The sequence below is a fragment of the Odocoileus virginianus genome, chromosome 16 (genome assembly GCF_023699985.2).
Source record: "Odocoileus virginianus isolate 20LAN1187 ecotype Illinois chromosome 16, Ovbor_1.2, whole genome shotgun sequence".
Lineage (NCBI taxonomy): Eukaryota > Metazoa > Chordata > Mammalia > Artiodactyla > Cervidae > Odocoileus > Odocoileus virginianus.
In genome coordinates this window covers 51,292,667-51,436,845 of record NC_069689.1, presented here as the reverse complement: position 1 = coordinate 51,436,845, position 144,179 = coordinate 51,292,667, and the positions used below count along the sequence as shown (strand labels likewise).

The 144,179-nt window shown below is 47.8% G+C and overlaps 1 protein-coding gene and 2 long non-coding RNA genes across 7 annotated transcripts; 2 read left to right on the top strand and 1 right to left on the bottom strand.

The window, feature by feature from the left end:
* The first annotated feature begins 71,437 nt into the window (after positions 1–71,437).
* Positions 71,438–88,994, top strand: LOC139038742 (uncharacterized). 2 transcript variants are annotated; one of them, XR_011491895.1, is made up of 4 exons: positions 71,438–79,181; positions 79,321–86,800; positions 87,003–87,096; positions 87,726–88,994. It is a non-coding gene; the product is annotated as an uncharacterized lncRNA (long non-coding RNA). The 2 variants fall into 2 exon arrangements; XR_011491894.1 differs by having other exon boundaries at positions 71,438–81,947; positions 82,398–86,800.
* On the bottom strand, positions 82,795–121,930 carry FAM174B (family with sequence similarity 174 member B). 4 transcript variants are annotated; one of them, XR_011491892.1, is made up of 4 exons: positions 121,407–121,917; positions 99,885–100,016; positions 84,378–84,469; positions 82,795–83,340 (listed from the first exon to the last, which is right to left on the bottom strand). XR_011491892.1 is itself a non-coding variant. In XM_070478189.1 (3 exons), exons 1-3 carry the CDS (start codon positions 121,754–121,756, stop codon positions 82,983–82,985), a joined length of 489 nt encoding a protein of 162 aa, XP_070334290.1. In that variant the 5' UTR covers positions 121,757–121,930; the 3' UTR covers positions 82,795–82,982. The 4 variants fall into 4 exon arrangements, 2 of the variants coding, with proteins under 2 accessions (XP_070334290.1, XP_070334291.1); XR_011491893.1 differs by having other exon boundaries at positions 82,795–82,989; XM_070478189.1 differs by lacking the exon at positions 84,378–84,469 and having other exon boundaries at positions 82,795–82,989; positions 121,407–121,930.
* Positions 120,339–129,863, top strand: LOC139038743 (uncharacterized). The gene is made up of 2 exons (XR_011491896.1): positions 120,339–120,543; positions 129,371–129,863. It is a non-coding gene; the product is annotated as an uncharacterized lncRNA (long non-coding RNA).
* The last annotated feature ends 14,316 nt before the right edge of the window (positions 129,864–144,179 follow it).

Genomic DNA, 144,179 nt, shown 5'->3' with positions numbered 1-144,179 from the left:
TGGTGCTTTGACATTTATCCATTCAACAACCGATTTTTCAAGAGCCAGGTGTTCTTCTAGAGGTTGGAGCTACAGCAGTGAAAATATAGAGAAAAATCTCTGAGCCAGTGGGGTTCCATTATAATGGACAGGAAAGACTTAAAAATAGAGAAATAAAATATAGAGAATGTTAAAAGCAATGGTGGAAGTGGGGGATAAAAGTAGGAAGTATTAAGCAGTGCCTTCAGGAAAGGTTTCACTGAGGAAGTAGTTTGGAGGGGGGTCCAAAGGAAGTGAAGGTGCCTAGCTCAGCAGACATCTGGGGGAGGCAAAGGGCATAGCCAGTGCTAATGCCTTGGGGTCAGAGAGATGGATGGGAGGGACTTCTTGATGGTCCAGTGGCTAAGACTCCGGGCTCCCAATGCAGGGGACCCAGGTTCGATCCCTGACCAGGGAGCTAGATCCCACTTGCTGCAAGTGAAAGTTCACATGCTGTAACTGAAAAAGCCCACATGCTGCAACTAAAGACCCTGCACAAATAAATAAATAAATATTTTTATAAAAATAAAAGCAATGGATGGGAAAGGCCCAAGGAAGATTTAAATAACCCAACTGCACACAATTCAGATATTGGTCTTGAAAGGACAAGAAAAATAGGAAATAAAATATGTGGCCATTATTGATGACTTCCCCTTAAGAGAAAATGGGACAAAAATTCCAAGCTGTAAATAAAATAAAGGTGACTCAATAGGAGACTAAACCCAGACTTCAGAAAACTTTTAAACAACGTTCTGAGGCTACCTAGCAGCTGAAATGAAAGGAAACTTGCTCTCTCTTTTTGTAAATAGAATCGTATCTGAAATACTTTAGGAGGCTTTGTCAGGAAAATAAATTGGAATAGGAAATGGCAAATTTAGAAGATCTCTGACGTGTGGCTTAACATTTTCAAAGAACCTTGGAAAATAAAGCAACTGGAAAAGAAACTTCTGGCTGTCCCGGTGAAACAACTCATCCCTGAAATAAAAGCAAAAGATTCTCTATCCCCTGAGAATCGAGAGCCTATGAGAAAAGACACCTGTGGGTGACGTAGGAAGAAGGGTCATTGGAGAAACTAATATCAAAAATTGGTTACGAAATAGACAGTTGTCCAAAATTTGTTCAGTGGTGCTGCAAGCCGAGAGAATGATCAGGTTTCATCTCTTCCTGTCCTTATTCTAAACTCCCAAGGGGAATGCTTATAAATATATGTGGACAACAATTCAGCTTTCTTATGATGGGGCTGCCATGTTAGCTGCAGTATTTGATCCCTCAGAGGACCGTAACCAGTGGGAAGCCCTGACAATCAAGTCCTTTCCCACGTCCCCACCTCTAACTGTTACAGTGGGACCAGGAGCAAGAAAACATCCCTTTCTTCTCTGTGACGTAACTCCTGCAGATTGAATAGATGGCAAACAAGTTTACAACTAAAATGCATTGCAGAAAAATTATTTGGGCAAGTCCCAGATATTATAGTTACATGCCTATTAAAACACCTATACTGGACTTCCCTGGTGGTACAGTGGATATGAATCTGCCCCCCAATGCAGGGGACACGGGTTCAATCCCTGGTCCGGGAAGATACCACATACTGTGGAGCAACTAAGCCCATGCTCCACAATTACTGAGCCCATGTGCTGCATGCCTAGAGCTGGTGCTCTGCTGTGAGAAGCCTGTGCACCACAACCAGAGAGAACCCACGTGCAGGAACAAAGACCCAGCGCAATCAAAACTAAATAAAAACTCTTATACTGTGATTATTCGAGAAACAACTGAATGGGCCTCAGAATCTCTAAAGGCCAAAGACTACGAACACAAGCAAATTAATTGGAGAAGAGTCATGAGAGTTCAGGCTGATTCTTCTACACCTTTATAGACGTCCTTAATACTTCACTAAAATCAAATGCAAAGAAGCCCTTAGGCCAGTTACAACTAGATTAGTAGAGGATTAAGTCTCCTTTGTTCTAGTCCTGCAATACCTGTTTCACCTGCTTAAAAGCCTCAGCATGGAGAATATAGATTTGTCTAAGGTCTGTAGGGAAAGACTAGAGATCTCTTCAAGAAAATCAGAGATACCAAGAGAACATTTCACACAAAGATGGGTGTGATAAAGGACAGAAATTGTATGGACCTAATAGAAGCAGCAGATATTAAGAAGAGGTGGCAAGAATACACAGAAGAACTGTACAAAAAAGATCTTCACGACCCAGATAATCACAATGGTGTGATCACTCACCTAGAGCCAGACATCCTGGAATGTGAAGTCAGGTGGGCCTTGGAAAGCATCACTACGAACAAAGCTAGTGGAGGTGATGGAATTCCAGTTGAGCTATTTCAAATCCTGAAAGATGATGCTGTGAAAGTGCTGCACTCAATATGCCAGCAAATTTGGAAAACTCAGCAGTGGCACAGGACTGGAAAAGGTCAGTTTTTATTCCAATCCCTAAGAAAGGCAATCCCAAAGAGTGCTCAAACTACTGCACAATTGCACTCATCTCACATGCTAGTAAAGTAATGCTCAAAATTCTCCAAGCCAGGCTTCAGCAATACATGAACCGTGAACTTCCAGATGTTCAAGCTGGTTTTAGAAAAGGCAGAGGAACCAGAGATCAAATTGCCAACATCTGCTGGATCATCAAAAAAGCAAGAGAGTTCCAGAAAAACATCTAATTCTGTTTTATTGACTACACCAAAGCCTTCGACTGTGTAGATCACAATAAACTGTGGAAAATTCTGAAAGAGATGGGAATACCAGACCTGCCTCTTGAGAAACCTGTATGCAGGTCAGGAAGCAACAGTTAGAACTGGACATGGAACAACAGGCTGGTTCCAAATAGGAAAAGGAGTATGTCAAGGCTGTATATTGTCACCCTGCTTATTTAACTTACATGCAGAGTACATCATGAGAAATGCTGGGCTGGAAGAAGCACAAGCTGGAATCAAGATTGCCGGGAGAAATATCAGTAACCTCAGATATGCAGATGACACCACCCTTAAGGCAGAAAGTGAAGAGGAACTAAAAAGCCTCTTGATGAAAGTGAAAGAGGAGAGTGAAAAAGTTGGCTTAAAGCTCAACATTCAGAAAACTAAGATCATGGCATATGGTCCCATCACTTCATGGGAAATAGATGGGGAAACAGTGAAAACAGTGGCTGACTTTATTTTTCTGAGCTCCAAAATCACTGCAGATAGTGATTGCAGCCATGAAATTAAGAGACGCTTACTTCTTGGAAGGAAAGTTATGACCAATATAGATAACATATTCAAAAGCAGAGACATTACTTTGTCAACAAAAGTCCGTCTGGTCGAGGCTATGGTTTTTCCAGTGGTCATGTATGGATGTGAAAATTGGACTGTAAAGAAAGCTGAGTGCCGAAAAATTGATGCTTTTGAACTATGGTGTTGGAGAAGACTCTTGAAAGTTCCTTGGACTGCAAGGAGATGCAACCAGTCCATCCTAAAGGAGATCAGTCCTGGGTGTTCATTGGAAGGACTGATGCTGAAGCTGAAACTCTAGTACTTTGGCTACCTGATGCGAAGAGTTGACTCATTGGAAAAGACCCTGATGCTGGGAGGGATTGGGGGCAGGAGGAGAAGGGGACGACAGAGAATGAGATGGTTGGATGGCATCACTGACTCAATGGACATGGGTTTGAGTAAATTCTGGGAGTTGGTGATGGACAGGGAGGCCTGGCGTGCTGCGATTCATGGGGTCGCAAAGAGTCGGACACAACTGAGTGACTGAACTGAACTGAACTGAAGGTCTGTAGGCAGTTAAAATATGTTTGCTTCCCCAAATTTGTAAGTCTCTTTCTATTTTGTAAATAAGTTTATTTGTATCATTTCTTTTTGTGGTTGCCAGGAGGGAAGTGGAGGCAGACAGATAGTTAGGGAGCTTGGGATGGACATGTACACACTGCTGTATTTAAAATGGATAGCCAGCAGGGACCTACTGCATGACACAGGGAACTCTGTTCAGTGGTATATGGCAGCCTGGATGGGAGGGAGTTTGTGTATACACGGCTGAGTGTCTCTGCCGTGCACCTGAAACCATCACAACATTAATTGGCTATACTCCAATACAAAATATAAAACATGATGCATACATACAATAGAGTCTCCAGTAGCTTTACGCTTTGGGATGTAGAACTGTATTTACTGACATAGAAAAATGTCCATGTCAAATGTCAGTGAACAAGGCAGATTGCCAAACAGCATGTAGAGAACACTATTGTGAAGGTTAAATTATGACTGTGTATATGTTTATAATTGTATGGACATATTCAAAAATATCCAACAGAATGTTGAACAAATTACTAGTACAATTATCGCCAGATGGCAGAATTTTGGATGATTTTGACATTCACATTAGATTTCTGTATTTTTCTGATAATTTTTTCAATAAATATGTATATTTTGGCAAAAAAAAAAAAAGCTTGCTTCCCAACTGTGCCTAACTCAAATATCCCACTCTCCTTAGCCCCACTTTAAGCCAAATTCTGTTGTTTATTAGATTTCTACTCACCTTTCTTTACTTTCCCAGTTGACGATAATCAAGATTAATGCAACATAAGAAGTGGTTATGTTCCAGGCAATGTATTTGCCTTCACTTCAGAAAATCAACAGTCCTCCTGGATAATACGCCTGAGGCTTTCTCAGAAGCTGTATCCTACTTTCCTCAAGGCTTAGAAGATGTTAAGGATATAGTGTTTCCTTGTGAATCCATTCATATTCAATATGTAGATGACTACTTCTTGTGTTCTATTAATCTTGGAAATTCTAAAACTGACTCTCTGCATCCACTCACATAGTTAGCTGAAACAGGAAACCAGTCTACAAGCGAGAAACTCCAATTCTGAAAAACAAATATTCATTGTCTAGACCATGACCTATTGGCTGCAGGAAGAGCATCAATTCAGAGATTATACATTGTCCAGAATTACCCAACATCAAACACTGAAAGACAATAGAAGATTTCTGGTATTCACTTAATATTGTAGAGAATGTGCATATATTTTTTTCTGTAATATCAAGGCTCCATATTATTTGACAGAGTCAAATGTCTCAGAATCCTAAATGAAAAAACTGCAACCAAAAAAACAAAAGGTCCTCAGTTATCTCACATATCCCTTTAACAACCACCTAAGCCAGATCTCCCAAATTATTATAATGCTGACTTTTTGTTTCTTCTTGAAAGGTTAGACCATGGGGACTTCACTGATGATCCAGCAGCTAAGATTCCACACTTTCAATGCAAGGGGCGCAGGTTCAATCCCTGGCCTGAAACTCAGACCCCACACATTGCGCCACATGGCCCAATAAAAAAATAAAATTAAAAAAAGAAAAAGAAAGGTTAGGCTGTGCTCTAGGAGTATTAACTCAAAAACATCCCACACATCAAAACCCCACTGCTTATTATAGCCTGTTCCTTCATCTAGTAGCCAAAGATAATCCTCCTTGCCTCAAGCAATTTTACCCTCAGCTAAATTAAGTAAGGAAATTCCCTGGTGACTCAGATGGTGAAGAGTCTGCCTGAAATATGGGAGACCTGAGTTCAATCCCTGGGTTGGGAAGATCCCCTGGAGAAGGAAATGGCAACCCACTGCAGTATTCTTGCCTGGAGAATCCCATGGACGCAGGAGCCTGGGGCCACAGTCCATGGAGTGGCAAAGAGTCGGACTCGACTGAGTGACTTCACTTTCTTTCTTTCTTTCTTTCCTTTAAATTAAACAAAGTACGTCAGATCTTGTACTAGGATCACCTTTAAACTTGATGGCACCTTATGTTGAATAATTCCCATGGCTAATTCAAAATACCAATATTCTTCCAGTAAATAATAAAATAGCGCTACTTTCTCCCTTCTCTTATTACCATACTGACACTCTTGATCCAGCAACTTTCTTACCCTTACCCCATGAAGGAGAATGTTATCATTATATTTCTGTTCTTCATGAATTGTCCATGCCCAGAACACATACTATAGACAGCCCCATACCCAATCCTGACTTAATATTTTTTATTTATTTGTCTTATCTTAAAATCTAAAAGCTGTTCAGCTGTGTACAAAGCAGCATTATTTGCACTAGACAAAATGTGTAAGCAACCCAAGTGTCTTATCAGTCCATGAATGGATAAACAAAGTATGATATATATATTAATAATGGCTATTATGAGCTTCCCAGGTGGCGCTACTGGCGTTCCTGCTAATGCAGGAGACATAAAAGACAAGGGTTCAATCCCTGGGTCAGGAAGATCCCCTGGAGAAGGCAATGGCAACTCTCTCCAATATTCTTGCCTGGGAAATCCCATGGACAGAGGAGGCTGGTGGGCTACAGTTCATGGGATCACAAAAAGAGTCGGACAGGACTTAGCAACTAAACAACAACAAATGACTATTATTCAGCCTCAAAAAGGAAGGAAATTCTGAATGCTTTGATATGAATGAACCTTGAAGATATGCTAAGTGAAATAAGCCAGTCACAAAAGGACAAGTACTGTATGATTCCACTTCTGTGAGTTTCTAAGAGTAGCCACATTCAAAAGCAGGAAGTAGAATGGTGGTTTCCAGGAGCTGAAGGAAGGGGGAGAGGAAAGTTGTTTAATGGGCTTAGAGTTTCTTTTTGCAAACTGAAAACTTTGGAGGTGGATGGGGGTGATGGCTGCATGATGTGAATGCACTTAATGGTTAAAATGGTATATCAAAATGTACTTTAAAATGGTTAAGATTGTATATTTTGTGCTTCATGTTTTTTACCACAACAAAGAAAATGAAAAGGGACAATATCAGGCTGGATTATACAATAGCTATCACAAATTTTCTTGAAAAAATCCAATCCCTTACTAAATGCCAAGTCAGGGTAGGTGGTCAAAAATACAGCTATTTCAAAAGCATAACTAAATTCACTTTTATTACTAAAACTAAAAGGGGAAATATATTCAATGATAACTGACATGTTTTTGGAGTAGTTGATTCTGAACTAATATGGGAGCAAAGATATTTCTTAACCTCCTCAAGTACCCCTGTAAAAACAATAGACAACAAATACATAAATTACTTGATGCCTTAATGCTACCCAAGGGGACTGTCCTTAAAATATAAGTGAGATACTACAGAAGTTAGAATAAATGCTTTAAAGGTCATCATGTTGGCAAAAAAACACATGAAAAGATGCTCCACATCACTCATTATCAGAGAAATGCAAATCAAAACCACAATGAGGTACCATTACACGCCAGTCAGGATGGCTGCTATCCAAAAGTCTACAAGCAATAAATGCTGGAGAGGGTGTGGAGAAAAGGGAACCCTCTTACAATGTTGGTGGGAATGCAAACTAGTACAGCTGCTATGGAGAACAGTGTGGAGATTCCTTAAAAAACTGGAAATAGATCTGCCATATGACCCAGCAATACCACTTCTAGGCATACACACTGAGGAAACCAGATCCGAAAGAGACACGTGCACCCCAATGTTCATCGCAGCACTGTTTATAATAGCCAGGACATGGAAGCAACATAGATGCCCATCAGCAGACGAATGGATAAGGAAGCTGTGGTACATATACACCATGGAATATTACTCAGCCATTAAAAAGAATTCATTTGAATCAGTTCTAATGAGATGGATGAAACTGGAGCCCATTATACAGAGCGAAGTAAGCCAGAAAGATAAAGACCATTACAGTATACTAACACATATATATGGAATTTAGAAAGATGGTAACGATAACCCTATATGCAAAAAAAGAAAGAGACTCAGATGTATAGAACAGACTTGTGGACTCTGGGAGAAGGCGAGGGTGGGATGTTTCAAGAGAACAGCATCGAAACATGTATATCTAGGGTGAAACATATCACCAGCCCAGGTTGGATGCATGAGACAAGTGCTCGGGCCTGGTGCACTGGGAAGACCCAGAGGGATGGGGTGGAGAGGGAGGTGGGAGGGGGGACCGGGATGGGGAATACATGTAAATCCATGGCTAACTCATTTCAATGTATGACAAAAACTACTGTAATGATGTAAAGTAATTAGCCTCCAACTAATAAAAATAAATGGAAAAAAAAGAAAAAAAAATAAAGGTCATCATGTTCAACAAGCTGCTCTGCAAATCATTCCTATGCAGAAATCACTCACAGAAAACAAAATTTACATGGAGAAGTTCAGGAATCTCACAATAGATGCACAAAATTTAGCTACCAACTCTGAAAATAAACACAATGAATAACCCGGTAGTAAGATCCACATGATAAAATCTGATGAAGCCAGGAGAGCAGGGTGGAAACACCAGATAATCTATAACGTTTAGTTACTAAAAAGTACCGTGAAATAGCTCATCACAGTATGAACAAAGGGACCTCAACATTAAACAGCCACTGGTAGAGAAACCTTTCTAGAATATTACAAGACATGTAACTCACTCTTCACCTGTAACCAACATAATTGGGGGAAAACTGTGAAGGTAGCATATGGACTGGCTCCTCTGTCCATGGGATTCTCCAGGCAAGAATACTGGAGTGGGTTACCATTTCTTCCTCCAGGAGATCCTCCCGACTCAGGGTTCGAACCCACATCTCTTATGTCTCCTGCATTGGCAGGCAGATTCTTTCCCACTGGGCCACCTGGGAGCCCCTTCTACAGGTTATGTATGTGTAATAAGAATAGTATGTTTCTTTTGTTAAGTGGGCTGAAGCATTTCTCTAATACAAGCCTAGCATTCACTGTAGCCTAAATACTATTACTTTTGTGGAACCTACATGGGACCTTCCAACATATCCCCCCAGGGATAGAGAATACAGTTTACTGGGGACGTTACTTGTAAATTATGCAAAGCTTTGTTCTTTCCTCAAAAATTCTGTTGTCCTTTTCACTTCCAATCCTCTATCAAAGTGGAAAGAACAAATGAGAATAAAACTGGAACTAGCGAACCACTTTTAGGTGTTATAGTCCTGACTTCTTTTTTTTGGAACTAATAGTATCAGACAAAATAGACTTTATGACCAAGAGAATAATTAGGGAAAGAGAGTGCAGTACATAATGATGGAAGTTTCACTTCACCAAGAAAATCTAGTCATTCTAAATGTGTTAACATCTGATGAAAGTGCCTGACAAGATATGAAGCAAAACTTAACAGAACTTCACAAAGAGATGGAAAAATCCACCACCATTTCACCATGTATTCCTTAATAACTGATTGATCAGAAACAAAATCAGCAAACTTAGAAGATTCCAACAACACAAAGAATGAACTTTACCTTATAGACAGACACTGATAATAATGAGAGCACACACACTTCTCAGGTGCACAAGGAATATTTATACAAATAAATCATGTGCCAGGCCATAAAGAAGCCTCAGTGAAATTCAGAAAACAGTTTCTCAGAGCACATTCTTGGGAAATAGGAAAATTATGTTAGAGGATCACAACACAAATATCAATTAAAAGCTCTATTTGAATAATTGTGAAAACATTGTCACTGAAATCATGAATTAAAGAATAAATCATACTGGAATTTCTAAAATACTAAGAGTAAGTAATAAGGAATACTACACATCAAAATTTATGAGCTGCAACAAAAGTAGTGGTTCATGGGAAATTTATTTCATTGATTAATAGCAGATCATCATATTTCATTGATTTCAAAGAAATACACTTAAAGACTAAAATGGAGTATATCAATACAGTTAGAAGCTGGTTCTTAGAAAAATAAATAACAAAATAGACAATGCTCTGAAAAGACTAATCAAGAAAAAGAGACGATTCAGGTAAATAATTTTAAAAGAGACACAACTAGAGATAAAACAGAATTTTATAATAGAAGATACCATCAATAATTATATGCTTGGAATTTTAAAACTTAGGTTAAACTGAACAAATTCCTAGAAAAATGTGACATCAGATCTGACTTAAGAAATTTTTAAAATTGAATACTTATAACTATTAAAGAAATCACAAGAGTAGTATAAATTCTTCCCAAAATATAACAAATCTACATGCTTTTCCAAACAAACTTTCAAGAACCAAGTCATCCTAATCTTACTAACTCTCCCCAAAAATAAAAAAGAGGAAATATCTCCCTATATTATTCTAAAAGGTAACCAATATCCTAATATCAGAAACCAAAAACATAGAAAGAAAGAAAAATGTTGATGTTTGGCAGAAACCGACGCATACTGTAAAGAAATTATCCTTCGATTAAAAATAAATTTTTAAAAAGGAAACAAAAATTATGAACTTATTTCATTCATGAATATCAAAAAAATGAAGTCATATATAATAATATTTAAATAAGGTTGCGCACCATGACCAATTTGGGTTTATTCTAGTGCTCAATAGCTTACAATGATAAGCATTCATTATCGTTTATGGGTCTATAGTTAGCTAGGCAGTGACGCTGATCTGGGCCAGCCGTGGCTGACCTCAGGCAGAGTACCCCCTGTGTTTACTATCAACTGGGATGTTTGCTGGACGTCAGCCAATCCGGGATATCCTCACTTGTGTATCTTGGATTGGCTGGCTGGCTTCTGGGGTGATAGGATAACTGGACCACACATCTTTCATGACACAGATGTCTAGTCCAGTGTTATTCATAGGATAGGAGCAGGGTTCCAAGAGAGGAAGTAGGAGTGGAAGCTGCAAGGCCTTCAGAGGCTTGGACCTGGCATGCAGTCATTTCCACTGCTTCTGTTGATAAAAGCAAGCCACAACACCTGCCCAGATTCAAGGATGGGAGAATGAACTCCACCTGTTTATGGGAGGAAATGTAACGTAATACTACACCAGATACGGTTGTGTGGAGAAGTGAAAAATTATGGCCATCTCTGCAATCTACCCTACTAGGTATAAAAGCAGAGTTTCACATCAGAAAATATTTGTAATTCACCACATTAAGAGAAAAACTGATCATTTCAGTAGACGCAAAAAAAAGCATTTGATACATTGCAATGTGATTACATGGGAAAAAAGTCATTTGTAAATTAGTAATAAAGAGGAACCTGGAGAAGGAAATGACACCCCACTCCAGTATTCTTGCCTGGAAAATTCCACAAACAGGAGCCTGGTGGGCTCCAGACCATGGGGTCGCCAAGAGTCAGACGTGACAGCGACCGCGCACAATTACTACAGAAATTTACATCATCTTAAGAGAATAAATCTTAGAAGTATTCCCTTTAAAATAAACAGGACCCATGTACCCACCATCATTATTCCTATTGAATACTTTATTAGATGTCTTAGTGCAATGAGGCAAGAAAATAAACAGAAGCATAAATTAGAAAGAAGAAAATAAAGCTGAAACTATTTGCATCTGATATGACCATTTTCGTAGACAATGAATAGAACTCACAGATAAATTATTAGAAATAAAAAGGTGATTTTGGCAAGATGATTGGCTATGATATTAATGTTTAAAAGTTCATTTCATTCTACATATCAGTAACAGATAATTAGAGAACATTTTTTTAATAAAAAGGCCACATTTATAGGAGCATCGGGGAAGATTGGATACCCATTAAATCTAAACAGAAGACATCAATAACTCCATGGGGAATATTAAACAAATTTATTAAGAGACTTTTAAAGGACCTGAATTAACAGAGAAACATATTTTGTTCATGGCTAGTAAGACTTAATATGGTAAATGTATCCATGCTCCCTAAATTGACTTATAGATTCATTTCAATTCTAACCAAAATGCCAATATATTTGTTTTCTTGAGAATATACATTTTATTGATCATTCAATTCTGAAGGACAAATGGAGAAAAAAAATTGCAAAAGCATTTCTGTAGAAAAGCAAGGAGGAGGAATTATTTTAAAGTTATGGTAATAACTATGATATAGAATAGGCTTCCCAGGTGGTTCAGTGGTAAAAAATATGCCGTGTCAATGCAGGAGGCAAGGGTTCAATCCCTGGGTCAGGAAGAGACACTGAAGAAGGAAATAGCAACCCACTCCCGTATTCTTGTCTGGGAAATCCCATAGACGGAGGAGCCTAGCGAGCTACACTCCATGGGGTCGCAGAAGAGTCAGAGATGACTCAGCGACTAAAAAGAAACATACTATTGAACTGGCTGAAGAATAGATAAAAATTACTAGCAGACTACATAGAACATAAAATCTGATCATTCTTTGCGCACGTGTAATTCTTTTCACATTTTATACAATTTTTAAAGGTTATACTCCATTTATAATTACTAGTCACTATAGTCCCTGTATTGCAGAGTAAATACATCCTTGTAGCCTGTTTTACACCCAACAGTTTGTGCCTCTCATTCCTCATCCCTATATTCTCCTCCCCACCCTCACTGTACCCACTAGTTTGTTCCTTTTTCCTGGGATTCTGGTTTTGTGTGATATTCACTAGTTTTTTTGTTATGTTTTAGATTCCACATGTGATAGCATACAGTATTTGTCTTTCTCTGTCTTACTTATTTCACTTAGCACAATGTCCTCCAAGTCAACTATGCTGCTACAAATGCAAAGTTTCCTTCTTTTTTCATGGCTGAGTTTTCCATTATGCGTATGTACATGTATAGAGATGTATGCATACACACACCACATCTTCTTTATCCAGCCATCTGTTGATGAACACTTGAATTGCTTCTATATCTTGGCAATTGTAAATAGTGCTACTAGAAACATTAGGGTGTGTATATATTTTTGAATTAATGTTTTGAAGGGTTTTATTTTTTTTATACACCCCAGAGTGGAATTGCTGGATCACATGGTAGTTCTGGGATTTCCAGATGGTAAAGAATCTGCCTGCAATGCAGGAGACCTGGGTTGGATCCCTGGGTCAAGAAGATCCCCTGGAGAAGGGAATGGCTACCCACTCCAATACTCTTCCTTGGAGAATGTCATGGATAGAAAGAACCTGGTGGGCTAAAGTCCATGGGGTCACAAAGAGTTGGAAACTAACTTTTAGTGTAAACAGCTAACAATTCTCACTTTTCACAGTAGTTCTGCTTTTGTTTTTTTTGGAGAAACCTCCACGCTGTTTTCCGCAGTGGCTGCACCAACTTACATTCCTACCAACAGTATCCGAGGGTTCCCTTTTCTCCTCACCCTGGACAACATTAGTTATTTGTTGTCTTTTGGATGATAGCCATTCTGACAGGCGTGAGGTGATGTCCCACGGTTAAGGCTTCATGCTTCCAATGTGGGGACGTGGGTTCAACCCCTGGTTGGGAAACAGATCCCACATGCATATGTGCCTCACCGTGCGACCAAAAATTTTCTTCAAAAATTTAAAACCCTTGCCCTGCAAGTCTCAGCGGTTCGCTGCCATGGTTTAATCACAGTCTTCCACCTAAACTGACGGGTAAGCATCCCTGTAATCGTGCACAAAGCTAGGGGAGCCCTTTGGGCTACTTGTTGGGCTGCCCAGCTCAGGTGCCTGCCTCTCGCTGTGACCTGGAACGCAGACATCACTGGGCTCATACTATCAGGGACTCGAACTTTCCTTTCTAGCTACAAATCACAATGCTCTGGCTTCTCTGTGTCCTCTTTCTTCAGTTCCCTACTAGAAAGAAAAATGATGAGAGCCACAAGGTTGTCTTAATACCAAGCATCATAGACTCTGAGGAGTTTTTCCTCAAATTCTTCAAAATTGTTTATGGACTTCATCCATTGTTCCCTTGTCCCAAGAAGTCCTTCAACTGTGTCCCACGCCCCCATCCAGATGAGGCACCACGTTCCCTCAGGGAACAATTTGCAGACTGGCCCCTGATATAATCTGGTATCAGAGACCTGATGTTTTACCACTGGGCAATTTTTAATTAACATAATAAGATTTCCCAACAAGGACGTTCAATTGCCTTCTTCTCTCATGTGGAGGTCAAATGACAGAATTCTAGACTTGATTCTGTCCCTCTTTAGTTAACAAGTTACATAAGTATCTTTCTGCAGGTCATCTCATTCTCTATGGCTCTTCCTTTTCTAATAAAAAAAAATTTAAAAAGTCATGCCAAACCACTTCCTCCCTCCCAGAAGTGTTGCCTAGATTAAATATAATGAATGTTAAGGTGCTTTGCAAACTGCAAATCCAAGGTGTTATTCCCTTGCTGAAAGTAAAGATAGGTTGTGCATCTTCCCTGCAGGAGTATAAAGGATTGGAGTTTTCATTGAAAGCAAATTCACAAAATGTATGGGACCGCCTTCTGTTTGCTTGCATTCTTTCCTGTAGGCCTTTGTGCATAAATTATCTCATTCTTTCTTCATTGTGAGCCTGCAGAGCCACTAGTACTAAGACCTACTTCGAGGACAAGGAAACTAAGATTCAAAAAGATGAAGCAGTTCTCCCAGAATCACACAGCTGACACCACTTCTTCCCCGTGAGGTCCTCAGGAGGCATGCTCCTTCCAGAATACGACATTGCCTTCCTAAGGGTGGCCCTTGTCCTCGGCACCCAGGATGCTTGGCAGCATTATATCCAAGGCAGGAGAAAGAGAAGAAGCAAAGAAGAGAGGAGAAGACCCAAGAAAAGCTCACAGGAGATGCCACGGGACACGTTGCCAACCTCTTCTCAGACAGAATATAGTCTCATGATAACCAGTCAGGCTGTTGGCAAGGTGTTGCCTGCAAGGGCAACTGAAGAGAGTTTAGTAAAGGGATCATGTGCCAAGGTGCGGGTGCATTTAAGAGAAGCATCTGGGGATGGTGTCACACATCAGGGTTAGTAATAGTGGGGACCATTGTAACTTCAGACCTGCGGGCCTTGGGAGGGATGGTTATGGGAGGCCAGAGACAGCTGGAGTTGTAGCTGAAAGAGAGGAATATTCCTACTGAGCTTTGGTGGAAGAAAGCCATCCTCAGGACTTCCCTGGTGGTCCAGTGGTTGAGAATCCGCCTTCCAATGCACGGGGCATGGGTTCAATCCCTAGTCAGGGAGCTAGGATCTCACATGCCAGAGGCAGCTAAGCCTGGGTGCCACAACTGCTGAACCCGTGTGCCATTAGACAATCCATGCACCACAAGGAAAGATGCTACAGGATGCAACCAAGATTCCACCGGCTGCAACTCAGATCCGATGCAGCCAAATAAATAAATATAAATACATATTTTTTTAAAAAAGAGAAGTCATATTTTAGAGATACTGTAGAATTAAAATCAACAGATCTGATGATGTCATTAAAAATGGAAAAGTTAAGAGACTGCAGAAAACAATTATAAAGCTGGCAAAAACTTATCAGGATTGACTTTTATAGAACTCTGAATTTGAACAGAATTTTTACAGCCTCCAGGGGAACATTAAAAAAGGACTATGTGGTCCTTCCACAGTGGCAGCCTCTGAAGAACAGCAGCCTGGGCTCTGAGCTACCCCATGGCCATGAGCGTCAGCAAGAGCCTCAGGGTGACCAAGAACGTGAGCAAGCTGAGGCACAATGGCCGTGGCGGGCATCTCACCAAACACTCCACGTTTGTGCAGAACATGATCTGAGAGGTGTGCATCTTAGGAACAGCGGGTCACAGAGCGGCTCAAGGTCTTCAAGGACAAGCGGGCCCTCAAGTTCATCAAGAAAAGGCTGGGGGGAGAGAACAAGACGGCGGAGGAGGAGGTGGACGTGCAGTACATCGCTCTCCACGGACACGTCAGGAATACACCTTCAGACGCACACGTGCACACAGAACACCAGCTGAGAGTGGACAGGAGGGCCGGACCAGTGGAAAAGAGGATATAGACCCATGCAAAACTCGGCAGGACCAAGGAACCAGGGGGAAAAACAGGAGTGTTCGTGGGACTGGACCTGCCCTCGCAGGTGGGGGAAGTGAAGCAGGGGTCCGATCCCCACATTGGTGCCACTGTCTGAGTCAGAGGAGAAACATTTAAGGCTGAGAGGGAAGCAGCTGACCTGTGGCCGCCTAAATGGAATGAGAATCAGAGTCCTCGCTGCAGCCATACACACCCTGAACAGGAACGCTGGGCCCCTGGAAGGTGCAGCGGCTCAGAGCTGGAGTTAAGAGATTGTGGAGCAATCCCAGGGCGAGGGCTGCTGTTGACTTCAGAGAGATGGATCAAGGGGATGTGAGGGAGGAGATCGTGGTGGGAAATGCCTGTGGAGGAGAGCCAGGCAGCCATGGAAGAAAGGTGATACTGCTGAGTCACACGTAGGGGGTGGAGCCATCACCAAGCCTCTCTCTCCCCACACACCAGCATCGGCAGCTGAACAGTAGAGAGCCTGGCCCATCAAACGCCCCGGGCACTGAACTACAGAGCAAGACCCCAGCCAGGGTGCCCCTTTAAGTGCCTGGTGTGACGATCTACAGAGTAGGACCCAGGTAGGGGTCCCTCTAAGTGCCTGAATGGGATGAGGGACAGAGAAAGACTGGCCAGAGAGGCCTTCTGATCGCCAGCTACAAGAGGCTCGATAAAAGACTGTGATAGAACCATAACTCCTGCCTCAGAGGCAGCCCGTGTCCCTGCACACTTGGCGCCGCCAGGGTCCCCGCAAGCCAAGCAGCTGCACCACCTTCATACTCAACCCTCACTGAGGCAGAGCTGCCAGAGGCAAAAAAGTCTTGTGTCTATGCACGCAGGGTTGCTTTGGTAGGGTCTGACTCTTTGCGACCCTGTAGACTGTGGCCTTCCAGGCGTCTCTGTCAGGGGGGTTCTCCAGGCAAGAATACTGGACCGTATTGGCCAATACTGTTTGCCATACCCTTCTAGAGCACTATAGTTCCTGCTGCCCTAGCCGCCAACTCCCCTGAGTACCTGGTGTTGCCAGAACCCTGCAACCCAAGCAGCTGCACCGCCTCCACACCTGGCCTCACAGGGGCAAACCCAAGCCCTCCAAGGCAGCCTCAGGAGCAAACCCCAATGGACGAGCACATGCAGAGATGGAAATAAAACCACAATTGAAACCCAGGGGCAGTGTGGCTAAGGAAGAAGACCCACACCCTTCCCACCAGCTGTACAAGATGCAGATTTAATCCACAAAATCAACTAAGCAGACTTTGTGTCTATGGACTATATAAAAGGCCATTGAGAGCTCGCACAAAAGAAAATGCGCTAGTTCTGATAGCTGTGGACATTGGAGGCAAGAACACACAGGAGTAGGACCAGATTAGAATCTGAGCTGCCCCCACAGCAGGTCCAGAGATCAGCAGGTGTTGGAGGGCGTCCTAGGGAGGGGAGGTGGGCTGTGACAGCCAGTGCAGGAAAGGACTCTGACAGCTGTGACTCAAGAGAAACATTTTTTGACTTGCTCTGTAGATTCTTTTGGATTATTTTTTTATTTCCCTTCCCCCCCCCCACCCCCGTTGTAGTTGTTGATTTTATTGGCACTAAGAAATCCAATTAATCTATTGAGCTTTTTTTTTCCTCACATTTTTTATTGTCTTAAACCTCTGCCTCTATGTTGGACTTTTGCAGTTCCGTGGACTTTTCCTCGTTTTCTTTTCTCTTTTTCTCTCTTTAATTTTAATTTTTAACTTTTAAAACCTATTATTTTTTTCTACATTTATTCCTTTGTTTGCTTTTCCTACTGTTCTTTTTCCCTTGCAGTTAATTTTTTAACGTATATAAATCTTCTTTATCTACCTCTAACTTTGCATATCTATTATTTCTTTTCTTTCCTTTCCTCTCACATATTTGATAAGTTTTGTTTTCATTGCTTTATTCCCCACTTGGCACCTTTAGTTTTGTTTTCCAGTTTGCACTTAAGTTAGTTTTGTTCTTAATTGGTAAATATATTTTTTTATTTCCTTTGTTAGCCAGATCAATCTACTGTACTTTATTTTTGATATTTGTTTTAATCTGATTTAATGCCATAACAAACGACTTGTAGAATCTTTGTTCCTGACCAGAGATCAAACCCTGAGTCTTTAGAACGGGAGCCCTGACTCCAAGACCCTAGACTTCCAGAGAACTAACCCTAGGGAGTATCAAATAGTGAGAACTCACACAAAGGAAACCACTTGAATATAAGACCTGGCATCACCCAACCACCAGTAGCACCCTGTGTAGGATTAATCTCACCTAAACAACAAACAAAACAAAGATACAAACTCAGTCATCAGCAGACAAGATTACCACCTCACTCAGCCTTGCCCATCAGAGGAAAAACAAAGAAACATAAACTCAGCACAAATCTCACCCTATACGAAGCTCACACCAACCACTGGACCAACCTTAGGACGGAAGAAACCAAAAGGAAGAAAGAATTCAGCCTTCTTCAAGGAAAAAAATCAACTTTGGTTGAAGCCTAGGAAAAGGAGACTTCAAACACAATAACTTAAAAAAAAATGAAAAGGCAGCAAAATACAGCACAAATGAAGCACACTAGAAACACGGAAGTCCAAATAAATTACGAGGAAATAGGCAAATTACCTGAAAAAGAATTCAGAACAATGATAGTAAAGATGATCAAAAACAAAATGGAGAAAATGCAAGACTCAATTAACAAAGACCTAGAAGAATTAAAGAATAAACATACAGAGACAACACAATTACTGAAATTAAAAATACTCTAGGAGGAATCAATAGCAGAATATCTGAAGCAGAAGAATGAATCAGTGAGCTGAAAGATAAAATGGTGGAAATAACTTCGGAAGAGCAGAATAAAGTAAAAGGAATGAAAAGAGCTGAAGAGAGTCTCAGAGACTTCTGGGACCATATCAAATGCACAAACATTCAAATTATAGGGGTCCCAGAAGAAGGAGAGAAAAAGAAAGGGTATGAGAAAATTTTTGAAGAGGTTATAGTTGAAAATTTCCCCAACATGGAAAAGGAAATAGTCACTCAAGTCCAAGAGGCATGAAGAGTCCCATACAGGATAAATCCAAGGAGAAACATCCCAAGACACATACTAATCAAACTAACAAAGACTAAACACAAAGAAAGAATATTAGAAGCAGCAAGGGATGAGCAGCAGGTAACACACAAGGGAAACCCCATATGCTTAACAGCTGATCTTTCAGGAGAAACTCTGCAGGCCAGAAGGGAATGGCAAGATATATCTAAAGTACTGAAAGGGAAAAATCTGCAAGATTATTGTACCCAGCAAGTACCTCATTCAAAATTGATGGAGAAATAAAAAGCTTCTCAGACAAGCAAAAGTTAAGAGAATTCAGTACCACCAAACCAGCTTTACAACAAATGTTAAAGGGACTCATATAGTCAAGAAATACAACAGAAAAAAAAAAATCTACAAAACCAACCCCAAATTTAAGAAAATGGCAATAGGAACGTATATGTCAATAATTACTTTAAATGCAAATGGATTAAATGCTCCAACCAAAAGACACAGACTGGCTGAATGGATAGAAAAACAAGACCCATATACATGCTGTCTACAAGAAACCCACTTTAGACCTCACAACACATATAGACTGAAAGTGAGATGATGGAAATATATATTCCATGCAAATGGAAAGCAAAAGAAAGCTGAGGTAGCAATCCTCATATCAGACAAAATAGACCTTAAAGAATATTACAAGAGATAAGGAAGGACACTACTTAATGATCTAGGGATCAATCCAAGAGGAAGACATAACAATTGTAAATATCTATGCACCCAACACAGGAGCACCTCAATACATAAGACAAACACTAACAGACATAAAAGGAGAAATTGACAGTAACACAGTAATAGGAGGAGACTTTAACAGCCCACTCACACCAATGGACAGATCACCAAAACAGTGAATTAATAAGGAAACACAGTCTTTTTTTTTTTTTTTTTGAAACACAGTCTTAAATGATATGTTAGATGAGATGGATCTCATTGATATCTTCAGGACATTCCATCCAAATGCAGAAGAATACACCTTCTTGTCAAGTGCACATGGAACATTCTCCAGGATAGACCACATCTTGGGTCACAAATCAAGCCTCAGTAAATTTAAGAAAATTGAAATCATATCAAGCATCTTCTCCAACAACAATGCTGAGACTAAATATCAATTACAAGGAAAAAAGTGTAAGAAACACAAACACATGGAGATTAAACAACACGTCTCTAAATAACCAACAGGTTACTGAAGAAATCAAAAGCAAAATCAAAAATGTTCCAGAAACAAATGACAATGAGATCACAGCAACTCAAAACCTATGAGATGCAACAAAAGCAGTTCTAAGAGGAAAGTTTATAACAATACAATCCTACCTCCAAGAAACAAGAAAAACATAGAATAGAAAACCTGATTTTACCTCTGAAACAATTGGAAAAAGAAGAACAACAACAAAAAATTAGAAGGAAAGAAATCATAAAGATCCAAGCAGAAATACATGAAAAAGAAATGAAAGAAACAACAGGATTTTATTAACAAAGATTAATAAAACTAAAAGCTGGTTCTTTGAGAAGATAAACAGAACTGACAAACCTTTAGCCAGACTCATCAAGAAAAAAAGAGAGAAGAATCAAATCAACAAAATTAGAAATGAAAAAGGAGAGATTACAACAGACAATGCAGAAATACAAAGGATTATAAGAGACTATTATGAACAACTATATGGCAATAAAATAGATAACCTGGAAGAAATGGACAGATTCTTAGAAAAGTTTAATCTTCCAATACTGAACCAGGAAGAAATAGAAATTATGAACAACCCAATTATAAGCACTGAAATTGAAGCTGTGATCAAAAATCTCCCAAAAAATACAAAAAGCCCCAGACCAGATGGCTTCACAGGAGAATACTATCAAACATTTAGAGAAGAGGTAATGCCTATCCTTCTAAAACTCTTTCAAAAAATTGCAGAGGAAGGAACACTTCCAAGTTCATTCTACGAGGCCACCATCACCCTGATACCAAAACCAGACAAAGACAACACAAAAAAACCACAGGCTAATATCACTGATGAACATAGATGCAAAAATCCTCAACAAAATTTTAGCAAACAGCAACACGTCAAAAGGTCATACACCATGATCAAGTGGGATTCACCCCTGGGATCCAAGGATTTTTCAATATATGCAAATCAATCAATGTGATACACCATACTAATAAAGATAAGAATCATATGATAATCTCAATAGATGCAGAAAAAGCCTATGACAAAATTCAACACCCATTTATGGTTAAAACTCTTCAAAAAATGGGCATAGAAGGAATTTACCTCAACACAGTAAAGGCCATATATGATACACCCACAGCAAACATTATTCTCAATGGTGAAAAACTAAAAGCATTCCCTCTAAGGCCAGGAACAAGACAAGGGTGTCCACTTTCACCACTATTATTCAACATAGTTCTGGAAGTCCTAGCTACAACAATCAGAGAAGAAAAGGAAGTAAAATGAATCCAGATGAAAAAAGAAGTAAAGCTCTCACTGTTTGCAGATGACATGATACTGTACATAGAAAACCCTAAAGATAGTATCAGAAAATTACTAGAACTAATCAGTGAATTTAGCAAAGTTGCAGGATACAAAATCAATACACAGAAATCACTTGCATTTCTATACATTAACAATGAAAATTCAGAAAGAGAAATTAAGGAATCAACCCCATTCACCACTGCAACAAAAAGAATTAAATATCTAGGAATAAACTTACCTAAGGAGACAAAAGAACTGTAACAGAAAATTATAAGACGCTAATGAAAGAAATTAAAGACAGCATAAACAGAGGGAGAGATATTTCATGTTCCTGGATAGAAACAATCAATATTGTGAAAATGACTATACTACCAAATGCAATTTACATATTTGTGATCCCTATCAAATTGCCAATGGCATTTTTCACAGAACTAGAACAAAAAACTTTCACAATTCATATGGAAACACAAAAGACCCCAAATAGCTAAAGAAATCTTGAGAAAGAAGAATGAAGCTGGAGGAATCAACCTTCCTGTCTTCAGATTATACTACAAAGCTACAGTCATCAAGACTGTATGGCATTGGCCCAAAACAGAAATATAGACCAATGGAACAAGATAGAAAGTCCAGAAACTTATGGATATCTTATTTTTGACAAAGAAGGCAAGGATATACAATGGGGCAAAGACAGCCTCTTAAACAAATGGTGCTAGGAAAACTGGACTGCTACATGTAAAAGAATGAAATTAGAACATCTCCTAACACCATGCACAAAGATAAACCTAAAATGGTTTAAAGACCTAAATGTAAGACAAGAAGCTATAAAACTCTTAGAGGAAAACATAGGCAGAACACTCAATTACATAAATCAAAGCAAGATCCTCTATGATCCACCTCCTAGAGTAATGGAAATAAAAGTAAACAAGTGGGACCTGGTTAAACTTAAAAGCTTTTGCACAGCAAAGGAAACTATAAGCAAGGTGAAAAGACAACCCTCAGAATGGGAGAAAATAGCAAGTGAAACAACTGACAAAGGATTAATTTCCAAAGTAAACAAGCAGCTCACACAACTCAATACCAGAAAAACAACCCAATCAAAAAGTGGGGAAAAGACCTAAACAGACATCTCTCCAAAGAAGACATACAAATGGCTAACAGATGCATGAAAAGATGCTCAACATCGCTCATTATTAGAGAAATGCAAATCAAAACTACAGTGAGATATCACCCCACACCAGTCAGAATGGCCATCATCAAAAAGCCTACAAACAATAACTGCTGGAGAGGGTGTGGAGAAAAGGGAACGCTCTTGCATTGTTGGTGGGAATGTAAATTGATACAGCCACGATAGAAGATGGTATGGAGATTCCTTAAAGAACTAGGAATAAAACACCACATGACCCAGCAATCCCAATCCTAGGCGTATACCCTGAGGAAACCAAAATTGAAAATTGTTCATTGCAGCACTATTTACAATAGCTAGAACGTGGAAGCAACCTAGATGTCCAATGACAGATGAATGGATAAAGAAATTATGGTACATATACACAGTGCCCGAATATTACTCAGTCATATAAAGAAACCCGCATTTGAGTCAGTTTTAATGAGGTGGATAAACCTAGAATCTACTATAAAGAGTGAAGTGAGTCAGAAAGGGAAGGATAAATACTGTATTCTAACACATATATACGGAATCTAGAAAAATGGTACTGAAGAATTTATTTACAGGGCAGCAATGGAGAAACAGACATAGAGAATAGATTTATGGACATGGGGAGGGGAAGGAGAGGGTGAGATGTGTGGAAAGAGTAACATGGAAACTTCCTTTACCATATGTAAGATAGATAGCCAACGGGAATTTGCTGTGTGGCTCAGGAAACTCAAACAGGGGCTCTTCATCAACCTAGAGGGGTGGGATGGGGAGGGAGACGTGAGTTTCAAAAGGGAGGGGATATATGCATACCTGCGGCTGATTCATTCTGAGGTTTGACAGAAAACAGCAAAATTCTGTAAAGCATTTATCCTTCAATAAAAAATAAATTTTAAAAAATGTAAAGTAATTAGCCTCCAATTAAAATAAATTTTTTAAAAAATAAATTAAAAGAAAGGGGTGGGGACACACAAAAATGCCAAGAGGAAGAGAGAGGATCTGAGCAACACCCTGGCCTCCATGAGGAAATCAGCAGCCAAGAAGGACTAAGCCCTTCCCCTCTGTGCACGATAAACCTTTCCAGATAAAAAAAGGAAAGAAGCAACACAATTTTCATTCTAAAAAAAAAACCACAGTTCAGTTCAATTCAGTTCAGTTGCTCAGTCATGTCCAACTCTTTGTGATCCCATGGACTGCAGCATGCCAGGCTTTCCTGTCCATCACCAACTCCTGGAACTTATTCAAACTTACGTTGATTGAGTTGGTGATACCATCCAACCATCTCATCCTCTGTCATACCCTTCTCCTCCCATCTTCAATCTTTCCCAGCCTCAGGGTCTTGCCAATGAGTCAGCTCTTCACATCAGGTGGCCAAAGTATTGGAGTTTCAGCTTCAGCATCAGTCCTTCCAGTGAATATTCAGGACTGATTTCCTTTCAGACAAAAACCACTGTGGCATTTTAATATACCTACTTATTATCCCCCAACCCCAACTGCATTGGCAGGCATGATGGTGGTGGTCTGGATTCTTGGTGTGGGCTTGCTGGTGTCAAATGGGGCGACACTGATCCTGGTCTCTAGGAACTGTCTCTGTGTGATCTGACCTGTCTGATAGATCCTTGCAAGATGAGTCTTGGAACTTTCTCAGGGCTAGGACAGCTTCCCAGGTAGTGTTTGTCAGAAGCATTTAAAGGTGAAAGTTCTATTTGCAGCTCCTGAGAGCAGGGGATGGGCCTTCCCTGGTGGCTAAGCGGTAAATCTGCCTGTAATGCAGGAGACCCAGGTTTGATCCTTTCTGGCGATCCCCTAGAGGAGGGCATGGCAACCTGCCCCAGTACTCTTGCCTAGAGAATCTCATAGACAGAGGAGCCTGGCGGGCTGTAGTCCACAGGGTTGCAAAGAGTCGCACGTGATTAAGCAACTAACATACACACACATACACAGAGCAGGGTTAGCAGACAGGCCTGCAGTGGATGGACTGAGGAGCCTGGATAGGGGAAGTTCGGGGGGAGGTGCGTGGGGGCATAAAGGCTTTGGGTGACATCTGAATATTCTAGGGAATCAGGAGAGACGTGTGTGTGTGTGTCCCATGCCTGGAAAATATCCAAGACCCTAAGTTTTCACCTCTGACTGACCTTTAAAGTGAAGTCACTCAGTTGTGTCCGACTGTTTGCTAACCCATGGACTATGAGGCTCCTCCATCCATGGAATTTTCCAGGCAAGAGTACTGGAGTGGGTTGCCATTTCCTTCTCCAGGGGATCTTACCAACCCAGGGATCGAACCCAGGTCTCCCGCATTGGAGGCAGACACTTTACCCTCTGAGCCACCAAGGAAGCCTGACTGACCTTTAAGCTCCACACAAGCAGAGAATGATAGCTCAGTCAGAGTTGTAAAAGACCTGGCTTAGCATTGAAGAAGTGGCCCAGCCAGTGACCAAACCAATCAGGAAAGACCAGGAGAGTTTTTCTTTTCTTTTCATTTTTGACTCTTTTCCTTTAAGGAAATCTCTGTCAAATGATTAGTTTCTTGATTAACAAACAAGAAGAGACTTCAACGGTCAAACATGACCAAGACCATGGTCTTTTAAAAAGTAGTTCAGAAGAGTCACTAAACAACATTCCATAGTAAGCAGTAACAAGAAATCACAGAGGTGAAAAACCTGATTTCCAGTACCATATTATGATATGCAAAGTGCCCATTTTTTGGAGAAAAAAAAGCAACATATAAAAAAACAAGAGAATATGGGTTATTTGCAAAAAAGAAAGAAAAGAATTAGAGAGAAATCATTCCTGAGGTAGGTCAAACATTGGATTTACTAGACAAAGACTTTAGGTAAAATAAACTGTCTTAAATATGTTCAAAGAACCAAAGGAAACTATGCAGCAGGAAATAAAAGAAAGCAGAACAATGTCTAAACAAATAGAGAGATAGAATAATAAAGAGATAATAGAAATTCCAAAAAGGAACCAAACAGGAAATCTGATGTTGAAAATTACAATGATTTAGATGAAAAAATTACCTGATGGGTTCAATGATAGATTTGAGCAGAGGAAATAATCAGCAAACTAGAAGATAAGTCAATAGAGAAGGAAACCTAGAAAATTCACAAAAATTCTGAGATTTAAGAACATACTCTTAAACAATCAATAAGTCAAAGAAGAAACCACAGAGATTTTAACAAATTTTTTGAGATAAATGAATATGAAAACATAACATAAAATCTACAGAATGCACTGAAAGTAGCTTTCAAAGGGAAATTTATAGCTTTAAATGTCTTCATTAAAAAATAAGATCTCAATACTCTGATTTCTCTTCAGATCTCATATATCATTTACCTTTTAAAAAAAAAATAAGATCTCCAGAAATCTCTGGCTCTCCAGTGTTTAGGATCCCACACTTTCACAGCTGAGGGCCTGGGTTCGATCCCTAGTTGGGGAACTAAGATCCTATAGGACACACAGCACGGCCCAAAAGAAAAAAAAAAAATTTAATAAGACCTCAAATCAATAACCTAACTTTACATCTTTAGATTTAAAAAAAAAAAAAGTAAGGGCAACTAAATCCAAAAATTCAAAAAGAGGAAGTAAAAATTAGAGTGTCGATAACTGAAATAGAGACTAGGAAAACAGTAAGGAAAATCAACAAACCCAGAAGCTGATCCTTCGAAAAGATCAACAGCACTGACAAACCTATAGCCAGACCAGTGGTGGCGGGGCAGCGGGGGGCAGAAGGGGGAGTCTCAAATCACGAGAATCTGAAATGAGAGTGGGGACATTACCACAGACTTCACAGGAAGAATTATAAGACATTATGAAAAATAATTTGCCGATAAATTAGGTAAGATAAAATGGACAAATTCCTAGAAACACACAAAGTACCAAAACTGACTCAAGAAGAAACAGAGAATCTTAAGATAAACTTATAACCAGCACAGAGATTGAATCAATGATAAAAACTCCCCAGTAACAACAAAAACCCAGGACCAAATGGCTTCACTGGTGAATTCAACCGATCATTTAAAGAAGAATCGTCACCAATCTTTCTCAAAATCTTCTCAAACATTTAAGAGGAAAGAATGGTTCCTTACTTATTCTATGAAGCCAGCATTACCTTAATATAAAGCCAAAGATATCAAAGCCATTAAAATGAAACCTACAGCCCTTATGCATACAGATGTGAGAATCCTCAACAAATCATTATGAGAACAAATGCAGCATCACACTGAAATGGTTATCCTCTGTGACCAGGTGGGAATTTTTGCAGGAATGCAAGTGTAGTTCAGCATGCAAAACTCAATCAATATAACAAAGCACATTAATACAAAAGAGGAAAATACTACATGATCACATCGATTGATATGGAAAGAAAACTTGACAAAATTCAACATCCTCTTATGATTTAAAAAACACTCAATAAACTAGAAATAAAGGAAACTGCTTCAATATGACAAAAAGTATTTACTTAAAAAAAAAAATACACAGGTAATAAACTCAGTGGTGAAAGAGTGAAGGTTTTCCTCTAAATCAGGAACAAGATAAGAATGCCAACTTGTGCCATTTCTATTTAACATTGTCCATAAGTTCTAGGCAGGCCAATAAAGGAGTAAAAAAGAAGTAAAGTGTACCCAAATTGGAAAGAAAGAAAATTATCTCTATTTGCAGAAGACATGATCTTACATAGAGAAAATCTTGAAGAATCTACACACCAAAAAAAAAAAAAAAAAATCATTGGAGCTAATAAATGAATTCAGCAAAGTTATGAGATAAGACCAACACAATTATCTGTTGTACTTTTAAACACTAGCAGTGAACAATCTGAAAAGGAAATTAAACAATATCAGTTATTATACCACCTAAAAGGACAGAACACTTAGGAGTAAATTAAACCAGGGACGTACAATGATGAATCCTACAAAACATTCCTCAAATAAATTAAAGACCTGTGTTCATGGGTTGAAAGACTTAGTAATATTATTAACGGGAGCTCTCCCTGAGTCAATCTACAGATGCAGTGCAATCTCTACCAAACTCTCAGGAGCCTTTTTTTTTCAGAAATGGAAAAGCTGATCCCAAAATTCATCTGAAATTTCAAGGGACTCCAGAGAGCCAAAGTAATCTTGAAAAAAGAAGAACAAAATTGGGGAACACATACTCCCCAATTTTAAGACTTAGCACAACGCTGAGAGTAACCAGTTATGTGGTGCTGGCATAAGAGCAGGTGTATAGATCAGTGGGGTAGAACTAAGAGCTCAGAAATAAACTCATACATCTTTGCCAATGCATTTTTGGTCAATGGGCAAAATGAATTAATGAGGAATGAATCATCTTTTCAACAAATGGTGTTGGGACAACTGATATCCACATACAATGGGACCACCTGAATGAACCTGGACACTTACCTTACATCATATACATAAATTAAGTTAAAAAAATCATCAAAAAGGAATCATCAAAACAAACATAAGAGCTAAAACTATAAAACTCTTAGGAGAAAATAGTAGTAAATCTTCATAACCTAAAATTCAACAATGGATTCTTAGATGTGACACCAAAAACAACAGCAAAAGAAAAAATCAATTAAAATTCATCAAAATGTAAAACTTCTATGCACCAAAGAACACTGTAAAGAGAGTAAAATGACAACCCAGAGACTGGGAGGAAAATATTTTTAATCATATATCTAGTAACTGTTTACTGTCCAGAATATACAAAAAACTTTTACAGGTCAACAACAAAAAGATAACCAAATTTTAAAAATGACCAAAGGGCTTGAATAGATATGTCTTCAAAGAAGATAAATGACCAACAGACACATGAAAATATGTTCAATATAATTAATCACTGCTGCTGCTGCTGCTAAGTCGCTTCAGTCGTGTCCAACTCTGTGCGATTCCGTCCACAGGCTCCCCCGTCCCTGGGATTCTCCAGGCAAGAACACTGGAGTGGGCTGCCATTTCCTTCTCCAATGCATGAAAGTGAAAAGTGAAGGTGAAATCGCTCAGTCGAGTCTGACTCTTAGCGACCCCATGGACTGCAGCCTACCAGGCTCCTCCGTCCGTGGGATTCTCTAGGCAAGAGTACTGGAGTAGGATAATTAATCACTAGGGAAATGCAAATCAAAATCACAAGTTACCACTTTACACCTACTGTAGAAGATAACAGGCTTCCCCGGTGGGTCAGTGGTAAAGAATCCACCTGCAATGCAGGAGATGCATTTGGTCTCCTCAGTTGGACACGACTGAAATGAGTGAGCAAACAGGCAGGCACACAGAAAATAACAAGCGTTAGTGAAGCTATGGAGAAACTGGAACCATCATACACTGTCAGTGGTCACTTAAATGGTGCCACCAATGTGGAAAACAGATTAAGTGTTTCTCTTTAAATTAAACGCTGAATTAACATAAGGTCCAGCAATTCCACTCCTAGATATGTATACAAAGGAATTGAAATCAGATGTTCAAATAAACACTTGTACACACATATTCATAGCAGCACTACTCACAACAGCCAAAAGATGAAGATAACATTATGTATATTTTACCACAATTAAAAAACAAAAACAAAATGCCAACTGGTCTGGCATGCATGTGTGCATGCATGCATGCTCAGTCATGCCCAACTCTTTATAATCCCATGGACTGTAGCCTGCCAGGCTTCTCTGTCCATGGGATTTCCTAGGCAAGAACACTGGAGTGGGTTGCAAGTTCCTTCTCAAAGGGCTTTTTCCGACCCAGGGACCTAACTCACGTCTCCTGCATTGGCAGGTAGACTCTCTACCACTGAGACACCTGGGAAGCCCTCAACAAGTCTTAGTGGTACATTAAATATAAGGAAAAGGAAAATGGAAGGGGTGAAGAGGTCTCTCAGATTGCCAGTTGTCTTAACTTGATGGAAGATGTCTGTGGCAGTTCAAAACCGTGACTGCAAAATTTGTTCACTCTCCTGTCATTGATAGGTGGGGCCTTTGACGCCTTCATTTGAACCTGGGCTCTGTGATTGTTCGATAAAACACAGAAGTGACGCTGTGGATGCCGTGCCAGTTTCCAGGCTCAGATATTAAGAAACAGTCAGTTTCCACTTTCTGACCCTTGGGTCACTTGGTCTTAAAACGTGGACTCCACACTGTGAGGAAGTAAAATCTGCTCCCTGAAGAGACTCACGGACAAGACTGAACTGGCAACCGCAACTTGCCAGCTAGGGAAAGAATCGTCTTGAAAGTGAGTCTTCCAGCCCCAGTGGAGCGACCTGAGCTGGGATCGCGTGGAACAGAGACATGATGTCCCCATGGAGCCTGGCCCAGACGACAGAGCTATAAGCAAACAAAACTGTTGTTATTCTGAACCACTAAGTTTTGTTACACAGCACATCGGGGAGTGATTCGGAGACAGAATAGCTACCACTGCTCCCCAAGGAGGCATCTTCACTATTAGTTTCTCTTGGGCTTCCCTGGTGGCCAGATGGTAAAGAATCTACCTGCAAGGCCAGAGACCTGGATTCGATCCCTGGGTTGGGAAGATCCCCGGGAGGAGGGCATGGCAATCCACTTCAGTATTCTTGCCTGGAGGATCCCATGATCAGAGGAGGCTCAAGGGATACAGTCCATGGGGTTGCAAAGAGCCAGACATGACAGAAACTAAGCCCAATCGTCAGTTTCTCTATCTCTGTTTGCTTCTTCTGTCGTCTTTTACCAGAGTATTTAGTCCTTTGATTGCACTTTATTGTTTACAAATTTCATTCACATTGCCTGTCACCTCGTTCCTTTGCCTATGATAGCAGTCACTCCATGGCCAGAAACAGCGTTCATTCAAGGCTCCTAGAGAGACCCTCTTTCATTCTAGGTCCTGGTCCCCCAATTCAGCACCCAGGAGGCAAGCCACTGATGCCTCTGGGTGGAAGAAACTTTTTTTCAAAAGATTGTTCCAATTAAAGAACTCTTCTACATGTCAGGCAGGATCTAATCACTAGCATTTCCTCCACTGAAGCTCAGAGTCGAGAAGAATGAATGGCTAAGGCTGGGTTCCCCAGAAGCAGACTGTAAGATAAAGATTTGTGTGCAAACATTGTCTTAAGGAAGAACTCCACAGAGGACATGACAAGTAGGGAAGACGCCGGGCAGGGGTGCAGTCTCAGGCTAAACCCACAGAAGGTGGCCCCCAGCCTGCTCCTGGCAGGGCAATTCTAGAGAGTAAATCCCACCTCAGGATCATCCCTAGACCAGCAAAGAAACCACGCTCCCACCATTGAGTGAGGCCCTCCCAGCACAGGGTCTCCCACGCCCCCACGGTGTTCCTTGGCTTCTCCCTGCCAGGTACAGACCTGCCCTCCCCAAGTCTCCTCCTGTGGCTGCACGGGAATCCTTACTTTCTTTGTGTGTGTGTGTGTGTGTGTGTGTGTGTGTGTGTGTGTGTGTTTATTAGTTGGAGGCTAATTACTTTACAATATTGTAGTGGGTTTTGTCATACATTGACATGAATCAGCCAAGGATTTACATGTATTCCCCATCCCAATCCCCCCTCCCACCTCCCTCTCCGCCCGATCCCTCTGGTTCTTCCCAGTGCACCAGGTCCGAGCACTTGTCTCATGCATCCAATACTTTCTTGATTCACCATCTGTGTTGCTTTTTAGGTGGGGGCTGGCTGAGTGGAAGGGTCAAAATTCTGCTCTTTCGCTAGACCACTTGGCATTCTGGTTTGGGTTTCTGTAGAGTTTTCCTATGCCGGTTGTACTAATATTTCTATGAAACCTCTGGTTGGTGTTTTTAAAAAAGAAAAAAAAAAGGAAGGGGGAAGTGAGGGAAGATTAAATAAATCCCAGGCTGGGATCAAGTAAACCCGGAGCCCCTGGAATTTTGGAGACGTCTGTGAAATGCCACACTAGCCTGAATTACCCAGGTATGGGGCCAAGCACTGATACCGGATCTGTGGAGTACCAGTCTTTCCCTGTAACCCCATTCTCCTTTCCCTGTCTTGGAGGAAAATGCAAACTGTCTTTTTGGGTTGTACCACCCCCACCAAACCCTTCTTACCATCCCAGACCCCTCAACTATCAGCCATAAATCCCTCAAGAGACCTTAGGTACTCTGTGTCCTGAAGCTTGATCTGTCCGCTGGCTGAAAGTGGATCAATTCTAACTGCCACCAAGTGGCCCAGATTTATTCAGTCCCTTTTGTCTTCTTGTTATATGCATGCGAATAATCACTAATAAAGAGAAATCTTAGGAAAAGAAAAAACTGGGCTCCAAAATCATTGCAGATGGTGACTGCAGCCATGAAATTAAAAGACACTTGCTCCTTGGAAAAAAAACTCTGACAAACCTAGACAACATATTAAAAGCAGAGACATTTCTCTACCAACAAAGGTCCATATAGTCAAAGCTATGGTTTTTCCAGTAATCATGTGTGGATGTGAGAGTTGGACCATAGAGAAGGCTGAGCACCAAAAAATTGGTGCTTTTGAACTGTGGTGTTGGAGAAGACTCTTTAAAGAGTCCCCTGGACTGCAAGGAGATCCAACCAGTCCATCCTAAAGGAAATCAGTCCTGAATATTCATTGGAAGGACTGATGCTGAAGCTGAAACTCCAATACTTTGGCCACCTGATGGGAAGAGCTGACTCATTGGCAAGACCCTGATGCTGGGAAGGATGGAGGGCAGGAGAAGAAGGGGACGACAGAGGATGAGATGGTTGAATGGCATCACCAACTCAATGGACAGGAGTTTGAGCAAGCTCTAGGAGATAGTGAAGGACAGGGAAGCCTGGGTGCTGCAGTCCCTGGGATTGCAAAGAGTTGGAAACAACTGAGCGACTGAACAACGACAAAAAAAAAACAATGCCACTGGCCTCTCTTTCCTGGGATGAGCATAGGAAAAGATGTCCATTTACCTTACTCTGTTTTTCTTAAGAATCCGCCTGCCAATGCAAGAGACATGGATTCGATCCCTGGGTCAGGAAGATCCCCTGGAAGAGGGCATGGCAACCCACTCCAGTATCCTTGCCTGGAGAATCCCATGGACAGAGGAGACTGGCATACTGCAGTCCATGGGGTCGCAAAGACTCCGACATGACAGAAGCGACCTAGCATGTATGCATGTTTTTCTTAATAATCCATCCTGTTATATAAACTTCATGCCTGCATGTTTCAGTAGTACAGACTACTGCAGGAGCTAAACTCTAAGGCTAAAGTAAAAAAAAAAGCTTAAAGACACCTTTCTCTCAAATTATGTGCCAGAGAGAGAATTTTCAAAAATGTACTGTTGGAACATAACTTTCCCACCAAAACCCAGTATGAGTTCTCAAAAGATGTCTAGACACTGAATGAGGAACTCAAAAGGCACTTTCCTAAAGAAATAATGCCTATGGAGCACAGGGGAATGCTGCTCAATATTCTGTAATAACCTCAGTGGGAAAAGAACTTGAAAAATTTCAGAGTAGACACATATAAAACTCAATCACTCTGCTGTTCATCTGAAACAACACACCAGTGTTAGCCAACTGCTTGTTATTGTTAAGTTGATAAGTTGTGTCCCACCCTTTTGTAACCCCACGGACTGTAGCCCGCCAGCCTTCTCTGTCCATAGGATTTTCCAGGCGAGAATAATTGAATGGGTTGCCACTTCCTTCTCCATAACCAGCTAAACTCCAACATAAGGTAACAATGTGTTAAATAGAAATAACGCAATTGACTATGGTAAGTTTTCAAGTTCAGGCCACAGAAATTAAATATATATTAATTACGATATATTAAACATTAAATTTAATATAGTTAAATAAAATGATATAGCATAAGTTAAACTAATAATATAACCAATAATGCCTTTAAAGAGTAGGAAATAAAACTATGGAAATTGGTACTACAGCATAGCACAACAGAACAAAGAAAGAAAATACTTTATTAATTTGAACACCACTGCTTCAGGAAAGGTGGGTCTAATCAGAGGGTGCCTGCAGACTCAGGGCTCCTGGGACTTCTGGATCCTTCTAGGCATGGTAAGAAAACTCCTAAGGAAGTCTGGAGAACTCCTTTTATAAAAAATTTAATTTGCTCTTCAAGGAACCCTGGGGAAAGAGGAAAAGCCCAAGGCACCGCTACAACACTCCTAGAAGAGCACACACCTATGGAGGCATTCGCCTCGGACATCAGGGCATGGGGGTTGGGCAGATCAGGAGCTGGGGTGAAGAGACCCTAGCTCTGAGCTCCCCTGCAACTCAACCATTTACTTCCTCGTGATAGAGGACAAAATCACCTCCTTCTGTATGTGCCTCGGCGTTGCTGGTTCCAGAACAAGGATGCTGCCGACACCTGAGGATAATGGCAGCAATCAGAACGTGCAACTGACATACGAGACCTGAAAACACATGCATCTGTGCATTTAACCACGACCCACCTTTGCCCTGGCAGCGTCCACTCCCTGCAGTCAGGGCCCAGTTGGAAGAGACCAGAGGCAACGAGAGACCAGACAGTGTCCTTGGAGAATACGGGAAAGATAAGAGCTGAGACAAGAGTAAGTTTGCTATAAAACTCCTAGAGGAGAACATAGGCAAAACACTCTCCGACATAAATCACAGCAGGATCCTCTATGACCCACATCCCAGAATATTAGAAACAAAAGCAAAAATAAACAAATGGGACCTAATGACACTTAAAAGCTTTTACACAACAAAGGAAACTATAAGCAAGGTGAAAAGACAGCCCTCAGATTGGGAGAAAATAATAGCAAACGAAGCAACAGACAAAGGATTGATCCAAAAATATACAAGCAACTCCTCCAGCTCAACTCCAGAAAAATAAATGACCCAAAAAAATGGGCCAAAGAACTAAACTGACATTTCTCCAAGGAAGACATACAGATGGCTAAAAAACACATGAAAAGATGCTCAACATCACTCATTATCAGAGAAATGCAAATCAAAACCACAATGAGGTACCATCACACGCCAGTCAGGATGGCTGCTATCCAAAAGTCTACAAGCAATAAATGCTGGAGAGGGTGTGGAGAAAAGGGAACCCTCTTACACTGTTGGTGGGAATGCAAATTAGTACAGCCGCTATGGAGAACAGTGTGGAGATTTCTTTAAAAACTGGAAATAGAACTGCCATATGACCTAGCAATCCCACTTCTGGGCATACACACCGAGGAAACCAGATCTGAAAGAGACACGTGCACCCCAATATTCATTGCAGCACTGTTTATAATAGCCAGGACATGGAAGCAACCTAGATGCCCATCAGCAGACGAATGGATGAGGAAGCTGTGGTACATATACACCATGGAATATTACTCAGCCATTAAAACGAATTCATTTGAATCAGTTCTAATGAGATGGATGAAACTGGAGCCCATTATACAGAGTGAAGTAAGCCAGAAAGATAAAGACCATTACAGTATACTAACACATATATATGGAATTTAGAAAGCTGGTAACGATAACCCTATATGCAAAACAGAAAAAGAGACACAGATATATAGAACAGACTTTTGGACTCTGTGGGAGAAGGCGAGGGTGGGATGTTTCAAGAGAACAGCATCGAAACATGTATATTATCTAGGGTGAAACAGATCACCAGCCCAGGTTGGGTGCATGAGACAAGTGCTCGGGCCTGGTGCACTGGGAAGACCCAGAGGGATCGGGTGGAGAGGGAGGTGGGAGGGGGGATCAGGATGGGGAATTCATGTAAATCCATGGCTGATTCATTTCAATGTATGACAAAAACCACTACAATATTGTAAAGTAATTAGCCTCCAACTAATAAAAAAAATTAAGAAAAATTTTTTTAAATGGCAAAAAAAAAAAGAATAAGTTTGCAGGAAGACTCGCTGAAAGGATGCCTACTGCATCTGCACCCTGAAGAGGGCGGTGGTCCCAGGGCAAGGCCAGCAGCCACGCAGAGGGGAGAGCAGCTCAATTTTGCAGAGCACCCCGCGGCTCCGTCGGACCTGAGGGGCCCAGGCAGGCAGCAAGGCCCACGGACTTGCCCACAGGCCTAGTTAAGCAAGGGCATGCCTGCAAGCGTGCTAAGTCACTTCTGTCGTGTCAGCTGACTGTAAACCTGCCCCAGGGCTGTGGCGGCCTCGGGGCCACAGACACAAGAGGCCACAGACACAAGAGGCTGGAACAAGGCCCTGCACCCCTAGGGTCGCCATCCAAGAGAACTAGTTCCAAGACCACCACTCACCCCCACCCCCGTGTCCATGATGGCCCCTCAGAGCTTAGACCCAAATCTCTGGGGACAGGGAGATGCGCTCTAAAAGCAGAAAGCTGCCAATTTCCAGGTGCATGAAGCAAATCCAGGTGGGTGGAATTCTCTTGAATGGATGCAGTTTCTACGAGTAGATAAAACCTGGGAACCCTGGACAGAAACTGAGTTACAGGAAACATTTCATGGACCCCGGGTTTGTGCTTGAGAAATCCATACCCAGGTCTCTGGTTGATCCTCGCCAGTGCCCGTCAGATAATCAGCACTCAGATACCCACAGGCATTATCACCCCCGGAGACACAGTCATTGAGATGGGCTATTTTTTATAGTCCCATTCTGGTCTCCTTGGAAATAAACAAGCCTTTCCTTTCCAAAGCCACATTTACTTTCTCACAACTTACCCACCTTGCCCTCCAATTATTTAAAAAAAAAAAAAAAAAAGGAAAAAACACAAACCCCTCCAGGATTTCTATGTTCTCCCCTTAGCCTCTGCCCGGGGCCACCCTGGGGACCCGGGGTTAGGATGGCTTCAACCACTGTCACCTCCCCGCTGCCACCCCAAACACTTTTTGGGGGGCCCTGGAGAAGCAGAGTCTCTCCATCATATGATGAAGAGGGTCAGTTGGGTTAACAGTTGCTGGGGAACCCCCACGCTAATAAGCGAGGGAAGAGAAATCCCATGTCAGACTTAGCCCAGTTTTTGAAAAGGACCCTAAGGCGATCCTCTGCCTCCCACTTCCAAAGGCTCGGGAGCTACACCTCCTGTATCTCTGTCACCGCCTCCACTCAAAGAAGCACATGGCAAGCCAAGGGTTGTGGGGAGAAGGGGGAGGGGAGAGAGGATGGAGCCAGACAGACAGATCTGGAGGTTGGCACTTGAGACCTGTCGACTCTGTCCCAGGCACCTACTTCTCTCACCGGGCGAGATAAGGAGATGCTAGGTGCAAGTATATTCAAAGCTCTCTGTTACGTGAACGGCTCCTTGCTTATTAAAACAACCCCCACTAGGATGCCAGTAAAACTTTTAGGAGGTCCCAATGCAACACAGGAACCAAACCCTCGGGATTGCTTTGTTCATGGAGATTTTTGACCTTTAGAAGATGTGACATCAAATTCTGAGTGTTATGCAGGCCAATTTGCCACTTTTCGTGTTTTCAAAATATTTTCCAGACACTATCCCATCAGTTGAAGAAATAGCCAGCGAGGTGGCTGTGACATTGTTTCTTGTTCTCCTCTGAACAGATATAAAGTGTCTCAACTGAAATCTCACGGCGGGCTAGGGGGGCACAGACCCTGGGCTGGCATGGATGGCCCCGTGTTCTTCAGTGTTGATAGTAAAGCAGGTGGACCTCCACCAGAGAGGATACAAGGGGAATCTTGTAAGAAACAGAAAATTCATTGCAACTTCAAAATCTTTTATATATATATATATATATATATATATATATATATATATATATATATATATATACCAGCTTCCCGCTCCAGAGAATATGAGAATGCTAGAGGGAAGGACACTATAGAATCGTAGGCTGGCTACTTTCCAACAACCTTCTCCTGGGCTCTGGACATAGAAGCAACCAAAGATAATTTGATGAGAGCACAGAAATCATTCGTCAACCCATTACCAAGCCCACACTGCCGTCAAGGGCACAGGGCTTGATGCTGGGCATAGATTTATAGTCGTGGAACACTAAACTCCTGTATACCAACCCTAATGCCTTTCCAGGATCATCTGTCCCAAAACATAAACCATCTCACTGTCAGGACAGAAAAAGGAAGAACTAACTTTTCTTCCAAATGCACATTGCAAAATCCACACGAGGGAAATGTATTCCTAGCGAAAGTGAAAGTCGCTCAGTCGTGTCCGACTCTGCAGCCCCTTGGACTGTAGCCTGCCAGGCTCCTCTGTCCTTTAGACCAGAATAGGAGTGGGTAACTGTTCCCTTCTCTAGGGAATCTTCCCAACCCAGGGATCAAACTGAGGTCTCTCCCGCACTGCAGGCAGATTCTCTACCATCTGAGCCACCACCAGGGAAGCTCATTTTTTAAAGAATCGGAATAAAATAAGAGATACTAACAATAGCTAACAGTTGAGTCCATGGTGCATGCTGTGGGCTGTATTCCATGTTTTACACCTATTAACTCATCCAATCATCACATTAAACCTAGAAGTAAGATACAATTTTCATCCCCCCTTTATAGACAAGGAAACTGAGGGACAGAAAGCTTCCGGAGCTTGCCTGAGGCCACGCCCAGAGGCAAAGGGGAGACCCAGACCCAGGCGGCAGGTCTCAGAGTCCGTGTTCCTAACCACTACCCTCCCCTGCCTTTCAACATGTGCTGCTCATTGTTGAAAAATACCACACTCGGGCGGCTGTCGATTTACTTCCTGAACAAATCGGCAGGTTTCACGAGGCTATGGGTAAAGCTGATGGCGACATTATCGACCGTAACAAATCACACTGAAACTCGGCTGGAACCGTAGCCAATTAGATACCTCCCAGAACTTTAACAATAATTGTTCCCTCACATCAGACTTTCGAACGCATTACCTGACAGCTGTTAACATACACTTGTGCTTACTGGGTTCAAAACAGAAACCAAAGTGGGTGGTTTCCAGATAGAAATTCTAGAAAAAGATTCAGCTTCTCCTAAGTTCTTGGGTTTCCAGGAAACCAGAAGTGACTAGATGACGTCACACCCACCACCGGGATCTCTCAGCCAGGTCCATCCACGTGGACTCCATTCAAGTGGGCATGCCCGGGTAAGGGTGGGGGTGGGGATGGGAGGGGCGTGGCTCTCCTTGCTCCAGAACCTGCAGGATTTTGTCTGCTCAAGATCCAGTCTCCACTCTGGGCAGTTACACCCCAGAGGCTGTCAGGGTCCCTCTAAGAAACAAACTTGGCCAGATGCAACCAAGCTCACCCATCCCAAAGGGGGCCACCCCTCCCCTGGAAGCCATGAGCTCCCTCCTACAGGCTGTAGGTCTCACCACCAGAAAGGAGATCTCAGAAACAAACTTCCTGGGACGGCCTTGCTTCCGGCCCACAGACCTTCCCTCTTGTTCCTCTCCGCCATGTCTGCAGATTCTCTTCCTCCAGTCTGTACATCTCATGAGCGGCCAAGAGCCCCAGGAGAAAGGAAAAGGAACCGTCGTGGGTCATTTTACTCCACATTTTCCAGCAGATTGCTGGCCTCCTTAAAGGGAAACCTTAATTCTCATCCTTTCCAACCTAGGAAATTCCTGCAGCAGGGTCTAAGGCCCATCAAGACAGCAAATAGCCTCCCAGGCTCTGAGGATCCGAGACATTCAGAGGTCCCTGGGGCCCGTGTGGCTACAAGTCAGGTGACACCAAGTCTCTTAGAACTCGCTTCCCGGGGGCTCACCTCTGGGAGCCTGAGTCACAGCCTTGGAGGCCCTGGAGGGAGGCGGCCTCCCCAAGTTGTGGCGGCTGCCGGGCTTCTGAACTGACTCTTCCTTAGGGGGCAGGCTCTCTACCTTCTTGTCTGAGGCTGCAGGGTACACAGAGAGCATCAGACCTCTCTCCTTGCCAGGGCACGCAGGCTTTCAGCACCTCCGTGGAGGCAGGGCATCGCCCTTACTGCCCAGGGAGCATCTTTAGTAATTGCCCCACACCCGGGGCTCATTTCCCCAGAGGCAGGGTTTCTCGGGCTGACGAGAGCTCCAGCCATCCTTGCCGTCCGGTGTCCTCAGACGCACGCCCGGCTCCCCTTCCCTGCCCCCCCCCATCCTGCCCCGTCGCCGCGACCGTCCACCACCGCCACCACCAAACGAGCCACCTCCCGGGGCTGTTTCTGCAAGCTCTTCCTGCTTTCCTCCATACGCACTTTTCTGCAGATGCCCTGCCGGACCTCAAGGTGCCCTTCGGGGACCACAGCATGTGGTCCAGGGACTCCACGCTGAAGACTTCCAGTGTCAGGAAAGCCCACCCTGTGACCCCCCAGCTCCAGGGTGGGAGACACCCCCCCGCTTCACCTTTCACCATCCCGCCCCCCCAAAGGGTCAGCGGCTGCGGACGGAGGGGAGCTCCACCGTGTCACACTGAGGCCCCCTCCCCAGGGAGGACCCGGGCAGGTACTGTGCCCCACTCAGCGGTGCCCCCAGTTTCCCCAGAGGCCGGGGCCGGGGCCGGGTTTCCCCCAGGAGCCGGGGCTGGGGCCGGGGCAGCCTTCCTCCGTCACCCCCCTCTGCCTCCCCTCCCGGCCACATCTTCCTCGGCAGACTGGCCTCCCCTCAGAGCTCTGAGGAATTCACACTCCAACAAGGTCCTGGGCCCTCCTATCCTGGGCTGGCAGCCAGAGTGCTGTGGGTTTGGGGGCTGTGGGTACAATGGCAATGGTGAAGGGTCCACCACTCCCTAGAAGAGAGAGACCTGGAAGGAGGAGGCCTTAGGAGGGAGCCCCCGGCCCCCTCCTCCCATCCTCCAACCATGGTGTGCTCTTTCTAAGGGAAGTCTCACGCAGTGAGGGCTCCTCCATCTTCTCCTCGGGCCCTCGCCTGGACCTGGAGAAGCCCCTCCATCCCTCGTGGATGCCCAGCGGCCTTCACCACGGGCTCTGACACCAGAACCACCAGCATCTCAGAGGGCCCCCCAATCCGGCAGCTGAAACACCCTCTTTTACCAGGAGCCGGCCCTGGGGCAACAGGGATCCCAGCCTGAGGAGCCCAACCCGCTGCCCCGAGGAAGAAATGTCACTTTGGTTCGAGAGCTGACCATTAGGCTCCCCTTCCAGGCGAGGAATTCCAGGATTCTGACTGCAGGGGCCGCCGGGTCAGAGACCTCAGCGGCCTCCGCCGGCAACTCGCTTCTGAAAGCTCAGGCTTCCACCAGCACAATGAGGGTCTTGCGGATCAAAAATCATGATCTGGCTCAAAGTGGCGCCACTCTCCATTCATGGGGGGTGTGGGGGGCCAGGTGCCCCCCCCACCCGACACGGCACTCCCCAATACCGCCACCACCCCCAGTGCGGGGAGAGAGCCGTGAGGCGCGGGTGTAGAGGTAAGAACCAGAGGGGTGGGAAGCCAGCGGCCTTCTACTGAGTCTTGCTTAGGGTTCTGGGCGCAGGGGTCGGGCCACCAAGGCAATGTCACCGTCCAGCGGAGAAAAAGAGTCGGATTCCCAGGAACTCTCTGAGCCCAGGTTTCCTCAAGTGTAGACTGACACTGCCCTCCGCCATCCCCTGGGGCCCTCCTATGGTCGGCAGGGGCACCCCCATGTCCTGCTCCCCAGAGCCTGTGAGGATGCTACGGTGCACATAGCCCAGACTTAAGGGGGGCAATCCCGCACAAGCCAGTGAGCACCATGGAATAATCCCGGGGGTGCTCCAGAGGGGCACCGGGAGGTGGAAAGTTCGTCATCAGAGAGAATTGAAGATACTGGCTTTGAAAATCAAGGAAGGGGCCGTGAGCCCAAGGACCAGGCGGCCTCTCACAGCGGGAAAAGGCGCCAAAACAGAGCTCTTCTAGACCCTGCTGAAGGTACACAGCCTTCCCAGCACCTTCATTTCAGCCAGTGGGACCCATTTCCAACATTCTGATCTCCAGGGCAGTAAGATAATGGATTTGTGTTCTTTTAAACCACTCCTCTTCCCTTAACCCTCCATAAACCACATCCACCCCACCACTTCCCATGGCTCCCCTCTCCCCCTGCCCTGCCCGCGGTTCAGTCTCATCTTGTCTGTCAGTCATGGAGCCCCAGGAACCAGCCCTGCTTATGAGTCAGAATCCCAATCCTGGTGCAAGCGCACAACAAATATGTACGTGCTCTGAAGGCAAAACGGGAGTGTAATGTCTTACACTTACAGAGGGTCTTGCTGTTTGTAAACCGTGGTCATTCTTTAAAAAAAAAAAAAAAAGAGCAGAGTGTTCTTAAGAGCCATTTACTGAGTTGCTTCCTACAGATGTAAAATCAAATGGATACCATCCTTTCCCCCAAGTAATTCACTGTCTACTTGGGGAAAAGAAACACAGAAGCAACTACTTAGAATCCTTGATGTTTCAGAAATTAGAGTTGGACTAACCCAATCTCCTTCAAGGGGACAGCAAATGGCAAGAAGAACATGGTAGGAGTTAGCCACCTTTGCTCCAAACTCAGCTCTGGAGCCCATATGGGCATGTGTTTTTTTTACTTTTTGGTTTTTTTTAATCTAATAAATAATTCTGAGTCACAGCCAGGACACTGAGCCACTGAAAGATCTTTTCATGCTTTATTTTGTGTCAAATGTTGTTTGCACTTCTCTTTTGTCGCAAGTGGATCGAAAATTCTAGTAATAGGGAACCGTGGAGAAAAATCACTGCTTAAAAGCAGAATTGTGAATGTGGCACCCTTTTTCCTCTTGTCGCCTCTCCCCTTCCTGATTCTGAAAACATTTCAAACTCTCATACACTCTTCATGGAGATGGGTAAGACCGACTCTAACTTGAGTCGTTCCTTTTGGTATGGTTGGTTTTCGGCTTCTTTGAACCCAAGCAGAATCGCTGTTAGGACCAGCAAACAAGTACTTTGCAGAGGAAACTTACCAACAAAAGAAACTTGACTAAATCCTTCCTCTCCTGTTGAATACTGACAGCTGAAACACCCAACCCGGCAATCTACCGGGAGGGTAACTGGCAAACTTTTGAGACAGAATGTTTAAGAAACTACAATTCTTTTAATGGAGTCAAGGGTTTATAGTAAGAGATTTTTGTGAACCCAACCAGGTGAGGGAGACCACACAACTAGGTACAAGTCAGCTCAGCCAGGATCAGGGCTAGCATTGCATGATGTCCATCAACCATTCAAGGGTCAGAGATTCTTTCTTGGCTGTTTCTTTAGCATCAGTTTCTAAACCTGCCACCGTGAGGGAGCCTTCATTGCCAAACCAATCCCAGCAAGAAAGGGCCCTGGTGGCTTCAGAGGTTTTGATACTGGAGATCTGTCCTGCTCTATCAGAAATGCAGGATGTCCCATCCAGTTGGCTCAGCCCAGACCCCACACCGTGAGCATCCATCCACCCAGGGTTCTCATCCCAGTTCTTTATTCCTCTGTTTTTCTCCCTTGGGTGAACTGCTTCTTGATCCCCAAGGATGACGCCTAGAGGACTTTGCTGCAACTGAGTCATAAACAGAAAGGACAGGGTGCAAGAGGCAAAAACATTTAGAGGAAACCTGCTTCCACATGAGCCAAGTGCAGCGTGTGTCCCCGTGGTGACTCAAATATGGGAGGGGGTTTGAAGGGCCAGTTGCCAGTCACTGCCACTTTGGACGGACCAGCAAAAGACACCCATAACCACCGCTGGAACTGAAATGTCCTTATTACTTCCAGCTTTTCAGAGCATCTCTTAGAGTTGAGAGTGAAAGGTGTTGGCGTCCATCCTGTTCCCAACGTGTGTCTCCTATTCTACCTTCCTCCCAGTCACCAGCCCTGCCAACACCTCTCTCACCAATTGTCCATCAGCAAGAGTAAGGGCAGGGCATCGTCCCCACCACCACCCCCGCCCCGAGGATCATGACAACTCTCCCCTTGAGACCAGTGCCATCTACATCCAACCTTGAGAACTCACTTCTCCCAAGGCATGTCTGTCATTCCACTCTCCCTTTGAAAGACTGCCGCCCTCGACTCTAAAGGCAGCAACCATACTCCCTTTTCCCCTCATTTCATCTCAGCATGGGGCTCTTGGTCTGCTCTAGACATCACAAGGGTTGCAGGCATGGGGTGATCCAGTGACTGCACTGAATCACGACCCACTCTAATCACTTTGGCTCTAAAACAACCCCCTTGTAGGATCATGCCAACAGCGGGGTCCACCACCATTGGTCCTTGACGCCACGTGATTCAATACCCCACTATCAAATCTAAGGACCCAGAGACGTTCAAGACTCAGGCTCATCCTTGGGTGTAGGAAATGGATTGCTGCTGCAGAGGAGAATGTCACAGTAGACTGAGAAGAGGTGAAGAGAGGGGAGTCTGCCAACAGAGCTGAGCCCTTCCCCTTGGCTGGCTGGGAATGTCCTCACGAGACAGGAAAGGTGGGACGTGACATGGGTGTTTGAGAAGGAGAGCGTCTCAGCAAAGCTCCGAGAACCTGGCAGGGGGCAAGGGCACTTACAGCGTGTCCAATGACATGGCAGACCTTTCCCATGTGATTGGACGGTGAAGGGTGTGAGCCGGAGAACTGGAGAAATGGAATCTGAAAAAATACTGCTGGGGCCTGACTGGGGCAAGTTTTCCAAAGCTGAGCTAAAGAGATAGGACTTAATTTTGTTTGCAGTGGGAAATCCGTGAAGAATGCTCAGGTGCTCAGTGCTGTTCGAGGAAGATGGTTCTGACAAAGGACAGGGTGGGCTGCTGGCTGGGAGTGTCTGAAGGCAGAGAGACAGAGTGGGTTGAGCAATGTTCCCTGTCCCCCCCAACCCCTGCCAAAAAAAAAAAAAAACTCAAGTCCAGCCAGAACCTCAAGGTGTGACCTTATTTAGAAATAGGGTCTTTGCAAATGCAATTAGGTAAAGTAAGTGTAATTACTTAGGTGAGGTGAGGTCATGCTAGACTAGGATGGGCCCTAAAGTCAATGACTAGTGCTCCTTGTGAAAGAAGGCAGACAGAGAGGAGAACACCATGTGAAGACGGAGATGGAGATTGGAGAGGTGCGTCTACAAACCAGGGAGCACCCAGGGTTGCCGGCCGTCACAGGAAGCCAAGAGAGACACGGGGGTCTGCTTCTCCCTGGGGACTTTTGAGCTGCAACCAACCCCGCTGAGACTGATTTCTGACTTCTGACCCTCCAGAACCATAGGACGGTCCCTTCTGTTGTTTGAAGACACTCAGTTTGTGATAATTTGTTACCGTAGCCCTTGGACAGGTAGAGTCTACCTGGATGGAGCAGAAAGGATGTCTGAGACAAAAACAAGATGCTGGGTGGGGGGACACATTTGCAAAGGATATTCATTCACGGGGATGCATAAGGGCCCAGAGAGCTGTAGCCGCGAGGTTTTATTCCTCATTCACCAAGGCAGGGCAGTGGCAAGTAGGGACTCCCAGAACACTCTGTATCTCCAGGGCCAGTGCTCTGGAGTGTTAATTTCAGGCAAGTTTATTGTCCTTAAAGGTACTCCTGGACGGGGCGGGGGCAGGCAGGTGCTACATCTGGCCTCCCAAACTGGGGAGTCAGATTGAAAGCAAATGCAGGGCAACCTCTCACAACCCTAACCTGAAGGCCAGTGACGATACACACTGGAAATCAAATTAACCGTGCTTCCCTTCTTTTTTGAGGTGGGGGGGAGGGGGCGGTTGGTGGGAATTTAGGAGAAAAGACTCAAATAAACAGCCTACAGAATAGTCTAGTGTCCCAGGCATGCCAAAAAAGTCAGAGGAGCCACTCCTCTGGCATGGTGGTGGGGGGGGGGGGGGGGGGGGGCAGGCAGCATGGTGGAAGCAAGAAGTTTTGATGGTGTGCCAGAGGGGATCCTGCCTCTCCCCACATTCAAGTTTAACTCCAGCTCCAACTCTGCAAGTCCTAGGATTTATGAATGGGGGAGCAGCGCCAGGCTTCCTTGGCGTTCCTCTGCACCACCCCACCCGTGCAGCTGGGCAGGGGTCCAGAGCCTGCCTTCCCCAATAAAAGCACTGGATTTGCACCTTCTCCCCAAGGCTTTGTGCTTGGGGTGCCATCTCGGGAGAAGTGGGGTTTTGCTCAGCTCACCTAAGAGCATTCACCTCCGCCTCACCCCCCACACACACTGCTCCTGGAGTGCCTCCCAGCACATCTGGTAGCTGTCACTGAAGAAGCCACAGCATTGCCTGCTAAAAGGAGCAGAGCAAACAAAAATCCAGCGTGTGTACCAATTGCCCCTGAACTCCACGCCTTGGTGGCCCTCTGAAAATGTGAAAGTGCTTTCCCTGGGAGTGGCATTCACAGACAGTGTAACCGCCTGGCCCCACCGCAGCTGGCTGCGCTCTGCACCTCCGCAGGGCAGGCTGCCCTCAACACAGAGTACCCCCACTGTCCCACCCCCCAAGTTGTCGTTGGTCTCTCCTACAACGCAACCCTCAGTGAGGGCCGGAGGTACCCACGAGCCTCTCTCCCCAGCTAAGTGGGCAGTGTTGGAGGACCTGAGACAGAGTGCCAGGTTGGGATGCTGGCATGCTTCACCATGGGAGTGTTGGTTGACATCAGTTCCCTTGGAGGTAAAATCTGGTTTCGAAAGGCTTTGTTTTGCTTCTTTCATTGGCTCCACCTTCTAACCCAGAAATGCCACTTTTAGAAACTTGTTCTAAGAAAATTAAGTCTGCATTCAAAGATGTCGCTGGAAGGATTTCCATCAAGGCCTCATGTATGATAGCAATATAAAATTAAACAGCACCTAACTATCCAAGACAGGGGCTTCCCAGGTGGCACTAGAGGTAAATTTGCTGCCTGCGAATGCAGGAGATGTAAGAGACGCAGCTTCGATCCTGGGATGGGAAGATCCCCTGGAGAAGGGGATGGCAACCGGCTCTAGTATGCATGCATGGAGAATCCCTTGGACAGAGGAACCTGGAGGGCTACAGTGCATGGGGTCGCAGAGAGTCAGACACGACGGAATCAACTTGGCACATCCAAGACAGGAAGTTTTTTCAATACATTTGGGAAGATACCCACATGAGGATAATATCTCACCACCAAACTGGATACTGTAAGGGAACATCATTTGCCTCCAAAAAGGGAGAACTGAGTGGCTGGGAGGTAGGCAATGAAAGGCAACTTTCCACTGAAGGTTCTTTTGTACCTGTTGCATTTTAAACCATTCCAGTCACAGGTATTAGGTAGGTAGGTAGATACAATTTTAAAGAATGGTTTGAATAACAGTAGTTCACAGAGACCGGTATTCAAGAAGTATTACATGAAAAGGGTACCTTGCAAAATAAGAATGTTCTGTGTGATACCATTTCTACTAAAACACATGAAGTCTGGAAGGAAATGACTCCAAAGGAACAGGATAAATTTCTAATGGATGGAATTACAGGTGATTTCTATTTTCTTCTTACTTATGTATATTTCCTAGCTTTTCTGAAAGGAGCAGGCAGTTATATTTGGGAGGAGGAGGGAGCATGGCAGGGGCAAGGAAACAATAAATGTTTAATTTAAAAAACAAAAAAATGCTCCAGAGATGCATCTTGCACTTCCTCTCCTTCTTGTCTTGGTCAAACTTCTAGAGAGAACAGAGACACACACCATTTCTACGTCCTCACGCCCGCACCCTACACAACTCCAGCTGAAACCACGCTGCCTCCATCTGTCCGTCCGTCCCCCTCCACACCCACCCCCCCTTCCTGGAAAGGCTCTGGCCAGGGCCCCACCTCCGTAGCCAAACCCACTGGATATTTTCTGCACCGTGCTCCCCACCACCCCCACACCAGCCCACTGGCTTCTGTGCTGCTTGTGTTCAGTGGATTTAACCAACACTAGCAGTGGCTATTGTGTGTCGGATACCAGCATGGGAAGAGGAACCCCCGGAGCTCAGATCACTGTCCTCCCTTGGTGGGAGGGGAGGAGGAGTGGGCACACAGGGAGACCCCACCCACCAGGCTCTCTGGATTCTCCACCAGGCTCTGCTACTCCCTCCCGCCCCCCCACCTGTCCCCTACACCCCTGTCCCCTACACACCTGTCCCCTACACACCTGTCCCTTACACACCTGTCCCGGATGTCTCTGCTCTCCCACCACGCCCCCCCCCCACCCTCCCAGAGCTGTTATCTCTCATCATCTCTTAACGCAAAAGCTGACACCCCACAGCCCCGCCTTCACTGGACAACAGACACTCCACCCCCTCCCCCTTTCTGTTTCCCCCTCGAGGCCACCAGAGACTTTGTCATCAGCACCGCCACCTCCCACTCCATTGCTTTCGTAGCTGGTGGCATCCACCAGGGACCACCCTACACAAGCCAGCGCCCCATGTCCTCCACTCAAGCCCTGCTCCCGGGTTCCCCCCTCACTTAGGGCTTCCTCTCCTGCTGGGTCCCTTGCAGTGGCCTCTTGGCCCCACTGAGGTCTGCAGACTGGAGTCCAAGTTCCGTCCAAAAGGCTCACCTGCGCCCTTCGCAGCCGTGCTGTTAACCCAGCTCTGCCAGCTCCTCCCTCTGCACCCACCCTCCCACTAGTGTCCATCCTGTCCCCCCACCCACGCCCCTGGGTCCCGGGGAGTCTCTCGCCAGCACTCCTGGCTGGGCTGAGTCCAGTCTTCATCAGGGTCCAGCTCGGGCTCCCTCTGCTCTGCACATGGGGCGGGGACGGGGCCCAGGGCTGAGTGAGCCCGTCACAGCCACAGCAGAGCGACCCCGCTGTTCCGTGGCCGTGACTCACACCCCTGTGCTTTCCGCCCCCGCCGGCTGCCAAGACACACACACAGCCCCCTCCCACGCCGGGAAAGCCACTGTGAATCATCGCAGTGTCCTCGGCTCTCGGCCTGGCACCTGGCCAGCACTGGCCGGTCCCGCGGTGGACAGACGGCTGCTACCGTCACAGAAGGAAACCGGTGGAAGGTTGGCCTGGGCCTAGAGCTCGTGCTTAGGCCCGAGTGGAAGCCGTCTGTAAGAGGCACCTTTGCCCACATTGAACTGGCAGCCTGGATACCCCAGTGATGGGCGCCCGCGCTGGGAGGAGTGCCGTGTCCCGGACACCACCCCGTGTGTCCTTTGGGGCTCACCCCCGCCCAGCAAGGAGACCCTCTGCCACTGCAGGCTGGCCCACTGCCAGCCGGAGGGCTCCCCTCCCCTGCCCGGTGGTACAGAGCTGGTCTGAAGGCCTTGGTCCACCAGGAGAATGGGGCCCTGATCCCCTTCAGCAGGAGACCCCTTCCCCAAGGCGCCCCAAGCTCCCATGGGAAGCGAAGCACCAGGAGGGCTCATTCACGAAGGGCCTCAAACCAGAGACAGTGACCTCCCTCTCTAAAATGAGTGTCTACCCATCCATTGAATTTGCACCAGTGCTAAAAAGGCATTTGTTTATATTAAGCATTTAAATAAAATGCAACGTCCACAATTTTCTCTATCAATTCTTGGCTTTTTTTTTTCCTTTCAAATATTTAAGGTACTCAAAAATTGGAAATGAGCAGGCCTCTTTCCACCTCTGGAACGCCTCGAGGGGCTGACACGGTGGAGTCCAGGGGCATCAAAGGCAGGGGCAGCACCCCCCACCCCAGGCCCTGCACACGCTCCATGACCACAGAGCATAGCACCCTGGGGAGGCAGGGTCCCCGCAGGGGGGTGGAGAGGAGGGGACAGGGGACACCTCCACCTTGGGGACAGCCAGTGTCTTTTCCCTGAAGCTGTGAGGAGGAGAAAGGCTGGCTGCATCCAGCCCATGAAACTTCATGCAGGCCCTGCTCCCATCTATGCGGGCGGCCTGCACTCCACACCCACCCAGAGGGAGACTAGAGCTGCGGAAACTGCAGGCCCAGCCCGGGGGCAGAGGGGCCATGCAAGGGGCCCGAAGCCCCCCAGCCAAGCCTCCCACATCAAGTTTCTCTTCAGCTAAGGCAGGCAGAGACCGGAGGGGTTTCCTGTGCAGCTCTGGCGGGCCTAGAACCCACGCGGGGACTTAAGTTACTAAACCAAGTCCTATACTTCCAGTGTGTTTAGCTGCTGAGTCCCCACAAGAAGGTCTGGACCATGTCCCTGAGGTCTGAGAAGTGAACCCAGCTGCAGCACCCGGCCACCACCAACCGCTGAGAACTTTAGCGAGAGAAAATTCCGACGGCAGTTGAAGGCGATGACCGAGTGAAGCCAGGGGCCCAGTAGGACCCACAGTCTGGAACAGGGGCACAGAGTGGGGGGCGGGGGGCCGGCAGGGTCTGCAGGGCAAGCTGATGGGGAGGAGGGGTGGTCAGTGAGACGGTGCCGGCGGCCAGTGGGGAAGAAAGGGACGAGGTCTGGAGGGAGTACCACTATCCTGAGATGGCCTCAAGACAGGATCTAACAACTTTTTTGTGTCCAGGTGGGGCATCCGCCCCAAGGACACACACATGCAGGCCTTTGCCACAGTCACAGAGCTGCCTGTGTTTCTTTGCCCCAAAGGAAGACGTCCTGGCTGCCTCTAGGACTAAACTCTAGGTAGTAGGGACTGTGAATCAAGACCAAAGTCAAGCTCATGCCAGAGATACAACTACTTTACAGAAAGAAACCAACAATGGCAGGTTCAAAGGCCCTGGCCAGTGCCGAGGCTGAGCGAGGGAAATGGAGCAGAGACAACTGGGACTTGGCACCTCGCCGAGCACCCGTCAGATGGCGTACGTGCTGACGCCACGCACGCCCAGGATGGGTTGCCACACTCTCTCCATTCCAGGTGCCCTTACTGCTTTAGTAACACTGCATTGCCCCTAGGCTGGCTAAAAGAAGTACCTGGCTAAAAGAAACTAATAGACAGCTCCAAACAGCTTCATCGCATGGAGCCTGGCAGACGTCACTGTGTTCACTTTGAAAAACGTTATTCAGTGGCTCTCGGGAGCTTGCTGCGGTGACCCGGGGGCAATGCAGAATTGGGGAACCACAGAGACAAACCATTGATTAGGAGTCCTGGCTGAGTCCTTTGGGGCTGGCTACCTACTATCAGAGTGAGAAGGGGCAGGCAGGCTGCTGTCGAATTTTTATATACCATGGTTGTTGCCAAGGTGTTTTCTGAGCGAGCTGTTTCCCCAGACATCTGATACCAGTCTTCTTGGGAACCTTTGCCTGTAAGGCACGGTTCCGTTCACTTGAGCCCACACTGTCAAAGCTGAAACATCTGGAAGGGTGCTCCCCAGAGTCTCAAAGTTTCCCCACTAACTCCGAAAGAGGTTTGATCTGTAAAAGACACCCCAAGGACAGGCACACCCTGGGTCTCCTCCTAGCTATCTGTCACTGTCCTCGTATTACATATCTCTGTACCCACGCTTTCCCTGATCAGACTGGAGCCTCGAGGGCAGAGGTTCTGGCCTCCATCCTCCTCCTCCCAACCCTCTCTGGGGCAGAGTACCAGCCAACCCCGGAAGAGGGAAAATAACAATCAATCGCGAAGTACATGCCTCACAGGTGACCTTTGCTCAGTGAGAAACACCTGTTGGATACTTTCTGGTTATTTCCAAATGGACACTCCCAAATTTCCCAAACAGAAATTCCAATCGACTGAGAAACAGTCCAGGGAAGTATAGCCTGGACTAGACTGGACACCTGAATCTCCATCCCTTCTCTATGTCCAGTTCATTTTTCTTCCCTCTTCAGGGTTCCTGAAAGCCAGGGAGATGGTAGCCCTAGAAAGGGAGGTGGGGAGAGTCTGAGGGAACAGGGGACAGGGGAGGGAAAGGAGAGGCCTTTTTTACTTTATTTTTAATTGGAGGATAATTACAGTGTTGTGTTGGTTTCCAGCAAACATCAGCTTGCATCAGCCATAGGTTTACTAAACCCTGTCCCCTTCCACTTGAACATCCCTCCCACCTCCCTTCCCATCCCAGCCCTCTAGTTTGTTTCTGGCCCAGTTAGTTCCCTGAGCCATACAGCAAATTCCCATTGGCTATCTATTTTCACGTATGGTAATGTATGTTTCCATGTAGGAGCGGGGTTTTGAAAGAAGCAAAAAGCCGCTTACGCTATCAAAGCTTTGAAAGTCAGAGGTTTCATTTAACGCCAGAATCCCAAGTTCGGCTATTTCTGCGTGCTGCCCACAGCCCAGGGCGGGCACCACCAACAGCCTTCCTGGTTTGCACAGTGACTTTGACTCTTTGGCGGAATTGTTCTAACTAAATTAAACAGGCAGTATATATTTAAAGCAGCGGGCTAGAGACTGTGTCATTTTTTTGTTCCTTAGTGAAATATCCCATCTCTCTGGGGCAAGGTCCCATCACCCTGATGCAGGGATGCTCCACACAGCATGCCCTCCCAGCCGAATGCCATCGCCACTAGAAAGCAGGCAAGAGGATCAGGTGTGACCGCGTGCACTTTTATATTCTTTCCCCTCCCTCTCAGCCTTCTGGATGCTCGTCTCCAGTCCTCAGTCACACGGGGGCCTTTGAAAGTGGTCTGCCAAGAAGAAGGCCCCCATCCCCGGCACTGGCCACCCTTCCCACAGATCTTGAGTTTCATGCTATCCGCAAAGCATGCTGATAACTTGAGAGCGCAGGGCCCTGCCCACTCCCTAAGCTCAAACAGCACGTCCCAGGAGGCCGCTGGAGCTCCCTGGCGAGCTCCAGTTTCCCTTCCTGCCTGCCCATCCTTCAGTCTTCCAAGTTGTCCTTCGTTGTCTTTCTAGCCTATACATCTCAACGAAGAGCAGCAGCATTTAGGCAGAGATACAATCAGAGTCCTCCAAAGAGAGGTGCTCACCGAGGTCCTTCCCATCCACAACCGCCAGCAAGTCCTCTCACCAAGGACAGATGGTCCCCCCAGGCAGCGGACCCCTCAACCCAAGCCTCTGGGTCCAAAAGTGTCCCCCAACAAGTTTGGGCACTTCTCAGTACTACTCCAGGGCCAGCTGGCCCCAGCAGCGGTGTTCTGGTCTAGACCAGTGTTTTTCAATTTGTGTTGACCCTCCCAGGCCACATAAAGAAATCAATTTGGTTTTTCATCACCACCCAGTACTGATCTCTAGAAAGAGTAGAGCTGTAAGTATAGCTATAGGTATGACGACATGTACATATAAAGAAAAAAAAAAGGGAAAAAACTCACCCTTTCTGTATGACACACACTGAGGCTGTTGTTTTTTTAATCCGTTGTTTTAAAGTGCTGGCTGTACATCACTAAATTGATTTCACAACCCACTAATGGTTTGCGACCGGCAATATGAAAAACGCCCTGGTGTGAAATAGGAGGTACGTCTAATTCAAGCTTGCACCTCGGCAAGCAGCCTTTTATTCTCGATACCAAGGAAATATGCAAAGCTGGACAGACCCCAAAACCCCGCTCTGCGCCGGCTGCGTCACCCCAGGGGCTGCAGGAAGCCAGCTCCTGCGCTGCCTGCCGTGGGGGAGGCTCCACTCCCGGCACAGGGTCCCAGAGGCCAGGGCGGAGGTGGACAGGACGTCCCTCTCCACGGCTGTCTTCCTGCACCTCCCCGCCCTCTCCCCCTCTCTCCCCATCATTTAAAAGATTGTACAGTGAGCTGAGTCTGAGTCCAGGATGCCCACAGCTCCGGTGGGAGGGGAGAGAGCAGGGAGCGGTGGGCGGGGGATGGAGAGAAAGGAAGGTCGGGCCCTGTGCTTGGGGGAGGGGGCGATGCAGGGGGCCATGTGGGGAGGGGGGCAGTCACGGGCTGCACCCCCAGCGCCCCCCTCGACAGCGACCAGCGGGCACTGCAGCCCCGGCAGGCCCGGGACCGGCCTCTGCCCTCCGCCCCCTCACCAGCAGGCAGACGACCGGATCTTTCAGCTCTCACCCCGTTTCTCCATCCAGACACCCTTTCTGTAACTAAGGCTGCCCCCAACCCGGAGAATCCGGCGGGGAGGGCAGGTCATCACCCTCGACCCAAACAGCCAGGCTTTAGGGGCACCCGAGATGATGCGGGGCTCTAGCTTAAAGAGGGCAGGACCCTGAGAATCACTCGGTGGGGTCTTAGCTTCGACAGAAGGAACCTGCAGTCTCCCGGCTCCCCTCCAACCCTCCCGACCCCCCGGCCCCGGGGCAGGATGGGACCCAGCAAGGGCCTTCGCCTCCCCAGCCAGAAGCTTCTAGGCAGCCTGTCCACATCTATACCCACATGCTTCTCTCCGCCCCTGGCTGGGGGGTGAAGGCTGGCTCTGAATCTGATGGCATGCTCTTTCCCCTGAAACAGGGGTTCCTTGTGTTCCCCTCACGATTCCCAGCCCCCGAGGCATCTCCCCGACCACCAGCCAGGCTGTCTGCCCAGAGCAGCAGTGTCCCCTCAGGCTGCTCTGAGAAGAGCAGAAGGGCTGACGGGAGGGGGCGAGGGTGTTGGTCTTCCCTGTTGATGGGCACGGGGGGAATTCCTGCTTCTCCCTCAAGAACACAAGGAGCCCCCTGTTCAACCCTTCCTTCCTCCCTCCCTTCCTCCCCGCTGCTTTCAGCCCAGCCCAGGTTCCTTCCAGGCCACCCTTGACATGAGTTATGGAGCTGCCACTGCCCCTTTCCCGCTGAAGCTCTCATTCCCCAGGCCCGGCCCTGGAGGTCGTGGGACCATCTTACACACACCAGCCCACAGGGCCAGCGCACACAGTCTTGGGCCCTTTGTTCAAGGCTGGAACTTCAGAAAAACAAAAAACACAGTCCATGCCCTCAAGGAATTGACTGTCGTTGGGGAGAAAGACAGACGATGACAGGCAATCGGACAGGGCAGCGGGCAGAGCTGAACAGTAGCAGAGGGGCCTTCAAGCTGAAATCGGGGTGAAACCCGAGACTTTTAAGGGGGAGAGGGGAACGGGGCTGTTGTTCCCAAGGGGTCAGGAACAACTTGGGGAAATGTTTGGGAAGAGAGGGAAGGTGTCTGCTGGAAAAGAGAGAGGGACACAGAGGCAGTCCTCACCCCACGTAAAAGCTGGCACGTTCATTTGCGGGCGATGGGAAGATGCTGAAGGTTTTGTGAGCCAGGAGTAAACGAGACCAGTGAGGTCAGGGGAGAATCTCTTGTCAGTAGCACATAGAAGGGACTGGAAGGGTTGAGCCTGGAGCCCCCAGGAGGCCAGGTGGGAACCAGTGAAGGCAGCGTCAGTGGGAAGCGGGTAGTGCCCAAGGAGGTGCGGGCATCGCTGTGGAAGGTCTGGGGAGCGGGCATCGACACCACCTGTTCACTGACTGTGTTGTGGTCAAGGGTGATGTCCGGTTATTGGGAACTGGATCCCATTACATGACGCAGGGAGGAGAGGTCAGCCGTCACTTGGAAGCACAGCCCCAAAGGTTTCCCTGCAGGGGTGCTGGGCAGAAGGGTCAGAAAGAATGGCTACATCCTTGATGCAGTAACCCAGAAATCTCATGGCAGGGTGTGGGCGGGGGCCCTGCAAGGCACACTACTTAGCCCTTTGCTCCCTCCCAGCTCCCCGCCACCCCAACCTCATCTCTGCAGGCATTAAAGAATGCTCTCAGTGGACCTGGGTGTCCCGGAAGGAAGACTGGCCTTTCTCAGCTGCTGAATTCGAATATCCCTTAGGCGGAGGTCCAAGCACCGCCGCCGCCCCACCCCCGCCCCCCACATAGCGGGGCTGGCATCTCACAAGGGACAGCTGGGTGCTCCCTGGAGCACCCCGGGGCCCCTCCACTGGCTTGTCCTTGAGGAACCACCGTGCCACTTGGATTTCTGTTGGCCCCGTGCAGGGGGCAAAAGCCCCACACGGTCCACATGAACGGGGTTCAGCCCTCCCTCCTTGGGAGGTTGCTGGGAGGGACAAGAATCCCTGCAGAAAAGTGTCAGTACCTAGAAATAAGGCCAATCCTGTTTCCCCACAAGAAACATCATCAGTCTACTCTTCTTCCTCACGATGCACAAAGTCAAGTCTACCTTAGACCAGACCTCAGGGCCAGGGCTCTCAGAACCTGTATCTGGCTACTTCCCCCATTTCTATTCAGTGGACATGGGAGGTTCTGCCCGAGGACCCCAGAGCCCTTGGCCTCTTCCTCTGAAATAGCACCTGTGGATGGCAGTTAGGAAGCCAGCATTCTGGCCCTCCCTCAGTTGAGTTCAGTTCAGTCGCTCAGTCATGTCTGACTCTTTGCAACCCCAAGGACAGCCCACCAGGCTTCCCTGCCCATCACCAACTCCCAGAGCTTGCTCAAACTCATGTCCATCCAGTTTGGTGATGCCATCCATCTCATCCTCCATCATCCCCTTCTCCTCCTGCCCTCAGTCTTTTCCCAGCATCAAGTTCTTTTTCAGTGAGTCAGTTTTTTGCATCAGGTGGCCAAAGTACTGGAGTTTCAGCTTCAACATCAGTCCTTCCAATGAATATTCAGGCCCGATTTCCTTTAGGATGGACTGGTTGGATCTCCTTGTAGTCCAAGGGACGGACTCTCAAGAGTCTTCTCCAATACCACAGTTCAAAAACATCAATTCTTTGGTGCTCAGCTTTCTTTATGGTCCAACTTTCACATCCATACTCCTGGAAAAACCAGGAGTCTAGTCTAGCTTTGACCAGACAGACCTTTGTTGGCAAAGTAATGCCTCTGCTTTTTAATATGCTGTCTAGGTTGGTCATAACTTCTCTTCCAAGGAGCAGGCATCTTTTAATTTCATGGCTGCAGTCATCATCTGCAGTGATTTTGGAGCCCAAGAAAATAGTCTGTCAATGTTTCCATTTTATCCCCATCTATTTGCCATGAAGTGATGAGACCAGATGCCATGATCTCAGTTTTCCGAATGTTGAGTTTTAAGCCTAGCTTCTTCACTCTCCTCTTTCACTTTCATCAAGAGGCTTTTTAGTTCTTCACTTTCTGCCATAAGAGTGGTATCATCTGCATATCTGAGGTTATTGATGTTTCTCCCGGCAATCTTGATTCCAGCTTATGCTTCATCCAGCCCAGTGTTTCTCATGATGTACTCTGCATATAAGTTAAATAAGCAGTGTGACAATATACAGCCTTGACATACTCCTTGCCCGATTTGGAACCAGTCTGTTGTTCCAGTCCAGTTCTAACTTTTGATTCTTGATCTGCATACAGGTTTTGCAGGAGGCAGGTCAGGTGGTCCCTGATACCACCTGGATGAGGGAGCAGCCTGTGTCAGCAGGGCTGGGAGCGGGGAGCAGCTGCCTCAAATGATGATGGGAAGGAAGAAGTCCAGCATGACATCTGGGGCCTCTTTCCCAGTCCAGGGTTGTTTCTTGGGAGCGTTCAGAGTTGTGAAGTGAGCACTCCTACGTCGCCTCTCTCTGTTCACGCCAACAAAGACAACTGCCCCTGCCAAGGCTGGGTATCAAGTCCCTTACACGTGGAGCCCTGCACTTCAAACCCTCTTTGGCCCCATTGCATGCAAGCCATCATAGGCTGTGACCAATGACACCACTCTGGGTGTCAGTGTGGTGGCACGCTGGACGCAGACTCAGAAAGGCTGCTGCTGCTGCTGCTAAGTCGCTTCAGTCGTGTCCGACTCTGTGCGGCCCCACAGACGGCAGCCCATCAGGCTCCACCATCCCTGGAATTCTCCAGGCAAGAACACTGGAGTGGGTTGCCCTTTCCTTCTCCAATGTGTGAAAGTGAAAGTGAAGTCGCTCAGTCGTGTCCGACTCTTCGTGACCCCATGGACTGTAGCCTACCAGGCTCCTCCATCTATGGGATTTTCCAGGCAAGAGTACTGGAGTGGGGTGCCATTGCCTTCATCAGAAAGGCTGGTGCCCAGCAACGGACATGTAGAGGGCCATCCAGGCCACAGAGGCCTCAGTCATAAAATGAGGTCTTTGGACTCAGGGAACTGGAAGTGCCCCCTCCAATTCCCAGGCAGAAACCTCATCACCCGTTATTCTCCAACCCAGCTCGATTGTTTTTCCCACCTCCTACATGTCGAGGACGCAAGTAGGAGTCAACACAGAGGCCCGCTGACTATCTCGTGGTCGTTTGTGCCATATTTGCCTGGATAGAACCCAGGCGGCAGCACTGGAAGGCCTCCCGTTTGGAAAGCACTTTCATTCCCGGAGCACGGACCTCATACTTCCCACGGGTGCAGGGTACCTGCCCGGCAGATGCAAAATGAACAAACGACAGACACGCCCCCAACCCCTCCCACCCCCCAACCGCCGCAGGCTCCAAGGCATGACAGGAGAAACAGACACACAAAAGTGTAAATTACACAGTCCTCAGGCTGGGCCCGAGCCCTCCCTCCCTCCTTATCCAATACAGGACAAGGGACTCACCAGATACAGCATCGCAGAGAAGACAGTGATGCCCCCCACCCCCGATTCAACTCAGTAGCACCGAGACCCGGTTATTTTCCCTTTATGCTTTGGCTCCTTCTTTTTGTGGGTTGTTTTTTTTTTTTTTTTGGTTTACCAGGTGTTTGGGATCATAAATTTGGTTGATCCACACTGACTGATTCTTCCTTCCTGGAACTGACTTCAGAGGGATTAGCAAACCAGGCTCCTTTCCTGATGGGCCAGGGGGGGCATCTGTTTTAATGGCTCTCCCCTGGGTATATTAATGATGGGGCTGGTGGCACTGGGAAGGCTGGGGAGGGGTATGGTTTCTGTTGGGACCAGCCCTTCCGATCCAGGACCTCCCAAGGGAGTGTCAGTTTCTCCTTTTTTTTTTATTTCTTTGCTCTTCTCCTCCTCAGCCTCCTCTCCTCCCAACCAGATACCAAACCCACCCACTTGGGTGATCTTGTTAAGCCATGGCAAAGGTTCCCCCCACCTGTCCTAACCCTCCTGGGGCTGGAAGGTCCCACCTTCCTTCCCCTCCATCCGTCTCCAGCCCAGGTCAATCTTGACAAGAGAAGCCGCGAAATACTACAATCTAAAAAGAGCAGAGACCTATGCCGGCCCACGGGGCAGGGTGTGGGGGCTTGTCACTTCCAGAGATAAGTTTTGAAGCTGCCATAGCAGCACCCCCACCCCAGACACATGGCTTCTGATATCCCCGAGATACCACCTCCCCTCCCCACACCTGGAGACTGACCTCCTCCAAACTTCTGTGGCCCCTCCAGCCCTTGATAGTGATGAGCAGACAGACTGGACCTCTGCCCTCAGGAGACCGGTCTTCTAGAGGAACAGGACAGACACTGATCAATCACCCCCACTCATGTGAGACTTTCTTGGCGCCCAGAGGGAAACAAACACCCTGGGTCAGGATCTGAGAATCAGCATGCAGGTTAGTGAGAAAAGGCGCTCCAGGAAACCCGAGTTCCCTCTTCTCCTGGCTATATTCAATGACTCGGGAGCGTTGCTCAGCGTCTGATGATGGTTCCAAAATGTGAGATAACAGGGCCTCCCTGCAGGTAACTCAAGAAGGTCCCTTGAGGGTTTCAGTGGTTCCTGGGGCTCCCAGGAGCCCCAGCAAGATCTCCTCACCCACCTGTATCCACGGGTTTCAGGCTAAACACACAGAAGCATGGCGGCCACCCAACACAAGAACAGTCAACGGCCTTGTGCACGTATGGAGGCTGGGTCCCTAGACAGCTGTTTGTATTTTTTTAACCCTCCTCTGTTCCACGTTTCTGTCACTTATTTCCAAAAAGGCCCAAATGATTTTGAGCCTGGTTCCAGAAAGGGAAACTCAAAAAGCATTTTGTAGCAGACTCTGGTGCCTCTCCACCCTGGAGAAACCGTGCTGGCTTGGGTCTGCTTCCCGTCCCTCCTGGCCACGGAACAGGGACTTGGAAATCCTTCCAGAGAGTTCAATCCCATCACCACGTCCAGTGTGCACTCCTGACACCGTTTGCTGGTGTCAGGTACAATCCTGACCCCACAGCTACATGGCCCAAAGCAGACCCACCTCTTTTGTGGATCATCGTGTAGGTTAATTCCCAGCTGGCAGGTGACGCTCCCCGAGGCAGGTCTAAATGTGTGTCTGCCCCCAAGTAACCCTTTAGCCGAATCTCTCATGTAGCCTGTCTGGACCCCAGTCAGTTCACCTCTCAAGATGCACAAAGCTCATACAGGTCTGAAGGCTGTCTTCACTTCTCACTCAACACCCTTTCTCTGGGGAGGTTCCTTGAGAAGCACCTAGGCTGACGAGAAAAGAGAAAGTCAGAAAGTTCGGCTTATAGGAATTGATTCTCTCTGCTCTGCCCTTCTCTGATTGACTGGGCTTCTACAAGAGGACTGTGTTGACTCTTGCAAATGTTCGCAGGAAAGAGGAGAGAATGTCTAGCTCTCTCTGACTGTTGGGTCTTATGGCCATAAGGTGTCGCTGTTGAATATCGACCCTGTGCAGACCCTCATGCCGGGCCTGGTTGGTTGGCCCCAGAGCAGGACGCAGGCTTCTTAAGAGGTAGATGGTCCCATTCCCTAGAGGTTAAGTTCCCTCTAGGATTCTCCACCTTTGAGCGCACCTGCACACACAGGCAACACACACACACACAAACAGAACACGCACACTTAGTCATCTTCCAAAGCACATCCAATGCACCTGGCTGGTTGGGTCAAAAGGTTGCTTCCTTCTACCATCACCGCAATGTGCTAGAATCTCACCTTTTCCCCTGGTCACGTTCTTTGCACCTTGCTTATTGTTGAGCCTTTATCAGCAGTCTTTTCTCAAGGGAGTATCTTAATCCTGAGTTTTGGCACACCCTCACCTACCCCCAAAGGAGTGCAGGATTTTTGAATATCAGGAATTGGGAGTGGGAGTCTTCCTCAGAAGACCCTAGCTCCTACACATATAATCCATGTCTTCATCTAATTGGTTTTGCATTCAGGAGATTCAAAGCAAGTCACAGAAGGATCTACAACAATGAAAATCCATTTTTAAAAAATGGCTACTTGCTTTTGCTGTTTCTGCATAACTAAGAAAGATGCTCAAGTGGGTTTTTAAAAGAAAATATTAGCTTCTTTAAATTTAAAAAAAAAATTGAACATTATATTAACATTCCTTCTGTATGTGTGGTCCATTCTGTCTGCTTGGGGAATATGGTCACCCTTTGGCGATCTCTTATGTATTCTATATCTTCCACTAAAGAGTTAACTATCAAAACCTAAATTCCAAGATTTTTTTTTTAGCATAGGCAATGGGCCTTCCTTATTTAGAGCTGGAAAAGAGAATATTTTCCCATGGGCTGTTCTTCTAGAAAAAGACTGTTAATCTAAACAGAAAATCCCTTGACCCACTTACCCATAAATAGTACTGATAGTATTCAACTTGGTACATGAAATAAGTCTGAAAAAATATTAATGAATAAAACCTAACCTTCTACTCGAGGGCCGCATCACAAATTGTATCACGTTTGCATCTGTTTGCCACTCTTCTTTGGCCTTCCCTGTGGCTCAGATGGTACAGAATCTGCCTGCAACGCAAGAGATGCAGGTTCAATCAAGGGGTCGGGAAGATACCCTGGAGGGCGGGCATGGCTGCCCACTCTAGTACCCTCCCCTGGAGAACCCCATGGATGGAGGAGCCTGGTGGGCTGCAGTCCATAGTGTTGCACAGAGTCGGACATGACTAAAGCAACTTAGCAGCAGCAGTCCCACTCTTCCTTAACCTTCTGTGATATTTGCTTGGGACGATTAGAAACCTGAATATGCCAACTTGTACTGGCCACCTATCCCCTTGGAGCAGACCCTCACCAGAGCTAATAAACATCTCAGGCAGGGATTTCTCACCTCACTGCCTATCAGCCCTCTCTGCTCCTTCTAATTAACTCCTTGTGGCTGTTTTATAATAACTGTTGAAGACCTCTCCACCATGACCCATCCGTCTTGGATGGCCCTACACAGCATGGCTCATAGTTTCATTGAGTTAGACAAAGCTGTGATCCATGTGACTAGCCCCCAGCCAAAATAAATCTTTCTGGTCAAATACCACATCCAAAATCTTACCAAATTATTATTACAAATTTCTCTTTGCCCTAAGAAAAATCTCAGGTAAAATAAATGCTTGATGGAGAACCAGAATTTGCCCATCAGATCCAGGGAAGGGAGATGTATTGGGAAGAGATAAGGGTGGGGTGCAGGTGAATCTGAGCATTAACTTTTTAATCACACATCATTTCAGATCATTTGACACTTCTAAAGTAAGCATTTATTTCCAAGCTTTACAACTGTAAATTTTTTTATGTTTCAGAAAATGCTGTTATAATTCTTAGTTAAATCCACATACTGCTGTCTTCAGCTCATGCTGTATAAAAGAAGGGATTGAAGCAAAAATGGTCTAGAATCCAATTGGTTTATTTATCATCCCAAGGAAAAATCTTTTACAAATAACATAAGGCTTTAGCTTGTATTGACTCCATTGACAAGAAACACTTTGAAATGTGCTAAATGAGACCAATTCAGATTCCTGCACTGATGTATGTAGGAAGCCTGTACTTTAGTAACAAAGCAAGACATATAGAAACTGTCATCTATCAGATAAAAAACTCTAGTACAGGTACATAAGAATGTAGTCTCATAACCATTCACATTTTTTAGTGACTTAAGACCAGTTTGAGATGAACCAGGCACAGGTCCTCCATTGTGGAGGGGTAGGAATAGTTGAACGCTCTTCCATGTACATGACATGATTTCACAGCCATTAATAGACAGCTGGCCCTGTAACTAACTCCCTGGCAGCTATTACAAATCCTGCTCCCATAACTTGGCTATATTCCCACACTTTTATTTCACTGGGGTGACTGTTTGAAAACATGCCTTTCTTGAAGGATACCGGAAACTTACCTTGCTCAGAGTTAATGGAGCATCTTACCTCAATTAAGTGATTGCAGAAATGTGTCTCTAGGCTAAGGGGGCATCTAGTTACACCTGTTCAGAATGATTCGAGGCAGATGAAAAGGCACACATCAACAAATGTGAATAAACACGCATTGTGTTTGGTGTGGTGGAATCAAAAATTAAAAGCTAAGATTGAAATTTAACTACGTGTCACAGCTTCAAAACTAGACCACAGTTTTTGGGTTTTTTTTTAATTGTGTGAATTTTCACACTAAAATACTGGCAGAGTTGGCAATTTCTAGGTTTTGTTTCTAAATGGTAACAGCGATCACGCACATTCCACATAAAACACATCACAGCAGAAGAATGCTTTTACTCCGGCCTCCCTGAAACCCATGTTCATCGTCCTCTTGAAAACGTCCTGGTTTTCAAGGCGACTCTTGATGTGAGAGCACTTCAGAATATTCTTCAAACTAAGGATTTTGATGAGATGCAGGCAACCTAGAGATTCAGGCAAAGGTGATCCTGCAAAGCACCTGTAGAATTATCTTCACGCTCACGCTCTGTGTAGACTTGTAATCCAACATCAGGTTTCCCTTAGCTTCCCAATTTTAACTAACAAGTCCATTATGGGTCTAAAGCCAACACCAGAGGACTAAGAAAAAGTGTTTAAAGCTCTTTTGGTCAGAAAACACTTTGGCAGCTGGCAGTAATCAAGTGAGAGCTCAGCCCTTAAAGACTAGGGTCCTAAAGACGCTCAGAGCCTCCTCGAACCTCCTCCTCCATATGCAAACAATACATGCACAGAGCAGCCACACTTTGCCTTAAAGGGGAGCTGTTTAAATATAGCCACAGGTTATTTTTTTTTAACTAGACATTTACCTCCTCTAGGCTTGCCAGGTGGCTCAGTGAGTAAAGAATCCACCTGCAATGCAGGAGACAGTCCCCGAGCCAGAAACATCCCCTGGAGGACAAAATGGCAACCCACTCCAGGATCCTTGCCTGGAAAATCCCATGGACAGAGGAGGCTGGCGGGCTACAGTCCATAGGGTCGCAAGGAGTCAGACACGACTGAAGCAACTGAGCATGCCTGTTACTTCCTTTAATTTCCCCACCTGCCTCTCAGAGTTCATAAGCCAGCAGCTGGGAAATGTCTCCTAGGGCACCTGACGGAAAGGCACAATGAATGACAAAGACTCTGAAAAAGTTTCGAGTGTTTGTTTAGAGGTGCTTTTGCCTGTTGGCTTGTCTGAAGGGTGACACTGTTCCTACTGGCCTGCGCAAGCTTCCTCAACCTCATGCTCTTCCAACCTGTGGACCTGTTAGGATTCTCGACTTTCTCAGAAGGTCTCAAACCTGCTTTGATTGTTCTGCATGTTAACCAGCATCAAGAAGTGCCCACATGCAAGAAATTCATCAGGGATGACAGACCGTTCAGTTGAGAAAAGGATGGGGACCACCCTGAAATATAGGCCAGTTGATTTGGCATTCCAAAACTGCTTTGTTCAAACCCTGCCCTCATTTCAATAAACCCCCAAATCTCATGTTATCTTGTAAAGTTATCTGAAGTTTCAAAATAATCAACCGTATAACCTGAAAACTCAACCCTCAAGGCAACAACATAACATGCCAGCTTGTCTTCAAACTCTACCTTAGAAAGGAAGACACAAAATGTTTAATATCCGTAGACTATAGAATGATATGGACCAAGGTAATAGAAAAGCATCAACTTGAAAATTCTTAGTATTAATATGATATTAAGGAAGTGGTAAAGTATAAATATGCCAAAATCTCCCAAATCAATACTTCTCCTATATTCCAACAACTACCAGACTATATGGGGAGGATTTGCATTCATAAGAATATCAAAAAATGTATAATACTAATGAGAAATATCCAGGACATATTAAAACACAAACTTCTTATAAAGATTAATAGAAAAAAATTAATTGGAAGATATAAACTTAGATTGAAACATTAGATATATTGATGCCATTAATCCTTATTGAACTAGTTTTTAGGGTAAAATACAATCCTAATTAAATTCCAGTGGGATGTTTTTTAACTTGGTAAAAGATTCTAAAGCTCATCTGAAAGGAAAAACAAAGATGAAAATAGCTAAGAATTGCCTAAAGAGTATCAAGAGGTCAAGGAAATACTTCCTTAAGAGATTTAACTACATTATTATTGATAAAGTAATTAAAACAGTGTGGTGCTGGTGTAAGACTATGAAGACCAATCAATGAAGTTCTGAAATCTATTATATATCTTAAAAAAATCTGAGGAATCACCAAAAAGCAATAGTTGGGGGGGGGCATAAATTAGGAGTTTGAGATTAACAGGGGGCTTCCCAGGTGGTGCTAGTGGTAAAGAATCTGCCTGTCAATGCAGGAGATTTATAATAAGAGGCGCCGTTTCAATCCCTGGGATGGGAAGATCCCCTAGAGTAGGAAACGGCAACCTGCGCCTGTGTTCTTGCCTGGAAAATTCCATGGACAGAGGAGACGGACAGGCTACAGACCACGGGGTTGCAAAGAGTTGGACACAAGTGAGCAGCAGAAGCAGCAACACTGTCTAGCAAGGGAACGACATTCAATATCTACATATATCAACACCTAGTATGGAAAAGAGTCTGAAAGGGAATATATATATATATATATATACACACACACACACACACACACACACATATCTGAACTACCTTGTTGTAAACTAGAAACTTACACAACACTGTAAATCAACTGTACTTCCATTAAAAAAAAAAAAAAAAGTAATAGTTGGTTGAATTGAGAAAAGGGGGGAAATCAAATTTTATCCCTCCCTCATACCATACCCCCAAATGAAATCCCAGTATATTAGGTAAAAAAAAAAAAAAATCCAAAAACCTCTAGAGTTTTGGTAAAAAAAAAAAATAAAAAAAAAAAAAAAAAAACACTAGTTTAAAAAAACAGAAAATAAAAAAAAAAAATTAGTAAAAAAAAAAAAATCCAAAACATCAGAAACAGAGTGAACACTTTCTGGGCAGGAAGCAAATGAAAGTGGTGATTGTAACAGAAGGATGAGTTTTGTTTTTTTTTTTCCATTTATTTTTATTAGTTGGAGGCTAATTACTTTACATCATTACAGTAGTTTTTGTCATACATTGAAATGAATTAGCCATGGATTTACATGTATTCCCCATCCCCGGTCCCCCCTCCCACCTCCCTCTCCACCCGATCCCTCTGGGTCTTCCCAGTGCACCAGGCCTGAGCACTTGTCTCATGCACCCAACCTGGGCTGGTGATCTGTTTCACCCTAGATAATATACATGTTTCAATGCTGTTCTCTTGAAACATCCCACCCTCGCCTTCTCTCAGAGTCCACAAGTCTGTTCTATACATCTGAGTCTCTTTTTCTGTTTTGCATATAGGGTTATCCTTACCATCTTTCTAAATTCCATATATATGTGTTAGTATACTGTAATGGTCTTTATCTTTCTGGCTTACTTCGCTCTGTATAAACACAATATCAAAAACACCCTACACAAAACGTAAGGGATAGTGGTTAAAAATATTTGCAAGAAACGAACAGTAGGCTTAATATCCAGCAAATCTTGTCTGCATTAGTAAGGAAAAGAGGGACAAACTGGAAAGCCAGCCACAGGATGTGTTAGAAGAAACACAAGGCAGTAACTAAACTCACAATACATGGTTGATCTCCAGGTTAATCAGAAAAAGGCACATCAGCAAAACGGGACCATTTTTGCAGCTAATCAATCATTCCACACTTTGACGGTATTCACAGAGGACTGGGTGAGACGGGGTGGCTGCAGATGGGACAGCCTGCCCCGGGGAAGCAGCGTTGATTGACAGCTCCAGCCGCCCACACCCTCGTTGCTCCGGAAGGGTCCCTAACCAAGGCTGGAGAGCCAGGAGGCTCCGGGAGCAGTTCACACCTGCCTGAGTCTCCCGCTAGAAACTTGGGCTGGGGATCACCATCCCTGTCGGAAACGTTCTCAAAGTCAGAGGGCAGTATAAGACTGTCCTACCAAACTTCCCCTCCTGCCTGGCCAGGCTTCAGACCCAAAGGCTCTCCCCCATGCCAGCTCCCTCATGGGCGCCTTCCTCTCCAGATCCACCTGGGTGTGTGTGTGTTTCTCAGACACCACATTGGCAGATGAAGTGACACAAGCACTTTTGCACACTGCCGAGGGGCGTGTAAATGAGCACTTCTCAGAAGCTTCTGAACAACAGGCCTCGGGATACTCCCTCATTCAAGAGACCACTGTGTGGTCCATAACCGTCAGGTTCGGGGACAGCCCTGACTGGGGAAATACTTATAATCTTAGCCGCGTAGACTGAGCAGCTACGTTGACAGCATGATACCAGTGTGATAAATCATCACCTATCACAGATATATAGGAATAAAAGACAGCTAATCCCTCCAGATATACAGGGTGACTATGTCTGAGGACAGAATGATGATCTTTTTTCCCCTGTTATACTTTTCCCTTTTTCATATTTTCTGCCAAAAGTATAAATTCTTTTGTAACCAGAAGATGTTGCTTTAAAAAAAAAATTCAAAGTTAAGCCAAAACAAGAGGGCTCAGTAAATTCGGAGCTTGTTGTTACGTCTGGAAACCACTGTGAAAGGAAAGAGGATCCCCCTGCCCAGGCTGGGTGGAAAAGGTTATGACGCTGAGACAGGTGGAGTGACGTGGCCACAGGGAGGCAAAGACATGTGCAGAGCAGAATCTGAACCCCGAGAAGGAGTGAGGGCTTAGGAAAATCCTGTGAAATAGGGGGAGAAAATAATAAGACAGAGGTTCAAGCCAGACCAGCGGACAGTCTGCAAGGGAGATGCAAGCGAGCCTGTGGAAACTGCAGAAGGCTGTGGGCAGGGCCAGGGGACCAACGCGCCTTTCTCTTTAACTTTCCTCAAAATCCCTCAGCTAAACTGTTCACCCACAGGAAGCAATGATGGCCCTTACGAGCCAGAAGAAGATCGAGTCTCGGTCATGTCTGCTCCTGCCTGACTCAAGGGCAGCCTCCGAGAGACTGCGCCCGCAGCCCCGGGAGCAAATGGAAACAAGACGGAGCAGAGCCCCTTCCAATCCAGGGACTCTGGGCTTCCCTGAAAGAGGCTATTTCTTAGGGTTTTGTGTTTTTCTCTCTGGCTCAGTCTGTCTTTCAGATTTGAAAGGGGGTGTTTGGAGAAGACTTTGGGAGTGCAGAGTACATGGTGGTCACGCATTCTAAGGACACGACTCTGAACATCCTCAAGTTGAAGGATACAGGCTTGTCGTTGCATCCTGGGGTGTGGAGAAACCCCAGGAACCACTGTGAAGGTGGGAGGTCATGAGCCAGGAGAGGTACTAATCTCTGGAAGGCCTCTTGCCGGAGCAGGTATGCCTCACATGGACAAGTAGACAAGCCCTGCCCCAGTCTGGCTTCCTGAACCAAGCCCTCGGAGGTGATCTGAGCGGAAGGGGGCCACTCCCCATCCCCCGCCTCCTGTAAACACTGGTCCTGCAGAGACTTCTTCCAGCTCAAAAACAGGAGCAAACGAAAAAGAAGGGAAATGGGAAGAGAAAACAAACTCCCAGCCCCGACTTGAAGACTTGGAGGAGGAACCCAGCTGTGGGAATGACCTAAGCAATATTTCTTAGCCCTGGTTTATAGCCTGTGGCTTGGGGGAAATTATGACTACGGCTCTTCTAAAGATGCTGCAGCTTGGAAAACTAATAGCAAAGCCCTGCTTCCCTCGAGAATGCCTATGCTCAGGGACCCTCCCTGGCCACCCGTGAGGCCCTTCTCATTTTCTTTTTTGACTCTTAGGACCCCTGAGGACCACCTCTGTCCTCTCTCTCCTTGCTTTTTCTTTTTCACTCCTGTATCCTGTGGAGAGCCACACCTGTCACACTTAGGACCTCAACCAAGAGCTCCCATTCTGGAAGACTCGCTCGGCCCCAGGACTGTTGCCACCCCCAGCCCCTTCACTGGGTCTCCCTGGGCCACTGTGGGGCTGACCCACCGTGGAGAGCCCCAGTGGCCTGAAGACTGTCTTTTCCAGTCTGCCTCCGCCTGGAGGAGGGGGCGCAGGGCCGGTGCTCAACAGGGAGGGAGGGGTGGAGGGCCACGCCCTGTGGGGAAGACCCCGGGGCGAAGGGGCTTCTCTTCTTGCAAGTCTGCACATGTCAGAAATTAACAGGTATTCCCGGGATGAAGGAAAGTCCCAGGACATGCAATTTACACTCTCACAGCTGCTGAATGTCTTTTCATTAAATTCCCAAAGGGCGGCCCCTCCTCCCCAGGTAGTCTTGGCAAGGCCTGCCCCAAGAAGGGGTGGAGACGCAAGACTCATGGTGGTCCCCCAGGCCCACACTGGACCTTAGACGCTCCGGGGGCAGAGCAGGTATTTCACACTGAGGCCCGGAAGCCAATAAGAAAGTCCACCCCTTCTTTTGGAAGCTTTTTTTCTTCCTCTCATTCACTCTGGGCTTCCCTCTCACTCTGCATAACTCCAGGAGTAACCAGGACCAACTGAGATGCTCTGGGAGAGTCATTCAGATTTTTTTTTTTTAAACTAGGACTACTGCAAAAGCAATAACCTCTTACGTGGGCTCCCGTAAGAAACACCCATTGGTGCACCTAAAGATGAAACAGAAGTTTCACCGAGCAAGACTTAACCTATGTGCAGTTCACTCTGTTTTCTATGGTTATTTCACATTGTCGGCACCTACTGAATTATTTCAGGCACATTCTCAGTTGACAGCTGGCAGTTTAAGAAGTGCTGCCCTCGGAGATGGGTGTTATTTATCCCGTGCGCCCCCAGGCACCCCTGGCAGCCTCAACACAGGTGTCAGAAAGGACCAGGACTAGAAGGGACTGGGGATGGGGCTTCCCTCCTTCCCTGTTTCCCGGGGTGTGTCCCAGGGAACACCTGGGGCCCTGGCAGAGCTGCCAGGCGAGGTGGATGAGACGCTGGAAATTTTGCTCCTGGAATCTGGACCGCAGAAAAGGCACGGGATGAGCTGCCTCGGCAGACAGCGTGCGGCACAGATGTCACTCCAGAATCTCGCGTTTCTCCAACACTCACCCTTGCATACTTCCTGTCACTTTTTAGGTTGAGGAGGCAAAAATCTCACAGGCCCCAGGTTAGGCGGTGGGCGGAGGGCCTGGCCCTGGGCGGTGGGCAAGGCCCTGTGGGAAAGATCCCAGGAGAAGGGGAAATTTCCAAGGGACACACCCTGCCTGGAGGTTCAGCCCACATGCGCATCCCAGGCCAGTGTGCCCAGCAGAAGCACCCTTTCTGTTCCCTGCTGAAGAAATACTATTCATCCCAGGAGAGGATCGCTCAGGGAGTCCTGGGCTCCCGGACCCCGACTCTCAAATAGAACTGAGCTTGTCACCCACTTCCTAAGTGAGTGGAATTTAGGGGTACCTGGACACCTTTAAATTACAGCTTGCGAAGGGTGGGACCCTGACACCCTTGCACTTTGGACACAGGAAACAAGTGATGCCCCCTTCCTGCAGCACCCTCTCCTCTCTCTCAGGGCAAGGAGCATTGTCTGAGAGGTCCCTGTAGGGATTAAGCAGAAAGGATGGGTGAAGCTCCTTCCCCAGCACAGACCCCTGTTCCAGCTGCAGCCCTTTCTCATCACCCTGGCTTGGCATCACCCCACCCCACCCCCACCTCTAGGAATCTGTCGTCCTGTCCATTGAGCTGAGTGTTTCTGGTAACACCCCTCAGGTGGCCAGCACCCTGGCGTCACCCCAACATCTCCGAGCCCTGGAGTGCTTGCTGCACACCAGGGTCCGATCCCACCAGAGTTGAGTTTGCTGAGCGAAGTTGGGAGCCCATCCTTTTTGTCCTGTCCTCTTGCTGAGTCCCATCTTTGGCTCCTGACACCAGGGACCAGCCTAGTTAGAGGGATTTTTGTCAGCCACCCGCCATCCAAGAACTGAATTCATTTACGTCTCCAGCTCAAGTCACTGTTAGACTCTCCCCTAAGTTCTTAACACCCACCATCGTTCCAAGCATCCACAGAATGCTCACCACACCACATTCAAGCCCCAGGAAGCCTCCAAAGACGAGACAAATTCCCAACAGTCAAAGACGAGACAGATTTTCCCAGCACTCACGGAGCTTACAATGTCTCTTGGAAGACATGGTGAGCGTTGAAACCATGGACATGACAGTCCAAGCAATACAAGAAGTTGCCCACAAGTGCCCAAGATGCAGACCAAGACAGTGAGAGTTGAGCAGGGTCCCTCTGCAACTTTGGGTTCAAAGGCAGTGGTAGAAATGTGCAAGTCCCAAAATAATCAGAGACCTCCTCCCGCCGAGGCCGGAGCTGAAGGATTTGTGTAAGAAAGTTAATGGGATGAGGGGCTGGGGGTGTAGGCAGAAGGAACATGAAGAAGGGTCAGCCAAGCTAAAGGCCTCTTCATGAGGCAGGCAGTTAGGATGCATGTTGCCTTCCCCACCCCCACCCCCAGCATCACAGAAAATAGTAGCCATCCACACAGAAGCAGCAGTGACGATTCAAGCCTCTGCCATTCCCAGAGGTCCTGTGACATCATCAGGGACCTAGCACATTCCTTGGGGGCCCAATGATAACCAAGGCATGGGGACTGCACCATTCCCCAGGACCGCAAAGAATGGACTTCCCCATGCAAGCAGCCTCTCTGGATTTATTTTCTCCCTCCTCTGTGTCACTAAGTCAAGTGATAAAAAAAAAATTTTAAAAGCATCTGAAAGACGAGACCCCTCCTGTTTTCTTCACTAAGTCTAGTGCTTATAGCCTTTGATCAGAAAGCCCACACAGGCATGAAAACCAGCAGCAAGATTAGTGCTCACAGTGGGCCGGTCACTGGACAAGGAGACACGAGATCTCTTGTGACCCCCAGACCTGTAAATATCTCTGCTCCCACCCAAATCCAGCCCCTCTTCCGGAGCTGCTACGTATACGCGGCTCACCAGCTACTACTCCATTTCCCAGTGACGATGGCAGGTGGGACCCGGGGGGCTGCGTTCTCTGCCAAGTGAGCGGACAGGGGGTGATCCTCCTCCAGGCAGCCATGACCCCTCCACGTGTGCCTCCTCACGTGCCTGGAGGGGTGCTGGCTGTGGTGGCGACCTGGGAAGCCCCCCATCAGATGCGGCAGAGCCACTGTCGGCCTGGGTCCCTCTGAATTTCTAGAGCAGAGAGCTTCCTCTCCCCTCGCCCGTGCCAGCCATGCCCGGCTGCCGCACTGGACTAGCATGCGAGAAAGATATAAACGTCTTTTGTGTTGGAGCCCTCATAGTTTGGGTCTATTTGTTATAGCAGTTTGGCCTACCCTAACACAACCTCAAAGGCCTGAGTCTTCCTTTATCAGTCCGCCAAGTGACTAGACACCTGATTCCTCACGAATAAGCAGATGTTGGCAGCCTAGGGACAGAGGCTCCTGGGCGGTGATTTAAATGAAGGGTTACACATTTACACACTCTCTCCTGCATCTCTGGGAGGTGTCAACCTTTGCTCAGGTGCGCCTCCAGTCTGAAGGCGGGTTTGGAAGTCCGTTCTCAGGAGAGGCCTCTCATGGGGGGGGGGGCGGGGGGGGGCGGGGGTGATGCTGTTTTTCATTTCCGCAGCCAGCTCCCTGAGAGCTTCCCTGACTCCGGGGAAGGGGACTGGAGACAGAAGGCAGGAAGCTGCTGCCCTGGCCCCCAGCGCGGCTGCCATATCAGAGCTAAGTATCAACAGTTTATTGTAGGACTCCGCCCTTTCCCTCCTCTTGACCCCACTGCGTCCCGGCTCAGGGCACACACCTTGTTTGATTCGGACTGAAGCCGTTAACAGGAGTGTGCGGAGTTTTGGGGCCAGAACTAGGCATTCAGAATGCTCAGCCGCACGCAGGTCCTGACGCTGTGACCCACGTGCATGTTTCCAGGGGCCTCCCGGAAACAACAGTGCCCTTTACTGGGCTCTAAGAAAGCAATCAAATAGCGAGACCCCACCAATTCCCGCCAGGCCCGTCTATCGGCCCTGGAACACACTGACACGGTGCTGACAGGACACGAATAAAAAAGAAAAACCAAGAAATTCTACAGGATGGGCTGGTGTGTTTCCTCTCCACGCTTAGAACGCGCCTTTGGAGGAGAATTGTGTCTTAGGAAGAAAACTGCCGTTCTCAGCCCAGCATCATCACCAGTAGGGAAGCAAGCGGTGGTCTCTCCCAGCCTGGGAGAGACGCTCGCCCTCGGTCAGCTGTTAAGACGCCCTCTAGGATGCTTCCAGAGTTTATACTTTTAAAGCAACACAGTTTTTAAAAGCATGTGTCGGCATGCCACAGAACCTGATGGGATAGCCCCTCCCTGGGCCCCGTTAAAATACCCCCCCAAATATGCCCACACCTGGAACGACAGGGGCACCCCAGGGACCCTGCCTAACCATTCCATTTACTCACAGAGGCAGATGCAGAAGACAACCCTCATATGGAGAGAAGGACTGCTTGCCTCGAGGAAGGCACGGATCCCCCCTGGCCTCACATGCCCGCCCCTGACTCTGGGATTCGGGAGTTTCACCAGACCCGAGGGGGCTCCCCCATCCTCCCAGGAACCTGTCTCCTGATGGACCTGGGAGGCGGGGGTGCGGGGTGGGGAGTGGATGGAGCGCCTGCCCTGCCCGCAGCAGTCTCCCACATCACTTCAGACAAAAGGGCTACCCGAGGGCCCACATCCGGGTTTAGCAGGTGATGATGCACCTTACCCGCCCCTGGGGGGTGGGGGTGGGCTGCTCTGTGAGTGGACAGCATCTCGGCATCTCACAGCATCGAGCGCCCCTAGGGGCTGGAATATGCCAGCTTAGACTTACAGTGGAGGACTTCTCCTCCTCACAGGACAGGATTGGGGAAGGAGAAATGGTTATGGGGGGCTGGGGGGCAGGACCCTGGTGACGGTTTCTGAGAACTCTGTGTGGCTCAGCCTGCCACCCTCCTCCCTCCCCAGCCTTGCTGAAGTCTCGGCCAAGTCTACAGAAGAGACCAGGGAATGTCTGGTGGGACTGGTCTGACTGGGGACAATGGGGAAGGAGCTTTGTTTCACGTTTGCTCCTCAAGCTGATGTCTAAGGCCAAGGGACCGTGAGAAGCCCCTTTGTGGAACGTGGCAGGAAAGCACAGGTGTGTTTTGGCCCTCTGTTGATCCCTGGCCCGGAGCGCAGGTGGTCACAGGACCCGGCAGGTCGCAGATGACACAGATGGGCGGGAAGGGGGCAGCCAGCAGGCCACGCCCCCACCCTGCCAGCGACAGGCAGGGCTTGTAGGAGCTCAGTCACTCACATGTTGGGAGACATGCTAGACTGCAGTCATGCAAATATGGGGCCCATCCCATTTCTCAATGCATGTGACATGACACAAGAGAAAAGGCAAATGAATGCGTCCAGAAGACACTTAGGGCTGGATCAAGTCTTTTCTTCAATTGCTGCCTTCTGAAGACATCTAAACCCCAGTGGTGCCAGCATCTCAGGTCACAACACGCGGCTGAATGAACTTGTACTGAGTCTGGGCCGCCCAGGGAATACGCCACAAGCTGCATCTGACTCGTGCCCAGGCCACCCCCAAGGCCCTGGAGCCCTGCATTTTTCCCCCCACTCCACTGAAAGCCTGCTGGTGCCAATGCTAAGCTCTGGTTTCCCTGAAACTTGCCCCCCCCCACCACCCTCAAGTCTAAACTTGAGGCAAAGGGGTCCACTCAGTCCCCAAAGGCTAAGGATAGAAGCTAGAGAAAATGCACACACACTAAGCTGCGACAATACAAGCCCTGGGGGAGCCATCCTTGATCCAGGACCAAGCCAGCCTCGTGGGGAGGGGAGGGCTGTGAAGCACAGGGAGAGGGAAGTCCAGCTCCGAGAGTGAAAGATTTCTAAGCTGACCCTCAAGCAGAAAAACGTGTCTGAGAATACGAAATCTGGACCGGCAGGGCTGCTTCCCTCTGTTTTGTTGGCTGGTGTTTCCCCACCCGCCCCATGCTCACATTAGGGCTTGATGCATAGTAAGTGCTCAGTAAATATTTGTGAAATGAATGAATCAAGACCTGTGCAACTATGAGACTGAGGGAGGGTCCCTCCCTGCCAGCCAAGCTGCCCAGGGAGGTTACCGGGAGGGGCGGCTGGCTCACTACCTAAGAGCCTCCTCCTCCCTAGAGGCCACAGGAGGACCAGAGGAGGCAGGAGGACCTCTGACTTGGCTTCACAGGCTCAGAAGCCTGGTTTTCTTTGGTATCCAAAACTGATCAACTCCAAGGCCAAAGTAATCATTAAAATTAAAAAAACCACCTCCTCCCAGGGGCCATTAGCATGGGCTGTAGACACACCTCCCTAGTATCCGCACCCTCCTCTCTGATCCTCTGAGGTCTATAAGCCCTTCCAACAATCCTGACTCCTCTCTCCTCCTGGGCTGTTTCCAGGACACACGTGGAATTGACAGTAGGATGAGGAATCACAGAGTCAGGACAAGGTACATTAACAACGGTACCCAGGTGAGACTCATGTTACCATCTGTAGCTTCTCGGCGTGCAAGCTGGTATAAACTCTGTAGGAAAAACAAAAGCAATGGTATAAAATACACTGAAAGCTTTTGCCCTGAGGTCCCCTTTTCAGGAATCTATCCTTCAAAATGATCAGAGAACGCAATCGTCAGAGGCTTGTGCAAGGAGGTTTTTCAAAGCATTCATTGTAACAATGAAAACCTGGAAGAAGCCACACAAAGGTCCTGGACTAGGAGAATATTCCGATAAAAGACAGTGCATTCCTCAGGAAACCCCAACCATGTCCTCGGAAATGGGGGATTTTGCAAATTGGCAGGAAGGGTGGGTTTTTGTGGAGATGACTTACATTGCAGAGAGCGTACAGTGCTTGACACAAAAGAGAAAATATTCCTGTTTTTAGTGTTTGTCCCTGTGTCTCTTCGGGCTCACCCCCAGCCTTCCGAGCACCTGGCAGTCATCTAGACCCTCTGGACTTGTCCTCCTCACTGACTCTCTCTTCCTCCTTATTTGATATTGGTAGTAAGAGAGGCATAAATACAACACATCCTCTGCCAAATAAGGGATCACTGGCCCAGGTGCACGTGAGACAAGGCAGAAGCAGACCCTGGGTCAGAGACACACGCTGAGCATCGTAACATAAATAGATAAATGAATGGGTAGAATACATATGTATGGGGAAATAATTGGAGTGAATTTAAACAAATGTGAATGTAATTTGATTTCCACTTGGGTCTCTCATAATATTGCCTAAGTTCAGGGAAAAGAAAAACAGAATACCCTACCTAAAGGCTTAGGTGGGAGTCCCCTAAAAATCTGTGGGTACCTTATATCTGCAGGCAATTTGATCCCTCCTCTCTGGCCCTCTGCGTCTGCAGGCCCGCCCAGCATGCCTGACTCTTCTTCTTGCCTTCTGGTTGTTCCTATCCTGAAGTCCCTGAGAAAAATAAGGACTCAATAGCCAATGAATGAAGAGGCCAGTGTGAGAGGCTTCCTTGGGCGGCCCAGCGGCGGGACCCTGCAAACCCTCCCGGGAAGGTGGGCGGGCCTCTGCCCCTGACCTGAGGCTGTCTGTCTGAGTTCTGTCTGCCCCAAAGACCCAGGGCCCAGCCACCTCCCACTGCCCGTCCCCCACCACAGCTCTGCAGGACGCTCTCCTCCCAGGGTGGGCATCCCTGAAGCTGGCCAGGAGCCCCATGGCAGGGTGGTACCAAGACAAGTAACTTAAGACTTCCATTGGTGGAAATGGCCCACTAGGCCTTTGAAACGATCCCCTGGAGACAGTTACTTAAAAAAAAAAAAAAAGCAAAAGCTAGAATATTATAAAATGGACAATCTTCTTAAAGGCATCAAAGAGATAACAAGATAGTGGGGAATTTCCTGGGCAGAGTCATAGAGAACCCAGAACAGTAAACCCAGCTCTCGAAGCTGCTTTTGCCTTGAGGGCACTGGTGGATCCAGATAAACCTGCTCAGAAACGGACCTGTGCATCCAGTGGGTTTGTAGACAAAAGCCACGGCCCAAAGCCAGGGAGCCCAGCGAGCCCTCCGTCACCTCCTTCAACCCTGACCCCGTGGAAGGGCTACCCTCTGAGCGTAAGGGGGAACCAGAATGAGCCAGCCCTCCACGTGCTTGCACCTCAGCTTCCTGTCATCTGAGTTGGTTCGGGCACCTCCGACTGTGAACTTGGATTATGGTAGTCCCGTCTGTCACGGCCAGCAGGTACGTGTCTGCAGCAGAGAAGTCTTCTCCGGAAGAAGAAGACAGCATCATCCTAAGCTTCTAACTTTTCCTGCAAAGAGAGAGCCATCCTGGAACTTCTTCCCCACCAGGAAATTCTGGTGGGTCCCGCTGCCTAGAGACTCACGGGAGTCACCTGTCAGGGATGCTGAAATGTCTGAGCCTGGGGGCAGATCCAAACCTGACACCCTCCCCTCACTGCAGCGGGCCCTCGCTGGGCCCTTTTCTGGGATGAAACTGGATCTAGATGCCTTGCAGGTTGTCTAGGAAATCAGCTAGATAACTTCTGGAGGGCTCGTCCTGCCCAAGTGACAGTTGAAAGAATCCAAACTGGAACCATCGGCACCCATCCCCTTTTCTCCCACATTCCTCTCTGCAAGGGGTCATGAGGCAATCTCAGGAGCAAGGTAGCCCTGCCCTTGGAGAGAGGATGTCTGACACGGGGAAATCAGGCTCTCTGGCAGGAAAGTAGCTCCGTGATGATCTCTGGACACAGCCCACCTCGTAGCCATTCCTCCTGAGCCTCCCTCTGAATCCTCCCTCCTCCAACCAGATTCCCCTTCTGTCCCTTCAAGTTCAATTCAGGGCTGGCTGACTACCGCCTGCGCACCATCACCCCTTCGCACTTTCAGCAGGATGACAGGACTTTTAGCTGCTGGTATTTGTCTTTTGCTTAGCATAAATTCCACGGCAGCAGAAGCTACGTCTGTCTTGTCCGCCCGGGTGTTCCCAGTTCCTAGAACAGTGCCTGGCAGAGTAGGGCAAATGAATGAAATCACATCATCTCCCATAAGGCCCAGAGACTCGGGACGGCCAGTGAAGTACTGACCGCAGTGACTACTGCAGTGATGTACTCCTCCCTTCCTTTACAAATACGGGGGACCCCTCCTCTTAGCTCACTTCATTTTCCTCTTCTTTTGTCTCCTCCTTTTGTGTGAGACTTTTCAGGTGACTGGATCGCGGCTGGGCTTTCAGAGTACTCTTAGAGTGAAATGCTGGTTGGCATCATCCTTCACTCTAAAACTATTTCCAAGGTCACTGATCACCCAGGTCCTCATATGACCGTCATTGTCACTATCAAAAGTGATCACTGCCCCCCTGACCAAGTGCCCAGACTTGGCACACACACATATACACACACAAAGCATTCAAGTCCACGGCCACCCGGAAGCTAGAGCATATGAGGGAGAAGCTGACTAGCGAGTGCTGGCTGGTCTTGCGGTTATGTCAACAAGTACGTGGGGGCAACATCAGAGTAACGGCCCCTCTTGAGACAAAGAGTGCTGTTTGCTTGGGGCAGGGGCGGCAAGGAAGTGTATGATCAGGACTCATGGAAGAAAGAGGTGAGGTTCCCCAGAGCCTGAGGGAGACCATCCCAAGGCTCAGCGAAGAGGGTGGACTAACTGCCCCCAACAAGCCGGGGGAGGGTCGATGCTTTTGATTGAGGGGAAGGGATGGGGGGGGGGGGAGAATACAGTCAAGAGAGGGTGGGCGAAGAGAGGAGCGTTGGCAAGACTCCATGCGAGGTTGGATGCTGACGCTGACCGGGGGCCCAGGGGACACTCCAGTGGCAAGAGGAAAGAAGGTTTAAAAGCAGCAAACGTCTGAAGCCCCCCTGTAGAAGTGTGTGCACATGTGCCTGTGACACACAGGGTCAGCCCTCCCCAGAACACCCGGCCCTCCTGCTGCCCCGTTCCTCCAGAAAGTCAAAGCACTGCCCCTGAATATTTTATATGACGCAGTCTTAACGGCTTCTCACACCTAGGGCGACCTGGTAAATAAATACAGCAGAGTGCAGAAGGCAGAAACCAGGAGGCCAAAATGACCCCATGGTCTCAAACCTGCAGGCGACCGAGGACAGCGCGCAAAGGGCGTTAGCCTCTAAGATCCCACTATCTTAGATGCCTACAGGGCCCGGCCACCTCGGAGAACAGACGCCTCTGAAGAGCGCCACCCCGGCCGCCCAGCACGGTGGGTGACGTCACCAACGAGAAGCAGACCTTGAACTGGATCTGAACTGTAAAGGGAGGGCGTGTGGCTCATCCAGGAGCCACGGAGGAGGCTGGCTGGATGCAAACGGGGGGGGGGGGGGGGGGGGGGGGGGGGGGGCAGGAGGGCCCGGGAGAGGCTGGGAAGAGCCTCCCAGGCTGAGTTAAAGAGTTTGGACTTTTAATCTGTTGGCAACAGGGAGCCACTGAAGGTGTATTGACCAAAGGAGCACTTGGCTCCACTGACCTCCCTGCGAAGGTGGGCAGAGCACAGGGGTGCCCAAGGGACTGAGAGGCCAGTTAGGACGCTAGCTGGGAGTTTAGGGGCCCCGAAGGAGGAACCCTGACCGGAGCAGGGGCCGTGGGTGGGAAGGATGGCGGTGGGGGGAAACTTAGGATGCCCAGAGACACGACAGGACCGGTGAGTCACCGGGTGGTGGAGGGGACGGCGGAGGAGGATAGACCTTGAGTCAAAGACGACTCGCCTGACGTCAGGGCCTGGGAAGGTAAGGGGGCGCGCCCAGGGGACCCTGGAGAGAGGCCGTTAGGGCTCTGGGGATCCAGCTGGGAGATGCACCTGATGAACTCACGGTCGGGGAGAGATGTGCGGGGCTTCAGGAGGCACAGGCTTTTCTCAGAAGCAGTCTTGCTGGCGGCTGACTTCTCTGCCTTCTCGAGGGCTTGGAGCTGGCGTGCCACCTTTCCTTTCTCTGAGAGTGACGTCTCCTTGGACGGAGACGCGTGCCACCCCAAACGGCCCCATTTGCGTCCCCCTCCCCAGTCCGCAGCAGTGGCATGGAGCCCGAGCTAGGCAGCTCCCCGCCTCCGCCAGTGGTTCCTCCTGGGAGTCAGGCCCGGGGAGCCGGGCCCTGCTGTCTGCCCCCACGGCTGCTCAGAATTGGCACAGCCACCCATCCCCCTGCCTGGTTCTCTTCCACCCCTTCAGACTCAGGCCCGCCGGGTGCTGGCAGGGCGCCTGTCGCTCAGTGCGCCTGAGACCCGGCCTGTCACCAGGGACTCAACGGGGCACCGGGCTCCAGGCAGGACCCAGGCCACTGCCTCCAGAAGACCTGGCCTGCCAGACCAGGTGAGCCCTGCAGTGGGCGGCTGGCTTTTCCTCGTGGGCGAGACACCCTCTCTGAATTGGAGCTTTTTCACCTGTAGGTTCTGAGAAGGAAACTCTAGCACTTTTTGAAGTTTTCTTGTTTTTTCCCCCTGCTCACCAGGAAGAGCCCAGATATCCACTTGCGTTGACAACCAACCCTCCACTCAGACTAGTTTGAACCCTTCCTCAAACATCAGGGCCACCTTCCCAGGTACCCAGGAACCTGGAAACGCTGATCCTCCAAGCAGGATGGTTCTCGTGCGCACGCGGAGGGACCTGTCGCCCCTCCAAGTCCCCGCTCTCCCTCCAAGGCATGAAGGGAACCCCCTGCCGGCTTCCTGGCCTCCAGTATCTGGGACGAGGGGCCATGGGTCACCCTCCAGCCGGGACATCGGGGGGCCAAGGGGATGGGCATTGCGGTAACTAAGGGCTGTGGCAGAAGACGGGCCAAGGCCTGGGGGCCGACGCCGGGCCTGTGGCTTAAACCTGCGGGGCTAGAGCTCAGGAAGGCCCGGGGCGGCAGCAGAGCCGGTCGCGGGGCGCAGGGAGCCCGCGGTCTAGCTCTCCGGGATGAGACCTCGCCTGGGAGCTTGTTGGAAATGCAGAGTCCCAGGCCATAGGCCTGTTCTTTGACAGCCCACATGATGAGCTCAGGTGAGTTGCATCGTGCGCCCTCGCCCACCGGCCAGGCGGCGCTTCAGTACCAGGAGACGTGCAGCCGACGCCTCCGCAGGGGACGCTGAGGTCGGCCGGGGAGTTGGGGGGGAGTGGGCAACGTGTCGGGGTGTCGGGGTGCCAGCACCGGCCACGGTGCTCTTTGGGCCGGCCAGGTGAGGTTCAGGGCTTTCAGACTGAGTCTTGGCGCCTGACTGCCTTCAGGAACGCTCTGACGGCGGTCTCCCTCGGGGACACAGCGTTGTCGATCTGAGGTGTGTTTGTGTGTGTGTGTGTGTGTGTGTGTGTGTGTGTGTGCGTGCATTTATAGGGTGGCCCGAATCCACTCCCGGCCCCAAGGGCAGTCGCCACAGTCTCTCCAGTCCGGGGGTGCTGGGGACACAGCCCCCAGCACCCCCGCCGCCCCCGGCGGGGCACCGAGAGCCGCTAGGCGGAAAAGGCGGCGGCCTCCGGCTGGGTCTTGCTTAGGGTTCTGGGTACAGATGCTTCGGGCTCTGGCGGGAACTTACCCCCCGTTGGGGCAGAGGGCTGAAGCTCCCCCCAACTCCGGAGTCCGAGTCTCCTCAAGTGTGGACCGACAGTGCTGGACTCTGCGACCCCAACCTGAACCCCCCCAGCCCTACACATCCCCGCGTCGTCTCGCTCCGCGGTGCTCCATCCCGGGATGCAAACTTTGGGATCGGCTCCGTCCAGGCCCTAAGACCTCATCCCAAGGATGACCATCAGCACCGCAGAGGTAAGCTGCAAAACTTTCAGCAGAAACCTCTGATGTAGTACGTAGTAGTGCGCGACGGAGGCGGCATCCCATGTCCGTGATGCTCAGACCTGAGAACACGTAAGACTGAACCCAGACCTCCCTCGACGGCCGCTTCCAGGACAGGGCAGCGGGGGCCAGTGCTCCGGAACCACCCCCCTGCGCATCCGAACCACGGGGAACACGTGCTGAGGCCACGCCCACGACAGCTGTGGGAAGCCAGGTAGGGCTCTGATGAGTCTGCGGCGCGCAGGTCCGGAGCCAGGGCAGCGGCTGCCCTTTGTGAGCTCCGCTCAGTGACACACGGACGGTCCCCGAGCTGCTCGACCAGTGTGCAGACAGCCGAGGGTCAGAACCACACACAGCAAGGCCTGGGCAGCCGCAGAGATGATGCTAGACCGTGACGAGCCAACTCAGGTCAACCTCATCCTTCCCCAGGCTCCAGGCTGAAATACCGGAAGGGGCCTAAAAGGGAAGAAAGAGGAGGAGGAGAAAAAGAAAGAAACTAGCTGCTTGGGGTGCAGTTCAGACCCCAGGGGCCTCACTCCTTGGATTTGGCCAAGGGACCCTTCCTGTCCTCTACTTTTGTGGGTATCAGTTAGAGATGGAGTCCCTCGGTGGTGCAGTTCTCCAAAATACAATGCCAAGTCTCTTTTTAAAAGTTTTAAATATTTGTGGACATGGGGAAATGCTCATGATGGTAAGTGAAAAAATCAGGTCATATGACCCAAATGTGTAGAGAACAGTTGAAAAGGCATAGAAGTGTAAGCAGAGCTGGCTCCTTCCCTTGTCAAGGCTTCCGAGGTCCCTATCCACCCCCATCCCTGCCACACCTTGTCACCCTGTAATCCCTCTAGGTCACCATGTCTGGTCTTCCCTTCAGACTCAACTTCCTGAGCCTTCCAGTTACAGAGCCCTGCATAAGTGGGTATTCGCTAAATGCTTGCAAATGATAGATGCAGAAAAATGACCAAAGGAAGGAATAGAGGGAGGAAGAGAGAAAGGGAGGGAGGGAGGGAAGGAGGGAGGGAGAGAAGAGGAAACACCAAAATGCCATTCAGAGTTATCTGATATTTTATCTTCTTTATAACTGTCTTCCATAATGTCTCCCATAAAAACATTGCTTTTATAATAAATTCACTTTTAATCAAAATTCGCTTTTTAAGTCAGTCTGAAATGTTTTTCTCATAACTTCCAGTCCTATTTTTTAAGCGAATCCAGAAGACACCACACTGGATTGTGTCTCTACAGCATTCACACCTTTCAGAGCTGATGCTGGACATGTGATGGGGCTTCCCTGGTGGCTCAGATAAAGCCTGGTAAAGAATCTGCCTGCAATGCAGGAGACCCCAGGTTCAATCCCTGGGTCAGGCAGATAGATCCCCTGGAGAAGGGAATGGCAACCCACTCCAGCATTCATGCCTGGAGAATTCCACAGACAGAGGACCTTGGCAGGCTATAGTCCACAGGATCACAAAGAGTTGGACTGATGGACTAACACTTTCAATTTCATGCACTTGTTAAAGAATGGGAACCAGGTCTTCAGGATCAGGGTACCCCCATTTAAGGACACCTAACCTTCCACTGAGGGAGGAAAGCAGAGATGCTGGGGGTGTGGGATCCTTTTGGGGTGTGGGATCCTTTTGGACCATGGGCCCCTTTCACCATGAAGTCAGCCCCTCTGAAGTGCCCAGGAAAAGAACAGAAAGAGGGAGGAAGACAACCTACCAGGTCTGACATTCCCTCCACCCCAACTTTGCTTTTCCAAGGCCCAACTCACTCTGCTTTTAAGAAACAGAACTTATCTTCATGGAGGAGGGGCTGGATAATGCAGGTAATAGAAGGGTCCCCCCGTAGCCTCCTCTCCCCACCCCACCCTCCCTTCTCCCCACTGCCCCGGACCCCACTCCCCCTAGCTCCTGTCGACACAAAGGCTGGCCTGCCTGCCTCACCTTGCCGCCTCTCCACCAGCAAGGGGTGCACAGTGGACAAAGCGGGGCAGTGTGCCGTGCCCCTGGGATTTTTTTCTAAACTCCCAGGACCAGGGACCTGCCCATGGTCCCCCATCTCTGCCCCTCCCAGCCCCAGGCCTGCCTCTCTGATCACAGGAAGGCACCCTGCTGGACTCCCAGCTCAGAAAACATCCAAGGCAATCAATGCACACAGTTCGTGCCAGAAGAGTTTTTATTTAAGAGCCCATGGTGCCAGAGCTCTGGCATCCAGAAGGTCATCCTTGGGGGCTGCCTCTGCCAGGCCCGGTGGTGAGCACCTGGTGTTTACTCATCAGGCAGAAAAATCCAGCTTCTCCGAGGATACATGGCTCCAGTTCAAAGGGTACACAGCTCCCAGGTGAGTCACCCCCTGCGAGGACACAGTGGATGGTGGAGATAAATCCGGCCCAGCCCTCCGGCAAACGGGGTGGAAAAAGGGAGAAGGAAGGTCAGCGAAAGCATTGCGGTCCTGGGAGGCGCCAGGGGGCAGCGGGCCCCCATCTTCAGGTTGGCCATCCCCAAGCATCGTCCTCTGTCCCCCGCAGGCCAACGAGTCAGCCTGACGGGCACAGTGGGGCTTGGGGGCCAGGGGACCCCAAAGCAGGGCAGCCCCCTTCTCGGGAAGAATTTGAAGAATTTGAATAGAGGAGGCAAGTGGGAAAAAGTTGGAGTTTTCATCCCAAGCAGTGGAGGAGCCAATATACAGGCAAACATGGGAGCCCTGCAGAACGCCAGGAAAGAGGAGATAGAAAAATTTAAAAAACATCCTTCCAGAAAGAACAGAGTCCCCAGGCCCCCAAGGCACTGCCCAGAGACTTTAGCCAGAAGGACACTGGGAAGCGGGAGGCCTCTAGCGTCCTGAGAAGTCAGACCAAGGCCCCGCTTCCAGAAGCCGGCAAGCGTTGGGCGCTGGAGCTATGTGATAGTCCGCCGCCCGACCCCCGGCCCCACCTGCGGCAGGGGCCCTCCTGCACTCACCACCTGCGGCCAGACCACCCTGGCCTGGACCAACAGCAAACACAGTCCCTGGCGGTGGGTTTTTTATCAGCCGACTAGATCACCATTCATTTAAATTATCACAGTGATTTTTTTTTTCATTCCATTTCTAAGACCAACAATGTAGAACGGTGACAGAGTGGAGAAACAACAGATATTACTAACTGAAGGGGACGAGCATTTTCTCTCCTGTTTGGAGATGGAGAAATGATCTCACTTGTATACACACACACACACACACACACACACACACACACACTCACTCACAGCAAACACAGGTATAGGTCTCTCCCTGATATTCAGAATTCTTTGTGAGCTAGCCATGGCCAATTCTGCTGAACCCTTTGGAAAAGAAAGAAAAGGAACCACAAGGACTTATTTACACCTGCGATGAGCTGAGCAGCTCTATGCCCCAAGCTCTAAAACTTGGATGCAGCCACCACCAACAAAAGGCCAGAGCTCCAGCAAGCCCAGAAAAACCACACCTAAAACCTCGCTGATCCAGGAGAGTGGACTGTAGGAAACCCACTTCTGATCTCTTTCACTTTTGTCGACAGAGTTGCTTTAAAGTTATTTTAAAAATCAGCCTGTTTCTACCCCTCAGCAAGGCAAAAGCCCTCTCGGGGAGGGAAGGAAGGGGTGACGTTTTAAAGGGGCGTCCAGAGGGTGGTGTCTCCTGCAGTGACACGCAGAGCCAACATTGCACACACACACAGGAGTGCGCCGCAGTTGCACAAATAGTGTTTGTTTTGGTTTCAACACCTCAGATGGAACAGCTTCCAGATCCTTCACACCCCCGGCCTCAGCTGACCAGCTTGCCACAGGACGCCAACACGCTGGTGCACAGGTTTTACCTAAAAGAAGAGGAGGAACAGGTCAGTGGCCTCTGGCAGAGCCGCACACCCACTGTGACCCTCCCTAACCACGGCCATCCCCCAGGCCACATTATCAACTGTCAGCCTGGCAGGGAAGTTGGCACCCCTCTTCATGCCCCTCCAGCAGTGCCTCCTAAGCTGTCACCCCCACCTCTATTCCCATCACACGGAAAAGCTGTCTTTTCTGTTCTTGAAAACTCCACCCTGCTCAACCCCAGGACCTTTGAACGTGCTGCCTGCAATGCACACCCACTCCTCCAGGTAGGGCCTTCCCTTCACTCAGCTCCCAGCTTAGCATCCTTTCCTAGGTCTCCACACAGACCTCTGTACACAACCTCTCTTCTCCTTGTAACCCTCCTTCCTAGCACTCCTGCGGGTATTTATACCAGCGCTTGGAGAAGGAATTGGCAACCCACTCCAGGATTCTTGCCTGGAAAATCCCATGGACGGAGGAGCCTGGAAGGCTACAGTCCATGGGGTCGCAAAAGAGTCGGACACGACTGAGCAGCTAAACAGCAACAATGATACAATCACATGAAAAAATAGTAGGGACTTAATAGAACTTATAAAATAACAAACTTCTCTGCATGATGTTGTTGTTGTTCAGTGGCTAGGTTGTGTCTGACTCTTTGCAACCCCACGGACTGCAGCACGCCAGCTTCCCCGTCCTTCACAGTCTCCCAGAGTTGGCTCAGGTGCATGTCCATTGAGTCAGTGATGCCATCCAACCATCTCATCTTCTGTCACCCTCTTCTCTCCTGCCTTCAGACTTTCTCAGCATCAAGGTCTTTTCCAGTGAGTTGGCTCTTTGAATCAGGTGGCCAAAATTTTGGAGCTTCAGCTTCAGCATCGGTCCTTCCAATGAATATTCAGGCGTTATTTCCTTCAGGAGTAACAGGTTTGATCTCCTTGTTGTCCAAGGGACTCTCAAGAGAGTCTTCTCCAGCAGCACAACTCGAAAGCATCAATTCTTCAGCACTCAGCCTTCTTTATGATCCAACTCTCACATCCATATATGACTTCAAGAAAAACCACAGTTTTGATGTTATATGATCCCAAATATAAATATCAGGTAGCTAATTACTGAAAGATATGGACACTCTATTTTTAGGAAATCCACACTTTATTTGGGGGGAAAGGGACATGATAAACGTAACTTATTTCAAATGCTTCAGAAAAAAATAATCTGAACACACAGAGCCACCATAGGTGAATGAGGCAAAATATTAAAATAGGAAAATCTAGGTAAAGTGTATCTGGGTGTTCCCTATACTCTGTTTTGCAACTTTTTTAAACTTTGAAGTTATTTCCAATTTAAAACAAAAAGGGTATCCTCATATTGACCACTAGGGTCCCCTACTCAACAGAGTAGAGAAGAGAAAAGATAAATCCCCACGGCCATGTCCACGCTGTGAAGGCCGGCTTTCTTGGATCACCTACATGCCCCCTTCTCTGGGTTGGGGAGTGGGCGGCTCACTCCCACTGACTGACATCCATAATCCACAGAGCACAGGCACTCACCCCCACTCTACAGACGCAGCCTGAGGACTTCCGAGCAGCCCTGACCCCACCATCGGGCCCTCCACTGCATCCGGCTGCAAGTTCAGCATTGAGTGTGAGGGGCAGGGGCCAGGACACTGGAGATGGAGCCGCAAAGGTTTCAGAAAACAAGAATCGGACCAGAGTAAAGGGACCCAATTCCCAAGAGCTATCCCTGAGCAGACGTGCAGGTAAACAGAAGCATACACCAGCGAGCCTGCTGAATCTGGCAAAAGCAGACCGTCAGCACTCTGTCAGCAGAGATGTGAACTTTACATATCGCCAACGCGCTGAAAATTCCCTTTCACTGGCATCCCCAAATTGCCATTTAGTCGAACTGCATCTTCCGGATGCCCTGAGGGCCCACCCCCTGATTCTCTGATAGGTTCTCTGCCTGCACCCCATTCCCCCCCTCCACATACACCATGTGCGGCTATTGACATCCCTCGTGCTTATAGGAATAAACACCCACGTGTGTACACACACACAGAGTCAGTGGAACTGGATCAGGAGGAGGGGAGCCCACGAGGAATCAAGCACATCTGATTCCTCAGGCTCCCTCTCCAGCGGAACTAAACCTCGGGGGGCTGCTCCCGGACAAAGGGAACAGATCTGCTCACCCACCCTGCGGGGAGCTCTGGAGGCATGCACCAGCACCCCAGAGGTCACCGGCTCTGGATCTCAAGTCTGAGCGCTGTGGTCAGCTGTCCTGCAGACTCCGGTGCTACCGGGACTTGGGAAGTTCTGGGGAAAACCAACATGGGGATTGGGGTGAGGAGGCTGGCGGAAAAGTCCCCGCTCTCTTCTTTCCACCCCGCTGTTTCCCTGAGGCCATGAAGCTCTGGGGTGCTCCCCTGGGGAGGGTCCTGGGTTCACAGCTGTGGGTCATCTGGCTAGCTCTGTGTGCTTAAGGTGACTTCCGTCGTGCCCAACTCTTTGTGACTCAAGCTCCTCTGTCCATGGAATTCTCCAGGCAAGAATACCAGAGTGGGTTGCCATGCCCTCTTCCAGGGGATCTTCCCGACCCAGGGATCGAACTGCATCTCTAACGTCTCCTGCATTGGCAGGTGGGTTCCTTCTGGTTGGTGCCACCTAGTTAGTCCTACATCTGCTCAAATCTGCACCCCTCAACATGCTATTATTTCTTCCCCCAATGCCCTCACACTCCTCCCTGCCCGTTAATCAGCTCTGCGTTCACTCCCTGGTCCTCCCTAAACCCCTGTAAGCTTCATCTCCACTGGGAAGAGGTGCCAGGGAGATGAGCCCCTCCTGGCGGCCCACAGAGCCCTGTTCTTTCTTCCCGGAGGTGTTGGCCAGGTCCTTTTGTAAGAGTCCATGTTCCTGCCGTCTCCCCATCTCAGCCCAGAACCTGCGCTCACCATGATCTGGGCACACGTACAAGGTGATGAGCAGAGATTTCCAAGAGGGCTCTCTGGGTCCTTTCCCTCCTCCAGAAGAGCCAAACCACTACTGACATCCTTGCTTTGTCATTAAGACCAACCAGAAAGGGGGTCCATTCTGACCCCGTCCCCACTGTCCCTGGACACTCCAGGTGAAGTGAAGGCATGTTTAGGCACCATGAGCGATGTTTATTCCCTTCAGATTAGTAACTACCCTGTACGACAACGCTGGGTTATAGCCATCCCAGAAAAGGAGAGAGACATTCCCCAACCTGTCCCTGTCTCCTGCTTCACAGGAAGCTCATCTGTGGGTACCAAGAGCCCTCCACAGGGGAGCAGCTGTCTGGGAACCAGGATGTCTTAGAAAGACGGCACGGCAGCCACAGGAACAGATGATGGAGAAGCTGAGGGGGAAGCTGGGCTGCCCGTATGGAGTGCTCCGGAGACGGCCAGACGGGAGGACCCCAGCATCCCGTGCCAGGGGCCCCGGGGCAGTCCCCCTGCTTTCATGCCACCGTGCCGAACACAGAAAAGAACCACTGAACAACGCGGCAAGCTTCTAGAAAAGTTCTGCTAGTTAGGATTGTGTGTGTTCTTTCCCTTCCCCGCCTTTTTCATGCCTGATTCTCACACAGCACTGTAATCTGTATATGCACATAAGCAGCGCACTAAATCAGATTCACTTAAACACGGGCAGGCCTAGAGATTATCGTACAAGGTGAAGTAAGTCAGAAAGGGAAAGACAGATGCCATACGATATCAGTCAAAAGTAGAATCTAAGAAAATGATACAAATGAATTTATATACAAAACAGAAACTGACCCACAGACACAGAAAACAAACTTATGGTTATCAAAAGGGAAGGAAGGAGGGAAAAATCAGGAGTCTGGGATTAATATATGCACACTACTATATATAAGGGCTTCCCTGGTGGCTCAGAGGTTATAGTGTCTGCCTGCAATGCGGGAGACCTGGGTTCGACCCCTGGGTCTGGAAGATCCCCTGGAGAAGGAAATGGCAACCCACTCCAGTATTCTTGCCTGGAGAATCCCATAGACGGAGGAGCCTGGTAGACTACAGTCCATGGGGTCGCAGAGAGTCAGACACAACCTCACTTTCACTTTCACTGTATATAAAACAGGGGTTCCCAGGTGGCGATAGTGCAGCCAGTGCAGCAGACATAAGAGGTGCGGGTTCGATCCCTGGGTCCACAGAAGATCCCCTGGAGAGGGCAATGGCAACCCACTCCAGTATTCTTGCCTGGACAATTCCACAGACAGAGAAGCCTGGCGGGCTACTGTCCATGGGGTCGCAGAGAGTCAGACAGAACTGAGCACAGAGGTATATATAAAATAGACAACAACAAGGATCTGCTGGATAGCACAGGGAACTATACTCAAGGTTTTGTAATAACCTATAAGGGAAAAGGATCTGAGATAGAATAGATACATGCATCTGCATAACTGAATCACTCTGGCTATACACTTGAAACAAACACCACACTGTAAATCAGCTATGCTTCAATAAAACAGTCACTGAGCAGTAAATTTTCATCACCACCCAAATTCCTGTTTGCACAGTCTCCCTCCTCATAGACATAAAACTCAACCAGTTTTAAGGGGCACAATACCTTAGCTGAGAACTGCCCCCAGAATGCCAGCACTGCAATTCAAAGCAACAAAAATGCCTCAGGAGACACTCATTTACATACAAGAGGTAAGCTCCGCGTTCTGCAAGCAAGAGGGCTGGCAGAGAGCTAGTCAGACTGCTTTGGGGATGGCCTCCGAGGCTGTTTCAGGTCAGGTCCAGGTAGGACACTCTGGGGGAATCCACCTGCCAAGGCAGAAGATGCATGTTTGATTCCTGATTCAGAAAGACTCCCCTGCAGAAGGAAATGGCAACCCACCCCAGTATGCTTGCCTGGAAAATCCCATGGACAGAGGAGCCTGCTGGGCAAAAGAGTCGACATGACTGAGAGACTCAAGAACAACAACAAGGATGCTCCAGCACCGTTGTGGAGCCTGCAGGTCCTCGGGTCCCCTCGGATTCCTCCCAGGCCCCAGCAGCTCAGGGTACCCACTGCCTCTGAAGCTGTGCCCACGCTGACACGCCAACAGCCTCACTCCTCGTCCTCAGGAGATGAGGGCTCGTGGGGCGAGCCAATGGGCCTTCCCAGCTCAAGGATTCTAGAAGTCTTTGCCCTGAGGGCACTGAGCAGGGACTTAGTAGTCACTACCCTAGGGTGGCCGTGGGGACCCAGGTCCAGGGCCTCAGTCGAGGATAAGCAAATCAAATCTGTTTTCCCCCTCTCCCACCACAGCCTCCAGGGGCCTCTGGCTGCAAACAGCCACTGAATGCATTTTGTTCCAAAGATAAGATGATGCTAAGCACAGCCCCTAGAGGTGCAGGGGACATCTCGTGCATTTCTAATTATATTCCCTCCGGTAGCCCTATCCAGGAGAGGGTGGGTGGCAGGCATCTCTGGAACACACATCTGCACTCCCATGGGTCACATCTTTTCCAGACTTAAGATGCAGAGGAACTGAACCCTCCCTCCTGGCCCCGGGGAACCGGTGTGTGTTCTCTAAGCAGAGCGCCTTTGGGCTGCGCTGGTCACAGCTGCTGGTGCCGCCTACCAGATGGAGAAAGAGTAGCATCCGCCTCGCCCCTGGGCTTGCCCAGAGGATGTCACAGAAGGCTTCAGTAATAAACCGGGGAGGTACAGAGGCCCATAGCATCAGCTACCAGTATACGCAAGGCCAACCAAGCTCAAATGCATGCAACCAGGATGCAAACGCCTTTTGAAATAAGGAACCATTTCAAAACCCCAGGGTTCTCTGCAGTCCACTGAGCCATCATTTCTCTCTTCCAATTAGCCTTTTAAAGTACAGAGCTGGAAACTCATCTCCAAAGATTCTTTTCCCTCCCCACATGTGCACGTGCGTGGGCTTGGTCGGTCAGTCGTGTCTGATTCTCTGCCACCCCATGGGCTGTAGCCCACCAGGCTCCTCTGTCTCTGGAATTCTCCACACAAGAATACTGGGGTGGCTAGCTATTTCCTTCTCCAGGGGATCTTCCTGACCTGGGGTTGAACCTGTGTCTCTTACGTCTCCTGCAGTGGCAGGCAGGTTCTCTACCACTGCACCGCCTGGGAAGCCCCTTCCCCTCCCCACATCTGGCCCTAAACGTGGGGGCCTAACCTCACAGGTTGAAACATCTCGGTGCCATGTGGGAGGCTTTGAGGAGGGCTGCCCACGGAAGCCTTGCCCTGCCTGCCTTTTCCCCGCCCCACTTCCTGCCTGGCTGATGCTCACAGGCTCCAAGCAAGGACACATTATCCGCAAGCTAAAGGTGTAATACAACGCAGGGTACCACCTCACTGCCCAGGCGCCAAAAACGCGATTTTCCTTATTGCACTCACTCATAAAACCAACTAAGGTCATGATTCAGCCACATCCGATTTAAATGTAGTCTGTTTCCCAGGGCGAACCAAAAAATTAAGCTGAGCTCTGTCTAAACAGGAAAGACGAGGACCAGTGAGCAGACCATCACGTGCAGACAGAGAAGGTCTCAAAAACACTAAAGCCTACATAAAACCGGCCTTAAAATCCTTGTCCTTTCAAAAGTATTGACCTGAAAAGTGGTTTGTGACATGCCGTTCAGGTGGAAAACCGTTCTAAAGCTGCATGTCTAACACAGTCCTACTTCTGTAAAAAAAAAAAAAAGAAAAAGAGGATTCCACAGGTACGTACTCACACACACTCTAGTGGTTATCGTTAAGTAGTGAGATTAAACGTCATTTTATTTTCCCTTTTTTTAAATCTGTAATCTCCATACCATACATTACATCTGTAATAAGAAAAGCTATGACCCAGTCTTTGTCTTTTTCAACAACCGAAGGTCTTTGAGCCCGAGGACTAGAGTGGTCTCGTGATGGGCGACTCAGCCCCCAGTTCACTCACATTCTTACAAGTGGCGCCACCTTCTCACAAGAACCACTGAAGCCCATGTCCTTTACAGCAAACGAGAAGGCAGGGTAGTGCCTGGCACTGATAAGGACAGCCTGAGGCAGGCAGCTGAAGTAAATAAGATTACAGAATACATGCTAACATCAAGGCAGCTGAAAATAAAGGAGCTAAACAGCCAACGGAAGAAGTTAGGGGAAAAAAGACCAGAATGCACTCAAAGAAAGTTAAGGAAGAGAAGCAGAAATCAACTGAAATCGAAAATGATAACATAATAGAAAGGATCAAAGAAACCAAAAGTTGGTTCTTTGTACAGATGGATAAAATTAAATGTACAGCAAGACTGAAAACATAAACATAAGCAATATTATTATTGGAGGAGTAAATGGCACCCACTCCAGTGCTCTTGCCTGGAAAACCCCAAGGATGGAGGAGCCTGTTGGGCTGCAGTCCATGGGGTCACGAAGAGTTGGACGTGACTGAGAGACTTCACTTTCAAGCAGTATTAAGAATGCAACGGGGAGACTTCCCTGGTGGTGCAGTGGCTAAGACTCCATGCTCCCAAGCAGAGGGCCCGGGTTCCATCCCTGGTCAGAGAACCAGATCCCATGTGCTGCAAATAAAGATTACATGTGCCACAGCTAAAACCTGGCAGAGCCAAATAAACAAATACTTTAAAACAATAACGAGAAAGAATGAAAAGGGGACCATGACGACACACGGGACAAAGAATACAGAGATGATAAAAAGAGAACGTTGTAAGTAACCTGAGGACGGTACATTTGAAAACTTGGATGACAAGGACAAAATCTCAGAAAAATAAAACCAATCAAAACTGCCCCAAGAACAGGACCTCCCAGTGGTCCAGTGGCTAAGACTCCGTACTCCCAATCCAGGGGGCCCAGGTTCCGTCCCTCGTCAGGGAACTAGATCCTACATGCCCCAAGTAAAGATCCTGCATGCCCCAACAAGACTGGGAACAGCCAAATAAATAACTAAATTTTTTTTTAATTGCCCCAAGAAGAAATAAAGACTAAATATTCCTGTAACTATTCATAGAATTAGACATCAATAGTGTTTTCCAGTCTTCAAACAAAGAAAGCATCGGGGCCCAGACAGTTTTAGCAAATTCTACTAAACATTTAAAAACAAATAATTCTGATTTGATACTATTTCAGAGAAAAGGAAAATAAGGAACTGCCTCAATTTGTTTTATGAAGCTAGTAAAATTTCTATCAAAGCCTGACAGTTCAGTTCAGTCACTGAGTCGTGTCCAAGTTTTTGTGACCCCATGGACTGCAGCATGACAGGTTTCCCTATCCATCACCAACTCCCGAAGCTTGCTCAAACTCATATCCATTGAGTTGGTGATGCCATTCAACCATCTCATCCTCTGTTGTCCCCTTCTCCTCCCACCTTCAATCTTTCCCAGCATCAGGGTCTTCTCCAATGAGTCAGTTCTTCACATCAGGTGGCCAAAGTATTGGAGCTTCAGCATCAGTCCTTCCAATGAATATTCAGGGCCGATTTCCTTTATGATTGACTGATTTGATTTCCTTGTAGTCCAAGGGACTCTCAAGAGTCTTCTCCAACACGACAGTTCAAAAGCATCAATTCTTTCACGCTCAGCTTTCTTTATAGTCCAGCTCTCACATCCATACATGACCACTGGAAAAACCATGTAATGCAGGCATAAGTGGTTTAGCCACTAAGTCATGTCTGATGCTTGCGACCCCATGGACTGTAACCAGCCAGGCTCCTCTGTCCATGAGATTCTCCAGGCAAGAATACTGGAGTGGGTTGCCATTTCCTTCTCCAGGGTTCTTCCCGACCCAGGGATCGAACCTGGGTCTCCTGCACTGCAGGCAGATTCTTTACTGACTGAGCTACGAAGGAAGCACCATAGCTTTGACTAGATGGACCTTTGTCGACAAAGTAATGTCTTTGCTTTTTAATATGCTGGCTAGGTTGGTCATAGCTTTTCTTCCAAGGAGCAAGTGTCTTTTAATTTCAGGGCTGCAGTCACCATCTACAGTGATTTTGGAGCCCCACAAAATAAAGTCTGTCACTGTTTCCATTGTTTCCCCACCTATTTGCCATGAAGTGATGGGACCAGATGCCATGATCTAAGTTTTCTGAATGTTGAGTTTTAAGCCAACTTTTTCACTCTCCTCTTTCACTTTCATCAAGAGGCTCTTTAGTTCTTCTTCATTTTCTGCCATAAGGGTGGTATCATCTGTGTATCTGAGGTTATTGATATTTCTCCCAGCAATCTTAATTCCAGCTTGTGCTTCATCCAGCCCAGCGTTTCTCATGATGTACTCTGCATATATGTTAAATAAGCAGGGTGACAAAATATAGCCTTGATGTACTTCTTTCCCAGTTTGGAACCAGTCTGTTGTTCCATGTCCAGTTTTAACTGTTGCTTCTTGACCTGCATACAGATTTCTCAGGAGGCAGGTCAGGTGGTTTGGTATTCCCATTTCTTGAAGAATTTTCCATAGTTTGTTGTGATCCACAGAGTCCAAGGCTTTGGTGTGGTCAATAACGCAGAAGTACATGTTTTTCTGGAACTCTATTGCTTTTTCTATGATCCAACAGATGTTGGCAGTTTGATCTCAGGTTCCTCTGCCTTTTCTAAAACCAGCTTGAACATCTGGAAGTCCATGGTTCACATACTGTTGAAGTCTGGCTTGGAGAATTTTGAGCATTATTTTGCTAGCATGTGAGATGAGTGCCATTGTGCGGTAGTTTGAACATTCTTTGGCATTGCCTTTCTTTGGGCAAAGCCTGACGAGGATATGACAAAATAGGAAAATTACAAACCAATCTCAGTCTCTAAGAGAAACAAGAAAGTCCTAAGCAAAATATCAGCAAACTGTAGGTGGCAATGGGAATAAAAACATGACCAGGACCAAACTCCTTTTATCTCAGGAATGCAAAATTGATTTAATATTAGGGGAAAAATCAATAATTATAAGTTCACCACCTTAACAGATTAAAGGAAAAAGTATAATATTCTCAATAGAGCTAGGAAATACATATAATAAAATCAACATTATCAAACTATGAATAGAGGGAAGCTTCTTGGAAAAAATCTACAAACCCTATATGGTTTGTATAGTATTTACATTAGCAAACACTGCTGTCAGTGTCAATACTGAAAGCACACCCGTTAAGATCAAGAATAAGCCAGGATGTCTATTACCATCACTTCTACTTAACAAGGACTTAGAGACCAAGAATGAGTATAAAAAGGCTTAAAAAAGGGGGGGTGTAAAATGATGAAGGACTTGAGGGAAAGGGGAGGCACTCCTATTAGTCTCACGTGATACATTGACACAGAAAACTCAAAAGAATCCACCATTACACTACTAGAATTGATAAGAGTTTAATGAGGCTGCTGGATATTTTTAAAATCACTATTTTTAAAAAATCAACTGCATTTCTAGACACCATGAACAGAAAATAAGAAAGCGACATTTTATAAAGGAGGCTCAGATTGAGGTCATGAATCATGTGGCAGCGGCTTGCAGAGGTGCTTGTCTTTGAAGCTGTCCCCACAGTGACAAAGAGAGAAGCCTGCAGCCCCAGAAGCAGAAACGCGGGCGTGGAGACTGATCCGGTGGGACACGGGGGCCGTTGCGCTGGATGATCAGGGATCAAAGACTAATGCGAGTGGACTTGCTGGGCCCCGGCTTTCTGCCCAGAATCGGGGTGGAGGAGAGGCACAGAGGCGCCTGGGGGACCTTAAGTGATTCCTCTATTAAAATTACCACGGGTGAAAGGGTCCCATGCCACTGCTGTGTGACCGAGAACGGGGGTGGGGGCAGGGATGGCATGACTGCAGTGGCCAAAGAATACACTCGAGAGCACGCCAACAGACCAGGGGGCAGACCCAGACTCTCAAACAGCAGAAGGATCATTGCTACCTTAACACCTACCAGGCGGTTCCATGGAATCATCTGCCTAAGTGTCCACTTACAGATGAATAAGTGAAGTGTGGTATACACACCCACACAAAATGGAACACTCCTCAGCACCAAACAGAAAGGAATCCTGCCATTTACAGTGCCATGGACGGACCATGAGGGCATCACGTTAAGTGAAGTAAGTCAGACTGAGAAAGACAAATATTGTGTGATCTCACTTATATGCGGAATCGAGAGGAACCAAACTCAGAAAAGGAGATGAGATTTGCAGTTATCAGAATCAGGGCCCTGGGGATGGGAGAATTGGGCGAAGGCGGTAAAAAAGGTTCAAGCTTCCAGGTAGGAGACGAATACATCCAGGGGAGGTGATGCACAATATGATGAATACACGGAACACTGCTGTATGACGGGTCTGAAAGCTGCCTAGAAAGTGGATCCCATAAGTTCTCATCACAAGGAAAAAAGTTTTTCTAACTACATTAGGTGCTAGATGTCAACTACACTTATTGTGGCAATCATTTCCCAATACATGTACGTCATATGTATTCCTTCAACTTATACAGTGCTGTATGTCAATCAACAGCACAAGAAAACTGAAAAAAAAAGTTTTAATTTTGCCTTTGCAAAATTATCCATCATTTAGCATCATTTGCCTTTGCTGGTGACTGTCCTAGCCAGGAGCAATGCCAATACAGCACTAACTGTTCCTAGGAAAGGAGCTGGCTCCATTGTCTGAAGCACTGAGATTCCCTGGGGAAGGCTCTCCATCTGACAGTGGGCTCAGCATGTTCCTCCTCCTCACGCCATCGGACACGACTTCCACCCAGCCGTGTTCAGCCCACAGTAGTACTTACATCCAGACACTCTTCCCACATACACTCAGGAACAAGCCTACAGTAAGACTGTCCAGACAGACTATTCTATTTCTTTCCTCAGCCTTTTCTTATGCAGTCAGACCTGGGGCTACCACAAAAATCACTCCGTCCATTGCAGCCCCCAAGGAGTCAGCTCAGACACCAAATACAAATGAGATCCCATTCCATGGCTCAGAATCAAAACAGTCTGTGATACACTAAAGCCATCCAGGGCTCCCTATTGTACAATAACGCCAGCAGGCCTGCAGGACGCAGCTTTCCACTGTGACTCAGTGAAGACAGTGCTGTCTTCACATTCCCTTTTATTTCTGTGACTTGAATGTGAGCTAGATAAAATGGCTTAGCAATAAAACCAGTATAACCACTTCTTATGTACATAGTATTCTGCAGTACAGATGCACATTAGGAATTGTTTTGATTCTTCTCAAAGGGGGCCATTATTTACCTAAAATGCAAATCATAGTTAATGGTTTGTTCCTCTATATATAACCAACCCATGTCTTAATGTTGTGCATTCTCCATAAAATTTATGTGTGATTCATTAACAACTCTTTTTCCAATATCAGTATGTACGTGAACACAATAGTACATTTTTTTCAGACATGAGTATAAATAAAATAGCATTTGATAGTAAAATATATATATACCAGAATGTAAAACACCTTGGAATATATCTAGCAAAAATTCATAATACATTAATGGAGAAACTTTTGAAAGACATTTCTTAAAATACCTAAATCAATGGGAAGTCATTCCACACTCATGGATGAGAAGAGAGAGCATAAAGGGCCTGATTCTCTTTATTTTCTTTTTTTATTGAGGTATAGTTGATATACAGCATTCTGTAGGTTACAGGTATGCAATATAATGATTCAAAATGTTTAAAGGAAAAACTTTTAAAGGTTATACTCCATTTATAGTTATTATAAAGTGCTGGCTATGTTCCCCGTGTGGTGCAATGTATCTCTGTGGCTACTTTCATACCTAGTAGGTTGTACGTCTTAATCCCCGGCCCCTGTCTTGCCCCTCCCCATTGCCTTCTCCTCACTGGGAACCACTACTTTGTTCTCTGTACCTGTGAGTCTGACTCTTTTCATTTTGTTATATTCACTACCTTGTTGTATTTGTTAATTCCACATATAAGCGATATCATATAATATGTCCTTCTCTGTCTGATGTAGTCCACTTAGTGTAAAGGGCTGATTCTCTTTAAATCAATCTACAGAGTCAACACAGCTCTCATCAAAATCCCAAACACTGCTTTCTCGAATCTAACTCATTTATAGCCAAGTACACCCAAGGTCATGCTAGAAAAGGACAATTCAGGAGAGATATGGACGGCCTATATTTGCTCCCTGGAAGGAAAACTATGACCAAGCTAGACAGCATAGACATGACTTTGCCAAAGCAGAGACATTACTTTGCCAACAAAGGTCCATCTAGTCAAAGCTATGGTTTTTCCAGTGGTCATGTATAGTTGTGAGAGTTGGACCATAAAGACAGCTGAGCACCGAAGAATTGATGCTTTTGAACTGTGGTGTTGAAGAAGATTCTTGAGAGCCCCTTGAACTGCAAAGAGATCCAGCCAGTCCATCCTAAAGGAGATCAGTCCTGGGTGTTCATTGGAAGGACTGATGTTAAGCTGAAGCTCCAATACTTTGGTCACCGGATGTGAAGAGCTAACTTATTGGGAAAGACCCTGATGCTGGGAAAGATTGAAGGCAGGAGGAGAAGGGAACAACAGAGGATGAGAGGGTTGGATGGCATCACTGACTTGATGGACATGAGTTTGAGTGAGCTCCAGGAGCCGGCGATGGACAGGGAGGCCTGGCGTGCTTCTGTCCACAGGGTCACAAAGAGTCAGACATGACTGAGGGACTGAACTGACCGACTGACTTTCTCAGTTATGGGAAATCTGTGTGTGATGTGACTCTTATGGGTCAACCTGACTGGGTGACACGGTTCCCAGATATTCGGTCCAACAGTAGTCTGGGTGTATCCGGGAGGGTGTTCCTGCCGAGATTAACAATTGTCTGGGTCAAGTCAGTAAAGCAGATTGCCCTCCCCAGCATGGGTAGGTCTCATCCAACCTGTTGGACGCCTGAAGAGCACAAAAGGCAGGATAAGGGGAGATTTGCTCTGTGCCTGTGCTGAGCCAAGACACTGGTCTTCTCCTGCGCTCCCACTGGAACTCATACCACAGGCTCTCCTGGCTCCCAGGCCTTCAGACCTGGACCTTTGTAACAAACCTCTTCCTGTATGCACATGTCCTATTGATTCTGCTTCTCTAAGAACCCTGTGGGGGCGGGTGGACTCGCCAGAGTGGGTCCAGCCTGCATTTGGGTCTCATCTTTGCCACTAGGACCTGAGACCTTGGCCAACCCAGGGCCCCTCTCTGGGTCTCCACGCCCTCATCTCTAAACTACGTTCGCAGGGACCTCCTGGCCATCCAGTGGTGGGGAGTCCATTTTCCACTGCAGGGGATACAGGTCTGATCGCTGGTTGGGGAGCTGAGATCCCACATAGCTCGGGGCAGCGAGGCCCACACATTCTAGCCACTGAGCCTGGGTCAGCTCTGGAGCCCATGAGCCACGGAGAGCCCTGTGGCCCCACTATAGAGTCACACCCACACTCTGGAGAGTCCATACGCCACAGTGAGGGCCAAAGACAGCCATAAGTAAATAAATAAACTCCAGTCATCCAGCTTTCACACTGAGAATCCCACAGACCCAAAAGCAGTACACCCCAAAAGGAGCCAAAACCCAAAAGATAATCCTGAAGTCACACAGTCATCCTGACTTTTCCATAGGCAACCTTAAAGAAACACGCCTGCCTTTGGAACTCAGCAGTCAGTTCCAGCCAAGGAGTAGCCCCCACCCCACACGCTCTGTCACCAGCTAAGCAAGCCTGAAAGAGCGGTTTCCATTCATGTGCACGGTGTGAGGCACATGAGGCTGCGTGCACCAGACCCCCACCAGCCTGTGCAAGGCAAGCTCACGGTCTGAAATCCAGCCCCTCTTTTGGCTCCGGTGAAGCTGGCTCCTCCCAATGAGGAAGTCCCGGGTCCAACCCCTGGGTAGGGAAGATCCCTCAGAGAAGGAAATGGCAACCCACTCCAGGATTCTTGCCTGGAGAATCCCATGGACAGAGGAGCCTGGTGGGCTACAGTCCATGGGGCTGCATAGAGTCAGACAGGACTGAGCAGATCACACTTTCACTTTCACCTTAAAGTGTTAGCATCTGGAAAGAGCTGGGAATACCCACTTCCCTGCTGGCTTTCTGGGTGCTGTGCATTCCCAGAAGGGATCAGAGCACTTCTCCCCACATAAGCAGAATGCCCCAAGGTCAAAGACAGCCAAAAAACAAGATTATACTCCTGGCCACTCAGTGTCTTCAAAGCGGGACCATGCCACCTTCCTAAGTCTGTGAGTGCAGGAGGAAGCCCCAGTCCCCAACCAGCTTCTCGCTGTTGTTCAGTCACTGAGTCGTGTCCGCCTCTTTGTGATCCTGTGGACTGTAGCCCGCAAGGCTCCTCCATCCGTGGGATTTCCCAGGCAAGAATACTGGAGTGGGTTGCCATTTCCCTCTCCAGGGGATCTTCCCGACCCAGGGATCGAACTTGCATCTCTTGTTTGGCAAGTGGATTCTTTCATCACCAAGCCGCCAGGGAAGCCCCCCAGTACCTGTATTTGATGTCAAATACTGTGGAGTCCTCGTCCTCATCATCCTCTTCATTCAGCGGGGCCATTTCCACTCGCTCGGCGGGAGTAGTGATGATGTCGTACTTGCGGGTCTTCTTCAGCCTCTTCCCGGACCTGGACGAGGGGAAGCACATTCCTGAGACCCAGGCGATGCCCACTGAAGTCAGCCACGCTGCCACCCCCAGCCCAGCTCCCAGGAGATCTGGCAAAACCCCACCCAGCTCCTCCACTTCCGGCCATGGGACCTCGGACGGGATCCTGACCTCAGCATCCCTCGTTGGTCCTCACCCACAAAGCAAAGAGGTGCCCTGAGCACCATAAAGCCCTGGGATCAGGATCCATAACACTCAAATGCAAGATTTTCAAAAGGCAAAGTAAGGCAAAGAAAATCCACGACGTGCGGAAGATCAGAACGTTCACCATGGATGGAGCTCGGCCAGGCCCTGGGCCAGCCCTGGGCAGGCCAGGTCCTGTGCCCCCAGCCCCTGGCCCCGCGCCCTTGCCCCAGCCCTGCTGTGTCGCAGGTCACTGCTCCAAGCACAGCCATCACAGCGCTGCCCAAGGGCCAGTCCGGGCAATCAGAACCCAGGCTGGCCACCTTCTACCTGTGTGATCACAGGCCAGTCGGTCAATCTCCCGAGGCCTCAGCATCCTCATAAACAAAATGGGCTGAGGGCAGGGTCTGGGCCTCACAGCCTAGGGAGGATGAAGTGAGACGAGGCATTCAATAAGCCCACGCAGCAGGCTTTCGGCAAACAGGACTGCTGGTGAAATGAATCAACAAGGAGTGACTCCCCTTGTGGTCCAGTGGCCCAAACTCCGCGCTCCCAGTGCAGGGGGGTGGGGTTCAACCCCGGGTAGGGAAACTAGGGCCCACATGCCCCAGCTAAAACATCCTGTGTGCCACAACTAAGACCCAGCACAGCCAAACAAATAAATTTTAAAAAACGAATCAACAAAGAGGAGCTAAATGCACTGTGGCCTCTCTCATATGACAAGAACTTGGACACATCAGTATTGCTTCCATCACAAGGATTTACGAGTATCGGGAGCTGTAACCCTAGGCTTTTACCTCTGGGATGGTAGACGGTCACCAGGGGCCCCCTGGAAACTGCTGAGCAAGCTTTTCAGTCTCTAGTGTCAGACCTTCTATATGAAGCATGCAGCACTGATCAGGCCACGCTGAGAGTTTACGATGCCACAGGGAACAATATTATTTTATGACTACTGATGCTCTAGGCATTTATTTCCCCACTATTTTGAACTTTATCCCAAATGCCTTGTATCCTCTGATGTCCCTCTTTAAAAACAAAAAGAAATTGAAACTGTCTATGAGAAACCAGTCAAACCACCACCACCCCCAAATCACAAATAGGGCACTGAAGAATCACATTCTCTAAATCTTCCCACAGGCCGTAAGCCATATGTGCATAGAGACCATGTCAAAGATATGTGCAGGGTCTCTTGGTCCCTAGTGCACAAAACTCCTCAAGAAGTTTGCAAAACAGTGAAGATAGAAGTTCACCTTCAAGTAAGAATTTCTTTGGAACAGCAACTTGCTCTTTTCTTGAAGACAGAGAGTGTTAGTCCCTCGGTTGTGTCCAGCTCTTTGCAACCCCATGGACTGTAGCCCGCCAGGCTCCTCTGTCCATGGAATTCTCCAGGCAAGAAGACTGGAGAGGGTTGCCAGGCCCTCCTCCAGGGGATCTTCCCAACCCAGAGATCGAACCAGAGCCTCCAGCATTGCAGGCAGATTCTTCACTGCCTGAGCCACCAGGGAAGCCCAGGGAAGCTCTTTTCTTGCCTAGTATTATTCGTCAAAAACATGATTTGTGAAAGGATTATTTACATAGAAAATATATATATTTATCTACACCTTTGACATAAAGCCTACATAGCCTACAGTATTTGCTGCCCATGGTTCTCTGGGTAGAGACTTTGGGGCATCAGATATACAGCCTGACAACCCCCTAGCCTCATTACAAAGCAATCTGTCATCCTGCTTCCATCACAGGCAGTGTGTGTGTGTGTGTGTGTGTGTGTGTGTGTGTAACCACATGGATTTCAAGCACGGTGCAGCAAGGTGCAAACACCAAGCCAGGTGGTTAAGAGATAAGAGGGCCACAGGACAGCAGTATTTTGGAAGCAGGTTTGTGTGGGAGCTTAAATGCTAACATGATAAACCCCGCTAGTCCAGATTCTCACCATCAAGATTCTTGTTTTCCCTCCACCTCCTGGCAATGGAGTAAAATAGATCTTTTTATTCTGCCTCAGAAAGTTACAAACCCTGCCCAATTTAATTTCCAACACTGGATGGAGACATTTAAGCCCAGAAATGGCTCCATACGCCCCAGGCAACCCACAACAAAGCCACAAGGAAAACCACCCGCCCCCGAGCCCTCTAGACTAGGGTCAAGCCCCAGAAGTATGCTGACCCACACACCACTCCTTTCTCCGAAGTCTCCTATCTCCGCCCTGATGGGTCACAGCTGTTGGGAGGATCACCTGATTTTGCAAAGGCCCTGCCCTTCTGGTAGCTGCGTGGAGAGCAGGGCTGCCCGCTGGGCACACACGCCTGCACAAGCATCCGGAACACTAGACCAGGGGACGGCCCGTGGACCCGACGGCTCAAGAAGGCTCCTATAGATGCCCAGAGAGACCAGCACCCAGATGATTTCTGGATGAAGTCACCACTGTTGGGAACCATGTTTCAAACATCATGAGGCTGACAGAATGCAAAATCTGGACAGTAAACCTCAGGCTGCACTTGGAACCTGAAACCTGACTTAGTCACTGGTTCTGGAACAGGACTGGCTGCTGACCCTGGGAGAAGGTTCTGGGGCTCTGACTTCAGCCCTGCTTCACGGGAATGAATCCCCATCACCCACAGAATCACCTTCCTTCTTCCTGACTGCTTATACAGAGTCTTGTGATGAGAAAATTAACCTACTGAGCTTAAAATAAGACCCCTGAACACTTACTCATGGGAGAAGCTGGAACACAACCCAGCCTCTAGAACACCATGGCCTACTTACTTTAACACCAGCCACTCCAAACCAGGTCACCTGAGAAGATAATTTTAAACCTCAAGATTACACCAAAAGTGTGACAGTTAATTTTATGCATTGACTTGATTGGGCCACAGAGTACCTCAATAAACGCTTAAGCACTATTTCTGAATGTGTCCATGAGAGTGATTCTGGTTGAGGTTAACCCTGGAATCGGTAGACTGAGCAAACCATATTGCCCTCCCCAGTGCAGCTGGGCCTTGCCCAATGAGTCAAAAGCCTGAATAGACAAGAAGGACTGACCTCACACAAGGAAGAGAGAATTCCTCTGCCTGGGGGCTGGGACATCATACTTTTTTTTTTCCTGCCTTCAGAATTGAAATCTTAGCTCGTCTTAGATGTCTGGCCTGTATGTGTACACACACACACACACACACACACACACACACTCTTGGTTCCATTTCTCTGCAAAACCCCATCTAATAACCCTCTGCAGGAACCCTCACACATACATCAAACACCAGTTCTGAAACAATGAAGATACTGCATTCCCAACAACTCTCTGAGACACGACACCCTTCACAAAAGAGGAATAATTCCTGCTGTTTTGCTACTGGGTCTGTTAACAAGGGGAAACCAGGGTTGGGAGAGGTTGAAAGAGACTCAGCTTCACCCGTGGCAGGAGCTGTGAAGCTGGCAGAAGGGAGCTCTGGAGGGAGACCACGGCATACAGCGGGAGTCGGCAAGGATGGGGCAGGGGTGGGGATGGCTCGTGTGCTTCTCAGATTGAAAGGTGGGCTGTTTCTTTACTGTGTGTGAGTCAGAAGCAGGGAAATGCATGCACAGGGTCGATCGGCATTTCCTGCAGACCCTCTGACTCTTGAGCCTCACTGTCCTAGAATCAGAGAACGGAGTCATCCTGCCTCGGAGAGGAAGACGTGAGATAAGGGGAAATAGACTCGCTGAGAGCGTATACAACTACGCCAAGGCCTGCTGTCTCTTCAGAATGCTCTAACACAGCCATCCCCAACCTTTCTGGCACCAGGGACCAGCTTCATGGAAGACAATTTTCCATGGAAGTGGGGAGGGGCAAAGTAGTTTTGATTTCACCCACTGCTCATCTCTTGCTGTGCCCCCAGGTTCCTAACAGGCATGAGCCAGTTAGGGTTAGGGATCTCTGATCTAACTCGTCTTTTCCCTAAGAGGTGAGCTCCTCCTGAGTGCTAGCTAATCAATTAACATTAAGATCACACGCAAAACATAAATCATCCTATGAGGCAACGGGCTTCCCATGTGATGCTAGTGGTAAGGAACCCATCAGCCAATGCAGGTTAGACACAAGACACACAGGTTCAGTCCCTGGATTGGGAGGATCCTCTGGAGGAGGGCACATCAACCCACTCCAGTATTCTTGCCTGGAGAATCCCATGGACAGAGGAGCCTGGTGGACTGCAATCCATAGTGTCACAGAGTCGGACACGACTGAAGGGACCTAGGACACACGCACACACATAAGGCAGAAATGTTATCTCCGTGTTGCTCAGAGAGGTCGACGTCCCCACGACCGAGGACCAAGGGCTGCCGCAGCACAAACCTCCCTGGAGGGTCACCTTGAACCACCTCACGCCGGCCAAGAGGAAGGCTCCAGTTCTCCACTCACTCTTTCTGCAAGCTCACTCCACACTCCACTAGAGTCTGCCTCCACGTAAACACCAGGAATGCCCTTGGTATGCATTTTTCTGCAACTTGTTGCTTACCACAGCTCACACGTTCCTATTTCAAAGCTATCGGGGCAGACTGCTTATAATAAACTCTTTCTAATACTGACTCCCTCCGGACATGAGTTGGTTTGGGACAGGCCAGCCTCCATCTCCTCCCTCCTTTGGGCATCTGTATCCTTTGTGAATTCCCCTGCCCTATGGTCCCTAGGGGATGAGAAGGCCTGACCACTGGCCACACCCCCAGTTCCAGGAGTGGACCTGGGCCTTAAGTCTGAGTCAAAATCAGTGTATTGCAACCCCGAGGCCATGACTGGAAGGTTGGAGGGAGTGTGTGACTAATCGGAGCCAGTGACCTTTGCAAGGCAGGCAGGAAAGGAGGCAGGGAATCACCCAAGTAAGAGTCACCTCGCCACCTTCTAGAAATGGAAAATATCCTTTTCCGGTAAGCAGTTTCTGAGGTGACCTCTAAAAACGTTTTGCTATTCACCTGACCCAGAAAACCCCACAAAATCATGCAAATTAAGAGGTTCAAATCTTCGCATTCACTTTAAGAACACCCGTGAAGCTGCTCAGGCCGTGAAGAGTATGCACATCTGGAAAACCACCATGAATGTGACGGATGTCACTTCAAAGGCGAGATGTGTGTCGTTCCAGTGACACAATGGTAGAGCTGGCAGGCGTGCATGGGCCAAACAGTGGGGCTGGATGAAGGGTCACTAGTGCAAAAACAGTGCTGAATTTGGACAGCACAAGCTCAGAAATGCAGAGAGTGGTGCTGAATTTACACGTTTAGATGCAGATTCTCTGATCATGGAGCAGGTCCAGGTGAACCAAGCCCCCAAAACACAGAGCAGGACTTAACAGAACTCAGGGTCAGATCAACCTGAGCTCTCCCTGCCACACAAAGAGGATCCTCACTGAAAAAGAACAGAGTGTTCCTAAGCCAAAAGAGGGGGTCATACCGGAGAAAAAGATACCCTGGAAGAAACTCAAGAAATAAAAACTTAACGGCCCGGGAATAAATGCCACAAAAAAAAATGCAAATAAAAGTGTGTTTTTTTTTAAAAGAAACGGAAAATAAACCAACATGGTACAGGAGAGACTGGAGACAGAGACCCTGCTCCAAATCTCCTACAATGCCAGCCCTCCTGACATTAACAAACTACCCTCATTGTCACCAAAGCCCGTCCAGCCAGGGCTTTCAGTCACACACAATCAAGGAACTCTGACCGTCACCAGATCTCAAAGGAACACAGGCATAGCTGTGATGCTAAACACCGTCTTCTGATTCTCCCACATTTTAACAACAAACCCGCGTGTAAGTAGAATTTTCCCATTTTGTCAAGCCCTTTAAAACCCCAAGACCCTTGTTTCTAGTTCTAGAGGCAAAGAACCATACATATGAAGGATCTCAGTGACGATGCCGTCCAAGTTTTCGTTCAGGGCCTACCGGTCAACTGGTTTTCCAAGATGACCAACAGCCCCTTCCCAGGGGGCTATTCATCAGCGCCCTGGTCTGAGGAAAGGGCGAAGGGGACGTGGCTACAGGGAAGCTGAAGTCCCCCGAGGATCCCCAGGGGGCAGCGGGTCGGCCTCTGGGACACAGCTCGAGAGGGAGCATCTGGTTCTAGACAGAGGCCCGGGTCAGAGTCAGACTTGGGTTCCTATCCTGGTGTCTCTAGTTACGGACCTGCTTCCTCTGGACCTGGGGGCAGCTGCGGGGAGGGGGGAAGACCAGCAGGAGGGCAGCTTGCCACAACAGCCACAGCACCCCCTGCCCAACAAGGGGGAGATTCAGGGAACAAGGAAGGGAAATGAGAAATGATATGGCTGGCCCATGCTCAACAGCACACCCAAACAGCACGCCCCTCTGTGGCCGTAATTTTTCTCTTCCGGTGCCAGGTCCTGCTAGACCAGGAGGCCTCCAGAGAGAGACAGCGAACGGTGGTTTTAAACAAATGCCAGTTTTGTGCTCCACAGGACCCAGCAAGACCAGAGAAGCTCTAGAAGAGACAAAGGACCCTTCCACTGGGGCTGAAACACACATTTCTAACAAGACAGAGGAGAAGTCCCAATTCCTTTCCTCTGAAATGTAATCCTACAGCCAGAGGGTTTGTTTACTCAAAGGCTCGCTGGACAGCTGCTCAGAAGCTGGTCTCCCCATGCGCCCTGGAGGCTGGGACTCGAGGGGAGCCCAGAGGACCTGCGTGGACAGGGGCCTGCTCGCCCAGCCTCCCCTGCGAAGACACACAGAACAACGCAAAGCCGGATGGGCTCACCTCCTGTCAGAAGTTCAATCTGGGGGCACAGCTATCAGATCCACAGGCCGAGCATCCAGAGCCGTAACCCCACCTCAGTCCTTCCAACTCCTCTCTCTGGGAGCCTCCGGCCAAGTCCTCACCTTGAACCTGAATTTCGTATCCATGTTGGCCACCTGCCAAGTGCAGCTGGGTTTCCAGGAGCAGATCTCACCGTGGTGGGGGTGGGAGGGAGACAGGGAGTGAGTGAAAACAAGCTCACATTTCTTTCTGGAATGATCTTCTACCACTGACCGAGGAGATGGCGCACAACTCTGTGAACGCACTACAAAACCATGATCTGGGCACTTTAAATGGGTGAGCTGCAAGGCATGTGACATCTTACGAAGCTGTCATTAAAAACAGGAGAAAGAGAGGGACTTCACTGGTGGTTCTGTGGTTAAGAACCCGCCTTGCAATAAGGAGACGCAGGTTCGATCCCTGCTCGGGGAACCAAGATCCCACGAACCTCGGAACAACTGAAACCCCTGCTCTGCAACAGCTGGAGCCCACTCGGGGGCCCGTGTGCCGTTACTAGAGAATCCGCGCACTGCCAAAACATCCCGCAGGACGCAAGGAAGAGCCTGTGTGCCACAGGTAAGACCTGACACAGCCAAATAAACAAATGCTAAAAAATAACAGGAAAGATGGATATATCTGTGTGCATGCATATCTTCCACATTCATTCATTTCTGTATTTATAAAATCTCTCTCAAAAGAGTCTCGAGAAGCTGACAGCATCTGGAGAAGGAAGCTGGGTGGCCCAGGGGCAGGGCTGGGAAGGAGCCTGGTCACTGGGCACCCTGGCTCCTCATGAATTTCAAGCCATGTAATATGAGCTATTTTTAAAACACATAAACAAGTAAATAAAATTCAAAGGCAGTAATTCAGGTAAAGATTTAAACAGGCCAGGGGTGTGTCAGGCCTGCCTCTCAGGCAGGAGACCCTTTCCCTGGAGAGGCCCATGGCCCGTGACGCCCCCCACGGCCCCATCCCACCCAGAGGCTGCCTGCCGCCTCCTGCTCACCTGCTGACAGGAAGAACCAAACCCAGCATCTCTGGCCTCTCCTCCACCCGAGCTGTGCCCGCTGTGAAGTCCAGTAAAGTCAACAGCTCTATGGCCCAAGGGCCAGCTTTCTGCTGAAACCACACTACTTGTTCCAAGGAACACGCCACCTTTGACATTTGGAAAATTAATAAAGAAGATGAAAACGGAATGTGTAAGGGAGAGGCCGAATCGAGCAGCTGCTGAGAGTCAGCTGCCCGCCTTCACGCTGGGCCAAAGCTTCCGAGGCCCTGAGGACACGGGCATTTCCTGTTTTTAATGTTTTTGGCTGCACTGGGTCTCTGTTGCAGGGCAATCGCACAGGCTTCAGTGGTTGTGGCACGTGGACTTACGTGCACGTGGGATTTTAGTCACCGGACCAGGGATCAAACTCGCATCAACCACAGTGGCAGGCAGATTCTTAACCGCTGGGCCACCAGGGAAGTGCCTAACCTCCGACCTCTACCCTACATCTTCTCCCTCGGGACGTGACATAACTGAGCCTTCCCGAGACAGCCAAGCAAGCTTGGAGAAAGAACACGACCCCCAAACCCACTTTCCAGCCCCACCATGGCGGGAAGAAGCAGGTGTAGGAGAGACAGCGAAAACAGTGCTACATCTCCCAAGAAGGGGCAACGGCCTGGCGTCAACCTCGGGCTCAGTGGCAAACCCAAGGCTGGGGAAGTGAAAAGGGAAGTCGCTCAGTCGTGTTGACTCTCTGCGACGCCATGGACTGTAGCCTGCCAGGCTCCTCCATCCAAGCGATCTTCCAGGCAAGAACACTGGAGTGGGTTGCCATTTCCTCCTCCAGGGGACCTTCCTGAGCCAGGGATCCAAGCTGGGTCTCCCACACTGCAGGCAGACTCTTTATCGTCTGCGCCACCAGGGAAGGCTGGGGGCTGAGGGACAATTCCCAGTCACTGGCCTCCTCCCCATCCTGCCTGGGGCACGGCCCCCAAGCTCTGCCCATCACCTTCCTTCGAAAGCGGCTGAACCGAGCCCAGGCCCAGGGTGATCTGAATCTCACCTGGCTCCGCTCCAGAGAGGCAACTTGAGGCTCTCGGTCACAGGAGACAAAAGCAGCAGGAGCGTAGGTCCTCGGGCAGCCCATCGCTAACAGGGCTCCAGCCATCCCTGCAGAACACAGGTGCCGCAGAGCCTTCCGGGTACAGGAGCGTCGGTGTCAGGCCCGACCCCTGACCCAGGGCCTCCCCTCCCCACCTCTCTGGGCTCACTGCACCAGCGCAGCCCCCAGCAAGAGGAATCACGCAAACGCCCCGGAGCCCGAAGGCCCAGGGAAGCAGTGAAGCAGCTCGGCGCGATGCAGCCAACGCTCTGCCCTGGGGTCAAGAAAAGTCAAAGACTGGGCCTCGCAAACCCAGATGAGATGGGATCGCACCTACCCAGCTCCCCCCACCCCCGCACACCATTATTCTCACTCACTACAGGGGCGGCGTGTTTCCATAAATATTCCCATCTGTTGAAAAAAGCAGATCTGGATATTCATGTGAAGACTCCCAATTTGAAGTGTTCTCAATTATCTCAGTTGTTAAAAACACTGTGTGTTTATGTGGAATCTAAAAGAATGACACAGATTAGCTTATTTACAAAACAGAAATAAATTCACAGACTTAGAAAACAAACAGTTACCAACAGGGAATTATATTCACTACAGTAAGTCCCCTACATATAAACAAGTTCCATTTCAAGAGCACGTAAGGCCAATTTGTTCATAAGTCCAACAAAGTTAGCCTCAGGACCCAACTAACACAATCGGCGATACAGCCCTTTACTACAATAGGTTTATAATATTCTTCACACAAATAATACATCAGAAACTAACACAAAAAATAAAGAAAACATTTCTAATCTTACAGTATAGGGCCTTGAAAAGTACAGGAGTACAGTACAACAGCTGGCCTACAGCGGCTGGCGTGGAGTGAGCCGGCCAGAAGAGTTCCTGGTGGAGGAGGGAGCGGAGCTGGGAGATGGGAGAGCTGAAGTGTCGTCGGCAACAGGAGATGGAGGGACAGCTGCAGTGTCACTCATGCCTGATGTGACTGGACATGCAAATGCACGCTTGCATTTTAAAGAAAGTTTGCAACTTGGTTCATATATAGGGGACTTACCATACCTTGTGATAACCTATAACAGAAAAGAATCTGGTAAAGAATATACAGATGTGTGCGTGTGTGTTTAACTAAATCACTTTTCTGTACACCTAAAACACTTCAAATCAACTCTAAGAAAAAACAAAAATGCTGTGCTGATCAAAACAAAACACAAAAACACACCTGTGGGCCATCAGTCTGCAGCCTCTGACTTAGCTTCCTGACCACGGTTTAGTTGGCCCTGGGTGCCACGCATGAGTGATGGAGAACAATACAGTTAAAATCATGGGCCCAGAGAGGCAGACTGGTACGCATGGTCACCTGAGGTCTGGGATCTGCTCAGCAGCAGCTCCAGCACCATGAAGCGGTGCTGGTCGTCACCTGTACAGCCGAGCAGTTCCTTTCCTCTCCTGGCACCGTCCGCGAGGGACTAACAAAGTGACACCATCGTCAGCCGAGCCCAACACCCGCCTGGAGCCCCGAAGGCCCCGTGTTCCTGGGGCTTCCATTCACACAGGACCAGAGGCAACACAGGCCAGCGAACCCCAACCAGCTCAATGACGGGTCTTGGGGTTCTTCTTCGTAACATTAGGGTGACGCCTCCACCCGCTCCCCGTTCCTTCCCTCAGTCCCTGGGGGACAGATCCACCTCTCATCCATCCAAGAGAAAAAGAAGCGTGCCCCAGTCTGACCTGTTTGAGAGTCACGTGAAACGTGCTAACAGCAAATGTCCCAAGACCTGTTCCTTCCTCCAGCTCCCCAAGTGTGTTTGCAAAGGGTTGGGTCCACTCTGCCCACACGGGAGGTGCCAGGCAAGGGCAGTGAGGCTAAAGGCGGGGGGAAGGCCCTCGGAGCAGCTCCGCTGGTTCACGGGCAGGAGCACGAAGACCAGGAGGGACTCTCTGGTGGACCCACGGGGCCCACACACAGCCCGGAAATTCTGGGGTCGCTGTGCTTGTGACACACGTCTTCAGTGACCCTCTCAGCATCCCTGTGCCCCTGCCACGCGGCAGTGGGTCAGCCCTTGCCACCACCAGCCCCACTCAGGGCCAGCCACTTCTCAAGAGCACTCCCAAACTCTCCACCCCAGGCCGAGACATCCAGCGGCGTGGCTGGCATTTCTGTGGCATTTCTGTCACCCTCTTTCTCACCAAGCCTTCTCCCCTGCCAGACCACCCCCTCACCAAGGTGAGGAGGATGTTGGATCAGAAATCAGACCCCTGGGACTCCCCTGGTGGTCCAAGGACTGAGCATCTGTCATCCAATACAGGCGACCCAGGTTCCATCCCTGGTCTGGGAAGATGCCACATGCCGCGGAGCAACTAAGCCTGTGCCCCCCAACGACTGAAGCCCACACAGTCTAGCGTCCACGCTCAGCAACAAGAGAAGCCACAGCAGTGAGAAGCCCACACACCACAATGAAGACCCAGCACAGCCATAAATAAATCCATAAAGAAAGAAATCAGACTCCTGTCCTTCACCAGCCTCGCGGCCGAGAGCAAGACACCCCATCACTCTGCACCTTGATTTACTCATCTGTCAAACGGGATTCAGACAGGACACTCCGAGGAATGAGGAAACATATAAAGTGTGTAACACAGAGCCTGCTACACAGTAAGGGCTTAATATTAGTTGCTATTATTATTATTGTCAGCATGACTTCCAAGTGATCGTTTTCGCAAACACTGTCCACTGCAAAACCTGCTTGGCCAGCTGGTCCTGGAAGAGCCTCTATTTCTCCTCTCACCCCATCAAGTCCTAATCCTCCTCACTTCTCCCCACATGCCTTTCCCTGACCACTGTGTCCCCCACCAAACTCCCTGGGGCTCTTAGGTCCTTTAGCAACTTCTCAAGTACTGCTTTTGACACATGACTCCCTACAGAATTGGACTGTTTTTAACCTGCCAAGTAAAATCACACAAAGGCATCGTCCCCTCTCCCAAACTGAACTGGAAGCCCCTCACCCTGACTGTTTCTTCCACCACTTCTAGTCCTCCAGTGAAAGTGGAAGCGTTAGTCACCCAGTCGTCCGACTCTTTGTGACCCCATGGGCTGTACCTCTGTCCACGGAATTCTCCAGGCAAGAATACTGGAGCAGGTTGCCATTTCCTTCTACACTCGGTCTCATTAAACACACTGGAAGGATCTCTCCATCACTCAGCCATGCTGTCTGCTGGCTCCTTAGCTGAGCTCCAGGGAGACCCAAATGACGGGGCTAAAGCCAAGCCCACCACATCTTGGAGACCTAGAAAGGACCAGGCTGAGCATTAGCACACCTGGTCTAGAGCCTTACTCTTCCAGCAAACTCACTGAGTGAGCATGAGAAACCCTTCCCATTTCTGGGCCTCAGTTTCCTCATCTGCACTCTGGGTAGAAGGAGCAAGACCAGTGGAGTTCTGAGTGCAAAGAAACCCCACACCCCGGAGATTACAAGCCCCCAAGGCCCTCCCAGGCCTGAGGAGCCTGTCCAGGCTCTGCCACAGCCCCTCTTCTGTTCCACACCTGCCAACGAGAAGGGACTGCCTTCTCCCTGCACCCTGGGGATGAAGTCTGGATTCCTGGCACATTGCCTTAGATTAAATCCAGATTTTTTAAAAGTGAAACCATGCCAACATGATTCTAAACTGATGGTTGCAGAATTTCCCTTTGTAAACAGAACCAAAACATCAGCCACAAAACTCAAATTCCACTCACAGCCCATGAAACCTTCTCTGCTTAAATGCTGGAGGGCTTCCCTCCTGAGACACTCTCCTTGCAGAATTTCCTGCAGACATTGACACTGGAGACCTCCACCCCACCCCTACTGGTGCCCCGTCATACCTCAAGAAGAGACTGTGTTTGCAAAGCCCCCAGACTCTATGGGTACGTGGACATGAGAGTTTGTGAGCAAAGTCAGCTAATCCGGAGGGCTCAGGTTCAAATTAAAGAGGGATTTTCGTCCCTTTCCAATTTGATAGAAGAACTCAGCAGCAGGTCCTGGGGCCCCACAGGCCTGTTAATAAGGATAGTCATGAGGCACTCCATCCCCAGGAAAATTCAGTAGTGGGGGGGACAGACCCTATGTGGGGTCCTCAGTGTCCAGGGAGGCTCACACAGGCTAAAGAGTCACCAGTTTCATTTCTGAAAGCCTCAGAAGCAGATGCACCTGTCTGATGATCCCGGTCACATGGCTGAATCCTCATTGACTGGCAGAAGCAAGACCAAAAGGTTGGGCACAAATTACGTCTGTGTTTAGGATCATTTTTTCAATATAATAGGAGACACCTGGCTGCTCAAAGGTGAGCCAGGGACTTGATGGACCCGGTCTCACTGCAGACACCTCGATAGCCCTGAGCAGCAGGCACTTTAATTAGCCCTGGGAAGCAGAAGCAGAAAAGTCGGGTGACCAGCTCACGGAGACGACCAGGAGGCGCCCACCTGCACCACTGGTGTCTGGGGCTGGCATCTCTGTTGAGCGGGTCTGTCCTGGGCCCTGGGGGTGCCCACCAGCATCACCTCTAGCCACAAAATGCCCCCTCCCCAACATGACAACCAAAACCATGCCCAGAAACTGCCAGATGATTTGAATTTGGGAGATAAAATAGACATATTTTGGTCTATAGACATAGTTGGTCATTTGGGGCCAAATGACCCCAAAGCAGGCAGAATCCGTCCCAGGAAAGAAACACTGAGAGACCTTGTTCCTCCCACATGCCGTGACTTCCTCTCTTTCTTTTAAATTTTCATTGGAAAAAAGCTTTACCGCGTTGGCGTTAGTTTCCACTGTTACAGCAAAGCGAACCAGTCAAATGTACACCTGTACCCCCTGTTTTTTTAATTTCTTCTCATTTCGGTCAGCACAGAGCCCTAGGTAGAGCTCTCGGTACGGTCTGACTATGCAGCAATCTGGTTTATTTTGCTGTTGCTGTTGATCAGTCACCCAGTCTCGTCTGACTCTTTGGGACCCCACGGACCGCAGCACTCCAGGTTACGGTGGTCCCTCACCACCTCCCGAAGTTTGCCCAAGTTCATGTCCATTGTTTCGGTGATGCCATCCAGCCATCTCATCCTCTGATGGCCCTCTTCTCCTTCTGCCCTCAGTCTTTCCCAGCATCAGGGACGTTTACACCATGTGTAAAACAGAGGCTATTATATGGAGCATCAACAGTGTATATACGCCAGACCCAATCTCCCGATTCCCCCCACCTCCCTTTCCACCTTTGGTGTCCATGCATCTGTTTTCTTCCTTCTCTGCATCTGTGTCTCTGCTTCTGCTCTGTAAATAAGATCGTCTTTGCCAGTTTTTTTCAGATCCCGCATATACGAATTACTATACTATATCTGTTTTTCTCTTTCTAACTTACCTCACTCTGGTTGACAGTCTCTTTTTCAACCTGGTGGAAATCTCAATCAAGGGCATGCTCCCTCCCCTCTTTGCTTTTAATCTGGATTTTTACTGGGTCAGACCTATTTAACAGTTTCTTCACTGTGGTGTATAAAATTAAACACCCCTGGGAACTAGATCAAAGTACAAACTTCCAAGAAGACCAGTAAGTCCTGGGGATGGAGAAGGAACCGCACCTATAGCTAACACTGCTGTGTGATAGACAGGCAAGTCTCTAAGAGAGTAGACCACAAAATTCCTCATTACCAGGAAAAAAAACTATCTCTTTCCTTTCTGGGTATCTCTCAGAGATTATGGATGTTAACTATGTTTATTGTGGTCATCATTTCATGATGTACATAATCAAGTCATTATGCTGTCCATGGAAACTTACATAGTGTGGTATGTCTGTGTTATCTCCACAGAACCGGAAAACAAAGAAAAAAAAAGGAAATCATTTTGCAAAGCAAAAACTAAGATAGATACGTTTCAGAGCTATCACTCTCCCCTTAATTCAAAACTTCAGCCAAGCAATTAAAAAGGACCTCCTGATAAACAACAAGGTACAGCGTAGGGAACTGTTTTCAATAGCCTGTGATAAACCACATGGAAAAGAGTGTGATAAAGAATATCTATGTGTATAACTGAGTCACTTCGCTGCACAGCAGTAATTAAACACAACATTGAGAATCAATCATACTTCAATAAATTTTTTTTTTAATGACCTCCTGGTGCTACACAAGCACCACAAACCCAAAGTCATAAAAAGGGGTTTAACTTTGTAACCAGGGCCCTGCCCCAAACTCCAATTTATTAAAATAATATTTATACACTAACAAGCAATAACTAAAAACATTTCAGAATACTTGCCCCCAAATCCTGAAAGTATTAAGCTTCTATATTTTCTCTTAAATAACTTTCATTCTCGGGACAAACAATGGGACATGTGGGGATCCCAGGAGAAGCAGGAAATGTTCTGGCTCCTTTTCAAAGGCCTGGTTTAGTAATTAACTAAGCTCCCGCGGTTCCAGCGTCTTCAGGCTCTGACGGCGTGTATCTTTGCCATTGATCCAAGTGCGACAGCTGGGCAATAACAGATCACCTAGAATTTGTCTTCCTCCTCGTCCCCCAGGAAGCACCAAAACAAACCCTCCTTTCAGATAGGATGATTTTACAGAGCTTTTGAAATAAGGGGCTGGGCACGCAGCCAACAGAGATTTGGGGGAAACCTGGCCTGGCAAGAGAGCCGGGAGCTTCCCAGGACGAGGGAAGGAGCGCATGGCCTCAGGAGGCACTCTGCGACTTGTCTCCACCTTGCTCGTGAGACACCAGAGTAAAGTCAGATGCCCCCTGGCACTCAAAGGGTAGAACCTGGTCTCAGAGAGTGTGGGGCGGGGGAGGGCAAACGGTTCTGATCAGCAGCTACTGGGCTTTACACGCGTCATCCCCAAGTCCACGCAACCCCATGAGACGTGTCTTGACATCCAAACCCGGAGGAGTTTTCTACTTCCTAAACACAGCTTCTTTGTTGATTTCCTTCCAGCTCTCATAGCCATGTAACCAGTAACAGACCCAGGAGGGCGGGTCTACTGTGAGCCAGGTGGAACTGCACACACACAGAGACACATACACACACATGCACACACATACACAGACACACACACACACACACACACACACACACACGTGCACACACATGTACACACATGCGCGCGCACATGTACACACATGCGCACGTGCACACGCATACACATGTATGCACATACATGCATACACATACACACATATGCACGTACACACATACACACACCTACATACGCGCGCACACATACACACACAGACACACATAGACACACACATACACATGTGCGCACACATGTACACACATATGCAATGCACACGCATGCACATGTATGCACATACATGCATACACATACACACATATGCACGTACACACATACACACACCTACACACGCACATACACACATAAAGGTACCCTCACCAGCGGGTACTAAAACTGCCTTTCCCTCCTCCAAGTTTGTCTCCAGTCTTAAAACAGTTTTCCATAATGATTCCAATACATGAAAAAGCTGTAAATGATTCTGCGGATGGGACATCAGATTGATTAATACGTATGGGAGATAAATTTAATTATAAAAAGAATATGAATGGGAAGAGATGGCGGCTCAACCTCAGAAAGAAGTGGAGATCTGCAAAACCAAGCAGAGAGGTGCCCAGTCACGCCTGAGGGGCTAAGACAGCAGACCCCGAAAGTTCTCATTCCCAGGAAAAAATCTGTTTTTTGTTGGAAAATATTGTGAGATAATACTAAGCGTCAGATATGGCGGGAGGATCTGAGAGCCCCAGATACTGAGGGTGGGAGGGTAAGCTGACACAGCCTCGAGGAAACCAAGTTAAGAGCACCCCTGGGACCCAGAAGCCCCACTGCGAGGGGTCCACCCCAGACTCTTACACAGGCTCTCAGGAGAACACATTTCAGGGGGCAGCAAACAGTTGAATGCACAGACAGAAAATGAATAAATGTTCATTGAAAGGAAATTCAGACAATGTAGAAATATATCATAAACCATAAGTACATAATAAATAATAAAGAACCATGCGGACATAGAGAACAGACGTGTGCACACGGCAGGGGAAGGAGAGTGTGGGAATTGAGAGAGTAACACTGAAACGTATACATTATGTTTACGTGTGTAAAACAGCCAGTCAGTGGGAAACTGCCATATAACACAGCTCAGCCCAGCACTCTGTGCCAACCTAGAGAGCTGGGGTGGGGTGGGGGGTGGGAGCGAGGTTCAGGAGGGAGGGGGCGTATGTATGCCTAAGGCTGATTCATGCTGACGTACAGCAGAAACCAACACAAAGTTGTAAAGCAATTATCCTCCAATTAAAAAATATTTTTAAAGTATCTCCCACAGTCACATGTATACACACAAAAATTTCTTTGCACATTCATATACACAAATTTCTTTATTTGATGAGCTCATACTACACATGCTTTTAGCAACCTGTTCCACTTAACAGTATATAGTGTTATACCAACATCATTTTTCTCAGCTGCACAGTATTCCGTTATAAAGACTACCATAATTTATGTGACCAACTGTTAGATACCAAGCTTACTTAAACATTTTCACTATTAAACAGAACTGCTCTGAACTTCATTGGTCATGCCTCTTTGCTTCCTCTTTGAAGTAATAAAATTTGAAGCAAAGAATAGATAACGTAGTAAACAATGTGTGTACCTTAGAAATGGAATTGCTTGATAAAAAGTATATACCTTTCTTTGCTTCTAACTTTAACAGTTTCCTTGGATCCATATTCTTTCTGCTGTCTGGTAAAGTGACTCCTTCAGGGAAAACAGACACGTGGGCTGGGGTTCTATATAAGCAATAACACGCACTACGCTCTTCCCCTCTTTTCCGTATCCATCGTCATGGAAATGGTGGCCCCCATCCAAACAAACTCCTACCTCACAGGCTCCCTGCACCAGCCACATAGCTCATCACAGAGACATTCTGGGAAGCACCAACAAGGCAAAATACTTAGGGGTTCATTCATTTGCTAAAAATATCCGTATTAGATGCCAGCTTGGAGCCCCAGGAGGCGTTAGAGAGGCACAGATGAGTACGGGCCAATCTTGTTCTTAGGAGCCCTCCCCCGGGACCTTCAGTGACGCTCTTGACTCCCGAGTACAAAATTCAAATCTCGAGTGTGCTCTGGGAGCACCAGGGGGCCCTGGCTGGGGGGCTTCTCAGAGGAGGTGACGCACAGGCAGGCAAAGAGCAGTGAGCTGGTCAAGAAGTCTTGACGGCGGAGGGGACTTGACGAAGATGACCAGAGTGACATGTGGTCCTAAGGCCACAAGATGCCCTGGAGAACCCCCGGACGTCCAGCAGGGCTGGGGCAGCCAGCAGGGCTGAGATGGAGGCTTGAGAGGGAGCGGGACCCCAGGTGCAAAAAGCCCGCTGGTAGGTACAGTAAGGAGCCTGTGCCTGCGGGGATGGGTGGGCAGAAGGGATGCGCGGGAGTGGAGCCAAGGTCGGCTGCGGGAACACCAGCCTGAAGGGCACTGCTGTGACTCTTGAGACAGAGCGAAGTGAGCCGGAAGCACGGGCAGGTGGGGGGCGCCTCGCAGGAGAGATGTGGCCCAGGTGAGACGTCTCAGGGAGACTGGGGGGCAGAATGGCCAGGACGTGTTCACTGCAGGCAAAGGAGCTAGGAGGGTGCCCAGCCAGGGCAACAGGCCTTCAAGGAGCCTGATGAAGGCAGCCTGCAGGGGCCCGTGGAAAGGTCACAGAACAGACCCTGGGCTTGCACTGTTCTAGAATCTACTGCATAACTTACTGCACTCCCTGGGCATTCCTGGTGGTTCAGACAGTAAAGAATCTGCCTGCATTGCAAGAGATCCAGGTTCAATCCCTGGGTTGGGAAGATCTCCTGGAGGAGGGCATGGCAGCCCACTCCAGTATTCTTGCCTGGAGAATCCCCAGGGACAGAGGAGCATCGTGGGCTACAGTCCATGGGGTCACAAAGAGTCAGACACGACTGAGCGACAAACACTGTCACTGAGACTCAATTTTCTTCTCCACCAAGGGGCACATGGGGCCCGACTGTCTACCATTAAGGCATTTCCCAGCTGTCAGATGCTGTAAGTTCCCGTCCACATCAGGACCAGGGTGCCGTCTGTTCCCCCGGAAACTTGACCCCACAAGAAAGCCATAACCGGCCTCTCCTGAGAAGTCAGACCTGCTCTCCGCAGTCAGCTCACTGGCCAGCAAGGGCCCGTCCTCTCCAGCTCAGATGCGCACCCTCACATCTGGCCGCAGGCTGCCGACTGTTCTCCCCACTCTCCTGGGTAATAAGGAGCAGACTGGCAAAATAGTTCAAATACCTTCTGGAAAAGTACACCGCCTTGTGGGCTGGGCGGCCTATTTTGAGCAAAATGTTTCAAACCCCCAGGCTCAGAGCAGCTCTGGGGCATCCATGCTCAAGGCAACTGAGAGATCAGGAAGGCAGTAAAGGATGACGGCCGCATCCGATGATGGCCAGGCCGTGCCTGGGCACGGGACAGGACGTGCCCACCCTCCAGGACCGTCTGCTGAGCGTGGGAGTCACCAGCCTGACGTGAAAAGGGCCGTCTGGAGGATGAACAAGGTTGGGGCTGGGGGCAGCCAGGAAGGGAAATGACCTCCTGGCTCCGATGTGCAAGAAAATGACCCAGAGGAAGAGGTGTGGGAGCCGGGCCCTGCAGTCACGGCAAGTGTGCGGCAGGGCCAGGCCCAGGAGCGGAAAATCCACAAGCCGGCAGCCGGGAGTGTAAGGAGAGAAGTGACAGGCAGTCCAGAGGGCTGGCGGATGGCCTCAAGGTGCTCTGGGGCTAATTTCAAGGCGCCCGAATGCCACACCCAGGTAGTGGCTACAGGGAGCCACTGAAGTTTGCAAGCAGAGGAAGGAGGGCAGGGGGAAGGATGGGGCGCAGAGGGGATCACGGGATCAGCAGAGAGGAACAATGTGGCCGGAGCCAGGAGAGGGGAGGAGAGGGGACGGAGGAGGGAAATGTGGGCCCACAGTGCCCCCTTCTCCATTTTTTCAGGACCACAGGCAGATTTAATCCTGTGGACCCACAAAGAAACACCTTGCCTCCAAGTCACACAGCGACCAAGAGCAAACCTCAAAGGGCAGCTCCCAGCCCTGCCTTTGCAGATCTGGTTTCTGCTCCTGCCCTGAAAATGCTCGCAAGCCCCTGGCCCCAAACCTCCAACAGCTGATCAAACACCCAAGCACTCTGTGTAAACTCGGAAGGGGAGGGAACAGGCTGTGAAAAACTGACACACATACGCCCAGATTTCCGGGAGGCCCGCCTGAGTAACAGGATACGTTTGGTTCATTTCCTGCAAAACGAGAATTTCCCAGCCATGGGGGGAAATGCAGCCCTCCCTGCATCGCCTGCAGCCCTCTCCAGCGCCCTACTCAAACACTTTCTCCCTGAACCTGAGCAACCTACAACAGCCGCTCTAAGATCTCTCACATCCCTGCGAATCTTCACTGCGATAGTTCATTCAGGCACAGAGGTAGGCAGAAAGTCACTGAGGCCACCAACGGCCACCAAACGTCCTGGAGCCCGGCTCCAACTCTCTGGCTCAAAAAAGTGTGCCTCCAACCGGTATCCTGGGATCAGCCCACCCGACCGACACTGCTTCTTTTGGTAGCAGAACCAAAGAAAAGAAAAAAAGCAGGTGGCACGTCAGGGACCCTCAAAGGAAACAGAGGGTGGGGTAGCAAGGTGGGTAAGGTGGACCTGGGTTCCGATCCTACTTCCACCATTGAGTTTACTTGGATAAGCCACCTTGCCTCTCCTGAAAATGTTTCATCTGTGAAATCGGTATAAAAATAAGATCTGTGTAAGGCTGTCAGAATTCGAAGCACTACTGTTAGTGTTAAGCATTAGTAGAAAGTTAAAAGGAATTCAATATTTTATATATGTATAATTTTACGTGTGCATATGCATGTATTATGGGCCTCCCCGAGTGGCGCTAATGGTAAAGAATCCACCTGCCTATGCGGGAGACCTAAGAACCGCGGGTTCAATCCCTGGGTCGGGAAGATCCCCTGGAGGAGGGCATGGCCAGCCACTCGAGTCTTCTTGCCTGGAGAATTCCATGGACAGAGGAGCCTGGTGGGCTACAGTTCGTGGGGTCGCAAAGAGTAGGACATGACTGAGTGGCTGATCACGTATCTGTATATATACATATGGGTACACGGATCGTTCAAACGGGAGAAAACTCCTAGTGTGCCACAGGGAAAAAGCCTGCGGGGCAGGGCCGGGGGTCCCAGGGTAGCACAAGCGCAGCCAGGCGCCGGGCCGGAGCGTCTGATGTGCGCGCTGATGCCACGGGCGCGCGGTGACAGCGGGGCGGCGGGGCGGCGGACCCACCTGAAGACTCGCAGCAGCAGGCAGGCGATGAGGAAGGCGGTGAAGGCGCACGCCACGATCACGGCCGCCTTCAGGGTGGGCAGGTCGCGGAGCAGGCTGGAGATGCGGGTCACCAAGGCGTCGCCGCTGCTGTTGGAGCCGCCGCCGCCGCCGCCGCCCGCCGCCTCCCCGGACCCGGTGCCGGTGGCGTTCCCGGGCCCTGGGCCGGGCGGCGGCCGCGGCTGGCGCTCGGCTCCGGGCTGCGGAGGGCCGGCGGACTGGGCTCGGCTGGCGCGGGCGGCGGGCGCGCCCAGGAGCGCGAGCAGCAGCAGCAGCGGCAGCAGCCGCGCGGGAGGCGGCGCGGCGCGCATGGTGCGGGCGGGCGGCGCGGGGGCCGGGCTGGGCGCGCGCGGCGGAGCCCCGAGTCCCGCAGCAGCGCCGAGGCCTGCCCCGGGTCCTCCCGCGGCGGAGCCAGGCGGCTGCGCGGTGCTTGGCAGGAAGCTGCGGCGCCCGGAAGAGTCCGCGCCGCCCGTGGCCGCGGCCGCCGCCGCCACCAACACGTTGCACCGAGTCATTCGACGGGCCGCGGCCCCACGTGGGCGGGGCAGGCCACCAGGCCGGGTGCGGGCTGCGCTGTTCCCCGGGGACCCGGGACACCCTGGGAGAAGCAGCAATCGCCAGGAGCTGTGCGGCACGTTGCACATTTTATCTATTTGATATCATCAGCCCCCTTAGGAGACAGGTATTGCTGTTACCCTTCTTTAAGAATTGATTCAGCTCCCAGCAACTCAGATTGTGCCAGACAGAGAATCAAAGACTTCATTCTACAGAGGCGGAAACTGAAGCCTCCGAAGTGAATGAAGTGTGCGGGCGAATGCCCTGTGCACTGCATGCGTTTATAGTTCAGCATCTCCCCAATTAACTTCTTTGTTCGTAAGAGTTTCTTATCTCATGGCTTCGATATTTCAGACATTTTTCACCTCTGCTTCTGAACTGGATTGTGCTGGTACTAAGTAGCTTCAGTCGTGACTGATTCTTTGGGACCCTATGGACTGTATGTAGCCCGCCAGGCTCCTCTGTCCATGGGATTCTCCAGGTGAGAATACAGGAGTGGGTTGCCAGGCTCTCCTCCAGGGGATCATCTTCTCAACCCAGGGATGCAACCCAGGTCTCCCGCATTGCAGGTGGATTCCTTACCATCTGCGCCCCACAGAAGCCCAGTGTGCATTCCTGCCTTTGTACCTTTGCTGTAGAATAGTCTTTCTCCTAGGTTGAAGTTTCAGCCCCCGGGGAGTAATTGGCTTGCTGCCTCTGGTTTGCAAGCTAGATGATACTTCAGTGGAGAAAGATAGTTGTGGATGTTCCAGTGTGAGGCCCAAAGGTGGGAACTGATGGAGGGCACAGAAGGCCTTCCTGGATCACTAGGAACTATCCTGCAGGCCTCAGATCCCTCCTTTCAGCATGAGGCTGGATCCTGGCCAGAAGCTCTCTGATGACACGACAAGTATTCAGTGATCTTAAACAGCTCACTCCTGGTCCTATTTTATAAAAAAGCAACAGGTAAATAAAATATAATACAATGTATCAGTTAGCTATTGCTGCCTAACAAATTATCCCCAAACTTCTCAGCATAAAACACATACACATATTTTATCAGGGTTTCTGTGGTTTAGGAATCTGAGCATAGCTTAGCAGGGTCCTCTGCTTCAGGGTCTCTCACAAAGGTGCAGTCAAGGTGTTGGGTGCGGGGGTGGCTGCTGGTGGCTGGAGTCTCATCTGAAGGTGCAACTAGGGAGGGATCGGCATCCAAGCTCAATCAGTGGTTTTTGGCCAGATTCAGCTCTTCATGAGCTACTGGACTGAAAGCCTCAGTTCCCCACTGGCTGTTGACCAGAGCCTGCCCACCGTTCTTACCATGTGGCCTTTTCAGCATGGCAGCTTGCCTCATCAAAACGTGCATGTCTCGGACTTCCTTGGTCCAGTGGTCGTGAGTCCACCTGCCAGTTCAGCGGCCACAGCTTCCATCCCTGGTCTGGGAAGATCCCACGTGTCGCAGAGCACCGAAACCCACGTTCCACAACTGCTGAGCCCAAGTTCTAGAGCCTGCAAGCCACAACGACTGAGCCCACATGTCCTAGAAATCATGCTCTGCCACAAGAGAAACCATCGCAATGAGAGGCCAAAGCACCAGAACTAGAGAGCAGCCTCCAGTCACTGCAGCTGGAGAAAGCTGGTGTGCGGCAGCAAAGACCCAGCACAGCCATAAATAAATATATTTTTTTAATATGTAAGTCTAGAAGGCAATGGAGAAACTCTGTTAGCAAGACCAAAATCGTTGTCTTAGGAAACCTGACCACAGAAGTGACATCCCAACACCTTTGCTGTATTCTGTTGGTTGGAAGCAAGTTACAGATCTCATCACAAGGGGAAGGGGATATACAAGGGTGAGAGTATCAGGAAGCAAGGATCATTGGGGACATCTAAGAAGCTGCCAGGAGACCCAGGTTCAACCCCTGGGTTGGGAAGAGCCCCTGGAGAAGGGAATGGCAACCCACTCCAGTATTCTTGCCTGGAGAATTCCATGGACAGAGGAGCCTGGTGGGCTACAGTCCATGGGGTCGCAAAGAGTCAAGCATGGCTGAATCTCTCACACACACACACACACACACACACACACACACACAAAGCTGCCTGTCACTTATAATGTGGTATGTTTTGATTTACTGGGATGAACAGCAAGCAGGTTATCAGAAGTCAACACCCAGGAGGTACTATTTGAAATGCATACTGAATAGTCCAGCATGCCCTAGTGGTGAGAAATTTGGAGAGATCACAAGCTTTAGGTCTCTTCCAACTCTAAAATACCACTTTATGTCAAAAAATGTTGTGCTGATAGAGAGCCAGCATTTTATCATATCATCATGACAGAATTCAGAAAAGAAATTTCTTAAAGAACCACCGGTGATGTCCATGATTTTGCAGGACTGCCCTCTAAGGCATAAACCTCAGATATCACAGGCTTAGATTTTTGTCCTTATCAGAAATCCCTGCATGGAGAGTTAAAGAAGTCCTGGGTTTTGGAGCCTCTATTCAGGATAAGAGGTTTGACCACTGAGTGGCCTTGGCTGAAAACTTACCCACAGAATCCAAGTCTTTAATGTCTAAAGTGAGGATTGTCATACTTAGCTCAGAAAGGTCCCTGGAATTGTCCCTAAGAAGGGAGAAAACATTTGTCTCCTTATCTTTCTTTTGCCACAATTCATGGACTGGGGTAGACTTGCTTAATTGTTTAACACCAAGAATTACATAACAACACCAAGAATGTACATAACTTACCACCAAGAATGTACATAAATGTTAGATTATTTTAGTAAAGTGAAACTTTAGAACCTTTCCTTCTTCCTGATTACTTGCTGTGCAAATCATCACAATGAAGAACTTACTTATAAACTGCCCCAAAGTTCCTTAAACGTTTTGAATCAACTGTCGACTTAAAAAATATGCACAATCTAAAAGCTGAGAGTTATGTTTTATTCAGTGGGAATTTTTAGGACTTTAAGCCCAGGAGACAGCATCTGAAGTGACCCTGGGAGAACTGCTCTGAAGGGGTGAGGGAAGGAGCCAGGTTATGTAGAGGTTTTGCCATAAAGTCCAGGGAGTCTGAATGTCGAAAGATGATTGTTGATTAAAGAGAACCAGATCTCCCAAGTTAAGGAATTTAGCACTTCTCTGTGTATGGAAAGATGCAAGAGTCTGGGCTCATTGAAATCATTCCTTTTCTATGCACCTCATCTCTCTGGGGCCAGTATCCTGTGTGTTTTACATCCTGAACTTCCTTGGGGCTCACTGTAGGGAGTGAGCAGGGTGTGGCAGGCTGATGCCTGTCAGCAGGCGGGTTTTCTTCTCCTTCCTGGGTATCCTTAGGGCTCACCAGCTCATATTGGAGGTCTGCAATTGCTGATGACTGTGACATCCTTACTTACCGATAGGGCAGGAAATGCTTCATTTCTCACGACTAGCCACAAACAATAATATTTTTAACATGGAACACTGGTGACTGGTAACAGAAAGCAACTTGGGCTGATTTCAGGAAAACAGAGTTTATTGGAAGCATGTTGGATTGCCTCTAGAATCAACGGCAAGCTAAAGCAGAAGTTCTAAAAGTGTCGTCTAGGGCTCCTGGGGTCCCTGAGACCCTTCCAGGGAAACTGCAAAGTCAAAACGAATGCTTTAATAACAGTAAGATGCTATTTGGCTTTTTCATTGATGACAAAAGCTATTGTGATGAAAACTGATGCTTTAGCATGAATTAAGACAAACTATACTCATAGTAATTGCATTCCTTATGACCATGCACAGCAGGAAAAAAAGAGTCACTTTCACTTTATTGTGTCCTTGATAGAGTCATGAAATGATTAAACCCTGACCCTTGAGAAGGGAACATTTTGCTGTCAGATGTGATGAAATGAGAAGTATGCATAAACCACTATTGCTGCAATCTGAGCCATGATGACTCTCTCCAGATAAAGCACGTATGCAATTGTTAGAGCTGTAAACTGAACTAGCCACTTTTTTCATGGAATGTCACTGTTAATCAAGAGTGCCTGACAAACTTCAGACCTGGTCCTTGGCAGTGCCTGCTAAGTCACTTCAGTCATGTCTGACTCTTTGCAACCTATAGACTGGAGCCTTCCAGGCTCCTCTGTCCATGGGATTCTCCAGGCAAGAATACTGAAACTGGTTGCCACTTCCTCCTCCAGGGGATCTTCCTGACTCAGGGATCAAACCTGCATCTCTTATATTTCCTGCCTTGGCAGGCAGGTTTCTTTACTACTAGCGCCACCTGGGAAGTCCCAGGTCTTTGGAGAGCACTTTCTCAAAAAATGAACAAGAATGAGTCTGTCATTTCAAGGATAGTTACTGATAGTATTGTAGCCAATGATAAAATTCAAACCTTCAAGCTAAAACCTGAATTTTGAGGAAAAACTTGTCAATTAGGAGACTTTCTGCTGTGAGCTGAACAACTTCCTAATACTGCAAGACTTTTCTGATGAGCTTGGTGGTATCTTTTATATTATATAATGAAATATGTCAAAATTTGGAAGATCTGCTTAAGTCAGCAAGCCAGTTCTTTTCTACATGGCCAAAGCACAATGTTACAAAATTATATCTGGTTGAAAGTTCCATTCAAAGTGCAAGATAGACCAATGGATTTCAAGGAAACAGAGTACAAAATTTCATTGATATGGTTCCAGACTTCACAGTAAAACTAATCTTTAAGAAACTACTGCTCACAAATTTTGGTGTGAAATTAAAGGAGTATATCCATACTATCTGAAAAGGTTATTAAAGTCCCCTTCCCTTTTCTAACTGCATGTCAGGGCAAGGCTGGAATTTTTTTTTTTTTTTTCAACCCAAACAACAAATTGCAATACAATGAATTCAAAAGTGAATGTGCAAACCTACCTATTTTCTACTGTCAGACATTAAGGAGTTTTACCAAAAAAATGTTAAAACAATGCCACTCTTCTGAGTTTTTAAAGAAAATATAGTTATTTTCATAACCATGTGTCAATGTTAACACATTTATTACTTTGTTTCTAATTGAGTTAGTATTTTTAGGATGTTGTTGTTGTTCAGCCACTAAGTTGTGTCCAACTCTTTGTGTCCCCATCAACTGCAGCACGCCAGGCTCCTGTGTCCTTCACTGTCTCCCAGAGTTTGCTCAAAGCCATGTCCATTGAGTCGGTGATGCTATCTAAACATCTTATCCTCTGCCTTTGCTTTCAATCTTTCCCAGCATCAGGGTCTTTTCCAATAAGTCAGCTCTTCGTATCAGGTGGCCAAAGCACTAGAGCTTTAGCTACAGCATCAATATTCCAGTGAATATTCAGGACTGATTTCCTTTAGGATGGACTGGTTTGATATCCTTGCAGTTCAAGGGACTCTCAAGAGTCTTCTCCAGCATCACAATTTGAAAGTATCAGTTCTTCAACGCTCGGCCTTCTTTATGGTACAACTCTCACATCCATACATGACTACTGGAAAAACCATATTTTTGACTATACATACCTTTGTCAGATATGCAGATGACACCACCCTTATGGCAGAAAGTGAAGAGGAACTAAAAAGCCTCTTGATGAAAGTGAAAGAGGAGAGTCAAGAAGTAGGCTTAAAACTCAGCATTCGGAAAACTAAGATCATGGCATCTGGTCCCATCATTTCATGGCAAATAGATGGGGAAACAATGGAAACAGTGACAGACTTTATTTTGGGGGGCTCCAAAATCACTGCAGATGGTGACTGCAGCCATGAAATTAAAAAACGTTTGCTCATTGGAAGGGAAGTTATGACCAACCTAGACAGCATATTAAAAAGCAGAGACATTACTTTGCCAACAAATGTCCATGTGGTCAAGGCTATATGGTTTTTCCAGTGGTCATGTATGAATGTGAGAGTTGGACTATAAAGAAAGCTGAGTGCCAAAGAATTGATGCTTTTGAACTGTGGTGTTGGAGAAGACTTGAGAGTCCCTTGGACAGCAAGGAGATCTAACGAGTCCATCCTAAAGGAGATCAGTCCTGGGTATTCATTGGAAGGACTGATGCTGAAGCTGAAATTCCAGTACTTTGGCCACCTGATGCGAAGAACTGGCTCATTAGAAAAGACCCTGATGCTGGGAAAGATTGAGGGCAGAAGAAGAAGGGAAGGACAGAGGATGAGATGGTTGGATGGCATCACCATCTCAATGAACATGAGTTTCAGTAGGCTCCAGGAGTTGGTGATGGACAGGAAGGCCTGGCATTATGCAGTCCATGGGGTTGCAAAGAGTTAAACACAACTAAGGAACTGAACTGAACTGAACTGAACCTTTGTCAACGAAGTGATGTTTCTGCTTTTTAATACGCTGCCTATGTTTGTCATTGCTTTCCTTCCAAGGATGAAGTGCCTTTTAATTTCATGGCTGCAGTCACTGTCTACAGTGATTTTAGAGCACAAGAAAAGAAAATCTGTCACTGCTTCCACTTTTACCCCTTCTATTTGCCATGAAGTGATGGGACCAGATGCCATGATCTTAGTTTTTTCTTTAGTGCTGAGTTTCAAGCCAGCTTTTCCACTTTACTCTTTCACCCTCATCAAGAAACTCTTTAGTTCCTCCTCACTTTCTGCCATTAGAGTGGTATCATCTGCATATCTGAGGTTATTAATATTTTTCCCGGCAATCTTGATTCCAGCCTGTGCTTCATGCAGCCTGGTGTTTCTCATGATGTACTCATGAGACATGACATGACATCATTTCCAGTTTGTTGTGATCCACACAGACAAAGGCCTTAGTGTAGTCAATGAAGCAGAAGTAGATGTTTTTCTGAAATTATCTTGCTTTCTCTATGACCCAATGAATGTTGGCAATTTGATCTCTGGTTCCTCTGCCTTTTAGGAATCCAGCTTCTACATCTGAAAGTTCTTGGTTCACATACTGCTGAAGCCTAGCTTGAAGGATCAAGATCCTTCCATGCTAGCATTACCTTGCTAGCATGTGAAATGAGACCTCTTGCAGTGTGAAGTCAAGTGGGCCTTAGGAAGCATTACTATGAGCAAAGCTAGTGGAAGTGATGGAGTTCCAGCTGAGCTGTTTAAAATCCTAAAAGGTGATGCTGTTAAAGTGCCGCACTCAATATGCCAGCAAATTTGGAAAACTCAGCAGTGGCCACAGGACTGGAAAAGATCAGAGAAACTATAAGAGAAGTAATTTAGTCCCATAAACCTGTTATGCCTCCATTTCCTCACCAATAAAATACACATAATAAGAGAACCTGTCTGATGAGAGGATTTTCAGAACTAAATGAGTTAACACTTAAAACATGATTAACACAATATCAAAGAAATGGCACATGGTCAGCATATGTTAATTATTAAGATATCAGAGCATGAAGAAGGAACATTGCAATAACTGAAAATACTTAACGATAAAATTGTTTTTCCAGCCTTCAAGTCTCACCAATACGCAAGAGAGAGTTTCCAATACCCTGCATGGGACACCTCCAGGGACGGCCACGGTAGAGCAAAGCTAGCTACCTGAGTTAATAATCTAGATTCCTTGGATTCAGAGCAGGAACAACCATGGGCAACTGGCACCGACTCTTGGTTTCACATATGTCAGCCCTGAGGAAATGGATCTCAAGCAAGTAACCTAATCCTTCAAAAGATCTACGTTCTCTTTTCCCTGGGATGAACAGGGATTCCCAGCTGGCACTAGCAGTAAAGAACCCATCTACCAATGCAGAAGACATAAGGGACATGAGTTTGATCCCTGGATCAAGAAGAATCCCATGGACAGAGGAGCCTGCTAGGCTCTAGTCCATGGGATCACAAAGAGTCAGACTGAAGTGACTTAGCACGCCTGTAACAACTGACTTAAAATGGAAGGATGCTCATAAAAAATTATTAGAAGGAAATATATCAACATGTAAACAGAAACTATCCTTAAGTGTGTGGTCAGTGTGAAAGTGAAAGTGTCAGTCGCTCAGTTGAGTCTGACTCTTAGGGACCAATGGACTGTAGCCCACCAGGCTTTTCTGTCCATGGGATTTTCCCAGGCAAGAATACTGGAGTGGTTGCCATTCACTTCTCCAGGGGATCTTCCCAACTCAGGGATCGAACCCGGTCTCCTGAATTGCAGGCGGATTCTTTACCGTCCAAGATATTGGGCATTTATATTTTCTTCTTTTCCTTTCCAGAATATTCTAGTCTCTGCAGTAACCTTGTATTAATGTTGCATTTCTTTTTTAACTTGTAGTATATATTTTAAATCTGAACTATTTTGTTGCCTGAAATGGATAATGACATGAATCCCCTTCTTAATATAACTCTGAGGGGAAGGTCTACAGAGATGACCAAAGATCAGACATCAGAGCGTTAAGTAAGGAAAATGGGAAAGGTGGACTCAAGAAACCCAGAGCAGTCTCTCTCCGTTTCTGCCCGACACCCACATCTGACTCTCTTTATCAGAAATAATTTTTAAGGACAGACTTAAAGGGAGTGAAGAAGTTCCAGGTAATAATGGCCAGCATTCGCTGAGCTTTACATGCATAATCGCACTTAACCTTCCAACTCTACATTACAGATTGAAAACTCGCGCTCCCAGCAGCTTCTCAGTTTAAGGGACTTGAGGAGGACATGTGAGCTTGGGCCATGGGAAGAAGGACTGGCTTGGGGAGGGGTGCCTATAGGCTTCGGGGGGGTTATTTCTACTCCAGTTTGCAGAAGCAGGTGACCAGCCATCTTCCTGGAGGGCACCTGTGGTGAAGAAGTGGAGGCCGCTCAGCAGGAAACCCGGAGGGGGCGGGGAGACCCCACGGTGACTGGGCCGTCTCTCCTCGTTTCCTGATTATGTCTTCTGGGGGGCTCCTTGTGAGAGCAGCGGTTATTTCACTCATTGGGCACCGTGGGGAGGGAAGAAGCACGTGACTCATGGCCTCTGGTCTTGACAAAAGCCATTCTGATTTGAAGGCAAGACCTACTGGCTGGTAATTGAATCACTTGTAAATAAAGTGTCCAGACCCAAGAGAAAAGGGTCAGGGGGAGCAGGTAGTGGATTTTATGTGTACCATACAATCACTGCTGGAGAAGCTCTGATGGGGAACTAATATTCGTACGGTGCCCGCTGTGGGCCAGGCTCCACCTCATACACGCATTCCTTCAGTCCTGCCAGCAGCCCTCTGTGGTCTGTTTCCCTGCCCTAGCCCTGGGAAATGCCCTCTTCTCAGGCACAGTGCTGTGAATCTCAGAAGGCATTTAAAAAATAGTGCTGGCTTAGAGAAACTTCTGTGACCCTGTTCCAAACCTCCTTTGTACCTGTCCCGGTCATTGCTACAAAACATACTCCTGGAATATCAGGGAAATGCTATGTTCAAGACAAATTCTAAAATGGGCTTCTTTAAAGCTAAAAAGAAATGATAAAAATGAACTTATTTACAAAACAGAAACAGACTCACAGACTTAGAGAACAAACTTAGGGTTACCAGAATGAAATAATGTCATATGCAGCAAAATGGGTGGACCTAGGGATTGTCATACTGAGTGAAGTAAGTCAGAGATGCAAAAACATCATATGACTTCCCTTCTATGCGGAATCTAAAAAGACGTGATACAAACAAACTTATTTACGAAACAGAAAGAGACTCACAGACCTAGAGAAGGAAGCTATGGTGACCAGGAGGGGAGGAAGAGACAGCTAGGAAGTTGGGGATGGATGTGTACACACTGCTATGTTTAAAATGGGTAACCAACCAGGACCTGCTGCACGGCACATGGAACTCTGCTACATGTGATGTGGCAGCCTGGATGGGACAGGAGTCTGGGGGGATGGATACGTGTATTTGCATGGCTGAGCCCTTTTCTGTGCGCCTGAAACTATAACAATATTGTTCACTGGCTATACTTCAGTATAAAATAAAAAGCTAAAAAAGAAATAAAATAAAATGGAGTTCCTTACACACAGTTTCTGCCGAGGATGGCATAATAAAAGGAATTGTATTTCTTTCCCTTTTCAGTGCTTGCACCCTTTCCTCCCATTTCTCCTGGGTCAGCTGGGAGGTCTGGGGGAAGCCCCCCAAGGGGAGGCAGGTGGCCAGATGTAGGGAGATGCCTCACTTCTCGGTCACTGGGTCACGTAGTCCATGACCAAGTGGCCAGGCGGGCGGAGGCGGTCCCGCAGAGCTGGTTCCCGGCAGGTAAGGCGGCTGTCCCCTCCCCTTTCTGTGCGCCAGGTGAGTGAGTGTTCTTGTAATCCCCGGAACAGGTAACCTCACACATGCTGGAGCTCTGGCCCCGTGACACAGGCTCTGATGAGAAGAGGGAAGACCGGAAGAGGACAGAGTCGACCCGATCTGACTCAGGAGTATGATCAGCCAGCGGCGAGGCTGCTCTGGAGGCTCCCACGGTGCAGGGCTTTCTGTTTTAAGTTGACGTATTGATCTGTTTCTTTTTGGCTGTGCTGGGTCTTCACTGCCGTGCAGGCTCCTCTCTAGTTGCGGTGCTCAGGCTTCTCTTTGCAGTGGATTCTGTTGCTGTGGAGCACGAACTCTAGGGCACGCGGGCTTCAGTAGTTGTTATTCGCGGGCTCCAGAGCACCGACTCGATAGTTCTGGCTCACAGGCTTAGTTGCTCTGCGGCAGGTGGGATCTTCCCAGACCAGGGATCGAACTTGTGTCTCCTGCACTGGCAGGTGAATTCTTCACCACTGAGCCACCAGGAAAGCCCAGGACTTTCCATTTTGAAACCAGGTACCTATATAGTGATGGAAGGAAGCTAAATTTTTGGTGGTGAGCACCCTGTAGGGATGAGGTAGCAATATAATGCAGTACACGTGAAACATGTTATAAGCTAATGTTGCCACAGTGAAAAACAATTCTGATACAGATTGAAAGTTAAAAAAAAATAAACCAGTCGGTCCTGGACAGACCAGGAAGAGCTGGTCGCCTAACCCACCCTCTCCCTGTTCAGGTGCTGGGATCTCCACCCAGCTACACACTCCACCCTGTGGGTTCCCCAGCAGGCAGGCTCTGATAGCAGCTAATGTTTATTGTTTGCTCACTGTCGGGCGCTTTCCATATCTGTCCCCTTTACTCCTCATCACAGGCCTAGGGAGAAAATATCATTAGTGCCTCCTTTCACTGATGAAGAAACTGAGGCTGACAGAGGGTGAACAACTTGAATACGCACAGTTCCATAAAACCAGCTTGCTGACCACACTTGAGTTGGCAAGAATTTCCACACTCTGCTTTCTGAAGTTTGTCAGAGCGAGATGGAGGGAAAGAGGGAGGAAATGAAGGAAGGAAAAGAAGGAGGGACGGGGAGGGGAAGTGGGAAGGGAGGGGGGGAGGAGGGGGAAGGGGGAGGGAGGAGGGAGAAGAGAGGAGGAGGAAGGGGGGAGTGAGGAGGGGGGAGGGGAGGGGTGGCGGGGGTGGAGATGGGAGGGGGCCAGGGAAGCAGGAGGCAAGAAGGGAAGGAGGCTGAGAGAGCAAGAGTGAGGTGGAGAAGCCTTGACTCTTCCCCCGGGATCACACACCGTATCTCAGCTGCCAGCCACATCCTCAGAGTGCTCCCGCTCAGCGCGCCCGTGGAAACACCAGCGCAGAGAATTTTACTCCCTGCGAGAACTGAGGGTATTATCATATGATATCCATGCCTATTTTCATAAATAATTCACCTTTTTCCTTTTTCTTTTTTTTTTTTTTTGCACGAAAGTAAAACAGCCTGAAGCTAGAACATTTAAAAGGAACGCTGATGCCTTATTCATAAAATAATAATGTGCTGGTTTGCCAGACAGTTTGTAAAAAGTCCCGAAGCTAAAATACGCCGAGTTCTAGGTCTATTTTTAGCCTGGAAAAGGCCTCCCTATGTCTTTCTCAGTTCACACTTGATAAGGGCAGTTGTTCTGCTGTCTCTGAAACGGGGCTTTCCCAAATCGGTTGCATTTGCACAGGGAACTCTTAAAGATAACTTGGTGGATAAACTTATTTACGAAATTCAAACACCCAGGACACAAATGCTTTTTTTAACCACACAAAAATAAATTGTAAACAAAAGGATAATGGTCAACCACGCCTATGGGAAATGGGGCCAGATAGTTTACCGTTTACGTGACATTTTTCCCCAAGTGTCACAGGGAGATTTCTTTTGCTGAGGAATAGCAATTCCAGGGCTGGAAAAGCTTAAAAATAATGCTTAGATGGTCAGAATTGTGCCTCCATGTTATCATGGTTTCCTCCTTTCTCAATATTATGCACTAGTTGTTTACAGCATATTTGTCACCTGTGATGATTTTTTAAATAGTAAGATTGCTCTTGTCAAATCACATACCTCTAGAAGGACACACAGCAGACTCATAATGTCAGTTATGCCTGTGACACTGGGTGACCAGCCAGTTTGCTGAGGACTTTCAGGACTAAATCAGAAAGCCTCAGACAAACCAGGACTAGCTCGTCCCGTCCCCTGCCTTTGCAGAGGGAGCCTGAATCACTGGGTCAAGTCCAGGAGAAAACGGTGACTCTATATCCCTTCATGTGTGGGTATGCTTCGTCGCTCAGTCGTGTCTGACTCTTTGCAAGTCCATGGACTGGAGCCCACCAGGCTCCTCTGTCCATGGGGATTCTCCAGGCAAGAATACTGGAGGGTTGCCATGCCCTCCTCCAGGGGATCTTCCCAACCCAGGGATTGAACCCAGGTCTCCCACACTGCAGGGAGATTCTTTACCATATGACCCACCAGGGAAGACTTTCATCTGTTTGAAATATTAAACCCTGTGAGTTTTCTGTTTTCTACCTGTTCAAAAAAAATTACATTAAAAATATTCTGTCAGATGAGTGGATAAAGAAGATGTGAGATATATATGTGTGTATATATACACATATACAATGGAATATGTATGAATGTTGTTACTGTCCTTGTTCAGCCAGTCAGTTCAGTCCCTCAGTCGTGTCTGATTCTTTGCGACCTCATGGACTGCAGTATGACAGGCCTCCCTGTCCATCACCAATTCCTGGAGTTTACTCAAACTCATGTCCACTGATGAGTCAGTGATGCCATCCAACCATCTCATCCTCTGTTGTCCGTTTCTCCTCCCGCCTTCAATCTTTCCCAGCATCAAGGGCTTTTCAAAAGAGTCCGCTCTTCATATCAGGTGGCCAAAGTATTGGGAGTTTCAGCTTCAGCATCAGTCTTTCCAATGAATATTCAGGACTGATCTCCTTTAGGATGGACTGGTTGGATCTCCTTGCAGTCCAAGGGACTCTCAAGAGTCTTCTCCAACAATTCTTAGGCACTTAGCTTTCTTTATAGTCCAACTCTCACATCCATACATAACTACTGGTAAAACCATAGCCTTGACTAGACAGACCTTTGTTGACAAAGTAATGTCTCTGCTTTTTAATATGCTATCTAGGTTGGTCATAACTTTTCTTCCAAAGAGCAGCAGTCTTTTAATTTCATGGCTGCAGTCACCATCTATAGTGATTTTGGCACCCAAAAAATAAAATCTGACACTGTTTCCACTGTTTCCTCATCTATTTGCCATTAAGTGATGGGACGGGATGCCCTCATCTCAGTTTTCTGAATGTTGAGTTTTAAACCAACTTTTTCACTCTACTCTTTCACTTTCATCAAGAGGCTTTTTAGTTCTTCTTCACTTTCTGCCATAAGGGTGGTGTCATCTGCATATCTGAGGTTATTGATATTTCTCCCAGCAATTTTGATTCCAGCTTGTGCTTCCTCCAGCCCAGCATTTCTCATGATGTACTCTGTATATAAGTTAAATAAGCAGAGTGACGATATACAGCCTTGACATACTCCTTTTCCTATTTGGAACCAGTCTGTTGCTCCATGTCCAGTTCTAACTGTTGCTTCCTGACCTACATACAGATTTCTCAAGAGGCAGGTCAGGTGGTCTGGTATTCCCATCCCTTTCAGAATTGTCCACCGTTTATTGTGATCCACACAGTGAAAGGCTTTGGCATAGTCAGTAAAGCAGAAATAGATGTTTTTCTGAAACTCTCTTGCTTTTTCTGTGGTCCAGTGGATGTTGGCAATTTGATCTCTGATTCCTCTGCCTTTTCTAAAACCAGGTTGGTATCATTCATGTTGTTTAGTTGTTAAGTCATTTAAGTTGTTAAGTCTCTTGCAACCCCATGGACTGTAGCCTGCCAGGCTTCTCTGTCCATGGGATTTCCCAGGCAAGAATACTGGATTGAGGTGCAATTTCCTTCTCCAGGGGATCTTCCCAAACCAAGGAGCGAACCCCAGTTTCCTGCATTGGCTGACAGATTTTGTTTTACCACTGAACCACCAGGGAAGCCCACCATGGAATATTACTCAGCCATTAAAAAATGAAATAATGCCATTTGCAGCAATGTGGAGACACTTAGAGATTATCATACTTAGTGAAGTAAGTCAGATAAAGACAAATATCACATATCACTTATATGTGGAATCTAAGAAAATGATACATGAACTATTTACAAAATAGAAACAGCCTCACAGACACAGAAAACAATCTTATGGGGGAAAAAAAAAACTATCTGATAGTTACCAAAGGGAAATGGGACAAAATTAGGAGTTTGGGATTAAAAGATGCATACTGTTATATGTAAAACAGATAAACATCAAGGTCCTACTGATTGCACAGGTAACGAAATTTAATATCTTGTAATAACCTACAATGGAAAATAACCTGAAAATTTTATATATGTAAAAACTTTGCTGTACCCCTGAAACTAACACAATGTAAATCAGCTTTACTTCAATTTTAAAAATATATTCTGTCTGTATCAGGTGAGAGGACTATATACTTAAGTTAGTAGATCTCTAAGAATGACAGTCTGTTAGATCCATATGAGATTAACATCAGTACATTCGAGTTCTGCTTTGTTGCTTATTTCATTTGTTTCTAAAATACACCCTCCAGGGCTTCCCTGGTGGCTCAGTGGTAAAGAATCTGCCTGCAGGTGCAGGAGACGCAGGTTCAGTCCCTGATCCGGGAAGATCCCACATGCCACAGAGCAACTCAGCCCATGGGCCACAACAATTGAGCCTGTAGTCTTGAGCTTAGGAGCCGCAGCTACTGAAGCCCGAGTGCCCTGGAGCCTGTGCTTCTGGAACAAGAGAAGCCACGGCAATGAGAAGCCTGCACACCACTGGAGAGCCGCCCCAGCTCACCGCAAGGCAGGAAAAGCCAGCGTGGTGATGATGACGCAGAACAACCTAAATAAATAAATGAACAAAATCATGAACTCTGCCCTCCAAAGGACTTTATGATTACTCTTTATTAAAGAACTCAAAATTTTGCAAACTTCTTTAACTGCTCATTCTCACACCAGGAGGTAATTAGAGCTCCTATTGTTGTTCCACTTCAAAGATGAGAAAAAGGGAAAGGGACGGGAAGGAGGTTATCTAAGCTGTCCAGGGCAGGACGTGAGTGTGTGAGGGTCTCCAAGTGCCCGGAGCAGGCCACTCCTTTGCCGGTCCACTTTGCATCTGGTTAGTATTGTCAAACCATGGAAACAGCCGGCTGTTGCCAAAGAGAAATGTTTCTATCAAAGTTTCTCAAGTGTCCCGGAGGAGCTCTCGCCAACAGCCAGTGATGACATAATGTTGGCTGATGAAGCCCTCCAGCCCAATCAGGCTGAGGAAACAGTGCCACCCACGGAGGAACTTTTTATGGGATTTCATAGGGAACAGTCCCGAGGCACACACGTGGGGCCAGCCCCCGGCTCTGAGCGGAGCGCGGACAGTCCGCAGCTCCTTCTGCAGATCAGGTATTTGTCTCCTACACATCAAAGTCACGTTCACTCGTCTTCTTCTCAAAATGGAGATTTTGAGAGGCGAAGACCAGCTGGGCAGAACTACACAGACTCCAGACTGATTTCCTCGGAAAAGCTGAAAGGGCGGGGCGGGGCGCCGTTCACCCTCCTGGTGGTTGGTTGTAAAACACACAGCGACTGGGACACCAAGTGCGGGCTGGCTTGGTGAAAATACACCAGATGTTGTCTCTGCGACGCAGGGCCACCCCCACGTCCGGAGACATCCCCTCCAGGTCTGCCCCGCTGTGACCCCGCAGCTGGAATCCTCAGCCTCTCGGTGAAGGCCAGAGTTCAGGCTCATATCTGCACAAATTCGTGTTTGAATCGGGCTTCCCTGGAAAGCCTGGCTCAGCCAAAGAGAGTCTGCCTGCTGGTGCAGGAGACCCAGCTTTGATCCCTGGGTCGGGAGGATCCCCTGGAAGAGGGCATGGCCACCCACTCCAGGATTCTCGCCTGGACATGCCCATGAACAGAGGAGCCTGGTGGGCTACAGTCCGTGGGGTGACAAAGAGTTGGACACAACTAAGCAACTTCACTTTCCCTTTTTCATATATTTATGTATTTGCTCTTGAAAGATTTGAGGCAAGTTTCTTGGTCTTGTTTAGCCTGCATTTGTAAAAGGGAAATAATAATATCCATTTCACAGAGATGCTGTGAAGGTTCAATGGATGTCAAGTGATTAACAGAACACCTAGCATATACCAAGCTTTAATAAATCCAGCTGCTATCACTATTTATTGTTATTAAATAGCGAGCACAGTGCAATCGTTAAGGGCTGGCTCCCTTCCCCTAAAGAAATGAATACAGGTGGCCTTAAATGTAATTATGCCGTAAAGAAAGCTTCCCTTCAAACACTGATCGGCCACTCGCCCACACGTTAGAATCCCCCAGGGACCTTTTAGAAGACTGATGCCCAACCCCGACCAATTAATTCAAATCTCCAGTGATGGATGAATGCATCAACTCCTTTAAAGGGCTCCCCTGATGATGCTAATAGGCGCCCAGGTTGAGAACCTCTGCCTTAGGGCACTGGGTTAGCTGCTTTCTAACTCTTAATTGCTGCCCTGGGTCTTTCCAAACAGTCCCCCAACCCCCAATCTAGGTGTTGGAACAGCAAGGGCTTAATTCCCTTAGTCCCCCCACCCTTGTTGTCAAGGCAAGAACTGGAGAACTTCCCTGAGGGGAACCTTATTGCCTCTCCTCTTCATCATTCCAGGCTGGGACCCTCATTCCTAAAGCCCTTACCCCTGCGGCTCCCTGCCTTTCAGAACCTTCACTGTTTGTATTCTCTCCGGAATTTGGAGAAATGAAAAAGAGATCACTTCATCTGTGTCTCCCATAAGGATACGGCTGTTTCGTTTTCTAGCCAGTGTTTCTCAAACAGGTCTGCAGACGCCTTAGGGACCCACCTGGATCTGCGTGACCACTTTCTGTCTGCATTTTCGGTTTGCTGATATATGACTATTGTACATTATCTAGTCGCCACCTATTGTGCTTGTGTTTAGTAGCATAAAGACACTCAGTGCACACACCCAGGTTTTGAAGTAGTCCAAACAGAAGGACTAAGGCACAAACCAGGAAAAGTCAGTAGATGCAAAGTGACCAGAAAGTAGTCATTAGTGTGGAAATAACTGCAGAAACAGTTTGTGTGTCCTATCTACATATAACAGTTTGCATGCGAGTGTGTACTTGCACAGTTGTGTCCAGCTCTTTGTGATATCATGGACTGTAGCCCACCAGGCTCCTCTCTCCATGGGATTTCCCAGGGCAAGAATCCTGGGGGGGGTTGCCATCTCCCCCTCCAGGAGATCTTTCCAACTCAGGGATCAAACCTGAGTCTCTTGCGTTTCCTGCATTGGCAGGTGGATTTTTCACCAACTGCACCAACTGGGAAGCCCTAACAGTTTGCAATAAGTAGCAAATATACACTTGAGACATTCTCTTCTCTCTCTCCAAAAACAGTCGAAGGGAAACCCCATTTAAAGTAGATTCTAATAAGGCTAATATCATTTTGCAAATGTGAGTGAACATGAGTATCTAACCAAGTGTTTGGGGGACTTCCCTGGTGGTCCAGTGGTTAAAACTCCATACTTCCAATGCAGTGGGTAGAGGCTTAATCTCTGGTCAGGGAATTAAAATTCCACATCCTACACGGTGTGGCAAATAAGTAAAAAAAAAAAAAATTATGTGACATAAAATCAGCCCTTGGAAATTACTCACTGGCCGAATTTTGGTCCTATAGTGCCTGATGGCCCAGCATTAGCAAATACAGTCATGATGTTATAGATACCATTTGTGCCTCATCTATATGAGAAGAAAGAGTCTTTGATTAGTGTTATTAAAGTGAAAATACAGAAACAGATTCTAAAACAAGACTCAAATCTACATTTTTCCATTATTAAACTAGCCATACTGACTTATCTTTAGTAGCACCTCATAATCATCATAAACCCCATCCAAATAATGTTGTTTATTTAGGTGTCATTCCCATGTATTGTCTTCAGTTCTTTTTCTAATTTTTTTTTCTTTTGATAGGTGTTTAAGACCAATAAGCATAAACAGTGTATACCTAGTTTTATTAAATCCCTAATTAAGGGATTGTATAGTGTCTGACAGCCTAGGAAGTCAATAGACACCTGGAGTAACAGGCAAATTTGGCCTTGGAGTACAAAATGAAGCAGGGCAAACGCTAACAGGGTTTCACCAAGACAATGCCCTGGTCATAGCAAACACCCTCTTCCAATAACACAAGAGAAGACATCACCAGATGGTCAATACCAAAATCAGACTGATTATATTCTTTGCAGCCAAAGATGGAGAAGCAACAAAAACAAGACTGGGAGCTGCTGTGGCTCAGATCATGAACTCCTTATTGCCAAATTCAGACTTTAAATAAAGAACGTAGGAAAAGCCACTAGTCCATTCAGGTATGACCTAAATCAAATCCCTAACGATTATACAGTGGGAGTGACAAATAGATTTAAGAGATTAGATATGATAGAGTGCCTGAAGATCTATGGACGGAGGTTCATGACATTGTATAGGAGGCAGAGATCAACACCATCCCCAAGAAAAAGAAATGCAAAAAGGCAAAATGGTTGTCTGAGGAGGCCTTACAAATAGCTGAGAAAAGAAGAGAAGCTAAAGGCAATGAGAAAAGGAAAGATATACCCATTTGAATGCAGAGTTCCAAAGAATAGCAAGGAGAGATAAGAAAGCCTTCCTCCATGTTCAATGCAAAGAAATAAAGGAAAACAATAGAATGGGAAAGACTAGAGATCTCTTCAAGAAAATTAGAGATACCAAGGGAACATTACACGCAAAGGTGGGCACAATAAAGGACAGAAATGGCGTGGACCTAACAGAAGCAAAAGATATTAAGAAGAGGTGGCAAGAATACACAGAAGAACTATACAAAAAAAGATCTTCATGATCCAGATAGCCACGATGGTGTGATCACTCACCTAGAACCAGACATCCTGGAATGTGAAGTCAAGTTGACCTTACAAAATGTCACTATGAACAAAGCTAGTGGAGGTATTGAAATTCCAGTTGAGCTATTTCAAATCCTAAAAGATGATGCTGTGAAAGTTCTGCACTCAATGTGCCAGCAAATTTGTAAAACTCAGCAGTGGCCACAGGACTGGAAAAGGTTGGTTTCCATTCCAGTCCCAAAGAAAGGCAATGCCAAACCACCACACAATTGCACTCCATCTCACACACTAGCAAAGTAATGCTCAAAATTCTCCAAGCCAGGCTTAAACAGTAGTGAACCATGAAATTCCACATGTTCAAGCTGGATTTAGAAAAGATGAAGGAACCAGAGATCAAATTGCCAATATCCACTCTATCATTGAAAAAGCAAGAGAGTTCCAGAAAAACATATACTTCTGCTTTATTGACTACACCAGAGTCTTTGACTGTGTGGTTCACAACAAACTGTGGAAAATTCTTCAAGAGATAGGAATACCAGACTCACTAACCTGCCTCCTGAGAAATCTGTATGCAGGTCAAGAAGCAACAGTTAGAACTGGACATGGAACAACAGACTGGCTCCAAATTAGAAAAGGAGTACGTCAAGGCTGTGTATTGTCACCCTGCTTATTTAACTTATAAAAGTACATCATGCAAAATGCTGGGCTGAATGAAGCACAAGCTGGAATCAAGACTGCTGGGAGAAACATCAATAACCTCAGATATGCAGATGATACCACCCTATGGTAGAAAGTGAAAAACTAAAGAGCCTCTTGATGAAAGTGAAAAAGGAGAGTGAAAACATTGACTTAAAACTCAACATTCAGGAAACTAAGATCATGGCATCTGGTCCCATTACTTTATAGCAAATAGATGGGGAAACAATGGAAACAGTGACAGACTTTAATTTTTGGGTGCCAAAATCACTGTAGATGGTTACTGCAGCCATGAAATTAAAAGATGCTTGCTCCTTGGAAGAAAAGCTATGACCAACCTAGACAGCTTATTAAAAAGCAGAGACATTACTTTGCCAACAAAGGTCCATCTAGTCAAAGTTATGGTTTTTCCAGTATGGATGTGAGAGTTGGACTATAAAGAAAGCTGAGTGCCAAAGAATTGATGCTTTTGAACTGTGGTGTTGGAGAAGACTCTGGAGAGTCCCTTCGACTGCAAGGAGATCCAACCAGTCAATCCTAAAGGAAATCAGTCCTGACTATTCATTGGACGGACCGATGGTGAAGCTGAAACTCCTATACTTTGGTCACCTGATGCGAAGAACTGACTCCTTGGAAAAGACCCTGATGCTGGGAAAGATTGAAGGCAGGAGGAGAAGGGAACAACAGAGGATGAGATGGTTGGATGGCATCACTGACTCAATGGACATGAGTTTGAGCAAGTTCCGAGAGTTGGTGATGGACAGGGAAGCCTGGCATGCTGCAGTCCATGGGGTCAGACATGACTGAGTGACTGAACTGAACTGAATTAAGAGATGATAAAATAATAAGTTACTGTTGTCAGTCATCAGTTACCTTTTCCCGTCTGGTTTGGAACAATTCTCCTGGCTGAAGATCAGAATCAGCTAGGGCACTGTCAGAAATTCAGGCTCCCATGTCCTGCTCTAGGCAACCAGAGGTTATAGACAGGAGTTTGGAGCAGATGACACTGTCTGGACTCTAGAGAAATTTAGTTTCATTTCCAAAGGCCAGTCTTCCTGGATCTTTTAAATTCTAAATGCTTTTCAACTGATTGATTGCTTGCTTCTATGGGACATCCTTGTCTCAGAAATTAAATTGAAAAGCTTCTCCTTTCCAGAGGCTGGTTCCCTACTTCCTTGGGTCAAGCAAGGCTCTTCTCAGCTCTGTCTGGCCTCAAAGACATGACCCTGTAACTAGAGAAAGGGCAACTGGATTCTTACACTACTTTTTAAAAACACTGGACCTCTAGATGTAGGGGTTCAATTAATCACACACCTCAGTTATTACGTATGACCATCCTGGGTTAGTGCAAAGCCCTTTCTTATTTTGTTTTTTTCCTTTTTCACCCCTTTCCCTACTTTCAGGGGCTTCCCTGGTGGCTCAGAGGTTAAAGTGTCTGCCTGCAGTGCAGGAGACCCGGGTTTGATTCCTGAGTTGGGAAGATCCCCTGGAGAAGGAAATGGCAACCCACTCCAGTATTCTTGCCTGGAGCATCCCATGGCGGGAGGAGCCGGTGGGCTACAGTCCATGGGGTCGCTAAGAGTCGGACACGACTGGGTGACTTCACTTTCCCTACTTTCAGAGACTCATGTGCACATACCTGCCATGTTATACTAACCATTCTGATATCTTATATGTGAGCTTTTTTAATAAGTATTTTTCTTGTAAACTTAGTACTGCCGATAAAATACAGAACATCCAGTTCAGTTTGAGGTTCAGATCAGCAATAAATAACTTTTAGTATAGGTGATAATTTTTAGTATGATTTTTATTGTTTATCTGAAAGTCAAATTTAACTGGACATTCAGTTTGGGATTTTTATTGTTTTGTTTTTGGCTGAATCTGGGAACCGTGTGTAAAACGTACAGTCTTACGTATATAAACATTATGCTACAGGGTTCAGTTCCCTTTTTATTTCACTCAGATCTAAGTTGACCCATCCACTTGGCTGTTTTGACATCTAGTCAGTTTCTTCTGTCTGCTGCATAGACCTCCACGATGTGGGCACCACTTCGCATTATTGACGTCCCCATGGAGATACTGCAGCCTCCTCCCACTGCCCGCTACCACCAGTGATGCGCAGTGAACACCTTTGCCCATGTCTCCTAGTGGACTTGGGGGGTCACTTTTTTTTTTTTTTTTACATTTAAATATTGTTTGCACATCCTTAATTTTTTAAGGCTGTCAGTCAGAGCAGCAGTGCAGGCCGACGCTCCCAGCAGCTCTGCATGAGTCCCTGTATTCCCACGTTCCTGCAGGCAGGTGGC

Excerpts from the sequence above, each read along its gene's own strand:
- FAM174B (XM_070478189.1), bottom strand. The coding sequence starts at position 121,756 with ATGCGCGCCGCGCCGCCTCCCGCGCGGCTGCTGCCGCTGCTGCTGCTG. Across the intron at positions 100,017-121,406 it reads CTGCTGCTGCGAGTCTTCAG|GTCCGGGAAGAGGCTGAAGA; the intron begins GTGGGTCCGCCG and ends CCCCTCGTCCAG.